Consider the following 116,973-nt stretch of genomic DNA (forward strand, 5'->3'; position numbering starts at 1 on the left):
TAGATACGGTTTCAGGGGCTCCGAGGAGCCCGGTCCTTTATGTCTCAGTGCAGAAAGAATTAAGCAAGGAGCAAAGTGATAGATAAGTGATTTATTAGAATAGGACGCTTGTGAGGCTTACAAGCGGGTGGGTGAGAGGGTGCCCCACCAAGAACTTAGTGGGCTACAGTTTTACAATCAAAGGAAAAGTGGGGAGGGGGAAAGGACCTTCTTTGTCTTTCTTGAGTTGACGTCATGCTTCCACCATCAGCCCCTCCTCCAGGCTGGGCAGGGGAGTTTCTCCTCCCTACATGGTCAAGCCAGGACTGTAAAAATTATCTCAGGTCTCTGTACGATGAGCACCTCTCCATAAATTATTGTTTTTTTTTTATGTGTGCAGAGATCATTAGCTTACTGAGCTCACTGGGCAGGGTGTGGGTCTCATGCCACCCTTGTTTTATTGCTTTGTGGCACTGTGTCACATGGTTTTCTTGCTAAGTAAGCCTGCTTGGTTTTGTGGTTAAACAGACCTGCTTTCTTGAGTAATCATTAGCTTACCGGGGTGTCCCATACTTTTTTCTACTTACAGTCCCCCAGTGGGATTAACTATTTAATCACCTACTTTTTCCCTTTACTCTGTCCCTATCAGTCTGGCTGTTGTTTCTGTATATTCAGTCTCCCAGGTTCTTGGTGGGGGTGGGGGGCCATGGGAAATGAGGTGATCTGTATGTGAAATTGAGAGACATATAGTAAACAATAAATAAATATTAGTTTAAGTTAAAGATCTTTAAAATCTCATGATGGCCTAATTAGGTGATCCTTTTTTTTTTCCTTTTACTAATCCATCTTTATGAAAAGACTGTTCACCAATGTAATACATGAATGTGAAGTTATATATCAAACAGTAACAAAATGTACATAATAAAAACTGAAAACCCTACTTCATCCTTTCCTATATGTAAGTCCTGGCATCAGCTTACTTTGGATCTTTTTAGATCATTGTTTTATCCATTTATGAGTATATTATATACAAGCATATAAGTATTATATATGACCATACATATTTACATGTAACACACATATATAAAACTTTTACATACATGACAAGTGATCAAATTTTCATTTAAATATTACTATATATTTCAGGCATATAGAAATGTATAAAAATGGTGTTATGAGAATATACCTGCCATCCAGCTTAAAATTTAAAACGCTAACCCTGTGTACCCCTTCCCCAACTACATCTCCCACTAAAACCTAGCAATAACTGCCACCTTGAATTTGTCACACATCATTCTGTGTAGTAAGGAATTTAACAGGGACTGAAAAAAGGTGTCCTTGGATTCCAGGAGCTATAATCTCTAAAGTCTTAGAAGTCCTGCCTGAAAAGAGTGTCTTTGTTTGCCTGAGGGCCGGGCATCACACTGAATAGTCTTAAACTGTGATTAAGGGCAGGGGCTGGCCACACCAGGTAGTTTAACGATGTGATTTACAGTGGGGTCTTTGGATCCTGTGGTATCAGCTCACCTTCAGAAGGAGTGGGAGAATGAAATCCGCCATGGGGGCAGACAGTCATGCCCACACGATGAAGACTTAGTAAAAACTCTGGACACAGGTCTGTGACTCCTCAGGGAGAGGAGAACAGGAAGTTCTCTGGTTGGAACTTTGATTGGAACTTTCCTGGACTCTGCCCTATGTGCTCCTTCCCTTGGCAAGATTCTATTCTGTATCCTTTAGTTGCAAAAAGCAGTAACCAGGACTATAACAGCTTTCAGTAAATTCTGGGAGTACTTCTAATGAATTATCAAACCTGAGGGTAGTCTTGGGTGTCCCCAAACTTTCAATAGATGTCAGAAATGTGGGGGTTTTAGGGACCCCTGAAGTCTGTGGTTGTTGTCAGGACTGAGGGCATCTTGTGGACTGTTCCCTAGCTTTGCTGTTGGCATCAGAAATGAAATCTGCTAGAACAAACATGACTCACTGAAACATATCATTTGGGAAAAGGAAGGATGTGAGGACAGGTGATGATGAACCTTTGATTCCTGGGTGGCCCCAGAGTCACTCAAGGGTACGGAAGAACCATTCTGTAATTAGTTACAGGACATTAAAGGTACCAATTTGTTTAAGATTATGAGTCCAACCCTCAAGGAGTTGACTCACTCGATGCATAGGGAAAAGCAAAATAACCAGAACAAGCTAAAAATATAACCCTGTGGTTATTTTTATCTGTAATAGCTAAAATGAAAGAACAGGAAAGGGCTGGGGTGGATCCTGATGCTGAGGCCAGTTTGGATTCTGTCCAGCCTGAGGTACAGCTGTTAGCCTCGGGGCTGCTACTAAAGGGAAAAGTTATGTTGAAACCACAGAGAGCAGAGAACATTAAAGAGATTCACAAGAGAACGAAGAAAGATGGAGGGGAGAGTCAAAGTGACTCATCCTGACTGTGGAAATCTTTAAACAGTCCTTAAGAAGTGGGATAAATAAAGTGGACATTGATGGGGTCAAAACAGAGGTCTCAGTGCAGCACTCTGGGAGGCTGGGTGGCCCCCCAACACTGAAGGACCTCAGTCAAGGCTGCTCTATTTGCCCCAGTTTAGAGGAATTAAAAAAAAAAAACACACACAAGACAGGGGCTTCCTTGATGGCCCAGTGGTTAAGAATCCACCTGCCAATGCAGGGGACACGGGTTCAATTCCTCGTCCAGGGAAAGATCCCACATGCCTCGGAGCAACTAAGCCCATGCGCCACAACTGCTGAGCCTGCGCTCTGGAGCCCATGGGCCACAACTGTTGAGCCCACGTGCCACAACTACTGAAGCCCACGCACCTAGAGCCCGTGCTCTGCAACGAGAAGCCACCGCAATGAGAAGCCCGAGCACCACAACGAAGGGTAGCCCCCGCTAACCACAACTAGAGAAAGCCTGCGCACAGCAATGAAGACCCAATGCAGCCAATAAATAAATAAATTAATTAATTAATTTAAAAAGAAAGAATCCACCTGCCAATGCAGGGGACACGGGTTGGATCCCTCAGCGGGGAAGATCCCACATGCTGCAGAGCAACTAAGCCCGTGCGCCACAGCTACTGAGCCCGCGCTCTAGATCCCCGTGCTCCACATCAAGAGAAGCCACCACATTGAGAAACCACAAGGATGAGTAGCCCTCACTCACCACAACTAGAGAAAAGCCCACGCACAACCACAAAGACCCAAACGCAGACAAAAAGGTAATAATAATACAGCTTAATTTTTTTAAAAAAGCCACAAGACAGATATGACAATGAGAAATCTGACTGCAAGTCTCCTGAGGTGATGGCCCCATAATCTAATCAAGGTAAGGATTGATATGAGGGCCTGGGTTCCTTGGCCCCTCTCCCAGCCGGGGACTCAAAGCCACATTCTGCACATTAGTGGTTAAATGGAGAAGAGATGTTTCTGGGACTCCGTAACAGAGCCCCATGCACTCACTGTGGTTCTAAAACCTGTAGGTGCGTCCGAATGGGAGTTATAGTTAGATTGGGAAGCTTTGGGAATGCAGGGATTGGTGGCATCAAGGTGAGAGTCTGGATGAAAATTGGAATGTTTGAACAGATTTTATGTGAAGTCATTGTGTCTCCTTCTTTACCTGAATGTAAAAAGATATCGTGTATGACTGGGGAGCATGTCCCCTTCCTCGTATTATTAAACAGGAGACATATAAATCCTCCCTTCAGCCAAAATTGATTGGACTTGATAAATGGGAACCAATAAAACTCCCCAAGCCCACACACGTTGTTAATTTGAAAAGTATAGGATATCTGGAGGGAGAAAAGGTATTAGAAACCCAGTGTTTGATTGGCTTATTTGGATTTTGGAGGACACATATTCTACATCTGGGATTATTGCTAGCGCAGTCCATAAAATTACTGGAAAAAATCTTGGAATCCCTGTGCAGGCTGGAGTTTATGGCAAAAGCCAGTGAGCTCCACCCAGTGGCGGCTGCTGGAATTTTTTACCAGAAAATTTCCATTTGAGAGACAACTAGCTAGCTATTGGGCTTTAATGGAGAATGCCCCTATGTCTGAGGACACAAAAGAATTCCGGAACCTGAAATACCCATGATGACTTTGGTAATGTTTGAAAAAATGCTAATATGGAAGCCCATGTCCAGATGTATTTCCTCATTCTGCCTCTTTACCAGGAATTATTACAGAATTATTGCAAAAATGGCCCAAAGAGGAAAAGCAGTTGTCTACAGTTCCCCAGTGAATCAGTGTCATAGCTTACATAATCAGCACTCAAACCCAGGGCCCATGCTCTGAAGTCAGCGCTTTTCAAAAAAAAAAAAAAAAAAAGGTGGGGGGTGTATAGTTTCAAGAAAGTTGAAGAAAAAAAAAGGTGAGATTGATGTGAACATTTTATCAGTGACATCAAGTTCGTTTCCAAGCTCTGCAGAGGGCACCAAGGTCTATTTGATATAGGGCTTTCTTTTAAAGAGCTCACTCTCAGGCAGATTCCTCAGGAAGATATTTTATTGGTTTCCTAACTATAGTGACCTACCCGAATCAGAGTTTATTTTCCTCATTTAAGAAGATGTGCAAACAAATGAACCTATCTACAAAATAGAAACAGACTCACAGACATAGAGAACAGATTTATGGTGGCCAAGAGGGAGGGGCTGGGGGGGGATGGAATGGGAGTTTGGGGTTAGTAGATGCAAACTATTGTATATAGGATGGATAAATAACAGGGTCCTACTGTATAGCACAGGGAACTATATTCAATATCCTGTGATAAACCATAATGGGAAAGAATATGAAAAAGAATGTATATGTACATATAACTAAGTCACTTTGCTCTACAGCAGAAATTAACATTAAATCAACTATCAACTTCAATTAAAAGAAAGATGTGCAGAGGTGGGCTGTGCAGTGTTGGTATAGCAGCTCCACAAGACCATCAGGGAACTAGGCTTCTTGAATTGTTCTGCTAAAACATCCTTAAATGAGTGGCCTTCATCCTCATGGTTACCTCATGGTTGCCAAATGGCTGCTCTACCTCCAGTATCACATCCATGTTCTAGGGAGGAAGAAGGAAATGACAGGAAAAAGGAAAAGACAGTATCATTAAAGCAAAAACTTTCCCAGGAATCCCCAGCTCACTTCCACTAAAACTATGTCACATACCCCCCCTCCCATAACTGCAAAGGAGGCCAAAGTAGTGCTTTAACTTGCAATATTGCACCCCTAAACAGGTTGAATTTGTGAGTAATGAAGAGCAGGGTATGTTATTATCTGGCACGTACACAAAAACAACTCTCTCATGAGGAAAAAATTGCTTCCTAAGAAAACAAATAAAATCACTTGATAATTCTGATAGGGGAGAAATAATTCTGACTGGGTAGGGTAATCAGGAGAGGCTGCATGTAGGAAATAGCATTGAAACCAGCTGTGAAATTGAAATAGGACTTGAATGTGGACAGAGGAGAGTTGCAAGAGGAAATGCTGTGAAACGAGGGAGTCCCCAGGTGACAGGAGAGCTATGTTTAGGGTGAAATATGGAAAGGGGACTATTTGGAAAATGTTGGGAAAGGCACAGGTGGACATCAGGCCATGGTGAGGCAAAATTGTAAGGAACCTCATTTACAAAGCAAGGAAGTTTGGGACTTTTCCCATCAGCAGTAGGGATCCCTGTCCATTTTTCTTCCCCCCAAGATGTTAAATCGGTTCCATCCTCTCCCTCCCTCACAGCGCGTGGACCAGCTCAAGCATGACATTCCTCCCCATCACCACACCAGTCTCTCCCCAGCCACGTGGCCTGCAGTCATTCCCCCTCCAAGCCATTTCTCACATGGGTGCCAATGGGACATGCCAAACACCCAGACCTGATCCTGTCCATCTGTGGTACACAGCCCTTCCATGGATCTCAGTTAGCTTTCAGAGAAGACCCGAAGACCTGGTACTTGAGAGCCTCCTAAGGGCTGGAGTAGGGAGTGACAGACTAGGGGAGAAGGGAGACATGGCACTGGGGCTTCAGAGAGGTTTGTGGTGATGCCACCCTGTCCCCAGACACTCAAGCATCACCCGTAGAATTCCGGCTTCTCAGAGGGAATGGGGCTTCAGGATGACCAAAGAGGCAGAAGCCCCGGCTTGCTAAGAATACTTTCTGCTCTCCCCACCGCCACAGCCTCTTTCAGTTACTCGTCATCTCACCCCTTCTGAACCAGATGCTTCCGGTTTCAGAGCCAGCCGTAGTAAAGGCCCCGGGCCTCTCCTGTTCCTGAGAACCACTGCTGCAGATGGTGCCGCCAGGGCTCCAGCTGGGTGAGTGGAATGAGAAGCAGCGCTGGAGGGGTCTGAGGACGCTTGAGGCTCCAGAGCCTGGGGTGGGTTGGGCTGTGGTGATGTGAAGAAAGAGGATGTAAGGGCGTAGGGTGCCAAGTAACCGGCGTGGGCCAGACACGTGTGTGCCAGATTCTGGCAGGGCTGGGGGTGGTCTGGGCCAGGGAGCGGAGTCGGGGATGAGGGTGGGAGCTCAGTCAGGGGACTTTGAAGGGATGAGCGCGCAGGAGCTGTCTGAATATCACTAGCACATGCTGGGAGCTCCAAGGGTAGTCAGTTTTTCAGCGTCTGTAGGGCGCTCTTCATGGCATGCTTCCCCAGATGGTAATAATGACTGATCTGGAGGACTGCAGTGGAGAAGAGGCCATGCATCACAATTCCCTGCAAATTCTTCATCCCCACCCCCCAGCCCCAAGTGACCCAGATGAAAAGTCCAAGTTCAAGGGGGAAATTACCCCTTTCTTCCAGTAACCTCAAACAACTCCAATAAGAAAGCACTGGAAACACTAAGGACCGAGTCCTCATTGCTGGAGACCTTTAAGAGTGTGACTTTCCCTTATCAATCCATGATCTCTCCAAATGGACAGCGTGTCCTACCTACTCTATGTAGAATGAGGGGGTTTCACATTTTCTTACTCAAACTGGCATAGCAATCTTTGCTTAAGATGAATGCTCAGTCAACGCCACTGGGATTGGGAAGAAGAAAATCTAGAAAGGGATTCTGTTTATTGAATGGGTAGTACCTGGCCATGCATTGAGCCAGGAACACGGCAAGGCTTAGGGTGTTCATTCTTACAGCAATGACAGTATGATACGGGTTCAGTGAATATCCCTATTTTCCAGACTAGGAAAGAGCAGAGAGGGGAAGTGAGGGAAAATGTGATCACAGGTGGAGCTGGGAAGAGGCAGAGTTGGGGATGGGAGGAAGAGAGGAGCTGAGGATGAGAAGTCTAGCCTGGGTGGGGGTAGGCAGATACGGGATCACAGGCAATGTATCATAGATCCTCAGAAGATTGCCTTGCTACCAGTCTAAAAAGTTGACCAGGTTCAGGCCAGATGAGGAGAAAGGATGAAGTGCAACTGATCTCTGAGGCCCAATTCCTCTGGGCTTCCATAAAGTCTTTCCCAAGCTCCCTGTGAATCACAAATAAGGAGAAGGCTGGGTCCTGGAGGCAGCAGAGGGGGAATCGGGCTGCCATGCTGATTCCTGACCCTCCCTCCCCACAGCCCCCACCAGGCTGGTGGATTCCTCTTGTTCCTTGAAGAAGATTCTGCAGTGCAGCTGTTCCTTCCATGGGATCCCCACGCCCTCCGTGCAGTGGTGGATGGGAGGTGTTCCCGTGGATCTGAACAGTATGGAGAGTGGCCTCCGGGTGATATCCACCACGTTTGGCACCTGGGCCAACAGCACCATCAGCCTGACCGAGGAGCCCGAAACAGGCACAAGCCTCCTCTGTGAGGGCAGGAACCCAAATGGAACCCATGCCTTGAGCATTCTGCTGATGTCAGGTGAGGGTAGAGGGGCCCAGTGACGAGCGGGGAAGAGCAGGGTGGGCCCTGGGGCCAGGGGAGGAAGCAGGGAGGTCTCAGGGGAGAAGCCCCTCTCAGGCACTCTCTACTTCCAGGAAAGAGTCCTTTGGTTCCCCAGACTTTCATGAAAGGCCTGATCCAGGGCGTTTTCTATGGAGCCATCGCGATGACACTGCTCTTCCTCTGCCTCATCCCACTGATGTGAGTGTGGGGTTAAAATTGACCCGTAAGCCTCTCTCAGAGCCTGCTACCCCCAGGTCCTGGCTGTGTCCCTGGATGGCCACCCGCCCCCCTTCCTCTCCCCGCCCCGATCCCGCTCCGCTCAAGGAGCTCAGGGTCTGGCAACAAACACGGTCCCCACAAGCCAGGGTCATCAGGACTATACTGAGCCACAAAGCAGGCCCAAGGGACAGAGGCTTTCAGAGAATTTCATAAAAGAAAAAGTGAAGGAGGAAGTAGAGAAGCCAGCAGAGTCCCCAGGGTGCTGTCTGAAAGGGCAGCAGGGCTGAGCATTCTCTCATTGGGTGGAAAGGAGTGTATGCAGACCCAAGGAACACGTTTGAGGAATTTCCGGTGTCTTTGTGCCACATCAGGTGCATTGAGAGTGACAACTAACAGCTAAAAATGAAGTTGAAAAAGGTTCTTGGTGTTGGTTCATAAAGACTCTTGAAAATTGGCTAAACATGTCGGCTAGAAGCCTGGAGTGAGGAAGGTAGATTTGCCAGAGGTCAGGCCAGAGAGTTCGGTAGGGGAGCTCTGGCCAATCCAGATGTTTTGGACTTAATCCTCAGTTGAGGGAAGAGAGAAGAGTCAGCTGGGAGGGAAGGCGTGAACTGGGGGCAGGACACAGACCAGAGAGGGAGAGGCAGGGGGCCTGAGGCCAGGGAGGAAGCTGGTGCCGCTGTCTAAGCCAGGCAAGAGAGAAAGAAGAGGAGCAGGGTGGCAGGGCAAACTAGGGGCCAGTTGGTTTTTCTTTTTCTATTCTTCTTTTTCTTTTTTTTTTCCCCCTCACTGCACGGCATGCGGGATCTTAGCTCCCCAACCAGGAATCAAACCCATCCCCCCTGAAGTAGAAGTGCGGAGCCTTAACCACTGGACCACCAGGGAAGTCCCTGGTGGGCTATGTTTAAAGTATAGCCAGCTGGACTTAAAGATCAGCAAGAATCCTTCCCAGTTTGCAAAGCCCTTTCACAGCTGACCTCATCTGAACCCCCAAGCATTGTGTCCCCGTTGTCCAGAGTACGAAAGCAATTCCCAGGGAGGCTGTGTGGCTCACCCCAGACGACACGGCAAGCCGGCAGTGTGTCGAGGCTCTAAACCAGCACTGCCCATCAAGACCACAGCCCATATTGTGGGGTGGAGAGCCAGAACTGATCAGGAAGGTCGTTTCCTTAGAGCAAAAGGTATCAGAATGAAGCAGGCAAAGAAAATTGCAGCCATCAAAGCAGAAAAGAGCCCTAAAGTCAGAGCACACCAAGAACCCGAGATGTCTCTGAGGCCTGAGGAACCAGAAAAATCCATAGTCACCCCATCTTCTGAGAGCCGGATATTGGTGGGTACCCCGTGTGTCTGGAATCCAGTCTATCAGAATAATGGTTATAAGACCTCTGAGAAGTGGTACATACAGTGTTTAAAGGAAGTACCATCCTCAATCCTACAGGACTTCTAGAATGCCAGAACGTGCTTACAGATCATCTTATAGATGGTGACACTAAGGCCCAGGGAGGGGAAGGAGCTTGAAAATTAAGAGGAATAACTTAAAGCATAATTAGAATCAGCAACCCATCACCCCCCCCCCCGCCCAGACACACTGAGTCCCCATTGAGAAGAGGGTTGGGAGAACCCCTAACAGCAGTTGTAGCATCAGAGCGGAAATCAAAGGGTTTGGTTTCTGAGTGGCAGGCTGCAGTCAGCACAGGCTGTAGATGCCACAGGCCCAGGTCAGCTCGAAGTGCGTGAAGACCAAGCCAAGCCCAGGTTACTCCCTCATTTACCCTGCACTCCATATCCTCAGCAGGGCTTGGAAGGATCAGCACCTGAGTGGCTGGGTCTCACTGTTCTTTACTCTTCGTGATTCTCTAGGACAAGTGCCCTGCTGCTCTCTTTACACCCTGCACTAAGAGCTAGTGTCCCTTTGTGGATAAACCATGCATCTGTTAAATTCTACTACAATATTTCCTGCAGTATCTACTATTCTCCATGCTGGGCAATGCTGGGATGTCAGAAAAGGGCCAGACCCAGGCCCTGCCCTTGAAGCAATCAGGCTGGTGGGGAAGCAGTAACACAGCAGAGTCAGGGGTTAAGGTTGCCCAGAGGAGGGAGGGACTGAATCTCCCTGGAGAAGTCAGACAAACTTCCCAGGTGAGTCTAGGGAACAGCTGGGTGGCTCCTGGTGATGGGAATTCACAGGGAGAAAGGACCAGCAGGAGAAGACAGGGTTGCAAGCTCCAATCATGGGATTTTGATGAAAGGTGAATCCAATCCCTGCTCCACACTGCCTTTAATTCTGTGCTCAAAGGGAGGGACAGAATTCTGTCCTTTTCAGATGTGGTTACCTCATCTCTAGACCATTTCCAACATCCTTCTTTCTTTGCCCTGCCCTGCAGGACCCATTGCCCTAAACTTGCAGGAAAAGCAAGAAAAACTGGAGCTGATAAAGCCTGTGAAAATGACATTCATATCTGGAGTCCCCGCCATCCCTGGAATTACAAAAGTTCACGAATCCATAGAGACCCCAGGAACCCTGGAATTTATAACAAACTCGGAGCCCCCAGAGTCTCCTCAGCTCACAAAGCCCTCACAAGCTCTCAAACCTTCCTCTCACAGGTTGTCTGTTGCATAGGGTTACTCTTGGACCTGGTCATTGAACCCTTGAAAGCAAACTCTATGATCTGCTGTTTGGGTTAGCCAGAAAAAATATGCCCCATCGTGGGATGGTGTCAAAGGAAGGAGAAATAAATGTGAGGTTGTGAAATAGGTCCAAGAAGTAGCTTTTGAGCCCCTACTATGTACCCTGTACCTAAAGTAAACATACAAGAGCCATCACATGTGGATTGAATCCTCACTTGAATGCTTAGTGGGTATACGTCTTTGGATAAGATCTTTTGTGTCCCCCTTCACTTTGAACTCTGATGAGAAGTACAAGTTTTATCCTCACTTGCAGAGTGTTATTTCCTTGGGTGCTTTGTAATTATGGAAAGTGGGCTTCTTATTCATCAGGACTTTACCTGTGAGAATCTTTTATGACAGAGATTTTCAAGTTGAGGGTAGAAGCCTCTATATTGGGTTTGGTGTTTGCTTCTATCAAAGAAACAAATTGTCTATTAGGGAGAGGTGGACAAAGATGGGGAGCGGGAGGGTGGTAGATTTTGGGGAAGGAGAGGAGAATGGGAAAGAGGATGGGAACTGGCTTAGGAATTTTACCTAGCCCAAGCTCCCTCTGCTCACCAACACAACAAGGCCAATAAATCAGGAGACGAGTTGTTGGGACAAGGAATAAAACTTTAATCAGAAAGCTAGCAGATGGAAAAAGTGGCAGACTAGTGTCTCAAAAAAACCCATTTTCCCTTAGTCCTGAATTCAAGCTCCTTTTATATGGAGGAAGAGGAGGGGGAAGAGCCCACTGGGGTGCCAACCAATGGCTGAGTGGAGCTGCTAATAGTCACTCACTACAGCCACACACCTGCCCTGCCCCTAATACAATTCCCCACTGTCAATGTCCATTCCACAGTCTTGCGGGAAAAGGGGCAATGATCTTTCTGGCTGCTTCCTGCTGAACAGGGGCAATGAGGGGGTGACTGTGAAATGGAATTGATCAGCTTTGGATTGAGAATCTTCCTCAAAGTTTTTAGTAAGTAATACAATTCTCTTTCTTTATCTACAACTCTTTGAACCTGATGAAATTCCTTCTACAATGAAATTTTAATCTCAATACTTACCCTTTTTGATGAGCAACCTTAAGTCTTCTAAGGGTTCACAAACCCATTGCTCTTTAGGCCTTTCAGGAGTTGGGTCATTTTCTGATGACAGTGGGGCTACTTTAACCCAAGTGTGACATATCCATGGCTTTACTCCAGCTAACTTGACAGATGAGTGTGTGGTGAGTAATACCACATGTGGTCCTGTCCACCTTGCAGTCTGCTGGTGCTCAGGCCCTTGTTCTTTCTGGGCTTTAAGAAGGACTCAATCTCCAGGCCAGAAAGGATGTAAGGCCACCTCAGTTGGATAGACAGACCTGCTGGAGGCAAACTCATGAACAGAGGTTGGTATAGTACCCAGAGTTTTAACACAACTGGCAACTGCTAGGCCTTTCAGAGCATTTATAGATTCTCCCACCTGGGCAGACACCTGGAATGGCATACCATACAATATTTCAAAGGGGCTTAATTTAAGCCTACTTCTGGGAGCCACTGTGATCTGTAGCAGGGCTACTGGCAAGGCCTTATCCCAAGTTAAATTAACCTCTTGTCATTTTAGCAATGCTCCTTTTTAAGGTATAATTCATTTTCTCGGTTTTTACTACCTGTGTTTCTGGATCCTGGCATTCAAAAACAGACAGCTACTGTGATTCCTCTGCAATAGGAGGGCAGAAAAAAGCAACTTTCAAGTGCAGAACTGAGAACCAACTGTGCTCTCCCAGAATAGTTGTGAGCAGAGTGTATGGATTAGGTACTGCACGGTACAAATCTTGAACTATTTCATTAATAGCTCTCAAGTCTTGGGCAAAGCGACTCTGTTGAATTTGGCTTTTTGACCAGGAGAATAGGGATGTTATACAGGGACCTGCAAAGTTCAATCAGTTCTATTTTCAAAAACTTTTTGAGAATTGGCTGAATTCCCTTTTGGGGCCTCTTGCCTCAGAGGGTATTATTTTAGATTTGGAGTCCCAGTGTCCCTTTTTAAAGAGATTTGTATTGACCGTGCGTTTTTGACCTTCCTTGGGGTGCCATCCACCCACACTTCTGGCTTTACCTTTTCATAGACCTGGGGGAAAGAGCTCAGTCTTCTTTTCTAGGCCATCCATGAGTGCCATCTGCAGGCTTACAGCGGGCTCCAGTATAACACCCTGATGTCAGGCTGTTCTGGTGAAAAAGTTACTAGAGCACTTAATTTACAAAGGAGATCTCAGCCCAAAAGAGGGATTGGACATGCCAGCATATATAAAAAGTTGTGTTTCAGGGTGAGGTCCCCTAATTGGCATTCTAGAGGTTGTAAGAAAGAACTATTTTGTACTTCTGCAGAAGCTCCCATGACCAGGATGGATTGAGATGTTTTCTGCACCACCTTGGTGTTTACCACAGAGTATGTTGCACCCGTATCTGTCAGAAAGTCAGTCCACTTGCCCCCACTGTCAAAGTTCCCTGGGGCTCCTGTGGGGCATCATCAGAGTGTTGCTGTCTTTCTACCACACGAGAGGCTCCTGTCTTCCTTTCATCATTTTCCTTCTCATACCTTAGCCGAGGGCAATCTCTTTCCCAGTGCCCTTCCTCCTGAGAGTGAGCGCTTTGTTCCCGCCCCAGTGGCGGCTCGCCTCTCAGGTCACTGGCCTTCCAGGAGTCCAGTGGTGCCGCCAGGGAAGTGGCACTCCGTCTTGCATCCTCTTGCTTCTGTTGTTGTTCCTTGTTGTTGAACACTTTAAAAGCAACATCTACCAGTTGAGAAGGGTTCATTCCAAGTGCAGCATCTAACTTTTGTAATTTTCTTCTTATATCTGGGGTGCTTTGCCCAATGAAGATCATATTTACCATTCTCCCATTTTCGGGGGCCTCAGGGTCTGATCAGTGTAGCGCCTATGATCTTGATAAATTCTTTCTAGAAATTCTGATGGATCCTCATTGGGGTTTTGGTGTATTTCCTAAGTTTTGTTTAAGTGCTTTTGCCTAGATCCTCCCTTTCAAAGACCCTCTAAGATGCACTGCTTGTGATGCTCTAGGTGTGGCATATCTCCACTGCAGGGATCCCAGGCTCAGCAGTAGAAACTGCCAGACTTGCTTCTGGAGCTCCACCTGGTCCGCTAGATGGAGCCGGTGCACTTCCTCTCTAGCCTTGTCAGTGACCACCCTCCTTTCATCCCCAGAAAGCATCATATTCACAAGAGTGTGAATGTCTGTCCCAGAGGGATGGTGAGTGGCGAAGATTGAAGCGAAAAGTTCAGGCATGCGGAGGGGGTCCTCTCGAGAAGCAGGGTTGGTTTTTCCAATTAAGCAAATCTGCAGTTGAGAATGGATCGTGCATCCGTAGAAACCCAGATGGTTGGCCATTTGCATTAGGCCTCCTATGGGATATTGGCAGAAGGTAAATTGCCCTGTTGTGGAAGTGGCTCCTGGTCCAAATTGGGTGCCCTGTCGCATCTTAGATGGTGACACAAGACCAGGCCCCTGTGCCCCAGGGGTTAACATAGAAACTTCTAATCGATCCCCACGAGTAGGGGAAACAGGAGGAGTGAACATTTTGGCAGCATGGGGACAGTCAGAACAACTGCCTGTGCAGCCTGCTCAGCCAGTGGGGGAGCCAGGCTGACTGGAGGGGGTTTTGTTTTGAAATAACATGTCCTCACTCTTGTTTTCCCCCTACTCCCTCTTGTAGAACAGGTTTTCCTTTGGTGTTCCTTTTAGACTTCCGTACCAAAAGGCAGCAGCAGTCTAATTTCTTTTCCTTCTGATACAATAGCATAAATGTTTCTGCTTACGGAATCTCATCATTTTTACCTGCTCTGTCACAACCAATTCTAACTGCAAGATCGTATAATAATTAAGTGAGCCATTCAAGGGCCATCGCTCTCCTCATCCTAATGTATATTGGGGCCACACACTATTACAATAGAATATCATCTCTTTCTTAGTCACAGAACTACAGCTATATTTTGCCCATTTATTTAAGATACGCCACAAAGGGCTTTCCTTAGGGACAGATGCAGTATTTCCCATATTTATAAGCTCAAAAACAACAAAACGCCAAAAGCACAAGCAAATTCCAATGCCAAAAGCACAGATTCCATCATGAATGAACTAAAAACAAAAGCAAACAAACCAGTTCACAAACACGGTAGAGTCCAACAACAATTCCCCTCTCCAGCAGGGTACCCAATCAATGCAAAACAAATGGTTTTTCCCCTAAAGGAAAAGCCTGAATTGAGAGGGGAGAATTTTCCTGGTTGTACACACTGGAGTGTCTTACTTTACTGTATGGCTCCCAAAAGTTGATTCCTTGCTCCAACTGCCAAATGCTGGGGCAGCTGGTGCCACTTCAGGGGATTTTGAAAGGAAGATCAGGACAAGTGGCCCTGGCAGCTGCTAGGGCCTTAGCTGAAAATTCCTCAACAGGCCCATCGGCCAAAATCAGCAAGACTCTTGGCTGGCTTCATCAAAATTGTTACCAAACCCAAGTTCACTCCACTCACCCCATGACAGGCCAATAAATCCGGAGACAAGTCATTGGGGCAAGGAATAACAACGTTAATCAGGAAGCTAGCAGACTGAGAAGATGGCAGACTAGTGTCTCAAAGAAAACCATCTTCCCTCAGTTCGAATTTGAGCTCCTTTTATACAGAGGAGGGGGAGGGGCCCACTGCAATTCCAACCAGTGACTCAGTGGGACCACTAACGGTTGCTCACTAACTGTTGCTCAGTAACGGTCGCTAAGTGGCTAGCTTGGGGGAGGGGCCCACTGAGCCCTCAACCAATGGCTGAGAGGAACTGCTAACGGTTTCTCACTTGGGGGCGGGGCCCATGGCAACAGTGGCCAATGGCTGAGCAGGACCGCTACCAGTAGCTAGCTAACAGCACCGCACCTGCCACACCCCTATTACAGGAATAGGTCAGTGATGGGTTTGGGAATGAAAATGGAAAACTGGGTCTTGTTTTGTTGGTGATAAGGGCCTTGGTTACAGGACAGGAAACAAGGGGGTATCAAGATGCCTTCTGACCGTCCCTGAGGGTCGCACACTTGGCATTTTGTTCCTTGATCAATGGCTTCCAATCCACTCATCACCTTCTTGCCGGCAAGTGCTGGGTTGACAAAAGAGTGTCCTTAATGTTGATTAGACCTGGAATCTCAAGGTCTAACAGAGGTTTAGAGCTCAAGAAAGACGATTCTCGCCAGGGCTGCTAGAGCCCAGGGCGTCGAGTAGTGGCGGTTGGATGGTTGTTCGGTGCTGGTTCAGACAGTGGAGACTCGCGGGTTCCCCTTCACTGCTCCTTGCGCATCATCAGGTCCAGATTGGCTCCGGGTGGATTTGCGCATGCTCACTGGCGCCCTGCAGAGCAGAGCTTGGTGGAGATAAGGGGAGGTGGGGCGGGAGTCCCCGTGTGACCTCCGGGAGGATGTGGTGTTGGTGGGGCTTGAGGGCTCCCAGACCACCTAACGAGCTGGTTATAGGACGGCTAATGAGTTAGCCTTCCTCCACCTTAGTCACTTCCTGGTGAGTCACTCAGTGGTTGTGCACACGGTTATCCCACGTCAGTTCATCCAGCTCGTCCTGAGGTATTGAATCAAGTCGTCCCTCCGGAAAGTAAGTTCTCTAGTCAGCGTTTCTGTAATAGTAAGTCAGCCTGTCACTTGATGCGCTCAGCAAAGGTCAAGGAGGACGTTCAGTTTTCAAGGAAATAGCGAGATGAGGTTGTGCTAAGGAAGGTCTAGGCTGTAACTCTCTGAACCCCACACAAGGAGGTAAATTTGGAAAAGGGAATAATTGTTTAGGGGGAGGAGAAAGGTTGCCCGTGGAGACAACCCATAGAAGTGCCAAGGCCCAGGGAAGGGAATGACACTTGGAAGAGATCAGAATTTTCAAGTCTGAAGGGCTGTTACATGCTGGGCAATAAAAAACACTCGTTTTACAGATGAGGAAAATGTGGGGAAACCAGAGAGGGGATAGTACTTGCCTAAAATTATCCAGTGAGTTCCTGGCAAAGCCCTGGCTGGAACCACTCCAGAGCTCTTGTCAATCTTTGATTTGAGATTGTACATAAATCACTATATTCTCTGAAACAATTAAATTCGGAAAATTCCTAACTAAAATTCTTATTTCAAAAAAAATTTTTAATGTACAGTCTAACTGAAAGAACTGGACACATCAACTCTCCCCTTTCAGTAATAGAGCAAGTAGATGAAAAATTCGTAATGGGTATAGAATACTATCAACCACATTGATGTAAATGACATTTATAGAATATTCAGCCAACAATAGTAGAATACACATTCTATTCAAAGGCTCATGGAACACTTACCAAAACAGACCATAATCTGGGCCCTAATACAAGTCTCAACAAATTTAAAGGAATTGAAATCATATAAAGTATGTTCTCTAAGCACAATGGAATTAAACTAGAAATTAATAATAGGCAGCTAGAAAATCACCAAATATCTCAAAACTAAACAATGTACTTCTAAACAACTGATGGGTCAAAGGAAAAAAATCATAGGACATTAAATTTCAAGGGCTGCTGTAAAAAAGTACTGCAAACTGGGTGGCTTAAAACAACAAACATTTATCATCTCATAGTTCTGAAGGCTGGAAGTCCAAAATCAAGGTGTTGGTAGGGTTGGTTCCTTCTGAGGGCTCTGAGAGAGAATTTATTAAAGAGGGCACTTCTTAGTTAGTTAGTTACTTACTTAGTTAATTAGTTAGTTACTTAGTTAATTAGCTGCACCAGGTCTTAGTTGCTGCAGGCTGGCTCCTTAGTTGTGACATGCATGTGGGATCTCGTTCCCTGACCAGGGATTGAAGCCAGGCCCCCTGCATTGGGAGCACAGAGTCTTAATCACTGTGCCACCAGGGAAGTCCCCTTGCCTCTCTTTTAGTTTATGAGGATGGCAGGTAATCCTTGGTGTTCCTTGGCTTGTAGATGCATCACTGTAGTCTGCCCTCGTCTTCACACGGCCTTATCCATGTGTGTTGGATGTGTGTTTCTGCATCCAAATTTCCCTCTTCTTATAAGGACACCAGTTGTGTTGGAGTAGAGCCCACTCCAAAGGTAATCTGCAAAGACCCAATTTCAAATTAGGTCACGTTCACAGATGTGTAGGGATAGGACTTCAGCATATCTTCTTGGGAGCACAATTCAACCCATAGCACAAGACAAATTGGAAAATATTTATAATTCAATGTATTTTTTAAACAACATATCAAAAGCCATAAAATGCCACTAAAGCAGTGCTCAGACTAGAAAAAAAAGAAAGGGCTCAAGTCCACGGTAAAAGCTGCTGTTTTAAGAAAAGAAGAATCGGGGGGAGAGGGGAGGAGGGCAAATTAAACCTGAAGCAAGCAGAAGGAAAGAAATGAGAGAAAGCAGAAATAAATTAAGTTAAAAACAGAGAAGTGATAAAGAAAAATCAGTTGGAACCAAAAGCTTGTTCTTTAAAATAATAAAATAAAATTGATAGACCTTAAGTAAACTGATTGAGAAGAGAGAAGACACAAATTATGAATTAAGAATGAAAGCGTGGCTTTAACCACAGATCCTAAAGACATTATAAGGAGAATAAGGAATATATTTTTCAGAAGAGAACCTTTCTAAGCACTGGGAAGGACACAAAGGTGTATCTGATGTAGGGCCTTCTCTCAAGGAGCTCGCTCTTGGATAGACTCCCTGGTAGGGTGTTTCTTCAGTTTCCCAACTAAAGCAGTAACCAAATGAAGAAGCATGCAGTAGACTATGCAGGGTGGTGTAGCAGCTCCACAAGACCATCAGGGAACCAGGACACCTATACTGTTGTCAATAATATCCTCAGTCTGTGGGTTTGATCTACATGGTTCCTCATGGTTGCCAGATGGCTGCTCCACCTCCAGTATCACATCTGTATTCCAGGGAAAAAGAAGAAGAAAAGCAACATGAAGAAAACAGTCATGTGAATATCAGAAAAGCAGAACTCCTGCAAAGTCTCCAGCAGATACCTCAGATGTTTGGTATTTCAAGTAAGCAGGTCTCTCAAAATATTTGCTTAATAATAAATCTAACAGCAGAGTCTGTGGGTTTTATTTTTGCATTGTCCACCTGGGAGAAGAGAAGAGTACAATCCCACAGATAGTGTACAATTTAAGAAAACAGAGATATCAATTACAATGTTATCGTTACCAGAGCAAGAAATTATCAAGTAAGACAACTGGTCAGAATTCCATTTTATTTGGATATCCTTTTCATAAGACATGGAATAATTTCTAATGTCTTTGGAGTCTCATAAGACCACTTTTTTTAAATTGTTCTTCCAAGGGTGGATTTGTATCAACAGAGAACAGAACAAGTCAGTAACAGTCATGAATATTCATTCGAAATTCTATATTGCAGAGGAGAACATAAATTATGTTCTTATAAACATTCTTAGTTTTGCACAATATCAAATCAGACTCCTTGAACCCTTTAATAATACAAAACAGTATCTTTTGATTTATAGCTGCAGGGGAAGGGAACATCTTCAATTCTTTCTGAGACACGTTTAATTTATCATGTATACTTTAAAAAAAAAACAGGCTCTCAAATTTCATTAGCTAGTATTATATGCAAAAAACAGACCTTCAGAGCTCAATTGTGATGGCAAAAAAATGGGGTAAAGGCTGAATAGGCTTCTATTTGGTGATGACAATATTTTTTTTGGTGATAAATTTTTTTTTTTTTGGCTGCATTGGGTCTTCTTTGCTGTGAGCAGGCTTTCTCTAGTTGTGGCAAGCAGGGGGTACTCTTTGTTGTGGTGTGCGGGCTTCTCATTGTGATGGCTTCTCTTGTTGCAGAGCATGGGCTCTAGGCTTGCGGGCTTCAGTAGTTGCAGCACGCAGGCTCAGTGGTTGTTGGCATGTGGGCTTAGTTGCTCCACAGCAGTTGCGGTCTTCCTGGACCAGTGACTGAACCCATGTCCCTTGCATTGGCAGGCAGATTCTTAACCATTGCATCACCAGGGAAGTCCTGGTGATAATAATTTAATAGCTTTTTTCTTGTACTTGGCTCATTGGCCAGAACTATGTCACATGGCCAGCCCTCGATGTAAAGGAGGAAGGGAAATAGGGTTTTGTTTTGTTTTTTTTTCAAACTGGTAACTTCACCACCTGAAAAAATTTGAAACAATCAGAACATATAGGAGGGTAGATATCGGGCAACTCCTGGGTTCTGCCTGAGACATTGCCCTAAAAGAGATGAATACATAGAGGTGCTAAAGAAAGTCTGAGAAAGGAAGCTTTTTTGTGATTTTGAGGATCCAGGAAGGCTACAAGGAGGAAGTTACATTTGCCCTGGGCTGGAAAGAGAGGAATAATTTGAATGTGGGCAGAGAAGAGAGTTGCAGGGGGATGCCATGAAAAGGGGAGTGGCCCTAGTAAACATGCAGAGGTAGGAGTGTATGGGGTAGATGTGGTATATATGTATACATACCTGTTTCTCTCGGGCTTGCAAAGAATGGCAGAAAGGGGAGCAATAGGGATAGGGCAAGTGTGAGCCCAGATCATGGACAGCCTTGGTGCAAGGCAAGGGAGTTTGCAAATTTATCTTGCCAGCCATAGAAATGTCTTTGATCGCTCAAATATCTCTTACATATACCCCAGCCTCTCCATCCCCCATAGCCACTGGGCCAGCTCAGGCCACATCATCTTCCTCTTGAGCTATTGCTGCCTCCTCAGTGCAGACCAGAAAGACCTTTATAACACCCACACCTGTCCCCCCTCCATGGTTCAAAACCTTTCCACGATTTCTATGACTTCCCCATCGACTTGCGGAGAAGCCCAAGCTCCTCAGCCTGGCATTTGAGACCCTTTAAAAGCAAAAAGTGGGCGGGGGGGGGGGTTGGAGAGGAGAATTCCCTGGCTGTCCAGTGGTTAGGAATCTGTGCTTTCACTGCCAAGGGCCTGGGTTCGATCCCTGGTTGGGGAACTAAGGTCCCACAAGCTGCACGATGCAGCCTAAATAAATAAATAAATAGAGAAGGGGCAGGGAGTGAAGACTAGAGGAAAGAGAAGAAAGCAGACATGGTCTTGAGGCTCCAAAGAGAGTCATGGAAAACCTTCCCTGTCTCTGTCCCTGTCCTTGAAGCTGCTCAGCCTCTGGTCCATGAGGCTGCTAATTCACCGATGGACAGACCCTAAGTGTGATTGCAGAGACAAGAATCCCTAGTAAACAGTGAATTTATGTCTACCTCTTACTGCTGCTCCTCTCCTCATCCATTCCAGATCCTGCCCTCCAGGACATACGGATCTGAGATCAAGAGTTAGCAGCATGATAGGTCCTGATCCTCTCTCGTCCCTGCGAGCCTGTTGGTGCTGATGGTACTACCACTGTTACGGTTGGGTACGTGGAATGAGAGGCAGGGTGGGAGGTGTTTGAGAAAGCCAAGGAAGTGCCGGGGTGGATGTGGGTAGGGGGAAGCTGGGCTGGGCAGAGGTCAGGTGAAGCGGTGAGGACCTGAAGAATTAAGTGCGTGGGAAGTAACATGTAATAGATGTCGTCCACGTGCATATTCTGTGATTGCCATGTGCCCTCTTTTCTCTACCCAACAACTCCCTGAGGAATTATAATCCCCATTTCACAGATGAGGAAACAGGCTTTGGGAGATTAAGCGACTGGCCCAAAGTCACTAGAAATTTAGCTGTTGGAGTACCCAGCTTTTCTCACTCTTCAGTTCCATTTTTTTTTCCTAGTTCCATTTTAATGCTGTGCCCCAGCCACTCTAGAACCCAGATGATAAACGTACCTACATCTGCTCTCTCGACATCCTCACCTGTGTGGTGAGTGTTGTTAAGTCACATCTTAGAGACGAGAAAAAGCATGGCGGCCCAGGACCAAGTGCACCAAGATCCCCAATGTGATGATTCGGAGACCGGACTTCACCTGTTGAAAGTCAGGGTCCAGACCTGATGCTGTAACTCTTTTCTCTATAACCTCAGACAGGGACCTTAATTTCTCTTGAGCCTCAGTTTTCCGCTAAGTCTGGGAGAGTAATAAAACTATTATGAGAATGGCTTAGACTGATTTCTGTGAAGGTGTTCAGAAATCTATAAAAATGTACACAGGTTGGCATTGCTACCATCTTTTTAAGATGTCATTACTAGCAGTGGCCTCAAGAACCATGACACTTACCAGTCCATCCATTTTGTACATGACAGAGCTGTCACCTAGGAAACAGAAGGGAGAGGAAGAAATAATTGTTCACAGACACAGCTAAGTTACAGCCTGCAATTATGACTACAGGGTGCCACGTGCCTCTGTAGTTAATATCTGTAATTCTCACAGCATTGCAGCACTGCTGTTATTGTACCCATTTTTCTGATTGAGAAACTAAGATATAGAAATGAGGCGACATGACCAAGGACACAAGATACAGTTACTACCAACAACAAAAGAAATAAAAAACCCAGTAGACTAGATTGGGGTGGTGTAGTTTGGGAGTCCCCAAGACCACCCTCGGGTTCAGTAACTCACGAGGTCTCACAGAATTCAGCAGAACTGTTATATTCATGGTTACATTTTATAGCAAGAGAACAGAGATTAAAATCAGCAGAGGGAAGAGCACGTAGGGTCGGATCTAGGAGAGACCAGGCACCAGCTTCCAGTCGTCCTCTCCCAGCAGACAGCACCCCCCTTCTCCTAGCAACAAAGTGTGGCCACACGCATAGCATTGCCAAGCAGGGAAGCTCACCGAGCCTTGGTGTCCAAGGTTTTTATTCGGGCTTGGTCACATAGGCCTGGCTGACCACCCCCTTGGCTGACCTTTGTCTGCAGCCCCTCTAGAGGTCAAGTTGATACTGCATAGCCCAAAGCTCCCTCGTAAACCGTGCTGTTAGCATAGACTGTCTGGTGTGGCCCAAGGCAAGTGTAAACCAAGACACTGGTCATCACCCAACAGAACATTACAAGGGCTCAGAGCTTTCCTCCCAGAAGCTGGGCAAGAGCCAAGCCTTTCTAGGGTAAGATTAATCCTTTAACGCATGGGTAGGATACTGGAGGACACGAGATGTGTCTTTTTCAACTTGAATCTCTCCCCACAGGGTTACTTTCTCACCTGTTGGTGGAAGTCAAGAAGATACCTGTGGAAGAGAGTCTGTGCTCTGCGATCTCTTGCATGTTTGAATTTACCAAAGAATCCCCCAGCAGCTGCATGACCCTGGCCTCCTGGCTCAGTAAAAGTATCAGCTCCCCTGTAGCTACAAATCAACACAGTGCTGCCACAGCTGATAACACCAAGGACAGATCCCACACTGTGTGGCGTCTTGAAGAGCAAGAATGTACCCAGCTGATCCGCAATGTACTTAAAAGGGACAACACGACATATTCACTCTATGCAGATCTAGGAGAACACAAGAGTGCTTTCCTGAGAGAGAATATCGAACTCTGCAGGTCAGGTGACATCCAATCACATGCAATGGATGGTTTAGAAAGAAGGAACTCCAGAAGGCGTTCTGGTAATTGTGTGGCTTTTGCTTCACCTGGCCCCGAGCTTTACAAACCCTTAGGTACTTCATTTTTACAGCCATAATACGACGCAATAGGCACGGCTGATAACTCACCCCTCCCCCGAGTAGGAATGGCAGACGGGGGGAGGTGTTTCCCAGCAGCATCCAGCTGGTAAGAGTTGGAGGTGTAACTGACCGTAGCTCAGCTGGGAAGGGGCAGAGCCTAAGGGGAGAGCTGGATTGGGACGGAGGAGGCAGAGTAGGAGCTGGACCCAAAAATCTAGGCTAAGAGACAGGTAAAGAATCATAGGCAATGTAGATCCTCAGAAAATTCGCCCATCCTCAGGCTTAAAAGTCAGGGTTCTGGTTCAAGCTCGGCCACCTTAAGCAGCTCTCTTCCGTTTGCTCACCTAGACACTGAGGTGTGCCCCTTCCATGTAGAGAAGGGGAATATACTTGTGAAAAGCCACCTAATAATAACAGTCCCAGCTTCTATGAGGTGGTTGAATTGGGAGGGGTACCAAATGAGCTAATGGGTGGGAAAGCACTTTGCAACCTGGAACACTGTGCATCCCTGAAGTGTCCATGAGGGCCCCTTGTCTCCAAGTTTGGGGTCCAATCCATCTCCCTCCTCCAGACCTGACCCAGAAACCAGAGCACCACATCCCAGAGATTCTTGCATCTGGGAGACCTATGACCTTGGCCTGTACCTTCAGAGGCAGCTGCAAAGAAACCAAAGCCCTCTTCTTCTCCTGGAAAAGGCCCAGTATATCCTCCAACACAGAGGGCTCCAGCAACGCCTCTCCCTCCTCGGTGCTGCACTTCACCCTGAAGCCTAAGGACAATGGCACCACCCTCAGATGTCATCTGAACTTCTCCCCGGCTAACCTGCCTGGGAGTAGCATGGTCAGGCTCCGGGTGGCCTGTGAGTGCTGGCGGGCAAGGGAAAATCCAGAGTCTGGGAGGAATGGTGGGCCCAAGAGAAAGACCTGAGTCCTGGGCTGGGGGACAGAAGCAGTCTGGGGAACGGTCACATCTTCCCCTACGTGCTGGGGCCGAAAGGCCAGAGGTAAGAGCTGAGGCTGAGTCTGAGGCAGATGAGGAGAGAAGATGAAGGGGAATTAGCCTGAGCTCCAGCCGCTCTGGGCTTCCAGAAAGTCTCTCTGAAGCCCCATGTGAATCACAAATAAGGAGAAGGCTGGGTCCTGGAGGGAGAAGAAAAGGGACATCAGGATGCTTGCTGAGTCCTGACCCTGCTTCCTTACAGCACCAGTCAGGCTGCTGGATTCCTCTTGTTCCTTGGAGAAGACTCTGCAGTGCAGCTGTTCCTTCCATGGGATCCCCACCCCCTCCGTGCAGTGGTGGATGGGAGGTGTTCCCGTGGGTCTGAACAGCATGAATAACATCCTCTGGGTGACTTCGAGCATCATTGCCCCTTGGGCCAACAGCACCATCAGCCTCCTCGGGGAGCCTGAAATAGTCATGGGCCTCCACTGTGAGGGGAAGAACCAATATGGAATCCATACGTCAAGCATCTTCCTCATACCAGGTAGGTATACAGGGGTCTAGTGACTGGGTTAGAATGACAACACCTAGGGACCAGGATGAGGTTGCGTGCAGAGCCAGAGGCAAGAGTAGTGGCTCAGACTTTACGGCCTTAGGAGAGAAACCATTCTCACTTCCCTCTGATTCCAGATAAGAATTTACTTTCCGGTGTGTTCTGGAAAGGGCTGATCCAGGGCATTGTGTACGGATCCATTGCATCAGCACTCTTCTGCTTCTTCCTTGTCCTCCTTGCGTGAGTATCCCGTTAAAGTGCATCAGCAAGCCTTCCCCGAAGCCTACCACATTTATTCATGTTGCCAGTCCTCTTTAAGGCTAGACCTGGAATTGACATATTCTTTTAGAACAAGTCGTAGGCTAGCCAAGATTCAAGAGGAGAGGAAATAACCCCCACCCCTCCATGGGAGGAGTGCCAAAAACTTACAGCTGCGGAAAGACTAAGGGAACTCTCTGTACACCGATACGCACAAATATGCCAGGAATACTGAGAAAGAAAAGAGGTGCAAAAAAGATTTGTCTAGGGAATTCCCTGGCTGTCCAGTGGTTAGGACTCTACACTTTCACTGCCAAGGGCAGGAGCTTGATCCCTGGTCAGGGAACTAAGATCCCACAAGCTGTGCAGCGTAGCCAAAAGTTTTTTTTAATTGTATACATATCGAGACTTTCGGGGGCCAGGAGAGAAGCACAGGAAAGGCACAGTCATGAAAGGCCACCAGGCTGGAGGGCTGGAACTTTGTCCTGGGGGCACGGGGGAGCCACGAGGCCTGTGAGCAGGGGCCAGGCCAAGAGAGTAGGGACTTGTATCCCCATGGGATGAGGGGAGGGGAGTACTTGTCACAGAACCAGCAAGTGGAGGGAAACTTGGTCTTCTGACGCCCAGCACAGGGCTCCTCCTGGGAACCAGGGGGTACTGAGCACAGCATTAACCGCAGGGCTCATCGCCTTAGAATGAAGATGCTTAAGTGGTGGGAGGAGAGGCACATTCCCAAGGCCAATGAGGCCCTGATCCTTAAGCAACCAGAGCTGCTGGAGGAGCCAGAAACACCCAAGGAGTCTGAAGCTGAAACCTCACCTGCTTCTCTGAGAGGTAAGTCCCTGGGCTGGGCTGCGGCACTGCTGAGGCCACCAGAGGGCACTGGTTAGACACAAAGATTCCCAGGGCCCCCTGGATTCATGCCAACTGGCCAGGAGAACCAGGGCTCAGCCTTAACTGAGCATCTGTCTGGTTCTTCAAGCTGAGGTCCCGTTCCCGCAGCCAAGCCCCCTGTGCCACAGGTGGTGACGGACCTGAGGGGTCCCAGCCCCAGCCCCTCAGAGGAGGCAGACTGGCCCACCAGTACCTGCCGCCTCACCAGGAGAGGATAGTAAAATCTAGAAGCAGGCGTATGAGTCTGCTTGCACTATAAGAAAGCACCACAGACTTGGGGGCTTAAACAGCACAAATTTATTTTTTCACGATTCTGGGAACCACAAGCCCAAGATCAAGGTGTGGGCAGGGTTGATTCCTTCTGAGGCCTCTGTCCTTGGCTTGTGGACAGCTGTCTTTCCCCTGTGTCCTCACGTGGTCATCCTTCTGTGTGTGTCTGTGTCCTAGTCTCCTCCTCATGAGGACACCAGTCCTTTTGGATTAAGATCCACCCATGTGACCTCTTTTTACCTTAATTATCTCTTTAAAGGCCCTGTCTCCAGACACAGTCACATTCTGAGGTACTGAGGGGGGGGAAGGGACACAAGTCAGCCCATAACAGAGGCTTCGAGGAGCTAATTGGATCTCTCTGTGGGAGACCCGGAGAGGGGAAGGGGCTTGCCCACAGTAGAGGGACAACAGGATCTGGTTCTCCCACAGTCTAGGGCTCTAGAGAGAGAAAGAAGAAGACCAAGGACGCACAAACTCCAGGACAGATCAAGACCAATGCAGGGCTCGCAGCCACGTAGATCCAGCAGCCCGCGCAGACCTGCACAGACCCACAGGGCAGGACTCTAAGACCAGAGGCCCCGCTCAGCACTTGCCCATTCACTGGGCAGACATCCCCCGAGGCCTCCTGTCAGCCTACACACCTGCTCCCTGCCCTGGAGGAGCTCAAGGTCTGTGCAGGCCTCCATCACCCAGAAGCACAGGTGAAATATGAGAACGTGGAGGGGGCAGTACTAGGGCATGGACTGTCACTGTGGCAGAGGCCACATGGGGCCTGTGAATCAGAGTGACAGTGACCTCCAACCAGATCCAGCCCTGGCCTCCTACAGAGACACTGAGAGCCATAGAAGAGAAGTGAGACCCTAAAGTTCTCTCTGCAGGGACACTGGGGATCCTTCCCATCCCCACATGGCAAACAGGGAAACTGAGGCTCAGAGCACCCCAGGCCACACAGCAAAACGGTGCCCTGCTCAGGACCCCTGGATCCCAGGACCCTGGGTCCCTGGAGCAGCTGTCCAAGTCCCTGTCATTTTCTCCTGACCTAACAAGGCTCCAGTGGAGAGACTGCAGACTCAAGCCCACAGAAGCAAGGCAGGTCACAGAATGCGTGCCCGGTGGGGACCACATCCATCCTGAGAGCAGTTCCCCCACCTGAAGGGGGTGCCCCGCAGCAGCCGTCTCCACCCCCATGCCTTCCTCCACCCCACCCCCCAAGCAAGAATAGCATCTCTGTTGTCAGATCTTCTGAGTTTTTTTTTTTCCCCAAAAGAATCCAGAGATCCAGATTTCCGCACGAAATTTCTGGATTCAAACATGTTGGTAACGGATACTGCGTTTTTTAAAAGCAGTGTGGGCCCAGGAAAAGCCACACATGGGCCTCTCATTTGCAAATCTGATCAGAAGCATAGATATGGAGGGGACTCCCTTCCTCTAAACCCACCGCCTGCCAAAAGGAGGTGTCCTTATTCAGAATTCCAACCCCTTGCCAAGCGCAAACAGAACCCACAGGCACCACGAAGAGGCTCGGGACTGGGAGGATGAGGACGAGTTTCCGGTGGAGAGGGATGACTGAGGCAGTCATTCCCTCGTGCTGCCACAGACGTCCCCGGAGGCCTCTCATGTGCCAAGCCTGGAGCGGGGACACAGAGATGGATGGGGTCCAAGTCCTACTCACAAAGAATCCAGGTTGTCGCAGCCTGCCTGGCCAGGGCTGTGTGCAGGGAGCCTCTGGGAGGGTGGGGCGCCCACACGGAGGAAGGGGGGCCTGGCCTCACCTGGGGAGCTGGAGCGTTGCCACCTGAGCTGGGAGGGGTCATGGCAGTCCAGGCACAGGATTGAAAACAGGGGCCACCCAGGGGGCTCGGAGCACTCCAGCCAGAGCAGGGCAAGCAGCATGTCTTGGCAGGAGACAGACGACAGGGAGAAACAAGCCAGGCAAGGTGCCACCGGCTGGGCCTGGATGAGGCTCCCTGCAAACAGGCCTCCACCTTCACCCAACCCACTCTCAGGAGACTCGAGAGGGGTGACGCCTGGTCGGCTTCCCCCACCCTCCAGGACGAACCGGGTGGAGAAGCCAGAGCTGGGGCATTACATTAAGAATCTGCAGCTTATGACCTGTTGAATAGGGAGGCAGAATCCACCCATACGGGACTGGCAGGTGGCTCCTTCCGCATCCAGCTCCCATTTTGGGGAAGGGGAGGTCTCGGTAGCATTCACACAGGGCGACTAGCGTCACGAGATTCATGGTTACTTACAGATCCCAGACGCAAGGGGGCGCAGTTGAGCCGGGGACGGGCAGTCCTCCATCCCCGGGTACCGGCGAGGCTGAGGTCGCAGGGTTGCAGCTCCTATTACTTACAAGGCGGTTGGGGCCAGGTTACTAACTGTCCCCGGGCTTAACTCTAAGCGGTTATTTTAAAAAGGTGTCTCAGGGAAAACAAAGCGTGACGTTGTGGCGAGCATCCTATGCTCAAGTCCTTATCTAATGCTCAGCAACTGGGAAAAACGTCGTTTTCCTCAAAAGTTGTTTTTCTCACCGTAACACATGTGGCAACATCCTCGAGTTCGACTTCAAAGGCCCCCACCCTCCACCAGTTAGGGCCCCGTGGAGACACGGAGACCGACAAGGAAACATGGAGCGTCCTCCTGGGTGGGCGCAGCAGGGACCCGGCAGCAGCTCCTTGAATAAAGGTGAGGTTGGAAAGTGGATCTTCTTTCTAGAAGTGGTGACAGGGCTGACCTTCTCCTCCAGAGCCAAGAGAGAGACACGAGTGGGCACTAAGGGGTCAGACACACAGGGCCCCAACCACAGGCTGTGTGACATCGGGCCAGGCACAGCCTCTCTGCACCAGGATAAGAATCAAATGTTTGAAGTGTCGTCGTGAAGCTCATGGGGGTGAGGGGCACAGAGGGCCCCCAGGAGCCTACCCGCTCACCCCCTTCTGAGCAGACACTTACTGATGTCCACTGTGTTTCGGTGATTCACTGGAGGGACTCACAGAACTGTTATACTCACAGTTTACTGCAGCAAAAGGATAAAGATTAAAACTAGCCATGGGGTGAGCACACAGGGCAGAGTCCCAGAGAGGCTGAGAGCCTCCAGTGGTCCTGGTCCTGTCCTAGAAGAGTCAGGGGTCTGCGTGATCTCCCAGCAACAATGTGTGACGAGATGCAGTGTTGTCAACCAGGGATGCTCACCTGAGCCTTGATGTCCAGGTTTTTATTGGAGGCTGGTTACATAGCCCTTAGTTTTCAGCACTGTGCCCTAACCCCCAGGAGGTCACGCTGATACCACATGACCCAAGGTGTCCTCCATAAATCACATTGTTAGCATAGACTATCTGGTGTGGCCCAAGGTCCCCAGATAAAGATGCTCTTATCAGGACATTCCAAGGGCTTAGAGGTTCCCTCCCAGGAGCCAATCAAGAGCCAGTCCTCTGTTTGGAGTGGGCGGGATTTGGACAACCCAGGTCTGCTGAGCTAACCCTTCACTGCACACCTGTCCGAGGCCAGCTGGGAGTGCAGGAGATGCTGGTGAGTCAGCCTAGATGAGGACAAGAGCATCTTCCTCTGAGAGATAATGGGTCTCAGTGGTTTAGGATGTTTAGTGCCCACCTCTGAGCCTCGGTAGTTCCCACTCACAGATCCCTTCCCTGCCCCCCCCCCCCCCCCCCGGGTTGATCTGTGTCCCAGTCTGGGCAGGGAGAGGCCTGTCTCATCTCCATGTCCCTGCAGTGCTCAGCACGGAGTGTGGCAGAGACAAGGACATAAAGGACATAAACTGGAGAGAAAGAAGGATGAAGGGGAGATGCACAGAGGGAGAGAAACAGGAGTTCACTGGAAGACAGATCTGTATAAACCTCCTCTGTGCCTTTGGGAGGTGATGGCAACAATCGCGACAAAGGCACTGACCAGAACTGAGTGCCTTCCAAGCCCTCAGCCCTTATTCACTTAACCCAGCGGCCCCATAGTCCACTCATTGTGCCCCTTTCACAGAAGAGGAAACTGAGGCCCACGGAGGTTGAGAGGCTTCTGTATGGCCACACTGCAACCTTGTGTGTTGGGAGATAGTCACCTACCCTTACCCTTGAGGATGAGGACACTGAGGTTCAGAAAGGGGAGGGTCTTTCCCAGGGGCTCACAGCCTGAGAGGCAAGGCCAAATCCATCCCTCTCCTGGCTGCTCCTAGGAGCTGGGCCCATCAGGATGGCTTCTCCCCATCTTGGAGACAGGAATGCTGGAGGACAGTCCCCCTCCCCAGAGATAAACACGCTTCTGGTGCCTAGTGTTTCCTCCCAGAGCAATGGTTCTCAACCGAGAGCTATGTTGCCCGTCCCAGGGGACACTCTAGGGTGTCATGACTTCAGGAGGGGGAGAGCCAGCAACATGTAGTGGGTGGGGTCCTGGAATGCTGCTCAACACCCTAAAACACACAGGGCAGCCCCACCACAAAGAATCACCCAGCCCCAAATGTCAGTGATGCCAAGACTGAGAGCCTATTCTGGAGGAATAGGACGGACATACAAGCATATGTGCGTGTTACACATTTGCATTATGTACTTTGCTTCCTTTCACTTACAGAATACCACACAGTCTGTATCATCAACCTCGCTCTTTAACAGCAGGCTATCAACGGATATAATGTATCGAACCAGTCCCTTGTTGAGTATTTAGGCAGTTTGTCCTCTGAGCACTGCAGAGAACGCTACCTTGATGATCTGGTCCCTTAGCCACTGGGAATGTACGAGAGCACTTAAGCAAGAGAAAATTCTGGATGCGGGCTTTCAAGGTCTAGGGTCAGGTACATAGTTTTCAGGGATAATGCCAACTTGCCCTCCATAGAAAGGGAACCGATTTCACTCTCGTCAACAACTGTGGTCACCAACCTCGTGCGTTCCTGGGTCCTTTGAAGTTTGCCCACCTAATGGATGAAAAAAATGGTATCCGTGGCCATCAGAATTTTTATTTCACTTATTAGGTGTGAAATAGAATATCTTCCACACTCCTGAGCCTTCTAAGCATCATCTTCAGAGGGCTTTGGGCCTTGACTGTGAAACCCCAATGGCGCTAGCACAGCGGGGTGTCCTGGCTGGAAAGAGACAGCCCCCTCCAGTCGGATTCCTAAACAGAATTTCTGATAAAGGTACCATTCACAGAGGCGTGAGCAGGGTTAGGGACACAGGAATGGTAAGGCCTCCCAGGAACCAACAACAGAAGGAAAGGAAAATCGGAAATTCCTTCCAGATTCTGCTGCATCCTGGAGGAACTAGAGAGAGAAATGGTGTCTCTGAGGCCCTCCTGAGAACCAGAGCCATGGCTGAGGGGCCACGTCACAGGCCCCAAGGTAGGGCAGCGGGCAGGGACCAGAGCATTCTCCAGCCACCCTTCAGTGTTCTGCCTGTGCCTCCCTTTGGCCAGACCCACCCTGAGGTCAAAGGGCAAGGGAGCTTACAGGGTGCTCCACATCCTTGCTGACACTTGCTGCTATCAATCCTTTTAGACATTCTAGTGGGTGAATAGGAGCATCTCACTGTATTTTTGGTTCGATTTCCCTGATGACTAATGGTGTTGGGTATTTTTTCATGTGATGATTAGAAATCCTCTTTTTGTGAAGTATTTGTCCGTGTCTTTTTCCCATTTAAAAATTTAGCGTCTCTTTTTTGTTGTTGATTTGTAGGAGCTCTTTATATATTCTGGCTACAAGTTCATCATCAGATACACGTATGGCAAATATCTTCAGCTGTGTCTATGGCGTTGGGCAATTCTTTTACTTTTTTTTTACTTCTCTGCTTTCACTTTTCTATGTCTGTTTCCTCATCTGTGAAACAGAGGTAAAGATAAAACATACTCAAAAGGACATCATAAGGCTTCAAGGAGATAATACGTAAAGTGTGCTCAGAAGGCTGTCTGCAAGTAGGAAGTGCTCATATTGTCATCAGGCCTGAGATGGGTCATTCCAGGAAGAAGGATCCCCATCCTCATCCTAAACCTCATCAAAGGGAAGCAATAAACGACCTTTTGCCAGGGTCACAATGTATTTTGTACAAGAGTGTGTTGTTACAATGGCTCTCAAAAAAAAAAAAAATCCTAATTTGCAGTGTTTGCCAGTTGCCATGGTGTAAATACCCACATGTCTAGTATCAGGCCAACAATAGTTTAACATCCAGTTTGCAAAATTCCTGAAAAGTTAATGATCAGTTCTCACAAATCAGTGCAAACCAACGGCAACACACCACCAGCTCTTACCGCACCTGGCTGTGTTAACTTAGGTAGGTCCCTTTCCCTCTCTGGATCTTCATTCTCTCCATCTGTCCAAATAGGGCTAGTAAGTCATCCAACCCATTCGTACAGTACATATTTGTTGAGTACCTACTAGGTATCAGTCACTGGGCTAAGCTCTGGAGATAAGCCTTGAGCAAAAGCAGACAGAAACAAACAAATAATCTGTCCGAAATGCTCAACATTGCTAGTCACCAGAGAAATGCAAATCAAAACCACAATGAGCTATCACCTCACAACTCTCAGAATGGCCATCACCAAAAAGACCACAAATAACAAATGTTGGTGAGGATGTGGAGAGAAAGGAACCCTTCTACACTGTTGGGGGGAATGTAAATTAGTGCAGCCACTGTAGAAAATAGTATGGAGGTTCCTCAAAAAAAAAAAAAAAAAGAACTACCATAGGATCCAGCAATTCCACTCTTGGACATATATCCAAAGGAAACGAAAAACATTAATTTGAAAAGATACATACACCCCAATGTTCACAGCAGCACTATTCACAATAGCCAAGACATGGTAGCAACCTAAGTGCCCATCAACAGATAAATGGATAAAGAAGATGAAGATGTATATATGTATATACATATATATGTATATATACTACTCAGCCATTTTAAAAAAGAGTGAAATTTTACCTTTTGCAACATGAATAGACCCAAAGGGTATTATGCTTAGTGAAATAAGTCAGACAGAGAAGGACAAATACTGTATGTTATCACTTATATGTGGAATCTAAAAAATAAAACAAACGAATGAATATAACAAAACAGAAACAGACTCACAGATATAGAGAACAAACTAGTGGTTACCAGTGGGGAGAGGGAAGGATGGCAGGGCAAGATAGGGGTGGAGGATTAAGAAGTACAAACTACTATATATAAAAGAAATAAACTCTAAGATTATATTGTTCAGCACAGGAAATATAACCAATATTTGACAACTTTAAATGAGGCATAATCTATAAAAATTTTGAATCACTATGTTTTACAACTGAAACAAATACAATATTGCAAATCAACTATACCTCAATTAAACAAACAAAAAGACAAAACCCTGCCTTAGTAAAGCTTACATTCTGGAAGTGGGAGATGGGGTGGGGAGAGTGACTGGAAATAAACAAGTGAACACACAAAATAAGGGAACGCTAAAGGCTATGGAGAAAACAAAACAGGTGTGGCAGAGAGCTGTTGCGTTGGGAGTGGGGGTTACTTTGGATAGCACGATCAACAAAGTCTTCTTTTTTTAAATATTTATTTATTTATTTATTTATTTAGCTGCGTCGGGTCTTAGTTGCAGCATGCAGGATCTTTAGTTGCAGCTTGGGAACTCTTAGTTGTGGCATGTGGGATCTAGTTCCCTGACCAGAGATTGAACCCGGGCCCCCTGCATGGGGAGTGTGGAGTCTTAGCCAGTGGACCACCAGGCACCAGGGAAGTCCCAACAAAGGCTTCTTAAAAGTGAGATCTGAAAAATTAGAGTCTTGTGCCAACCTGGTGAGAAGAGCATTCCAGCAGAGGGAACAGCAAGTGCAAAGGCCCTGAGATTGGAACAAGTTGGGCTTGTTCAAGGAGCAGAAAGAAGGCCAGAGCAGCTGGAGCTGAGTGAGTGAGTGAGGCAGGGCAGTAGCACCAGCTGGTTTACGAATTCAGAGCTTGTTGATATGAAGGCGGAGGCAAAGGTGGAGGCTGGGAGACCAGGGCCTTGGCTGCTGCCATCAGAGCAGTCATCCAGGAGAGTACAGAGTAGAGATCTGTTTGGGGGGCAAAGGCAGAGCGAGCCCGCTCTTGCAGACAGACTGGATGTGGGGGGATGGGGAGGAACAGAGGATGGATATGCTTTTGTGGTAAAACAGCCCCTCGGGGCTAACTTCAAAAACTCTTGTCTTCAAGTGCCCCTGACATGGAGTAGGCTCAGGGATTGTTCTCTTGCCTCAGAGCCTATATGGGGGGCAGGGGACAGGGACCCCTTACCTGGTGGCCCAGGAGGGAGGACTATACCTAGTAAATGGATGCGTAGTGCTATCAGGAGGGAAGAACTAACTACAGGTTGTTAGGGCTCTGGGCAGAGCTAGCACCTCCCCAGGATCTCTCTTATTCTTCTCAACAACCTTGAGAAATAAAGATGACTCCTTCTTGCAGGGAAGACACTGAGATTCTGCGAAGAGAAGTGACTTGTCCAAGGTCACACAGCCAAGTAAGTGAAAGAACGAGCATTTTTCGTACCTAAACCCTGGATTACCATCTCCCAAGGTCAGGTCCCCATCCCCCTGTTACCCTGGGGATGAGGGTTGGGGTGGATGGAAGAATGAAATCTCACCCCAAAGTCAGTGTTATTCATGAAAGCAGGTAGAGAAGCAGAACTATGTCCTACAAGAAGAGGGGCCTGGGACCTCTGATTCCTGGGTCTGGGGGAGGTGGGGACTGGGGGACCAGCCTCCTGGGTCTGAGGGCAGAGTGGATTGGGAGCCCGGACTCTTGGGGTTGGGGGAGCAGGGGCTGGGGACCAGGATTCCTGGGTCTGGGGGTGGGGGGAGAGGACTAGGGGCTCTGATTCCTGTGTCTGGGGGAAGTGAGAACCGGGGCACCAGACTCCAGGGTCTGAAGGGGCTGGGGGCCCGGACTCCTGGGGTTGGAGGCCGGAATTTCTGGGTCTTAGGGAGGATGAGATTGGGACCTGAAGCAAGAGGGAGGTGGGCTCCAGGAAAAGTGTCCCAGACCCAGGGTTCTAGAGATCCGAGGTGGGAAGCCGGGGACGCCCGGGGCGGGAGGGGGTAGGGGCCGGGCCGCAGTAACAAAGGCCTCTCCCTCCAACGAGCAACCCCCCCTCGGCCCCGCCTCCCCGGCCCCCCGCCTCCCCTGATTGGTCGGCCTTTCTGCCCGTCAGCGCCGCCCCCTCCCCGGGTCTGCAGCAGCTCCGGCCGCCTCGTCGCGCCCCCCCAGCCCCCTCCCCCCGCCCCCGCCGCCCCCCGGGCCGGTGCAGCCGCAGGCGGGGTCCCCCTCCCCCTCCCCCCTCTCCCCCCAGGCCTCGCGCGCCCCGGACCGGCCCCCCCTTTCCCCTCCCCCTTCGCGCCGCCGCTGCCGCGATGCCCCCCCCTGCTCCCGGGGCCCGGCTCCGGCTTCTCGCCGCCGCCGCCCTGGCCGGCCTGGCAGTCATCAGCCGAGGTACCGCAGCGCCGGGGGCGGGGGGCTCGACCAAGACTCCAGGGTCCCGGGCGGGGATCCGGATTGGGGGCGGGGGAGGGTGCATCCCCGGGAGGGGAAGAGGAGGCCCCCGGACGCGGAGGTCTGGGCCCGGGGGCGGGGGCTGCATCCTTTGGCTGAGAAAGGGGTCCTCGGACGTCTAGATCCATGCCCGGGGGCGGGGGTCCGCGTCCTGGGGCCCGAGCCTGGGCCTAGGGGCGGAGGTCTGCTTCTCCGGGCGGGCGAGAGGGTCGCGGACACCTGGTCCCGGCCTGGGGGCGGGAGTCTGCGGCTCCGGATTCGGGAGGGAGATCAAAAGCTAAGTAAGGGTCCCCGGGCAGGATCTCTAAACTGAGTTGGGGGGGCGGGGGTAGGAAGAGGGATGCCCCGTCGGGGATCTTCATCTCTGCGTGAAGAGGGTCCCCCAGGGGGTCCCAGCCTGAGGGCTGGGGCAGGCATTTCTGGAGAAAGGCTGGGGGGATGGTGTCTTCCCAGGGTCAGTAGGAGGAGGGGGCATGGGTGTCCACAGACCTCCGTCCCAGGGCTGGGAAAAGAAGGGGGTGAGGTCTGGTCTCTCAGCTGGGAAGGGGCTGAAATTCCCCAGCTGGGTGGTCTAGGTTGAGAGAAAGTGTTAGTATTTGGAGGGTTGCAGTTACGCGTGGGGGAACGGAGCAGGAGATCCAAGAAGTTGGGGTGCTGGGCTGGGGACTCAGATGTGAAAAGCTCTGGCTCAATATTTGGGGTCCGGGGCAGGACAGAGCGTGAGAGACAGGCAGATTGAGGACGGAGGGAAGGGAGGGGTTAACACGGGGTCAAAGGGTTAATTTCAGCCCTCCCAGTGGGGGTGGGGGGTTGGGGGCTGGTCTTTTATAGAGCAGGAAGGGGGGCTCAGGGGATGAACTTGGCAGTCTCTGCTTAGAAAATGTAGCTGGATCCTGTGTCTCCCCAGTGGGCTGGCAACCTGGGGGTGGTCCAGGAGATGCCCCCTAAGGAGGGGAGGGGAGAGCAAGAAGGCGGGGGCAGGGGGCAGGGTTAATTCAGTGCTTCTGGAGGATTTCCCCCAGGCCCTGCCCCAACCCAGGATCGCAGAGTCAGGGACACACAATCGGGAACACCTTAGATCCCGCAACAGTCTCAGCGAGACAGCGACAGCCGGCTCTCAGCCTCCCGCCCACACACCGGTCACGCACAGCCACATACGCACCCATCACCCGGTCCGACCCGGAGCCGCACCTGCAGACACCCACAGTCACACACACCCAGCCTGGAGCACACAGTATGCTGAGCCGGAGGGTGACTCCCTCCCTGGTGCAGACCGTCTGAGCGCCCCTCCCCCCTGACCCGTCCGAATCCCTGTCTGACTTTCTGCCTGCCTGTCTGTGTCTCTCTGTTTCTGTCACTTGTCTCTTTAGGTCTCTCTCACGTCTCGGCCATTTCTGGAGGCTCCCTGGCTCCGGGTGACATTCCGTTTGTCTCTATCTCTGGGTGCCCCTGTCTCTCCATCCCTGCTGGGCTCAGCACAATTTCACATCTGTCCCTCTCTGCCTCTGGAGCTGCTTCTCCCTGTCACACCACGTGTGTCTCTCTGTCTCTTTCTAGCCCCTCACATGTGCCTTAGTCCTCCCCAGTCACTCATTTTCCTCCTTGTCCTTTCGGTAGCTCTGGCATGCTCCCTTCGCCTCTCCACTTCCCCACCCCCCTCCTTTACTCTCAAGATAACTTCCCACTTTCCTTCTCCTTTTACTCTTCAGAACCCTAGAAATCACTGTTGTTCACACGTGCTGGGCTGGGAGCTTAGTGGAGCCAGGGGGTGGTCTGTGACCTAGGTCAAGTCCATTCCCATTTCTGGGCCTTTTGTTCTCCATCAGAGAACTGCAGGGCGCAGTGAGGGGTGAGCGGAGACAGAATTAGGGCGGTAGAAACACAGGCCCACCCACCCACCACCCCCTGACAGTGGGGGATGGTTGAAAAAAAAGCAGGTGGAAGGTATACCAAGTTGCATCCCCTCCCCTTTTATTCGTTTGATGGTTTCCAGATTGCGGAAGGAAAGCATACATGTGGACCATCCACTGAGAATATGCATAAGAGCGACACTCCACGGAGTCCCGCCCCCACCCCCGCCGCAAACCCACTCTCGCGAGAGAGCCGGGGTCCACAGCCTGGGCACAGCCTCCCCAGCCTTCTCTCCCTTACACAGTCAGACACGCAGAGTTCAACATCTGTAAGGGCTTGGTTAGTTTGTTGATGTTTTTCCCGAGATAGTAACAAAATAAAGCCATTTCTTTGCAATTAGCTTTTTTCCACTTAACTCTACCTCCCCGGCATCTGTAGATATTGTTTTATCTTTACTTTTCTTTCCCCCTAAATTCTTTATACCAACACTCTCTCTCTCTCTCTCTCTCTCTCTCTCTCTCTCTCTGACACACACACACACAAATGTAGCTGCAGCAGGTAATTTGGGGGCAATTCCTTTGCCATATTAGATGGAGTAAGGACAGGGTGAACCCGCGCATGGGTGACCCCCGGGCACCAGGTTTGTCTGGTCTGTGCGCGCTGCCTCGTCGGCTCATTTAACATATTTACTGAGCACAGAGTCGCTCTTCTAAGCACTGGGGATCTATAAACACAGCAGTGACGTCCCTGCCCTCACGGAGCTTACATCCTAGTAGAATGGAGAGAGATCCGCAAACTAAAACAAAACCTGAAAAGTTAACGGGGGACTGCGGGGACAGCGCGGTCAGGGCGCTGCGCACAGGCCCTGCCCTGCTGTCGGTGCGTAAATTCACAGAAAAACATGAAGGGGTAACAACAGAAAACGGTGTTGGAGCAGTGGGAAGCAGCACGTTTGCACAGGAAGCTTTGGGAGATGTTGTTTACTGTAAGTCTGCCTGAAGTTGGGACAAAATTGAACAAACGAGGAATTTGGTGCTTCGGAAAGGGTGAAAGCTGCTAGTGAACCCTGTTCTCCTCTATCAGGAGAATTAACTGAAATTACTGGAGCTCTAGCAGCAAATCCAGGCCTTGTCAACAGATCTTGTTATGAAGATGGTTGGCTGATCAACATGACACTCAGTAACCCTTCAGAACTAGATGAACTAATGAGTAAAGAAGCTATGAGTAATACATAAAATCTATCGAGGAGTGAAAATGGCAGCCCTAAATAAACTAGTTTGAAACCACTTAAAAAAAAAAATAAACAGGTAATTTCAGAGTGCGATGCGTAACATAGAGAAAATAAGGATGACTCGGCAAGCGAGTTGGCCTTGGGAGTTCAGGTGGTGTCTGAGCAGCTGAGTGGAGTTCAGACTGCAAGGAGGGGAGAAATCAGCCTTGGAAAGATCCCAAGGGCACGGCAGAGGCAAAGGCCCTGCGGTGGGAACCAGCAGACAGGAACGGCCAGCATGTGGAAAGCTCCAGGGCTTTTGTCTCAGCATCTGAACTCCGGACATCAGTGATAAGAAGGACGTGAGAGGTCAGCAAAGAGGAAAGGGGTCTGAGGCCTCCTAAGTGGCCCTTAGACCAGGCCCAGCCCCTTCTCACAGCTCTTCCCTGCCAAAGTGGCCCCCACCCCTCCCTCCAGCCAGCCAGGCTTCTGCCACCAGCTCCTCAAGCGCCCACCACAAGCTCACACACACTCCTGGGCCTCGGGTTCCCCATCTGTGGGTCCTGAGATGAGGGAGTCTAAGCCTCGCCTGCATTGGAGGGCCCCAGCTTCACCCAAGTTCCTTCGGGGGTGGGGGTGGCAGGTGGTTCTTATCTCCAACTCAAGGTCACTCGGCTTGTTAGAAATCCCCTTCTCTCTAGAGAAGGGAATTCACCCACTACAATGTTCATCCCTTGGTTTATCAAACAGGTGTGAGGGCCGCTACTCTGGACAGGCAGAGATCCGTGTGGTCCCTCCCGTCACCACTGGATCCCCCGCCAGGCTGGTACCTACCCCATAACCATCCCATCAGCCAACACACATAGAGCTGTTTGCAAGCACTTAAGTAGCAGGTACCATATTAAGCCCGTTGCTTGGGTGACCTCCTTTCATCCTCTCCCCCCAAGCCAGTAAGGGAGGCACAATTATCCTCCCTGTTTACAGGCGGGGATACTGAGTCCCAGGGAGGGGAAGTAACTTGTGAAACTCACTGGCACAGCTGGGACTTGAACCTGGGCAGCCCGGCTCCCCAGCAGCCTGGTTATGCTGGCCTGGTCGTGGCAGAGCAGATGCTGATGGAGCATCTTTACGTGAGTCGCTGACTCAAGGGTGGGTGCTGGGCAACCTACAACCCACCCCCGGGGACCGACACTGAACCTGGGATAACAATAGAAGTTTCTTTAAAAAGAAGGTGCTGTTAGGAACAGCTAGCATTTCTTGGGCCCTTTCTGCCTGCTAAGCACTGATCTAAACATCTTGATGGCATGTTCGCATGGAATCCCTGAAAAAAATACCCTCTGAGGGCAGAACTATTATTTTTCTCCTTTCTACAGTTGGGGAAACTGAGGCTCAGACTGGCAGAGGGTCACCCAGCCAGGAAACGATGAGACAGACATTTGATGTATCAGCCCAGGCTCCTCAGGGCTTTCTTTTCCAGTCTCTAGAGACCATCCATCCCCTTCCCTGTTTGGAGCTAAGCCTACCTCTGGGGGACGCAACCAAGATTCAGGCCCTCAGGGAACTGTCAGGTAGAGGAGACACCACTGGACACTGTCCAAGCTGAGTCAGAGGGTACCCAGTAGAGAGAGTAGAGACTCTCTGCCTTGAAGAGTCAGGGAGGTCCTTCTGGAGGAGGGGCATTTGAGTTGGGGTTTTGCAGAATGTATAGGAGTTCAAGAGTTGGAGAAGCATGTTGTAGGCATCCATTTATATTCACTCATTCAACAAATATTTCCCAAGGCCTTCCAGGCCTGCCCCTGTGCTAGGAGATGCAGGGGACACAGACCAGAGTCAGATCCAGGTTCCACCCTCAAGAAACTTACAGTCTGATGGGGGAGACCAACATAGACAGTCACGACAGTGTGATCTGAGTTCTAAGAGATGTAATCCAGGCACTGTGGGAACGCAGACTAGGGCTGGAGGGAGTAGGGAGTCAGAGTTTCCCAAGCAGAATTCCTACAGAGGGGCCTTCATGTGCACTAGCTTGTTTATTTTTATATTAAACATCTCTTGAGGCCTCCTGTGGGCCAGGCCCTGAGCTGGGTGATGCTGGAAGTGGGGAGACCCAGGCCCCATCCTGAGAGGCTCCAATCTGGTGAGGAAAGCAGACCTGGACACAGTCCAGGGTGATTGGGATTGAGACAGAGGGAGAGGCTGGGCCCAGTGACAGACAGGGTAGTGGAATGGCTGACCTTACACCCACCCCCATTTACTGAAGCCCAGAGAGAGGAAGGGACTTACCCGAGGTCACACTGCATGGAGGGTCCTCTTGAGCCTGGAGTCTGGGATGGCCTGAGACAGACATGCAGACCCACAACATCCAAATTTATAGGCACACAGGCCAGGAATCAAAGACCCACTTGAGATAACTTCATCACTCATCTCCTGAGACTGCCCTAAGCCAGGACCCAGCTGGGTGTGCTGGGGACACAGATGGTCTGAGCCAGACCCTGCCCTGGAGAAGCAGGTGGGGAAAGCAGACGACTCTGATTCACGGAGCCCTGGGAGCAGAGCGGGTGCTCACAGGGGCTCGGGTAGGCCTTCTCTCCTAGGAGAGGCCCCCATATTCTAGGCCCCTGGAGAAGGGGAAGTGTTTTAACGGGAAACGGTGAGACGGAGGGAGGGGGGATAAAAGTGGGAAATGCAGAGCTGGGCTGCACTAGGGGAGAGGAAGCAGGAGAGCGACACCAGGGCCCCAGAAGCCAGGCTGAGCGGCTGGGACTTGTTCTGGGCACGTTGGGGAGCCATGGGAGGGGCAAGGGCTGCTCCAGTGTTGAAAAGATCCCTTTGGCAAGGCGTGTGTGTCTATCTGCCTGTTTTTCTGTCTGCTCTGGGCTTATGATTAAGATCGGGCCGCCTCTGTGAGGTCCACATCCCACCCCAGGGCCCTAGGCTGAGCTCAGGAGCCCTGGGCTCCTTCCTGAAGCTTCAAGGGGCACCTTGGACAGCTCCCCCTTCAGCCCCCAGACTGGGGTCGTCCTCCTTGAACCTTGGACAGTGGCTGTCACCGGGCCCGGGGTCAGGCAGGGTGATTTTGCCCCCTAGGAGGCATCTGGCAATGCCCAGAGGCACCTCTGGCTGGGGAGGGGGAGCTCCGGGTATCTAGGGGCTCGAGGCCAGTGGAGCTGGGGGACATGCGACACCGCATAGGACGGCCCCACGACAAAGAATCATCCGACCCCAAGTGTCAATGGTGCCAAGACAGAGAAACCTTGGTCTAGGATGTGTGTGACCAGGAGTATGACAAATCCTGTGGGGTGTGCGCGTGTGTGTGTGTGTGTGTGTGGACATGGCTGCGTGTGATCTGATGGCAGGTGACAGCGTGGCTGCACCCGCCCGATTCTTGGCCCAGGGCGGCCCCTCTGTAATTGAGAGGCTGCACAGCATTGCTGTTTCACTGCACAGGCCATAGCTTCATGCACGACTTTCCAGGGTGGGGGGTGGGGATGAGCTCTGCCCTCTGGCTGGTCGTGTCCCTGTGACCGATTAAGCCAGAGTGTGTGTGTGTGTGTGAGAGACAGCCCTCTCCGTCCAGGTAGGGCTGTAACCACGTGTAGACTTTGCACCTATGCGTGGGGGGCTGCTGGTGTCGGTGTCACCGTGTGGACCCGGTTGTGCGTGGCGGGGCGGGTCAGGGAGCCACGGCTGCTGCTCGGCCTGGAGCTGTCCCTCTGGTGGCTGACAGGCGTGCTTCTGGAAGAGAGCTGTCTTTTCTAACTGACCTTCTCCTGGCTGTGTGTTCCGGGCTGTGTGTCAGCATGAGCGTGTATGCATCTGTCCCCCTGAGCAGGCCCCGTTGCCAGCGTGAGGGGCTATTTCTCGGCCCTGGGGCTGGCTCTGTGCGTCTTTCCTGGACGCCGGTGACTGTGTGTGTCTGCCTGTCCCCTGGCCGCCCCCTCCTGTGACCAGGGCTGTGCGTGGCAGCATCCTCTCTGCACGACTCAGGGTGAGCTAGTCCCTTCCCTCCCTCCAGGGCTCTTCAAATTGCAGGAGTGAACCCGGCCCTGGTGAGCGCAGGATGAGGGGCTGCAGGGCCCAGGCCCCAAACCCCAGGGCCTGGCGAGCCCACTGCACTGGCTCTGCCCCAGCCCCGTCCAGAGGGGCTGCTGATGGAGAGGGCCTCCGGGAGTCATTGGGGCTGCACAGGCAATTAATTCATTAGATTAATTCGCTCCTCATCCTGGGGCGGGGGCCAGGGCAGCCCTGCGTAGGGCCATGCCTCCCCAGGCATCCAAGGTCATCCAGCCGCTTCCTCTCCCCCGCCTGGTGCCGTCTCCATCCGCTGCCTCCGCGTGCCCAGCCCCCACTCCCTGGCCCCGGTCCAGCCGCTGGCCACGGTCCACGGAGAGATGAATGGGTGGGGGTGGGGGCTCTGCCAGGCGCTGGGGTGCTGGAGCGCACAGGCAGGCGTGGGCATGCGCCTGCCAGAGCGTGCCCCCCTGGGCACGGGCTCACAGGGGCATCTGTGCACCATGGGGGGGGGGTCTCTACACCACGCCTAAGAGCATCCTGGGCATCTGTGATAGACGTGTGTCCTCGTGGATATTCGCATGCGTCCGTGTTTGTGTGCGTGTGTTTGCATTTGCGTGTCTGGAAGGCCGTGTGCACATGTGGGTGTCGAGGATCTGCGTGCAGCATATCTTTCCACGTATTTCTGAATTAATGTGTGTACGTGGTGGAACTGTGTGCACGTGGCTGTCACATCTGTACATGCATCCGTGTATATGTGTATCTATATACTTGTGAGTCTGTGAATATGTAGATGTGCGCCTGTGTACGTGGGTATCTATGTGTGTGTGTGTCTTTGTGTGTGCACCTGTGAATCTCGTGTGTAGGTGTGTGTACACTTGTGAACATGTATGTGTGTGCCTTGTGTACACAATTCTGAGTACGTGTATCTGTGTGTGTATATGTATCTGTACGTGTATATCTGCATGTATAAAATTTCTGTAATTGTGAATCTGTGCGTATGTCTGTGTGTGTGCACGTCTGTACATAGCATCTGTGAGTGCGTACATGTGAGTGTTGGTGCACGTGTGTCTGTGTGCACGTACCTGTGTGTTTGTGGGCTGTGACTGTGTGTTGTTTCAGTGTCTCTGGAGGTGTGTAGGTTTGTGTGTACCAGTCTGTCTGGGTCAGTGTGGGCTTGTGGGAAGGTGTTGCATGTGTCTGCTCTGAGTGTGTCTGCCGTGTGTGTCTCTGGTAACATCAATGAACGCGTGTGCCAGTGGGTGTGGGAAGTGTCTGTGTTTGCAGGGGTGTGTGTGTGTGTGTACAGATGTGTACAGTCCTGCCAAGCTGAGCCTCCCTCCCTTCTGCAGGGCTGCTGTCCCAGAGCCTGGAGTTCAGCTCCCCTGCGGACAACTACACAGTGTGCGAAGGGGACAACGCCACGCTCAGGTAGGGGGGCCCGGAGGGTACTGCTGTTTCACCTCCCTTGGGGGGAGACCGTCCTGACCCGCAGGCTTAGCCCATACCTCGCCCATCAGGAGAGAGGCCATTGGGGCCCAGACTCTGGGCCCAGCTCCACCCCTGGACCTCAGTGTCCCCATCCTGTCAGGTGAGTGGAGGATTCAAGAGTCTGTGCACACACCCTGAGCTTCGAGAGCCTGGCATACTGTGACTGCCCAGTGAGAGCCAGGGTTACGCTCCCCCAGCTCTCCGCCTCCCCACTCTGGGTCTGTCCCCCTCTCTCTGGATTCCTGCCCCCCCACCTCTGGGTCCCTGTCCCCCTCTCTATGGGTCTCTGTCCTTCTGTCTCTGGGCCCCTCGTCATTCTGCATCTCTGTCCCTCTCCCTTCGTGTGTCTGTCCCCCTCTTTTTGGGTCTCTGACACACAACAATCACTCAATAATCATCAGCTGTCATTCCATTGTGCACCTGGGCTCACAACGCTCCCTCTCTGAGGCTCAGTTTGCCCACCTGTAAAGTGGGTGCGGTCACACCTGCCTCCGAGGACTGCAGTGGGAACTGGAGAGGCAGCGGGCCTTCCTCCCCCCACCACCAAGCCCCCACGACCGGGTTCGTGGAGGGCCAGGCAGGGGTGGGAACAGAAAAACCACCCTGCCCTCATCCTCCCCACCAGCTGCTTCATCGATGAGCATGTGACCCGAGTGGCCTGGCTGAACCGTTCCAACATCCTGTACGCTGGCAACGACCGCTGGACCAGCGACCCGAGGGTGCGGCTGCTCACCAACACGCCTGAGGAGTTCTCCATCCTCATCACCCAGGTGGGGCTGGGCGACGAGGGCCTCTACACCTGCTCCTTCCAGACCCGCCACCAGCCGTACACCACTCAGGTCTACCTCATCGTCCACGGTGAGCCCTCCGCTGGGGCCCAGGGTGGGAGGGGGATGGGCGGGGAGGTGGGCACAGGGGACAGAGGACCCCCATGTCCTCAGTGATCCCGAGGACACAGCCGTGGAAAGGTAGACACACTCTCTGCCCTCACGGATTCCAGCCAAGCAGAGGGAGGGAAAGTCACAGACAGCTTCCAGGGCAGGAGAGCTACGGGGGCGAGGAGGGGCTTGGAGGAAGACCACATTCATTCGCTCAGCCCTGTTTATTGACCACCTACTACGTGCAGGCATTGCTCCACGGGCTGGGGGCAGAGAAGGAACCAGGCAGGCTGTCCCTGCCCCTTTGGAAGTGACTTTCCAAGAACAGGCAGCTTCCCAGACATAACGTCTGAGCTGAGACCTTCAGGCGGGCGCAGGGCTGGTCCCGGAAAAAGAACGGCACGTGCGGGGGCCGGACGCGCAGAGTTGGGGCGGGGGGGATGCCGGAGAGATCCACGGAGCGGGCAGGAGGCTGTCTTGCGTGGCATCAGAGGTGGTCTGGAGGGCAGGGAGCACTTGGAGAGACAGGACCTCAGGGACAGCTCAGCGGGGCCGTTGACAAGCCCCGACTTGAGAGCCAGATCCCCCGGGATCTCGTCGCCACCACCCAGTGGCTGAGGGACCCAGAGCGAGCCGGGCGGTCTCAGATTCCTCATCTGCAACACAGGGATGACGCTGTCGTATCAAATCCAAGGCATCATCAGTTAGAAAGGGGCACCTTTATTTTATGCCTTGCTAGAAATGGAAAAGGAAAAAAACAAAACAAAACCCAAAATCCTTCCCATTAAACACGGGCGTCCCACTTCGCAAAGCCATCCTGATTGGAGAAATGTGCAAATGGGGCGGGGTCGAGGTAGGCAACGCCCCCGTGTGTTAGAATTGATGAATACAGCAACATCTACCCCAGAGGGGAGTAGTGAGGGGTTAATGGGTTAATTTTTGTAAAACGCTTAGAACAGGGTAGGCTTACACACAGTAAGTACCATACAAACGTTAGTTAAATAAATTAATTTTTAAAAATAATAATACGAATCAATAAAAATAGAGATGGGGAGGGAGGAACTGAGACCAGAATGTAGAAGATAGAGAGAAACCAAGTTAGGAGGAAGGTGAAGAGAGAATGAGAAAGAGTGAGGAAGACAGAAGACCAGCAGCTGGAGAAGGAGCCAGACCCAAAGGCAAGGGAAAACACAGGGGATTTTGTACAGAAAGACGGATGTCAGCTGGACTCCGGGGCCTGAGGGAGGAGGGGTTGGGGGCCTGGACTTCTAGGTCTGACGGAAGAGGGGGCTGGGATTCTTGGATCCTGGGTCTGAGAGAGGAGGGGGCTAGGGGCCTGGATCCTGATCTGAAGGAGGAGGGGCCGGGCCTGGATCCTGGATCGTGGGAGCCCACACCCGGCCTCTCCCTGACCTTCCCTCCGGCCTGCAGTCCCTGCCCGCATCGTGAATATCTCTTCGCCTGTGACGGTGAATGAGGGGAGCAATGTGAACCTGCTCTGCCTGGCTGTAGGGCGGCCGGAGCCCACGGTCACCTGGAGGCAGCTCCGAGGTGAGGACCCCACCCCTGGCCGAAAGCCCCTTCCCCCACTCCACAGTCGGGGCCCCTCAATTCCCCATATTCCTAGCTAGATACCCAGAACCTCCCATCATCCCCCTCCTTTGATTCCCCCCAGAACCCTGTGATGACTGGATTTCCCCCTCTACCCTGGTCCTGTTACTTCACCGGCAGACCCCAGAGCCTTAGAGCATCCCCCACTTGCCATCCCAGGCCTGGGCTATTTCCTCCAAGTCACCTGCTAGATCCCAGCTTGCCCCACATCCCCAACCCCAGTAGCCCCAGTCTCTTCCCCACCAGCTCGCAGGATTCTCCTGGACTCAGACCCCGACCCACTAGATGGCTGGGGCCAGGTTACAGCCACGGCCCCGGCCCATGTTCCTATCTCCTGCTCACATCATTATGTCTCTGCCGGATGCCTTAGGCCAGCAGGTCTCAAAGTGTAGTTCCCAGACCAGCAGCATCAACATCACCTGGAAACTTGCCAGAAATGCACATTCTCGGGCCCAGACTTAATGAGCCAGAATCACCGCTCCCCCCATCACCACCACAGTCTGTCTTAACAAGCCCTTCAAGTGATCCTGATGATAGAGCTGAGAACCATGGCTGCCCCCAAACAGAGTGACAGGGGGCCTGAACGGGATATTCCAGACCCCAGACATCACCCACCACCCCTTTTACCTGCACCTCCACCACCATTTTCTAGATCCCTAGAATTGTGCCATTCACTAGATCGCTTGGGACCCCAGAACCCAATAACTAGGTCTCAGATCCCTGGATCCTCCCCTACTGATTCATCCGAGCCCCAGAGTCCTGGTCTTGAGTTCCTGGATTCCTGGACGCTCAGAGTTCCAAAGGGTCTTCTCAGCCAGTGCTCTGTCATAGGACCCCAGGTATCTGGATGGCTAATCCCAGTCACCAGATCCTGACTCCTTGGGCCCCAAGGGCTAGATCCCAGAACTTGGGATCCTCCCCCACTAGGTCTGTATTTTCTGGACTTTTCTGAGCCCCAAGATCTGAGGATCCTCCCCACCGGGTCCTGTGAGCCCCATGATCTGAGGTATAGACTCCCAGATCACTTTGTCCCCTGAGTACCCCCAATTCTAGGACCCTCCCCACTGGGTTCTAGTCAGGAAGCCCCAGATTCTCACTCCCTGCCCCACCCCTAGCAGGAGATACCAGGCGCCGCAAGCCCCTCCCCTCTCCCACTGACCCGGGCACTCCAGGCCCTGCGCTGTCCGCCCCGCTGATGTGTGTCCGTGTTGTGCCCGTGTTGTCCCGTGTTAAGTGTTTGTGTCCGGCCCCGCCCCCGCCCCTCCCTTCCCCCCACAGACGGCTTCACTTCCGAAGGCGAGATCCTTGAGATTTCCGACATCCAGCGGGGCCAGGCCGGGGAATATGAGTGCGTGACTCACAACGGGGTTAACTCTGCACCCGACAGCCGCCGCGTGCTGGTCACAGTCAACTGTGAGCCCCCCTGGCACTGGGCACGAAAGCGAGGCGGGTCCTGGGTGCCTGAGGATGAAGGGTGTGAGGGAGGAGGAAGGGGGTGGGTCTGCGGAAGGAATGGGGGGAGGATGCTGGAGACCTGCACTCCTGGGAAGGAAGGAGGAGGGGGTTAGGGGCGGGACCCCTTCGTCCCCACCCGGCTAGAAGAATTCGCTGACGCGGGTCCCTCGCCAGATCCTCCGACCATCACGGACGTGACTAGCGCCCGCACGGCCCTGGGCCGGGCCGCCCTCCTCCGCTGCGAAGCCATGGCGGTGCCCCCCGCGGATTTCCAGTGGTACAAGGATGACAGACTGTGAGAACGGCACCAGGGCGGGCCGTGGTGCTGGTGGGGGGGGGGGGGTCCTTGGTCCTTTGGACCGCGGGGAGGGAGGCAGAGGAAGCAGAATACTGGGTCCCGAGAACTTGGGGGGCGTATAGGTGTTGGGGTCCACTGAGCCCCAGGGAAACTGGTGGCTTACTGGAAATTTGGGTCCCAGGATGATGAATACTGGGGCCTGGTCTCCGGCTATTCAGGAAGAAGGTCTGGGATGGGGGTCGGTGCTGAGGATCTGGCGGAGAAGCTTTGGGGGACTGTTGGATCTGGGGTTCAGCGGGGCCTGGGAGACCCTAGAGGTTGGAGGCACACACTGGGAGAGCCCAGTGTCCCTGAGGGGCTGGGGTGCCTGGAGAGGGGCGTCGGTGGGAGTGGCCCTGGATGCATGGGCCGAGGCTAGGGGTCGCTGGGGTAGGGGACAGAATGTAGAGTCTCCAGGGAATCGGGGAGTCTAACAGTCTCCTGCGGCCTGGCCCCTGACCTGGATCCCCGGCAGGCTGAGCAGTGGCACGGCCGAGGGCCTGAAGGTGCAGACGGAGCGCACCCGCTCGATGCTTCTCTTCGCCAACGTGAGCGCCCGACATTACGGCAACTACACGTGTCGCGCGGCCAACCGACTGGGAATATCCAGCGCCTCCATGCGGCTCCTGCGTGAGTCCCTGTGGGGCGGGAGGGGCGGGGCCGGGGCGGCGTGGGCGGGGCCGGGGCTGAATGGGCGGGGCCGGGGAGGTGGAGATGCCAGGCCACCCCCAGACTGTCTCTGAACTTAGGAAAGAGACGCACCCTCGACTGAGCAAGAAACCGATCCCCTTCTACAGGGATATTCACTGGGCGCCCACTAAGGGCTGGGCACTGGGTGCTGGGGACACAGCAATGCACAAAAGAGGCAAGGTCTAGGGACTCGCACAGCTTAGTAGTAGAAAAGAAATAAACGAGTAGACATAAAACGAAAAGTGAACAAATACACACACAAATAAGCAAAAAATAATAATTTTACATATCGATAAGGGCTATGAAGAAAATAAATAATAGAGTTGGGGATGGTAGTATTGGATAAGCTCATCAGAGAAAGCTTCCTGGAGGGGGTAACATCTGAACTGAGACCTGAATGGTCAAGAGAAGCCAGCCCTGCTGAGATCTGCAGGAAGAGCTTTGCAGGCAGAGGAAACAGCCATTAGCCAGGTGCTTAGATTGAAACAGAGTCGGAGAGCAGGCACAGTGAGTGAAAGCCCAGAAAGGTCCCCAGGAGGTATCCTCAGACGAGACCCTCAGAGACCAAATCAGAGACAAGACACCTGGGAGAGACACACATGGGGTCTCCCCCCTCTGGGCCTCCTCCCCTGACCCCCTCTCTTTCGCCAGGCCCAGGATCCCTGGAGAACTCGGCACCGAGGCCCCCAGGGCCCCTGACCCTCCTCTCCGCCCTGGGCTGGCTGTGGTGGAGGATGTAGGAAGAACCCAGTGCTGCTGGCGTCCCCCTGCTGGGGGTCTGAGGCCGAGAGCGAGAGGAGAATGGGGAGCAAGCGCCGTGGGTCTCGAGGGGGCGGAGGAGCTCTTGGCCACCGAGGAAGAAGAGAGGAAAAGGAAGAAGAGGAGGAAAGATCTTTAGAGAACCCATCACTGTGAGGGATAACGCAAAATTATGCATCTTTCTACAGCCATTCTCGCCACCGTTCACCTTTCCGATCGTGACCCACCCCCGGCCACCCCACACCCCTCTCTTAGCTCAGGCTGTCAACTGGATTGCGCGTGTGTGGTGGGTGTGAGTGTGAGCCTGCACACGTGTGTGTGTGTGTGTGTGTGTGTGTGTGTGTATGGGTGGGTGGGTGGGGAAGGGGGCTCTCTTCCCTCCTCGGCACCCCCCACATCCACTGCCCCCAACCCTGCTGTCTCTCACCTCTGGCTGGAGGTAGGTATGGGGTCTCCGTGCTGGAAGCTGTGAGGAGAGGTTTTCCAGGCTCCTGTTTTCCCAATATATGCACGCACACTGCCCCCTCCCCTCCCTGTTGAAAGACTGTCTCCTGGGCAGGTTGGGAGTGGGGATGGCATCGTGCTTGCCCGTCAAGCTGTCACTCAGCCTCTACGAGCAGGTGCAGTATCTCCATCTTGGCTCTGGGCCTCCCCGCTGTCAACCGGCCAGCTGCCTGGAGCCAGAGGCCCCATCACTGGCTCAGCAGCCTGAGACCTTCCCACTCTCCCCGTCCCTCCCCACCCTGGACTTTCTGGCCCGCTCCTGGGCCAATCGGTGCTTCCATCCAACTGTCAGGCTGGTGCCTATTGTCACCTGTCTGTCTCAGTGCTTTGCCCTACCCCGCCCCCACTCCCCTCGACCACCTGCAGCACCAACCAGCTGCCTTCAACGCCCCTGCAGCTGGCCCACAGGTGTGGCCTTGTTGGTCTACCACTCCCTGGCCTCTTCACCAACTGACCCTCCCAAAAGCTGACCTGACCGTCCTCACACACACGCACACACACGCACACACACACCAGCGACTGTGACCAGCAATAGCCCGCTGGCTCCAGCTGTCCTGTAGCCAGTGACCAGCTGTAGTTCCCCCAAGATTGGGCAACTGTTATCAGGAAGGGGCTCTGAGGCTGTAACTTCAGCTCTAATTGTAGGAATACCCCACCCTGACACACCACATCACACAAAGTGGGGGAGAGAGAGGCATCACACAGACATCCCGAGCCCAGACCAAGATGCCAAGTCATCAGCTCCAACTCCCGAGAGACCCTCTATAAACACCCACCCTGAACTGTACCACCCAGAGCTTGGGAGGGGGAGAGAAGGGCAGAGCAGGGGCAGGGGGGCAAGGGCCAGTGACTGTACCTCAGACGGGGGCGTGGGCCCCATCCCACATTGTCTTCCATTCCCAGGGTCCGGGGGACCGGGAGGGGAGGGGGAAGGGTGAAAAGGAGGGGGGGCGGGGGGCCCTGGGGGCCGTGTGTTCCGATTCATGGGGAGTGTTGAGACCACCACACCAATAAACGCCTTTTTCCAAAGCCCCCGCCTGCAGGTGTCAGTGTCATTAAGGATGTGGTTGAGTGGAGGTCTGAGACAGATACTGGTTGCCTATACTTTAGTTACTTGTTTCTACTTTCATCTTTGCCCACCCCCCATGAGATATTTGGTTTCCCAGCCTCCCTTGCAGTGATGAGGCCAGTTTTTTGTTCAATGAGACAAAAGGGAACAAAAGGGAATGTCAGGCTTTCAGGAAATTGTTTTTCCCCACTCATGAGAGGAGAGGAACCCTGCTCCCTTCCTTTTGTCATCAGGTACAGTTGTGTGAAGATGTGATGCCTGGAGCTGCAGCAGCCATCTTGCTACTTGAGACAATATGCCAACCCACTGAGGGTGGCAGAGCAGAAGGACCCAAAGAGCCCAGGTACTTGATGGGGTCACTAAGTTGCTGAGCCAACCTGAAACCACCTACCTCCATATTTCTTGCCATCATTTATTTTCTTATTTACAGACAAAAGAATCTTCATTAATGCACTCCTTAAATTTCCAATGAGAAACCCAATTGGAAAAGGAAAGCATTCTGCTGAGCAGAGCAGCAGCAAGCCCAGTCCTTCACTGACCTCAGACATTTGATCAGTCAACAAATACTTAAGGATGGCCTGCTGTGTGCCAAACTCTGTGTTAAGTACTGGGGATAATGACATGGTCTCTACCTTCATGGAACTCTTAGTTTAAAGAGGAAATCTGAGGTTAAACAAGTAATTATGTATTTACAAATGAGAAGCAGGAGGTTCAGGACCTCTGGGGCCTAACCCGTGACCAAGGCAGGTTAGGGTCATGGGTTAGAGAAGGGTCCTCTAAGATGGTAATGGTTACCTTTACACTTGAAAAATGAATGACACGGAACAAAGAATGCTGCTCCAGGCACAGTACACTCTGGGAGCAAAGGCCTGGAGGCAAACTAAAGCATGATGGAGAGAAGCAGGGGTGAAATTTCTGGGAGCGGAGGTCAGAGAGGCTGACAGAGGCCAAACCACAAGGCTTCGACGGTCACGATGAGGAGTTTGGACCATATCTGAAGGGCAATGGGAAGCCATAGAAGGGCTTAAAGAGAAGAGGGACGTGATCTGATCTAAGATGAAGATGCTGCGAGATGGATGGGGCATGGCCTGGAGGAGGCAAATGTTAATATAGGAAGACCTTTCCAGAGAATGGAGGCCGGGAACCCTCTCCAGCTCAGAGCAGCACAGCAACCCCTGCCGGTCAGCCACAGATCTTTGCCTGCTTAAAGGTTGTGCAAACCACACTTTTAGGTCAGCAGGAGTCTCTCTCAGCCCAGGAGTCCCAACTCCTTAGTTGCACAAATACAGGGCGAGTCCTTCTGCGGTGAGAGGAGACAGGAAGTCCCACTTCCCGGGTCCAATGTTCAATCACAGCGGAACAGGAAGTCCCCTGCTGCTGCTGGGGCCAAACAGCAAGTCCTGCCCCCAAAGTCCTGCTCAGAGCAGGTCCCTAGCCCTGGTCACACCTGCGTGGCTGCCCGAATGGTCTTGGTGCCCCCACTTGGAAAGATGACTGGCCTGGGACCGGTGGCCTGGAAGAGAGAGGGGGGATGGGGGACAACCCCAGGGGTTAACCTGGATGTGACACGAGTCACCCTTTTCTAGCGCTAGCTCACACCATTCCGAAATTAGCTGGGTTCCCTCCATTTGCAAGGGGGGAAAATGTCTAGACGCGTGACAACCCAAATTTTATGGGGAAGAAGACGCTCTATCCTACTTCGGAGAGAAAATGGAAGTTTTGCCAAATTTTATGGGAAAAAAATGAAGGTGTTTTCCCTCATCTGGGGGGAAATTGGAATTTCACGCTTCTTTTAATATATATAAAAACTGGATGGGACGTCCTGTCCAACTTTTATATATAAATGACGGGGGAAATCTACCAACTTTGTAAACCAACAAGAAAAGCTCGAGGAAGAGAATTCAGATCATCTTCTCGGCCCGATTAAAACACAAAAATTTCCACCCGCCATTCCGGGACACTGGGGCACCCACACTCACTGGGTGGGCGCTGGTTGGGCTAGGGTCCTCTAGCAGGGCTTTGAGGGGCAGAGGCTGTGGGGTCTGCACTGGGGTCACGCTCTGCATCTTCTTTTCCGATAGGGGGAATACAGGGGTCAAGGTGGGAGGATGCTTCGTTTTCTTAGGAGTCTCTCCTTGGAAAGGGAGGAGGAAGAGAAATAGAAACAGTTGATTGGTTGCTCTGACATGCCCACCCAGCCAATGACAAGGGAAGCTGGGCTGAGAGGTGGAGCCTTACTCTGATTGGCTGATATGGAGGTAGGCAGGCAGGTTGGATGAGGTAACTGCTGCTGATTGGTTCAGAGGCTGAACCAATGGGACACTTTCTAGGGAGCATACCAGGTAGTCCCTTACTCACCTCGAAAGCGGCACAGACAGCAGATGCACAGGACGAGAAGCGCTGCCAGGAGCGCCAGGCCCAGTAGGGAGCCCAGGACAATGCCAGCGATGGCCCCGGGGCCCAGGGTAGGGCCTGGAAGAGACCAAGAGAAGGAGGATAAGGGGAGCAGGAGCCAGAGCTGGACCTGTTTCCTGAGCCCCCTGCCTCAGCCCCCCTCAGAACCCAGGAATCTGGGACCCCAGCACTCTCAATTCATTTAATGTCTCCTGAGTAACTGAGGTGAGCCTGGCATTCTGCCAGGTGGTGAAGCTCCACTGGTAAGCAAACCAAGACATCAGCCATCGTGGGGATTAATTTTAGGAGGGAAATCAGAAACAAATGCACAAATAAATGACATAATTACAGATTGCTCTCAGAAGAAAAAAAATAAACGTGCTATGATAGAAATAATGGAAGGGGAGGTGACATTTAGAAAATTTGTTGAGGGAAGGTCCTTGAGGAAGTAACATTTGAGCAGATACCTGGGGTATAAGGAGCCAGGCATGCTAAACAGGGGGAAGGGTGTTCCAAGCAGAGGGAACAGAATATGCAAAGATTCAGAGGTAGGAAAGAGTTTTCTGCGTTCAAGGAAGGCCAGTGTGGGTGGAGGACGTGGAATGAAGGTGGAAGAGGTAAAGGATGAAGTTAGAGGGATTCACAGGGGCCAGAGCCTAGGCATGAAAGGCTTTTAAGCAAGGCAGCAGCGACATGATCTGATTTGCACAACTTCGACTTCTACCTGGAGAATGGATTGTAGGAGGGCAAGAGGGACATAAAGAGACCAGTTAAAAAGTGGTGTCTGACCAGAGGGTAGGAAAGGAGATGGAAAGAAGTGGATGCATTAGGAAAGCATTTTGGAAGGAAGTGATGGGACCCTGCTGGTATTTGGGATGTTGGAGGTGACATCAGCCTGTGCGTGGAGCCATTTCCTAGGATGGGAAGACTGGAGAGGTGGCAGGACTGGAGACAGGGTGTAGTTTGGGGGAAAAAACCTCAAGAGGTCTATTTTGGACATGTAAAGTCTGAGAAGCCAGTTGGACATCCAAAGTGAAGACGTCAAGTAGGTAGGTGGCTGTTCAAGTCTGGAGGTCAGAGGTCTGAGCTGGAGAGCAGACATTTGAGAGTCATCTGAGTATTAATGATATTTAAGGTGATGAGATTGGGCACAGCCACAAGAAATAGAGGTGGAGAAGAGGGCTGACAACCGAGACATCCAATACTTAGAAGTTGGGGAGTGTTACTGGTTGAATTTTGTCTCCCCCTGAAAGATACAGTGATATCCTAACCCTCAGAACCTGTGAATGTGACCTTCTTTGGAAATAGAGTATTTGCAGATGTAATCAAGTCAACAGAATATGCAAATACTTCATTTCCAAGGAAAGTCACATTCACAGGTACTGAGGGTCAGGGTGTCAGTATACAACCCCGCCTTATTGGCAGGGAATACATTCCAAGACCCCCAGTGGATGCCTGAAACCATGGATAGTACCAAACCCTATATACTCTATGTTTCACTAGCACCACTACTCTTCTGCTTTGGGGCCATTACTAAGCAAAATAAGGGTTTTATTTGACAGAACACAAGCACTGACATATCATGACAGTTGATCTCATAACTGAGACAGTTTCAAAGTAACAAATAGGATACTCCGGACAAAGGGATGATTCACATTCCAGGCGGGATGGAGATTTCATCACGCTACTCAGGCATGCAATTTAAAACTTATGAATCGCTTATTTCTGAAATTTTCCATTTAATATTTTCAGACCATAGTTGACCCCTGGTAATTGAAACCTCGGAAATCAAAACCAAGGGTAAAGGGGGACTACTGTATCTTTTGGGAAGAGACACATTTCAGCCAATCAAGTCGAGATGAGATCATGACGGTGGGCCCTAATCCGATATGACTTGTATCCTTACAAGAAGACAGAGACACGCACAGGGAGGAGGAGGAAGAGGCCGTGGGAAGCTGGAGGCAGAGACTGGAGTTATGCCAAAGATTGACGGTCACGGTCAGAAGCCAGAAGGAGGCAAGCCAGGATTCTACGCAGAGTATCGGAGGCAGCATGGCCCTGCAGACATCTTGATTTCAGACTCCTGGCCTCCAGAGTTGGGAGAGAATACATTTCTGTTGTTTCCAGCCACACAGTTCATGGTACCTTATTATGGCAACCCCAGGAAACTAACACAGAGAAATAAGGAAGATCCAACAAAACAGACTGAGAGGAGGAAGCCCAGGAGAAGGCTCCAACAGCTCCAACTTACCGGCCCGGTAGACCCGGCTTTGGGATGGGGTCCCTGGCTGGCCCCCCAGGGTGGGCAGAATACGAAAGACCCAGGTCCGGGGATTCTGAGGAGGTAGGGGCACCACAGCTGAACGCTCCTGAGGTCCCAGCCTGAGCAGGGAGACCCAGTCCTTGGAGGCGGTGGCTCTGCCCTGGTCAGGGTCCTCTACCAGTGCCTGGATCTGGAAACCGCTGATCAGGGCCCCGCGTTCCACATCCCAAGTCAGCACTGCTGCCTCCCGGGTTCTCTGCAGCCTCCACGAGGAGATGGAGGGTCCTGGGGGTGGGGGGTGAGGGAGGAATCAAGGTGGGGGTTGGATTCATGGGTCACAGCAGGGAAAGGAAAGGGGGCCACAGGTCTGACTGCTAGGCCCCAGGGGCAGAGGGTCTGAAGACCCCAACTCCTGGGTCTAAGAAAGGAAGGGACTGGGGGCCCAGACTCTTGGGTCTGAAGGTTTTGTGGAAGAAGTGACTAGGGTCCAGGATTCCCTGAGGGATCTGGGATCTAGGGGTGCAAGATTTAGGGTGTGGGGTTGGAGGAGGCCGGGGACCAAGATTTCTGTGTCTGGGGAAGGAGGGAACTGAGGGCCTGGACTCCTGGGTCTGAGGGAGGAACAGGCTGAAATCTCAGTCTCCTGGGTTTGAGAGAAGAGAGGGCTAGAGGACCTGGGTTCTGGGAAAGGATGGGGCTCACCAAGGAGGGTGATCTTGTTGCCACCAGCACCCAGCGCCCCACTGCACAACACGGAGTAATTTCCCAGGTCCCAATCCAGGCTGAAGTTGCTGATGAGGAGCCTCCGCCCATCTTGGTTGAGTCGCAGGCGGCCACTGCCTCCGGTGGCCAGGGGCCGCCCTTCCCGGGCCCAAGATGCTCGAGAAGGTGGGAGACAGCCAGAGGCCTGCAGTACCACCTGTGTCTCCCCTGACCGAGTCTCCTCAATAATTGGATGCAACAGCACCTCTCGAGGGGCCTCTGTGGGTGGAAGAAACCCAATCAAGAAAGTCAAAAAACAAGTCCTGCGCTCTTTGGTGAATCTAATAGGGCACCGCAGCCAAAAGAGGAAAATCTGCCCTTTCACCCACTTCCTCATTCATTCATGTGATTTCCTCACAAGGACTTAGGAAGTACAGGAGATAGGCCAGCTCCTGGCCTGGGAAACTCATATTATCCTCAACCATGTATTGCTCTGAACACGTGGGAAAGGGTCAGCCCTCTTCCTGGGTCCAGGAAAGAAATTTTGGAGCCGCCCCTGCTTGAGGTATAGGGAAAACCTCCGATCTTCTGCAGGGTTAAAGATAGAGGAAATCCCACCTCCTGGAGTTAGGACGTTCCCTTTTCTCAGGTTCTAAAGGAGCAAAGCAATACCCCCTCCTCCTCGGGAAACAGGAAAGAAGGCTCTCACCCGCGGTGACAGTGCAGGTGCGCGTGGTCATCAGGTGGCGAGCAAGGCAGGTGACGGGGACGCCACTGAGCCGGGGATGGGCGGGGACAGCCGCCAGGAGCGCAGAGGACACCAGTCCCACCCGGACGCCTTCGGGGAGTCCCTGGAACTGCAGGGAAGCGGCAGGAACCCCGCCGGGCCACGAGCAGCGGAAGCGGAGGACTCGGTCCCCAGGACCCCCTTCGACTGAGCACAGTGGGGACCCGGGGGGCAGATCTGTGGAGGGGAGGGAGAGATCAAGGGGTCAATCAGCTCTCTCCTAGCTCCCCTCTAGCCCCGCCTCTCGCGCGTTCACTCCACCCCTTCTCCTCCTGGCCCCGCCCTGCAGGCACCGACCCCAGTCAGTTCTCTTGCAGACCCCGCTCCCTTTCTCCGGCAACTCCTGGGCTAAGTGGGCAGCCTCAGCCCCACTGACTGTCCCCCTTTCCTAAGGAAACTTCATCTTCCCACACCGATACATTTCCTTCCAAGTGTAACCCCGCCCTTTTTTCTAGCTCCGCCCCTTCTACCTGGCTACTTTGGCCCCCTCTTTGATTATTCCACGAGTAGCCTCTTGCTACTGAACCCTCCCCTTTTGTTGACACCCCTGCCCTTCCTGGTGGGCCCTGCCCCTTTTCTAAGACGACTCTGCCCCTTTCTCTTGTGACTCCACCCCCTTTCGCAGGTAACTTCTTTCTTTTGTTGATCCCACTTAATGGCCCAAGCAACTTAGTCCCTTTCTCTTGTGTCTCCCACTCTTTGCCATTTAAGTCCGCTGCTTAATTTGATGAGACTGCTTCTTGCCCAGCAATCTCCGCCCTCTCAGTGATGGCCCTGCCCCCTCTCCTCGCCATACATGCTCCGCCCCTCCCCCGGGGCATCCTTGTTCCTTCCACAGGGATCTCCGTCCCTCCCTGCCGGCCACGCCCTCCACTATGGCCCCGCCCCTTTCCAGGTATCCCCGCCCTTTCCCCCGGGCATCTCCGCCCTTCCTTGCTGGCCCCGCCCCTGCATCCGACCCCGTCGCTCTCACCCGCCACCGTGAGGTTGAGCAGCGAGCGGCGGCGGCTGCTGGTGCGCGGGTTCGCGGCGAGACAGGCGTAGGCGCCGGCGTGGCCGGGCCGGACATCGGGCAGCAGGAGGCGCGGGCCGGCGGGCACCGCGGCCTCGGCCGGGTCGGCCAGGCTCCATGCGATGTCGGCCGGTGGCCGCGAGGCGGCGGTGCAGCGCAGGGTCACGTTGCTGCCCGCGGTGACATAGAGGGCGGGGTTGGCGTCGCGGTCCGAGGAGACAGTGATGACCGGAGGATCCGGACCGTCTGGGCGAAGGAAGGGGGTCGGGACCGTGAGAGTCGGGGTCACCCGGGACTCCTCCAGGATTTCCGGAGACTGGACCTCCAGCCCCCTCCTCCCCAGGGACTTCAGGAGCCTGAGCCCTCGGATCCTGTCCCCGACCCGAGGCACTCCCCCCACTCACAGAAAACACTGACGTTGGCCGCGGCCTCCGTGTGGCCGAAGGGGCTGTGGACGCGGCAGGTGTACCGGGCGTGGTCGCTGCGCACGGGGCGCGCGATGAGCAGCTGGTCGCCCTCTGTGCGGATCCGGGGTGGCTCCGCTCCCTCGGGGTCCGCTGCCTCCAGGGCGCGTCCGTCCCGGGTCCAGCTCAGCTTCCCGCTTCCTGGCTCCCAGCCCACGCAGCGCAGCCGGAGCTCCGCCGCCCCCTCCTCTGTCTTCGGGGCCTCGGGCTGCACCGACAGCTTGGGCAAGGGCTCTGGGAGAGGGGGGACGCGCTCAGGACTCGGCTCTCAACCCCCTCGTCCCTTCGGTCTGGGGAGCCCCAGCCCCTCCACCTGTTACACCCAGGATTTTGCCCTAGCCGAGGCCCCCTCTTAGCCCTCCTCTTAGCCGCAGGAGTCCTCTTCTTCTCACAGACCCATGGGTCTGAGTCCCCACCCCAGCTGTCTCCTCCCTGGGACTCAGGAGTCCGGGCTGAGGCCCAGGAGTTCGGGCTGAGGCCCAGGAGTTTTGGTCCCCAGGTCCAACTTCCCTCAAGCACCCGTCTTGACCTCCAGCTCCTCTTCTCCCTCCTTCCAGCCCTGAAGTCCTCTCCGCCCTGTCTAGGAGCCCATTCCTCTGGGGGAGGAAACATCCTCAGAACAGCAGTAACCTGCCCACAGCAGCCCCTGCAGCTAGCACTCTGGACCATAAGGACCACTTACCATATACCCCCACAGTGAACTCCCGAATCTGCCGGGAGACCCCGGCCCGGATGACCTCAGCTGTGTAGACCCCAGCATCCTCTAGCTGGGCAGAGGTGAGTTCCAGGCCCCCTCGGGCCTGGTCAAATTGTAGGCGGTCTTGGTAAGTGGGGTCCAAGCTGATCAGAGGGGCACCTGGCCCCAGACCCCCGGCTGCCAGCACCTTGGAACCTCGGCGCCAAATCACCAGAGGGGAAGGGGGGCCAGGGTCGGGGACTGGAACCAGGGGGAGCCGGACGGTGGTCCCCACCAGCACCGCGAGAGGCCCCCCCACCTGAGGGGGGAAGCTTGCCTCTGAGTGGGCCTCCGAGGGAACTTTGGAATCCAGGCTTTGGGCAGAGAATTCAAGATCCTGATCTTCAGGGGAGAATTCTGAAACTGGGGCCTCCACAGTGTTAGTATTGGGGACTTGAGTAGAAGTGTTGGAAGCTGGGATCTTAACAGAGAAGGAAGGCTCCGGGCTTGCGGCAGGAACTTCAGAACCCGAGGTATCAGGAAATACTTTGGAACCAGGGATTCCAGAGAAGGGGTCCAGGTTCAGATTTTCACTCTCAGCAGAAACCTTGGACCCGGAGGACCCAGGCACATCAGTCGAATTCAGCGCCTCAGGAGCCCATTCGGAATGAGGGATATCAGTAGAGGATTTTGAACCTGGAGACTGATCTGGAAATTTCCAGCTGGGGGGTTTGACGGAGGGAACTTTCGAACCCGGGCCCTGGGAAGAGCTTTCTGAGTCCGAGGAGAGACTGGGTCTCTGAATTCCAGAAGAGGCTTTGCAGGCGTGGATCCCTACTCTGGAGGCTGCAGAGGAAAGGAAGGGAGGGAGTTGCTGGGCTGCAGAAAAGGGGACTGGTGGGCAAGGGGCTGAGCAGTGGGGGGGGGGGCTTACCCAGGAGCAGGAAGAGCAGCAGAGCCCGTGAGGTGTCCATGGTGCTGGCCGCACCCGGGAGGATACTGGAGCGAGACCCAGGGCCTGCACCCATTCCTCCCCGACTGGACGAGTCTGACAGGACTGGTAGCTTCCTGGGCGGGGAAGGGAGCCAGATCCAGTGGGAGGTGCCAGGATCCCCCACCCGATCTGATGGCTGAGACACCCACCTCCCCTCAATTGTCCTCATCAGCTGGTCCCTCTGAGGGGAGGCCCCTGCACTCGCCACCCCCTAGGGGGAGATGGTGAGACTGGAATCCCAGCTGGAAACTTAGTAGCAAACCTGTGGAAGCCGGGTGGGGAAGGCCAAGTCAGGAAGACTTCCTGGAGGAGGGTGAGGTGCCCTTTCAGAGAGCCCTCCCCCAACCCCGATGGCTGTGGCCTCAGCCCGGTCTTCCTCCTCTGCAGCCTCCTGGCCTCTGGTCCACTCTGTCAAGCGTGCAGCCTCCAATACCACGTCTGATCCTGCTCTTTCTCTGCTCTCACGGTCCCCTGTTGCCCTCAGGGCCACGTCTCAAGTGGCTATCTTCCCCGCAGTCATCTGTCCTGAGACCCAGAGCTGTATCTCCTCGACCCCCAGGTCCTCACATGCCCCATGTCTCCCTAAACTTAGAGTCTTCCCTCTAACCCCACCCTCCTGCGTTCTCCATCTCCAGTGTGGCTCCACCATCTGGGGGGATGCTGGGAGCCCTCCCCCCTTCCCCTCACTGCTGTCAATCTCCGGATCCCACCCCTCCTGCCCCCTGAATCTCTCTGTTCCATTCCTTCCTCTCTTTCTAACAGCTGGACCCCAGCACAGGCCCTGACTTCTCCCTCTGTCCCCTTGCCTAGCCTCCTCCCTCCAGTCTGTGGGTCCCCAGGTGGTCCTTGAGTCTTTCTACCCCCCGGAGCAGCCCCCCATTCCTCACAGCCCTCTCATGGCTCCCCAGCACCTGCCCTTGGGGGACAACCAAGTTCCTCATCAGAACTTTCAGGCCCTGCGTGGCCTAGACCCACCCACTCCTTTCCCCCTCCAGCACTTCCTCTTTGAACATCCTGCCATTCTTAGGCCCATCTCCCCACTCCCAGCCTTGGTCAAGACAGTTTCCTCTGCCTGAAATGCTCTGGCTTACTCCCCCACCCCCTCCAACCTGGCTAAACCACAACTTGTCCTTCAAGTCTCACCTTATTAAGAACCAAAATAATAATTACTCACTTATCATGGGCCAGGAAGCGTCCGAAATGCTTCCCTGGCGTTATCAGGCTGAACTCTTCCAAAGTCTCTATGCGTTGGGTGTTTACAAACCAGGATACGACGGCTCAGAGACGTCAAGGGACCTGCTGGAGGTTGCACAGCCAGAGTGAAGAGCTTGGTCGATGATGGTCAGGCTGCTCACTCCTCCTGAAAGTTTCCCCTACCATCCCTTGCTAATACTGGTTATAAGACAGAGTGAGCATTTTCTGCATGTCAAGTATGGTTCTGAAGATGCTACATTAATTAACCCTTCAAAACCCCATGGGGTAGGTTTTATAGCTTAAAACTGGCTACAAATTCAACCCTCCTCCTATTAAGAAATAGGGTCTATGTCCCCTTCCCTTGGATCTGGGTAGGCTTTGTGACTGTTGGACGGAGAGAGGACAGCACAAGTGGCCCTGTGCTAGTTTCTGCATCTAGGCCTTGAGAGGCTGGCATACTCCACTTCCCTATTACAGAACACTCCCTCTTGGGACCCAGCCGCCATGCTGTAAGGAAGCTCAATCATCCCCGTGGAGAGGAATCATGGCCCCTGGCCAACAGCCAGCGCAAGTCAACAGCCCCAGCCAGCTTGCCAGGCACGTGACCAAGGATGCATCTGGGACACACCACCTGAGCCACCCAAACTGACGCTGCAAGGAGAGGCAAGTCCTGCCCAAATTTCAGCTTTACGAGCAAAGTAATTGTTGGTTTAAGCTACCAAGTTTTGGAGAGGTGTGTTATGCCGTGACAGACAACCAGAAAACGGGTATTATTACTAACGCCACCTGATTGAGGAAGAAACCCAGGCTCCGAGAACAGGAACCTGCCAAAGGGCCTCCCAGAGCCGGGGATTGGCCGGGCTGGGAGCTGAACCCAGTGCCTCGGGATCCAGACCCCAAGCCCTTAACCTCTACACCAAGCTCTTACTATTTTGATTGTCCACATGAAGAGACTGAAGATCAGAGACGGGAAGGAACTCACTGAAGATCTCACAGCTGGTAAGTGTGAGCGTGAGGGTCTAAAATGACTATGTTTGACTCCAGGCCCCAGCTTTTCTTCATCCCCACGCTAGGTTTTGATTGTCTGCTGCTTGTTTGTCTCCCGAACCAAGACCAGAACTTCCAGCCTCATTCCCTCTTGTGTCCCAAGTCTCAGCAAAGGGCCTGGCATCCATGTCTGTCCCCCCTTCACCATGGGAGCTCCTCACAGGCAGGGACCGTATGTGACTCAGCTGGGTCCCCAGCATCACCCAGCAAAGGGCCAGGCACACAGGAGACTTAAGTAAATGTTTGTTCAATGAATCAAAGAATGGGTTTCCAGGGAATGAGTTAACAGAAGCCGACGTCGTAAGAGTCACGGTTTTATTGCTGGGTTTCAGGGAAGGGGCTCAAATATGCCCCGTCTCCTTCAGCTTGGCCACCAGGTCCTCTGTGGTCTCCACCTTGACACCGGCCGTGCGCTGGGGTGGGTCTTCCACACTAATCACGGAGAGCTTGGAGGTCAGGTCCACGCCCAGGTCCCCGGCCTTGATCACCTCGATCTTCTTCTTCTTGGCTTTCTGTACACGGGAGGCCATGGTTCACAGGGCTGCCCAAGCCCCTGCCCACCCTCCTGCAGCCCCCTTCCGTGGGTGCCACATCTGCAGAACCACTCCCATTGGCTGAACCCTTTTGGATCTGCCCACTGGCCAGGGCACACGTGATCTCTTACAGGGCTACCCCTGATGTGGACAATTCCTGCTGGCTGGGATGCCCTGGGCAGCCCTCCTATTGCAGGAGCCCCGCTTTAGTCAACTGCCGTGGGACGTTCTTCACTGGCTGGAACAGACTGGCAAAGTCATCCTCCTGGCAATAATACCTCAGTGGACTTTGGCCAAGATGACCAATTGTGTTCTCCCTGTCGGCTGAGATGATGACTCATTGAATCCTCCGTATTAGGTGAGATGACCTACTGAACCCTTCCTATGGGCTGAGAGGACTCACTGAACTCACCTATTGGCTGAGATGACCCAATAAACCCTCCTGGTTGGATGAAATGACATACTGAACACTCCGTATTAGTTGAGATGACACACTGAGCTCTCCTTTTTGGCTGAGATGACCCACTGAACTCTCCCTGTTGGCTGAAAAGATTCATTGAACTCACCCTATTGGCTGAGATGACACATTAAACCCTATTGGCTGAAATGATTCGTTGAACTCGCCCTATTAGCTGAGATGACCCAATGAATCCATTCTAGAGCCATGATGAACACTGAACTCTTCCTATTAGCCTATTGAACTCTTCCTATTTAGTCACGATGGCCTCAACGATTCCTTCCTGTTGGTAATGATTACCAGGGGAACCCTCCCTGAGGAACCAAGATGACCTAATGAATCCTCCTTATTTGGCTAAGATGACACAATGAACTTTTCCCATTGGTTGGAATGACAGGGGAACCCTTCCTACTGTTCAGTGAAGCCTTTCTATTGGCTGAGGTAACTAGCAAACCCTCCCTGTTCGTGGAGACAGCCCCACCCCCAAACTTTCACTGTTGGCAGAAACGATATTAGCCAAACTGACTGGGTGACACCTTCCTTTGGAGGCGACGTCCCTTGGGTCCCCTCTCCTCCCACTTGACCACCAGCGCGGCACTAGGCCTGCAGCACTCACCCGTCCCCCGGCCGCTAGCGGCCTGCGTGCCAAGCACTTACCATGATGTTGGGCAGCGTGGCGTAGCGGGGCTCGTTGAGCCTCAGGTCAGCGGTCACCACGGCAGGCAGCTTCAAGCGCAGGGTCTCCAGGCCCCCGTCGATCTCCCGCTCCACTTTCACCTTGTCCCCTTCCAGCGTCACCTGGGAGGCGAATGTGCCCTGGGGAGGGACAGCGTGGGGGGAGCACAGGCGAGGTTAACCCCGGGCAGGCGCAGAGCTGGCCACTGCTGAATGCGCTGCACGGACGAGCCAATGAATGAGAACAGCAGTGGGAGAGTCCTGCAAGGTGACCTACAGACATCAAGTTCAGAAACAGGCGGAAGCCACAGAAAGGGATCTCAAAACTCCAGGGGATGGTGTCTTTCCTGAGACCCGGGGTACAGGTCCTAACATCCCGAACCTGACCATTGGATCTCTTTTCCTTAATAATAACGAACGTGTATTGAGTTTTGGGCACTGTTCCAAGCGACTGAGATGTATTAAGTCATCAGATCCTCCTCCTAGGAACTCTATGAGGTAAGAGCTATTATCCCCACTTTACAGATGAGGAAAACTGTGGCAGAGAGAGGCTCAAAAACGTGTCCAAAAAAAAAAAAAAAACCACATCCAGCCTGGTTCAAGGCTCCGTGTCATGGTCTCATTAACCCATCCTTCTGTCCCCAAGAGCTCTCTTTAAGGCCCCTCTGCTGGGCCAACAACAGAGCCTCATGTGTACCTTGATCCTCGAAACATCCTTTGGGGCCCCATCTTCTTCATTCAGCGCCTACCTTCCGGCCCAAGGCTCCTGTGCCCTTTGGTCCTGAATCACCATTTCCTGACGTGACCTACACCCTCTTTGTCTAACCAATCTGTTCTCTCTGTTCACTTATTCACCGGACAGATCTTTCGGGTCTTAGTTGGAACGTCTCCATGAGCCTGGCTCAGGGGAGGCACCGTGAACACAACAGATAAGGCCCCAGCTTTTGGGGGTGTTTATCTTGCAGTGAAGACCACAGGTAACCAAGTAAATGCACAGTGGCCACTGGCCACGTGTGGCTTCTGAGGATGTGACATATAGTTAGTTCCATCGAGGGAGGGATGGAATTTTTCATTTTATTTCATCAATTTCAATTTTAAAGTCCATAAGCAAGATCCATTATCACAATTGTGGTGATGGTTTCATGGGTCTGTAACACGTGTCCAAGTTTACCTAACTGTACACTTTACATATGTGCAGTTTATTGTATAGGTCAGTTTTATCTCGACAAAGCTGTTTAAAAAAAAGAAAGAAAGGATACTTGATGCAGTTATTGGAAAACATTTAAGTCTGTTTGGAACAACTTGGGTGTGACTGCTTCTTCCACGAGTTTTAGGAATCTAAGTATTTCTGATGGAAATTGAGCATCTGAATTGAGATGTACTGTAAATATAAAACAGGCAGCGGAGCTCGAAGACCTCGTACTAAAAGCCAAAAGGATGTAAAATAGCTCCATATTTTTTTCTGTTTTTTTTCTTTTTTGGCCACAACGTGCAGCTTGTAGGATCTTAGTTCCCTGACCAGGGATGGAACCCGAGCCCCCGGTAGTGAAAGCACAGAGTCTTAACCACTGGACGGCCAGGGAAGGCCCAGCTCAATATTTTTTCTATTTATGACATGTTGAAATATTATCGATATATTGTGTGACATAAAATAAGATTCAAATGAATTTGGCCCTTTTTACTTTTTTCATGTAGCTGTGAACAATTTTAAAGGACCCATGTCACTTGCATTTCTATTGGACTGGAATGGAGGACGTGGGGTTGGGGAGGGGGTGTGAGTATTTCACAGGTGGTGGGCAAGGCAGACCTCTCCGAAGAGGTGATATCTGGGGAGAGAGCTGGAGGGGAGTGAAAAGCCCTGAGCTGATCTGAGAGAACCCTGTTCCAGGCCGAGTGTTTGGTGTGGCTGAGGAGCAGCAGGGTGAGGAAGGGGCATGTGAAGGCCCAGATGTGGTCGGGTGTCCTGGCTGTGTGTCCCCGATGCCTGCCCACGGGAGCCGCCATCTTGCTTTACACCTGCCTCCCTCGAGGAGGGCGGGGACAGGGTGGCTGTGTTCTGAGCTCCCAGGCCTGGCGCTCAGCAGATTCTCCCCACTCCGGCCTCACCTGCGGCCAGTCCAGAAATCCAGCTGTCATCTGCCCTGTCTGGTTACAGTCATCATCTATGGCCTGGGTGGGGAAAGAGAGAAGATTATACAATGATGGGGCTTCCCACATACCATTCGGGGCTTTGTCTAGAATGCAGGTTGGCCAGCATTTTCTGTAAAGGGCCAGGTTGTCAATATCATAAGGTCTCTGTCACAGGCACTCAGCTCTGCTGCTATAGTGCACGAGCAGACATAGACGATACGTACCTACGTAAACAAACGTGGTAGCATTTCAATAAAACTTTATGTATAAAATCATCAGTGGCCGTGGACTGCAGTTGCAGACTGCTGGTCTAGAATGATCCCATCCCTTCACGTGGGCCCCAAGATAGGCAGTCATTCATCCAGGGGCACAGAAGGGCACCTGGCATCGCAGATGCCAAATCTTTGCCCCCTGTCTAAATATTCCAGAGGCCTCCCTCTAGCCAAGCCCTATGTTGGTCACACTGGGGAACTAGATGAATGGCATCTGGGCCTCTGAGAACGTTTTATGCCTGACCCCAGCGATTGATTCAGGGATGGGCACATGACTCCAGCTGGACCCATGAAGAGTCAGCTCTGGAAGCTTTGTGGAATCCTTGGGAAAGAGGCTCTTACCTTTCTGCTGGGATTGTTAGGCTGGTGGGATGTGAGCCTGGAGATACACAGAGTGAAGCTAAAACAGGAGAGCAGAGTGTAGAGCACATGTGTGACCTGGATCAAGCTGTGCCTGAAGCTTACTGCATGAGCTAATAAGTTTGCTTTCTGGCTTCAGCCAGTTTGAGTCATGATTCTGCCACCTACCTGTTTGCCCAGCAGCACCAGGTCTACCTTCTCCTTCTCTGCCAGCTTGGCCAGGACCCGGGCCACCTGCAGGGGACCCAGGCGATCCGCCTCTGCAGCCGGCACCTCCACGTGGATGCCCCGGTCTGCACCCATCGCCAGAGCCGTGCGGATAGTCTCCTGCCGAGCAGAGAAGGCGCTTTACTTGGATTCTGGCCCTAGGGGGACCCAGGAGACCGGTCCCTAGCCCTCCTCCCCCAGCCCCAGGACTCAGGGCCCCAGCCCCTCCTCCCTCAGACCTGGAACTTGGGGTCCCAGCCCTTCCCCAGGCCCCCAAGCACCTGGCACTGGGCAGGCCCGCAGCTGACTGCAATGACTTCCTTCACCAGCTTCTTCTCCTTGAGCCGCACGGCCTCCTCTACGGCAATCTCGCAGAAGGGGTTCATGGAGTGCTTCACGCCATCGGTGACCACACCCGTCCTGTCAGGCTTCACCCGGATCTGCTCAGCCAGGAGTGAAAGGGCAGCGTCAGGGGGGAGGCAGGCAAGAAGGCGGGGGGCCGAGACACCAAGCCTTACCCAGGCTGGATGGGGACCACGGGGACCCGGAAGGGGGCAGGGGACCACAGGCCCGTGGAGGCCACCTTCTCACTCAGACATTCGCTGAGCACCATGGCCATCTGACACGCTCACCCTACTCTGTGACTGCTCCTTGGGCCTGAAAGAGTGTTTCTCAAATTTTTCTTTTCCATAACCCACAGCGAAAGGTACATTTTACAATATCCCCAAGTGTATTATAAATGTGCAACATACATTTATATATAAACATAAATACTACTGCAATGTAAGGTTCGGGGATCGATTCTAACCCTTCCATTATACACCATACCCTGACATTTTCTATTCTTTTTTTTAAATGCCAGCCCGCCACATGGATTTCCTGACTGACACATGGTTAAGATCTAGTCTGAAAAACACGAGCATCAAAAGCCTCTCTCTGCCAAACAGACTAAGGTCAAGGGCACGCAAACCTCACCTATTCGTTTCCTTACATGGTGAGTCTTCACTGAACCCTGGCCCTGAGCCGGATTCCCAGGCATCACCGAGTGCGAGGGAGACAGGTCCGCTGCCCGGGAGCTCCCGGCCTGGCGCAGGGGGGCATGGCAGGAACAACTAACTACACTTCTGTTAGTTTCCCGCGGCTGCTGTAACAAATGATCACATGCTCAGTGGCTGACCGTCTCACAGCTCTGGAGGCCAGAAGGCCAAAATCAGTTTCACTGTGAAATCAAGGTATTGGCAGGGCTGCGGTCCCTGGGGAGGCTTGAAGGGAAAATACATTCCTTGGTTCCTCCAACTTGGAGGGGCTGCCGGCATTCCCTGGCTTGGGGTGGTATCCCTTCACCCTCAACTCTCTGCTCCGTCTTCATGCGGCCTTCTGTGTGTGTGTGTGTGTCAAAACTCACCTCCCCTCTTATAAGGACTCTTGAGATGGCATTTAGGGCCCACCTGGGAAATCCAGGATAACCTCCCCATCTCAAGATCCTTAACTCAATCAGGACTTCTCTGGTGGTCCAGTGGTTAGGACTCTGCGCTTCCACTGCAGTGGGTACAGGTTTGATCCCTGATTGGGGAACTAAGATCCTGAAAGCCACGTGGTGTGGCCAAATAAAAAAAAAAAAAAAAAGGATCCTTAATCACATCTGCAAAGACCCTGTCTCCAAATAAGTAACATTCACAGGTTCCACGGATTAGGGACTTCATATCCTGGGGGGGCTTCTTCTCCGCCCACTACAATCCTCTTGGTAGCAAACAGGGACGACAGTATTGGCTACTGCAGGAGCATCTCGCAGGAGCCCTGCTGTAAGCAACCACACACATCCTAACTCATCAATCCTGGCAACAGCCCCATGAAGGAGGAGCTGTCGCTGTCCCTGTGGGGACAGGTACTTCCATTTGATGCTGCAAATGGAAGTACCTGTCCCAAAGCCACATGGCCAGTCAGTGGTGCCCTGGGCCCCAAACACTCAAGTTCCCTGCTGTACCACCTGACAATTCCTGAAGGAAGAGTCAGGGAGCTGTGAGACAGGATGACGGGGACTGACCCACTCTGATGCTGGAGGCTATCAGGGAAGGCTTCCCTGAGGCAGTGGCACTTGAGCTGAAACTGAAAGAGGAACTGGCATTGAGTAGGTGAAGTGTGAGGGAAAGTGTTGTAGTGGGGTGGGGTGGGGGGGAGCATGTGCAAAGGCCCTGAGGTTTGAGGAGTCCCAGGAGGCTGGTGCAGCCAGGGGAGATGCTAGCAGGGCCTGGAACAATAACAGATCCTCAAGATGTCCACATCCTAATCCCTGGAACCTGGGACTGTCACCTACGTGGCAAAAGAGACTTTGCAAAAGGGATTAAGTTCAGGATTTTGAGAGAGAGAGAGATTATCCTGGATTATCCAGGTGCGCCTAAAGGAATCACAAGGGTCCTTATAAGTGAAAGAAGAAGGTGAGAGAATGTCGGGGTCCATGAGAGAGACTGAAAATCCTACACTGCTGATTGAAGATGTAGGAAGGGGCCAAGGGACGCAGGTGGCCTCCAGAACCTGGAAAAGGCCAGGAAACGGATTCTCTCCTTGAGCCTCTGGAAGGCACGCAGCCCTGCTGACTCCATGATCTTAGCCCAGTAGTCTCACTTCACACATCTGACCCCCAGCACTGTAAGAGAATAAATTTGTGCTGTTGTGAGCCACTAAGTTTATCATAACTACTTACAGCAGCAACAGGAAACAAATACCACTGTGCAGGGACCAGCAGGCCACACTGGAGAGCTGGGCCTTGATCCAGAGAACAACATAAAAAGGTGAGTGTATTCAACTTAAGTTTGTACAATGTCATTCTGGAGTCTTGGTGGAGAAAACTGGAAAAATGGCAAGAGCAGAAGTGGGGAGACAGCTGGGTGGCTGTTGGTCACTGAAACAAGAGATGACAGTGGTTCCAACAGCTGTGACAGTGGTGATGGGGAAGTGGATGGATTGGAGGGGTCTTTGGAGGTGAAACTGACAGGGTGCTGGGGGAGGTGAGAGGGAAGAGTCGAGCAGGACTCTTGGGTTTCCAGTGGGTACATTAGTACAGCAGGGGAGGATGCTGAATTTGGCTCTAGCCTGAGAGAGAGATGCCCAGGGGAGCCTGGCTTGGGAGCCTGCATAATCTGGCTCTGGACCTGCCCTCTTTCTTCTCCTCAGCCAGAGCAGACCCAGGGTGACAGCATGGCCCAGCTAGGGACACTGGATCTCTCTCTCTTACTATTTCCCTGCATCTATCTCTCTGGGGCTGCGGGGTGTGGCTGTTCCTCCCATTCACAGGACAGAACTGGGGTCTCCCAGTCTGGCTGTGCCTCAGGGACCAGTAACATTAAAAGGAAAAAGAGGGGGACTTCCCTGGCGGTCCAGTGGTTAAGATTTCGCCTTCCAATGCACAGGGTGCGGGTTCGATCCCTGGTTGGGGAGCTAAGATCCACATGACTCGTGGCCAAAAAAACAAAAACATGCAAAACAGAAGAAATATTGTAACAAATTCAATAAAGACTTTAAAGTGGCCCAGGTCAAAAAAAAAAACCCTAAAAGAAGGAGGAAGAGAAAACGGACAACCCCCATTTTCTATCACTGCTACTTTATACTGAAAAAGTCATCTTGGCACCAACAATAAGGTTCAAACTCCAGAACTTAATAAATTTACTTTACAGAAAAAGCCATGGAGCAAACACTATGCACTGAGTCCATGTTTTCTTTCTTTTTTCTTTTTTTTTTTTTTCACTAGAACCTGGGCTGGACATGTCACCCAGGATTTCCCCAGAATTTCCCAGACACACCCCTGGCTCCCTCCCTCCTACTCCTTGCCTTCCGCCTTCTTCCTTCTTCGAATTGCATCCCTCCCAACTCCCGCCCTCTTCCTGCTTCTTTCCAGAGCACCCCTGCCATATGACATATGCTGGACTGACTAGCTGTCTTCTCCCCAGCAGAACTTTAGCTCCATGAGGACAGGGATTTAGAGGCATTTTGATCATGACCGTATCCCCAGGGCCTAGAACGGTGCCTGGCCCATGGTGGATGCACTGTAAACATTTGTCAGATGAATGAATGAGAATTTACTTACAAGAGTAACGCATTAAAACCTGCACCTGTCCACTCATCAAACACTTAATACACACCATGGAAACTAACACACAAAAGCCCTCTCCTTCATTAAAAAAATAAAATCCAAGATAGGAGTTTCCCCTTTATAAACAGGAAAGCAGCAACCCCCCCTTCCCCCACCTGTATAATGCCTCACTGGGGAGCCAGGGGGACTGAGAGGGCCCCAAGCCTGCTCCTGCCCTGGGAGGACCCCCGGTCCCAGAATCCTGACTCCCAAGGAGAAAGGGACGTGAGCTCTCCGGCACCAGGGACCCGTGCCAGCTCATCTTCTCTGTGGAAGATCTTTGAAGCTTGAGCTGATTTCAAGCTTCAAAAACACTGTTTATTTAAATTTCATAAGTCAGGAAACAATGGTTGGCCTGAAAAATCAGCGATGGTCCTTTTTTTCTTTTTTTTTTTTAAAATAACGACGTTTTATAAATTGAGGGAGATGATTCAGTGAAGCTTCCAGGCTTTCTCTTTAAGGTGTAACAAATTAACTCTCGACAGAAATAGCCTGGTGGTCCAGTAGTTAAGACTCTGTGCTTCTGGGCGGAGGTCAGGGACATGAGTTTGAGCCCCGGTAGAACAGTGTGGCAAAAAAAAAAAGGAAAGAGACAGAAACAGGCACACAGGCAAGCCTCTAAGGGCTTTAAAGGCGTTAACTCATTTAACCGCCCAAACAGCCCAGGAGGTTAGTTACTGCCACCGACATCCTCATTTACTAGATGGGGCAACAGAGGCACAGAGAGGCCAAGCAGGTGACCATAGAAAGCCTCATAGACAAGCTGACGTTTGAGTAAAGTCTGGAAGGGAGTGGTGAGGCGATGCTGGAAACAGAGTTGGGTCAGACCTCGCACACCGCCCCCCCACTCCTGCCAAGAGCCGCCAGTCTGGGGGCAGGGGGTGACATCTGGGCAAACAGGATCTCAATCCCGTGTGGGAAGAGAAGGGCTGAGACGCAAGCCCAGGGGGCTGCAGGAGCGCCCAAGGACACGTCAGAGTAGCCTGAGGGGATGGGATGGGGCCCGGGCAGGGCGGGGTGGTTGTTCCTGGAGGTGGTAATGCCAGAGAATCCCTAAACCCTATTACAATCAATGGGATGGAGTGAGGCAGGACAGGGAGGGATAAGAGGCAGAGATGGGAGGGTGGAGCTGGAAGAGCACCAGGCAGAAGGCACAACAGGGGCAAAGGCCCAAGGTCAGCACCAGCCGGGACTGTCCAGAAAGTATGAGCAGCTTGGAGCTGCAGAGGCACAAAGCAGTGATGGCAGCCCAGGGGGTCAGGGCTGGACCACGACGGGGCTGGAGCACCAGGCTGAGGGGCTGGGACTGTGCCCTCAGGGTGCTGGGGAGCAGTCGGATGACGATGAGGGGAGGGGCAGGGTCAGCCCTGGGGGCAGGAAGCTGCCCCCACCCCGAAGGTTGGGAGGGGATGGACTGAAGGAGAGACTAGGGAACCGGGGAGGAGATGGCCGTGAGGGTTCAGGTAGAAGAAGGTGAAGCCTGAACTGCTGGGGAAGAGGGAGCAGGGCAGAGAGATGGAGAGGGCAGGAGGGATGGGGCTGAGAAATGACAGGCTGTGGGAGCTGAGGGAAGGAGGCTGGGCTGGTGCCTGGGGTATGACCCAGTGATTAGGCAGTTGCAGGTGTTTGAATCACTGGTTTCTGAACAAGGGACAAGGGACATCAACAGACACATCCAGGGAGATGCCCTGGGGCACTCTGGGAGGGGCAGGCAGCGCCAACACTGTGGAAAAGGGACAGGGGCTCTTATAAGGAGTTCATGCTTCCTTATTTGGCACAGATGCCAGAGGCACCCATGGGCCAGGTCCTGTGCTGGGCGATGCTGGGACCCAGAGAGGAGCCAAATGTGAGCCTGTCTGATAGGGGAGACAGATATGAGCCCAGACATCTCAGGCCAGGGACCAGGGTTGGGGCGGGGGGAGGCTATGGGAGCCCAAAGGGACAGTCGGAGTGGGGAGGAAACCAGGAGAACCGGGTCCCAGGACCCCAAGACAAGCTTGTCCCCTGAAGGTTGGAGGCAGCCCCCCTGCCACGTGCTGTCATCAGGCCTAGTGGCTGTTGAGTACAGATGGGAGCAGGACCTGGCTGCGTTTGCATCCTGACTGCCACTGCCTAGCCGGGTGGTCCGGCAACTAACCGAACCTCCACGGGCCTCGGTGTCCTCATCTGTCCAACAGGATTAAGAATATCTAAACAGGGGAATTCCCTGGCGGTCCAGCGGTTAGGACTTCCGTGGCCCGCGTTCAATCCCCGGTTGGGGAAATAAGATCCCACAAGCCACGCACCACCTCAAAAAAAAAAAATAAATAAAATAAAAAATCCAGATGGTATTGAAAGGCCTGAATAGGTTCGTCTCCATCAAGGACTCAGAACACTGCCTACTGCATAGTAAGGACCCAGCAAATGTGAGTTCTTAACGATCGCTGAACTTTCCACGCCAGGGTCAGGCCTCCAAGGCCCTGTGTTGGGCAATGCTGGGGACACAGAGGGGGACTCCCAGTCTGATGGGCATTGGGGGGGGTGGGGACATATATGGATGGATAGTCACTGCCTTCAGTCTGGTTTAGGTCAAGTATTGAGACAGAGCGGCTTGAGGGACTGCGTCGGATTTACCTCCGTCTGGACCGGCTTCTGTCTAGGACAAGCCAGGCCCTCAGAGAATTTGCCCTCCACCCCTCTCATGGAGGCTGTGAACGTATTCCAGCAACTTGTCAGACTGTCTTTCATCTTTAGCAAACACACTTCCCCCTTTCTAGCTAGAGCCTCTTCGCTCGTCCTGGGGCTGTGATAGCTTCTGGGTTCCCATAGGATCACCAGACAGCAGATCTCCTGTGCCAATCAGTCAATTGAGTTTGCAAGCAGCCAAGTGGGGTGAAAATGCCTGGCTTGTGTGAGTTGGGGTGAGGCGTCAGAGGGACCTGGATAGGAATCCCGGCCCTGCCCCTTCCCAGAGGAGGGACCCCTCTGTGCCTCAGTTTCTGCGCGTGTTAAACAGACACCATGACTCCTCCAGCAGGTAAGAAACAGAGAAGGTAACTCGCCCTACACACAGTTCTCGAGAGGGTGAGTCCAGAACTGGCGGAAGGGGGATGGGGACGTGCCCCAGAAGGGCTGGGTTTGAACGTGGAGGGATCGGGCGTCCCTGCCCTCAGGCGTGACTCTGACGTTTGGGGGAAGAGCGGCAGAGATCGGAGGTACCACAAGACCCTCATACAGTGTGCGCTCGTGACTCCGGAAGTACACGGCCGCGGGGCTCAGGGAGGAGGAGGGGGGACCCGGTCACCTTCACTGCGAAGTCGATGACCCTCTTGACAGCCACAAGCGCGCGCAGCTCCGCCATCTTCCCGCCGCGGCAACCCGCCGGGTCAGTCCTCCAGCTCCGCCTGGCGGTCCGGTCGCCCCGCCCCCTGTCCTTCTCCGCGCCTGCGCCCCGGGCCGCCAGCCGGTCAGCCGCTGCGGTGCCCGCCTCCCCGCCCCAGAGGACCAATCAGGAGGCCGAAGGGGAGGGGGCGTGGCAAGAGGACGCGGGCCAATGGGAACGGATCCTGGGGAGGGAGGAGGAACCCGGAGGGGAAAGGAGAAAAGGCTTTGTGAAGGGGGCGTGGCCGGGAACTAGGGGAAAGGTCTTCCCGGGGAGGGAAGCGGTGCCAGAGAATTCCAACAAGTCGCTTTTCCCAATGCCTTGGGATTAACCCTCTCCCCTAGTTCCCCACCTTTTACTCGCCTCTCCGAGTCGCGGTGCCCGTGTGTCCGAGTCCCGCCATTCTCTCCATGCCCGTGTTCCTCATCCCCTCTATGATCTTGCCTCTACGTTCCCCCATATCCGTCCTCCTCCGTCCCCGTCTCCACTTTTCCTCCATGTCTGTGTCCCTACATCCTATCCATGAGCCCACGTCCCCTCCTGACTCCACTACCCCCGTGTCCCTGTTACCATCAAAACCCACGTGCCTTGTCCTGTCCATGTTCGAATCTCCATGCCCGTGTGCCCCATGTCTCCACGTTCCCTATAGGTTCATGTCCTTACTTCCTCCCTGAGCCTCCAGGTACCCCCGTGTCCGCGTCCTCAGGTCCCCCAGAAAGGCACGTGGAGCCGCGGCAGTGGAAGCCGTTCCTTTATTCTGCCCCAGGCAGCTGCGGTCATAAGCACACGGGGAATCCGCTGATGGCATCCGTGCTCTGCGTGATCATGTCCGCCAGCAGAAAGCAGAGGCCTGGCGGGAGGGGAGCGGAGGGCGAGGGGAGGAGGGTGGGTCCTAGGGCGGGTGACCGGGAGGGCCCCGGGGACTGGGGTTTGGGGCTCCACGGGCGTTTCTGCCGGGTCCACGGGAGCCCAGAGTAGAGTGTGTTGGGGAGTCCCTGGGAGGTCACTGTGGTGTCTCCTGGGAGGACTGCTGGGGAGTCTCTGCAGGGATGGGGGGTCCTCGGGGCAGTCTCCTCTCCACCCTCTTCCGCTGTCCAGGTTACCCGCGAGAATAGAGAAGGGTAAAGCCAGCCACCCCGAAAAATAGGACCAGGAGAAGAAGATGTCGTTTTTCCATGCAGTCTTCACTGTGTAGCCTGTCATGGCGATCAGCAGCAGCAGGCCTGGGCCCCGCCCACCCGCCAGGTGAGCTTGGCCAGGGGGCTGCACCCAGGCCCCACCTTGGCCGCGCCCACCGCCCAGGCCACGCCCTTCTTGCTAGCCCTCTTGTCCCTGCTGTACCCCATCTCCCCGGCCCCGCCTCTGGCCCCGCCTCTTTAGCTCCTCCCCCTCGAGGCCCTTCCTCCGGAGCCCAGCTTCCACACACACCCAACCCCCGCCCCAGGTCTCTGGCTCTCTTCCTGATGCTTCTAGTCGCGACCCCTGGGCCCCTACCTCCTCCAGCTACCAGGCCCACCCTCTGCCATCTCACCGCAGAGGAAGAAGATGGCACTCGTGCTCTGGCCCCGCGAGTCGCCCTCGTGGCACAGAATCCGCAGACCCATCACCAAGCCTACGATGCCGCAGCCCGCCGCCAGCACCATGCACGCCCCGGTCACCGCCTGCATGCCTGGGGAGAGCCGACCGCATCAATCCCGCTGGCGCCGCTCCTGGCCACCACCCCCACCCGCCGCTTCCGGGCCGGGAGCAGAGTCAGGGTTTTGGATGGGGCTTGGAAGTTACATCACGAGAGGCAGTTAATGTTGCAACAGGGAAGCAGGTCCCAGAGTGGGGGTTCGTGGTGGCCTCGGTCACGGAGGGCAGCCGGATCTTAGGTTGAAGTGGAAGGCGTGGGGGTAGGGGCGCCGCAGGATGTGCCGGGCTGTGGTGTCAGGTGAGGGGGCCAGCTGTGGTCAGTGCTGGGGACTGTCTGTCGAGTGGAGGGGGGGCGGGTCTGACAGCTGGGCGGCCGGGCCTTACTCTGGCAGGGGATGTTGGAGCAGATGCCTCCCTTACACTCCTGCCACAGGCCACTGTGGCCCCCAGAGAAGCGGATCCAGTAGTTGGTGGTGGTGGACAGGATGGTGAGGACGTTGGCCAAGAAGCCCAGCAAGGTGCCTCCGCTCTGAAGGCTCCGCTTCACCCCCATGCCAGGGAGGCTGCTGCAAGGACCACACATGCAGGACTGGCCAACCCTGCTCCCACCCCCAGGTCCCTGAGACCCTCTCCTGCATGTCTCTCCATATCCCAGATAGCTACCCCTGCACCCTTGCCTGCGGCCCCTACTTCTGAGACCGCTCGCCTCAGGCCCCTCCCGGACCCAAGACCACCTTCCCCCTCAGGCATCACTGCTTAGGAAACTCCCTGTCTTCCAGAGACCTCCATCCGCCGGGAGGTGACTTTGGCCTGTCCCGTGCCTTCCCCACCCCCCACTTCCACACACACCCACCTAAATGACTCACCCCAGCTTCCAGGGCTTCTCAGACAGAGCCCAGAGGGGTGGGGGAAGGGAGACTGGGTCACTATGAGGCAGCAGGAGTTCCAGAACCCCCTCTCCTAGTGGCCATTTAAAGAGATAACCACCCACCCACCCATACACACACACACACACACACACACACACACACACACACAGGGGCAGCTCTTCTGACAAAGTGACAGCTCAGAGTCAGATGGGAAGTCTGGGGGATCCTAAGGGCCATGACATGGTAGCCCATATCCTTCTAGAAACTGCTCTTCCCTTGACCCCATAAGCTCTCCTGGTCCCCAGCTCTTTGTGCCCTCCCGGGGCCCCATGCAGCCTCCTGCCCCTCCTCCTCCCTCCACTTCTCTAGGCCACTTCTCCAGGCCACTTCTCCTGGAGAACTCCATTCTGCATCTTCTTACCAGGTGAGCTCGTGACCACTGATGCTCTGCGAGCATCCCAAACTCCATCTCCAGCCCAGGTCTCTCTCCTGAGCCTCAAGTCCTCACCTGCTTATGACCCTCTCCCAGACCCAGACACTCAACCACATCCCCATTGAGCTCAGCATCTTCCATCAAACGAGGGAGGACCCCATCATCCTACCTAGTTAGTTGGACTGTTGCAAGAAGGGCACACTCCTGGGCACTATCCTTTCCCTCTTCCTGCCCCTAACCCCACAAAGCCCTTGGATCCCTGAGTCCAGTTCCTCCCACCCCCGGAATCTTTCTGGCTCCTTCCTTCCTTTACTCTCATGCCCTGGCCCCAGTGCAGCCTTGTCCTGTCTCACGTCCCACCTGTTGGATTGCCAAGCTCTTCTCTCCCCTTCCAGCCTCTCCCACAGGCCCCAGAGGGGGCTTTCTGGCACCCAGACCAGATTGCTGTCCCTCCCCTGCTTACACCCTTAGCTCCCCATCACCCTCAAGAGAGAGTCAACTGTTGGGTTAGAGGGGCTGCCTCCCACCCGCCTCTCCATCCTCATTTCCTGCCACGCCCACGTTCTACAGTGGACCACAAAGCGCTATTCTCCATCCTCCGAGAACTTGCAGCCTCTCCACGCCTCCACCTTGTAGTCCCTCTGCCTGCATTAGCTTCCCTTGGCCCTGGAGAAGTTCCTAAACACCGTCTCCCCAGAAAGCTCCCCTCCATACTGCACCCCACCCCCAGACACAGCCAGTCCTCCTGCCGTACCTGCCCTGGACTCTGCCTGCCCCCACCGGACCTGGATCCCCAGTGGGAGTCCCAGCAGAAAGGATGCACTCAGGAAAAGCCAGCTGAAAGAGTGAATTTATTCTTTTTTTTTTTTTTTGGCTGCACCCTGTGGCATACAGATCTTAATTCCCCGATCAGGGATGGAACCTGTGCCCCCTGCAGTGAAAGCACAGATTCTTAAGCCCTGGGCCACCAGGGAAGTCCCAAGAGTGAATTTATTAACGAAATAAGCAAGACGGACTAAGGGTGAAGGTGAGGGTGACAAAATCAGAGAGGGAGCGAGAAGAAAAGAGCTAAAGGGAGAAAGAAAAAGGGAAGAAAAGAGATAAAGGATGAAGAAGGGAGACAAGAGCCCGGGGGCCGTGCCTGAGCCACAGGAGTCCCCACTCTGGTGGGAGCACCCTGAGGGCAGGGCAGGTGGCAGGACTGACTCCTCTCTGGGTGCCCAGTGTCATCCACCATGGACCAGGTGTGCTGTTGGCTTATGTCGTAGCTGCATTAACCTCAGAATAACCAGATCCCAGCAAATTTTTGTTGAATGAGTGAAGACACAAAGGAAGGAGACTGCGGAGGCTGGGAGTCAGGGCTGGAAGGAGAGCCAGCTATCCTCACGGTCCCTGATGAAGCCTTCAGAGAATGGAGCGCCAAAGCCATCCCGCGGTTCACATGGCCTCATAGCCCTGCCGCGGGGCTCTGCAATGAGCTCCCAGACTCAGGCCACCTGGAGTAGCAGAGAGAAATTAGACACTTGCTCCTGCCCTGCTCCCTCAGAGCCCACAGCTGGGCCCCCATCCACCCCCCGAAGTCCCCGGGGCAGCAGTCACCTGCAGAGAGAAAGAGGACTGTTGAAACCCAGCCCATGTAGAAGGACCAGGAGAAGAAGGACTGGATCTGGGAGTGTCCAGGCTGGTTCCACCGCTCGATGGTGTAGACCACCATGGCCACTATCAGGGAGAGGGCTGGGGATGGAGACAAGAGAGACCGCTCAGCCCCTCCGCAGAAACTCGTCAGGTCCCAGCGCCCCAAGCGCAGCCCGGAGTCCTTACCTGCAGCAAAGGCCATGAAGGTCGAGACAATGGGGCCACGTCCAGGGGCAGACAGCGAAGGGATGCAAGACATGACCAGAAAGCTCACAGAGATCAGACCCCACAGGACGGCCAGAATGCAGAAGCTCTGTGTCACGCGGATGTAGCCTGCTCAGAAACGGGACTTCTGAGTGCCTGTCCCCTCAGGCCCTTCCCTACCCCGAGAGAGACCGCTCCCCCTTACCTTCTACTGAGCCCTGATTCCGCGACCAGAGGCCCGAGTGAGATGAATAATTGGGCCCCTCAGCCACGAACCAGAAATCTGTGCTCAGGGCCAGCAAGAGAGATGCCAGGCCCAGGGAGCTAGTGAGCAGGGCCAGGGACCGGCAGGGCTCCATTGGGGTGAAGGCTGGGTTTCTGGGTCCTGGGTGATGAAGAGACTGATGATCCAGATTCCTGGGTCTCTGAGAGAGGAGGAAGCTATGCCCCCCGGACTCCTGGGGGAGTCAAGCAGTCGGGGTGGCTGGGGGGCCTGTGCTCCTTCAGATGAGACTAGTTTGGTCTCACCCAGTTCCCGGCAGCTGACTCTCAGTCACACATCCTCCCTTCCTGGCTTCCTGGCTCGCATCGCACTCGCACCCGCCTGCCTTTGAGGTTCCCCTCAGAGTGTATGGTGGGGAGGGGAGGGCCCTGAAGATGTCACATTCAGTGGTTTGGGTGGTTGGAACTTGCCTGTCTCTACAGAAGGTCCTATACCTCCTGCCCTTGGAGCCCTCCGCACCAGAGGGGGCTTCCTGGAAGAAGTGAGAGAGGCTTGGGGGGCCCAAAGGTGGGGAGTGGTGAGTGAAGCCAGGGTGTGAATTACATGGGAGGGGGAGGTGTGGCTACAGGGGACAGCTGGGGGATGCATCATTCTTTCCTGTGGGTTCTGCAACCTTCCGTTCTGGGAGAGGGGGGCCCCAAGTCTAGGGTCTCCACAGCAGGAGGGGGCAGGAGGCTAGGCTACTTGGGGCTGAAGGAGGAAGATTCTGGGAGACCCAGACTCCAGGTCCTGAGCGTGGAGGCACTCAGACCCCAGGCTCCTTGCTTGGAGCTTATGCCCAGGGCAGGTCAACCGATCACAATTCTGAAAGCTGGTGGAAGGAAGACATGCACACATCCTTATCTGATGTGCGAGTTCACAGCTAGCGCTGCTGGGGGTGGGGCCTTCAGCCTGGTGGGCTTCATCACCAGGATCAGGGTTTCTGTGGTCGGGGAGTGGGGGTGAGGGGTAAAGAATGTGGGTGCAGGACTTTCCGGCCCTCCCCCCACAACAGCATCAGGTCCTGGGCCCCACCTCAGATATGAAGTGAAGGTAAGGACCTCTGTTCAGTCCTGAACAGCTGGTTTTTCCTCCAGTTCCAGGGCTTGGCCCTACAGCTGTGCTCCTAAGGGTGTATTTAGACACTGGATTATCTAATTGTGGGATACACTGTGCAGTGTATATATATTGCACCCTTAAAGCTGTTTGCCCATTTCAAAAATCTGAACATATGGCTGGCATATACTTGAACTCTTGGTGAAATTTAAATGTTAATAAAATAGTATACCCATAAAAAAATAAATAAATAAATAAAGTGAAGGTGCCAGAGCCCGGGTAGAAGGCCCAGATACAGCTGGCCTCTATGAAGCAGGAGTGACCTGGAAGGGGACGTCTGTCCTGAAGATGAGCTGAGCTAACAGTCCCAGGACAGCTGGCAAAGGGCGGAACCAGAGTGGCCCAGGAGGCCGGGTCCTCTTCCTCAGTTGGAGACTCCAGTTTGCAGGACCCCCTCCCTTACCCAGATCCTCACCAGTGGGGTAACTGGCCACTCCTGAGAACAAGATCTTGAGGACAGGCTTGCAGAAGGGGGTCCGGTGATGAGTGGCTGGGGCACCACTGCAAGAATGGCAGTGGACGTGGCTTCTGTGAGGAGAAGTCATGCAGGCTTCAGGAAGTTGGGGCCGAGTGCATGGAGTGATCACATGCACAAACCTCATCTGCGATCTTTTTTTTCCTTCTCTCTCACTCTCTTTTTTTCTTCCTCTTTTTTTCTCTTCTCTCTCTCTCTCTCTCTCTCTTGCACTCTCTCGCGCTCTCTCTCTCTTTTTTTTTTCTTTTTTGGCCTCACTGCACGGCTTGTTGGGATCTTAGTTCCCCAACCAGAGATTGAACCTGGGCCCTCGTCAGTGAGAGCACAAAGCCATAACCACTGGACCGCCAGGGAATTCCCCCCACCTGTGATCTTGACCCCATCCCAAACCCAACCCCATCCTGACTGCAGCTCCAATCCCATCCTTAGCCCCATCCCTATCCTCCAACCCAACCCCATTCTCATTCCCAAACCCAACCCCAAACTCAATCCCCCCCCCTTTTTTTTGCCACACCACATGGCTTGGGATCTTAGTTCCCTGACCAGGGATCGAACACAGGCCCCAGCAGTAAAAGTGTTGAGTCCTAACCACTGGACTGCCAGGGAAGTCCCTCAGTCCCATCCTTAACCCCAATTCAATCCCAAACTCCAGCTCGGATGCCAAACTCAACCCCAAATCTAACCCTATTCTCATTCCCAAACCCAACTATAAACTCAATCCCATCCCCAATCCCAAACACAACCCATTCCTTAATTCCAACTCCCCCCCCAAATTTAACCCCACCCTTATCCTCCAACCTGACCCCATTCTTATTCCCAAACCCGACTCCAAACTCAACCCCATCCCCAAACCCAAATCCATCCTCAGCTGGACACTGACCTCTCTCCTCACGTCCATCCCCACACCAGATGGCATTTCCAATCCCAGCTCCAGCCCCAGTCCCACCCCCACTTCCTTCTTCATTCCTCTCCCCAACCCTGTAATTCCTGCCTCAATCCTCAGCCCCCCCACCTCCATTTTTTATCTTCATTCTACCTCCAGGTCCAAACCACTGCAGGACTTAGAGCGGAGTGGGCAGGTGGGGCATGCGGGACATGGTTTGAATCATGTTTTAATAAAAATTCCTTTAAAAGTCCAAAAACAATAAATGCTGGAGAGGGTGTGGGGGAAAAGGAACCCTCCTACGCTGTTAGTGGGAATGTAAATTGGTGCAGCCACTCTGGAGAACAGTATGGAGTTTCCTTAAGAAACTAAAAATAGAGTTACCATATGATCCAGCAATCCCACTCCTGGGTATATACCTGGAGAAAACCAAAATTTGAAAAGATACATGCCCTCCAATGTTCATTGCAGCACTATTTACAATAGCCAAGACATGGAAGCAACCTAAATATCCATCAGTGGAAGGAGGAATGGATAAAGAAGATGTGGTACAGATATACAGTGGAATATTACCCAGACATAAAAAGAATGGAATAATGCCATTTGCAGCAACATGGATGGACCTAGAGATTATCCTACTAAGTGAAGTCAGACAGAGAAAGACAAATATCATGTGATATCATGTATATGTGGAATCTAAAAAAGATACAAATGAACTTATTTATAAAACAGAAACAGACCCACAGACTTTGAAAACAAATTTATGGTTACCAAAGGGGAAATGGGGGGGGAGGGGATAAATTAGGAGTTTGGGGTTAACATATACACACTACTATATATAAAATAGATCATCAAAAAGGACCTACTGCATAGCACAGAGAACTCTACTCAACATTCTGTAATAACCTATATGGGAAAAGAATCTGAAAAAGAATGGATATATGTATATGTATAACTGAATCACTTAGCTGTACGCCTGAAACTAATACAACGTTGTAAATCAACTATACTCCAATATAAAATAAAAATTAAATTTATTAAAAAAAATGAAAAAAAATCCTTTAGATACTGTGTAGAGAGTGGACTGCAGGGGCGGGGTTTGAGTGGGGGGTGAGTAAGGGCAGAGGCTGAGCTGGTTAGGAGGCTGTGGCACTAAGCCAGGTGAGACACGATGGCGGCTTGGATCAGGTGGTAACCAAGCTTGAGCAAGACGGGGTCAAATTCCGAATACATTTTTAAGGTAGAGCAAACATGATTTGCTGATGAATCAGATGTGAGATGTAATGGAACAAAAGCTATGGAGGGTGAGTCCAATGTTTTTGGCTTGAGCAGCTGGATAAAAATGGAGTTGTCATTTACTAAGGTGGGGGAGACCATGGGAGGAGCAGATGTAAGGTGTGAGATCAGGAGCTCCACTTTATAGATGTGAAAACTGAGGTGCTTCTTCTTTTCAAGTGGAAATGTTGAGGAAGTAGTTGGAGATGTGAGTCTCAAGTTATATGTATAACATCATTATTTTTGCTAGTCAGCCCCTATAAATATGATTACTGAAATGTCTCAGTAAATATTTCTATTTAAATAGGCCTCAATAAATGATAATTAGAGAAGAAGGCTTCAATTGCTATTATTACTGGAGGAAGCCTCTATAAATATCGTATTATTGTTATTTCAGGAGGCCCCAATAAATATTTCCAGGGGGTAAGCCTCTATTAATATAACAGTTCCTAGCATAGGCTGTAATAAATATTCTTATGATTGGAATTAGCCTCCCTAAATAGTTTTATTATTTTATGACAAGCTTTAGTACATCTCATGGCAGCTGGCATCAGTTTGTTGAATGAACTAATGAATGAGTGAATGAAGAGAAGGTCAAGGTCATGAATGATAAATGAAGAGGCAAGTGCAGGTCAGAGTTCTGGTGTTTCTATTCAGAGGGGCGCATCCAGGGAGGAGATAGGAGGTTGGGAGAGCCAACTGGAAATGGTGAGAGTGGGCAAGGATGTTGTTTTTTCACAGTTTTGGGGTTTGTGTGTGTGTGTGTGTGTGTGTGTGTGTGTGTGTGTGTGTGTGTGTCTTTGCCACATCAAGCAGCATGTGGGATCTTAGTTCCCCAGCTGTAACCACTCAGTGGCGTTTTGGGGGCTCTGAGGAGCTCTGGTTTTTTATGTCTCAGTGCAGAAAGAATTAAGCAAGAGGCAAAGTGATAGATAAAAAGTGATTTATTAGAATAGGACAGCTCGTGAGGCTTACAAGCGGGTGGGTGAGAGGGTGCTGCACCCCCAAACTTAATGGGCTACAGTTTTATAATCAAAGGAAAAGTGGGAAGGGGAAAAGACCACCTTCTTCCTCATTCTTGAGTAGACATCAGGCTTCTATCATCAGCTCCTCCTCCAGGTTGGGCAGGGGAGGTTTTTTGTCCCTACGCTGTCAAGCCAGGTCTGTTGTGGCACTATGGAAAAATTATTTCAACTCTTAGTATAATGAGGGTCTTTCACTTTGAAATGTCACCTTTACATAAATTATTGTTTTTTGTGTGTGTAGAGAGCATGTCCTAGGGATCATTAACTTACTGAGCTCACTGGGCAGGATGTGGGTCTCATGCCACCACTGTTTTATTGTTTGGGGGCATGTCTTATGCTTCTGTTGCATGGTTTTGTTGCTAAGCGAGCCTGCTTGGTTTTGCGGTTAAGTGCACCTGCTTTCTTAAGTGATCAACTTACAGGGGTCTCTCATACTTTTTTTAACTGACAATCCCATAGTGGTATTAACTATTTAATTACCTGCTTTGTCCCTTTACTCTGTCCCTATCTCGACCAGGGATAGAACCTGTACCCCCAGCATTGGGAGCGTGGAGTCTTAACCACTGGACCGCCAGGGAAGTCCCATAGATGTTTTCATTTATCCTATTCTACTGTGATATTATCATTTATAATAAATATATACTGGGTCTTTGTTCCCACTTCTGGCATCAAGATCTTAAAGCTCTTGGAATTTCCTAAATTGTGAGGGGGAGGGGAACCAACCACATGATAAGAGGGTCAGAACTTGCAGTCCCACCCCTTGACCTCCTGGGAGGGGAGAGAAGTTGGGGGCGGAGTTCAACCACCAAGGGCCAATGATTTAATCAATCATAACTATGTATGAAGCCTCCAGAAAAACCCAAAAGGAGAGGGTTCAGAGAACTTCCGGGCTGGTGAACATGTGCTTTCTGGGGGAGAGTGACCTACTTGGAGAGAGCTTGGAAGCTCCACACCTCTTCCCACTTACTTTGACTTGTGCATCTCTTCCATCTGGCTGTTTTGAGTTGTATCCTTTTATTTTTATTTTTTTAATTAAAGCCTCCATTTCTTTTTAATTAATTAATTTATTTATTTATTAGCAGAGTTGGGTCTTCACTGCTGCTTGCGGGCTTTCTCTAGTTGCAGCGAGTTGGGGCTACTCTTCACTGCGGTGCATGGGCTCCTCATCGAGGTGTCTTCTCTTGTTGCAGAGCACAGGCTCTAGGCACGTGGGCTTCAGTAGTTGTGGCACACAGGCTCAATAGTTGTGGCACACAGGCTGAGTTGCTCCACGGCATGTAGGATCTTCCCGGACCAGGGATCGAACCCATGTCCCCTGCACTGGCAGGGGGATTCTTAACCACTGGGCCACCAGGGAAGTCCCTGAGTTGTAACCTTTTATTACACACTGGTGATCTAGTAAGTAAAATGTTTCTCTGAGTTCTGTGAGCCACTCTAGCAAATTAATGGAACCCAAGGAGGGGGTTGTGCGGACCTCCAACTTATTGCTGGTTGGTCAGAAGCACAGATGAAAACCTGGACTTGTGATTGGCATCTGAAGTGTGTCTGGGGGTCCTTCTAGGGCTGTGTCTTTAACCTGTGTGATCTGACACTTTCTTTTGGTAGATTGTGTCAGAATTGAGTTAATTGTTTGGTAGTGTGGGGAAAAGACACACATCAGATTGGACCTACACATCAGTTTTCCTAGCAGTTGAACCTAGGGAATTCCCTTGTGGTCCAGTGGTTAGGACTCCGTACTTTCACTGCAGGGTGCACGGGTTCGATCCCTGGTGGGAGAACTAAGATCCCACAAGCCGCGTGGTGCAGCCAGAAAAGTAAAAAGAAGGTGAACCTAGTAGGGTGGGGACTGTGTAATTTATCTCTGTGCCCATCCCTGCTGGAACTGAGCAGATTGGGCTGCAGTAATGCAACCACTGCCTGCCCCATCCATCACACTCAGCCCTCTTTCTCTCCACCCCAACCACTCAGGGACCACACGTCAGTCGTTTCAATCAGTTTTATTAGCTCCAAAAAGTTGCTCTAATGGATATTCCATTCCTCTAACAACCCCCCTGGTGGGTGGGGCCGTAGGTCTTCTCAACTGCCTCCACCAGGCCCCATTCTTGCTCCTTCCCCCTCGGGACACGGGAGTCAGGGGCTCCCACCCAGAGTCCGAGACCAAGCCCCCTCATGCCCCTAGGAACTAGGATTTCAGGCCTCTAGACCCTCCCCCTTCTCTTCAGTGACCTGACTTTAACTTCCAGATGAAGTCGGGGCACACAATTGGGCTCAGCGGGGAGTGGACAGGCGCCGACATTCATGCATCCGGTAGGCACACATGTAGAAAATTCCTGCACGAGAAGAGATCCCAGCTGACCCCACCCTCCCAGCCCTCCCGGCCCCTGCTGCCACCCCCAAGACCCCAACACAGCATTCCCTTTCTCTCTGGTGTCCTCAGGGCTTGGAGTCTGCCTTCTGGCTCGGTGCTGGGGGGCCCACATGGGACTCCCCGTCATCTCCCCCTCCAGCCTGCTGCCCGCTGGGCCACATTCACTGACCTTCCCACTCCCAAAACCAGTACCTGCGAAGAAGGTCATGAGCAGGGCTACCCAGCCCAGGATGTAGGACCAGGAAAAGCGCCAGTCCCCAAAGCGGCGCCCTAGGAAGCTGACGGTGACTCCAGTGTAAATGGCCAAGGCCAGCAAGACGAAAAAGGCTGGAGAGAGAGGTTGAGGGGGGAAGGGAATGGGGATGGGGTTGGGTTTAGAGATGGGGGTGGGAATGAGATTGAGAAGGGGGTATGGGTTTGGATAGGGATGAAGGTGAGGATGGGGGTTGAGATGAAAGTGGGAGTAAAAATGAAAGGGGAGTAGGGTTAGGGTGGGAATGGGGCGGGGTTGCATTTTGTTATGTCATAAAGAATCTGACTGGTCTTTGTCGCTGGTTCCTGGGAGGGAAACTAAATCCTTGGAATTTTCTGAGCAACACGAGTGTCTTTGTTGTTCTTGAGCCTCTTTGATCACACCTGAGTTTATGTTGATGAAGAGATGACTCAGGGATAGGAGCTGGTCAACAGAAAGACCAACCATGAGAATAGATGGGGCTTTGAGCCCCTTGGGATCAGTCCAGCCTCTGGGTAGGAGAGGGGAGCTGGAGACCGAGTTCAATCACATGGCCAATGATTCAATCAGTCATGCCCTTGTAATGAAACTCCAGTAGAAATTCTGGATGCTGAAGCTCACTGGAGCTTCCTGGTTGGTGAATGCATGGATGTGCTGGGGGGTGCAGGGAGGGATGCGCCCTGATTCTGATTCTGCAAGGAGAGCGCATGGAAGCTACGTGTTCAGGACCCTCTCTGGCTTCACCATATGCATCTCTTTCGTTGGCTGGTCTTGAGTTTCACTCTTTATAATAAAACTGTAATTGTGAGTATTATGCTTTCCTGAGTTCTGTGAGTTGTTCTAGCAAATTTTTGAATCTGACTGCATTCTGGGAACCCCTGAATCTGTAGCCAGTTGGTCAAAAGGGCAGGTGGGCTGGGGACCCCACTTGCAGCTGAAGTAGGGGTAGTCTTGCTGGGAACCACGCCTTTAAATCTGTGGGGTCGGATGCCTACTCTGGGAGGTTAGTGCCAGAGTTGATGGGCAGTATACCTAGCTGGTGTCAGGACTGACTAGAGGCAGAAATAGTCACGAAGCTGTTATTGGGGGTGGAGGTGGGATTCAGGTGCAGGTGGAGCTGAGAGTGGGGAGCAGTGTGGAATGAAAGTGGTATTGGGGGCGGGGATAGGTGTAGGTGTAGGGGGCAGTTCACTCACTGGAGGCGAAAAACATGATGCCTGCAGAGAAGGGCCGGGAGAGGCGGGTGAAGGTGGACTGCTGAGCGAAGGCCATGATGCCCATGATGATGCCAGAGGTGGCGCACAGGGAGGACAGGATCATGAAGGCCCGGGTGGCATTCCAGTAGGCTGTGGGAGCACCCCACGGTCACTGCTGTGCCTCGCCTGCCCTCAGTGGTGAAGGCTGCTACCTCTGAGGGCAGGAATTCCTCACCCCTCTCAGTATTCCTGAACTAGCTCCTCCTTCACCTCTCTGCAAACACCCCCCTCTTCACCTGGCAAACTCCTATTCATCCTCCAAAGCCCAGCTCCCAGATTCCCTCCTCTGGGGAGCTTCCCTTTACCCCTCAGGCACCATCCTCATTCCCTGCTCTGGATTGAGGCTCTTTTTGTCTCTCCCTCCCCAACCCCTGACCCTGGGCCTGATCGCCCCCTGAGGACAGGAACCTGGTTGATTCTACATCACAAATATGCCCAGCAGAGCTTTGGTTTGCACATGGGTCTGGAGAAATGTTTGTTGGATGAATGAATGAATGAATGAATGCTGATTTCCCATATCCTTCTGCCACTCACTCTCTATCCTCTCTCCCACGCTCCCTTTCACTTCCTTCGTATCACTTGCCTATATCTGAAAATGCCCCATTTATTTATTTCCAACTTGTATATGATGTCTGCTCTCCCCACTGAGTTCTCAGCTCTGGGAGGACAAGGGCCTGGCTTCCTCACTCACTGCTGTATCCCCAGCACCTAGTGCCCGGCACTTAGGAGGTGTTCAGTAAACATGTTGAATGAATGGAGATGCCTTGAGAACACTCATCATGATCTCATCTGGCAACTGTCAAGTACGTGCCGGGCTCTCTTCCCACGTATGATCCTATTTACTCCTTCCAAGAGCCCTGTGCTTATACAGTATTATTTTCACGCCCATTTTTCAAGTGAAGGAATGGAAGCTCAAAGAGGTGACGTGTTTTGCCCAAGGTCCCATAATTAGCAGAGGGACTGGAGTTGAAAGCAAGCTCCAAAGCCCTCAGTCCTTCCCCACCTCACCGCCCTGCCCTACTGCAAGGTACGTGGGATCTTAGCTCCCCGACCAGGGATCGAACCTGTGCCCCCTGCAATAGAAGCATGGAGTCTTAACCTCTGGACCACCAGGGAAGTCTCGAAAGCCCTCAGTCTTAACTGCTTGGTTATTCTGTCTCTCGGAGCACCCAGGACAACTGTCACCCTGGACAGAACTGGGATCCTGCCACTGAAAAAGCCTCAGATCTTTGCAAAACACAGTCTTTTGTCTCATGCAAGCCTAAGAGAGCACAATTCCTGGATGTTTCTCCACGGAGGTTGTCGTGGGTTGCGTTGTGTCTCCCTCTCCACATGCATATGTTGAAGTTCTAACTGCTCCCCCCTCCTCCCACTGCCTCGGAATATGACACCTTATTTGGAAATAAGGTCCTTGCAGATGTCATTGGTTAAGGTGAGGTCAAAGCAGAGTAGAGTGGATTTCTAATCCAGTATGATTGGTGTCCTCCTAAAACGGGGAAATTTGGAGACAGACACGCACACAGGGGAACACCATGTAAAGATGAAGGCACAGATGGGCTGGTGCATTTACAAGCCAAGGAACGCCAAAAATTGCCAGACAACCACCAGAAGTTAACAGAGAGGCAGGCAACAGATTTTCCCTCACAGCCCTCAGAAGGAACCGACCTTGCAGAGACCTTGACTTTGGACTTCTAGGCTCCAGAACTGTGAGACAATAAATTTCTATTGTTTAAGCCACTCAGTTTGTGGTACTTTGTTATGGCAGCCTTAGAAAACAAATACACATGCCTCTGGGTATTTAAAAGTCTGGAGGATTTACGGAGGATGTTATAGCCTATTTCTTTCCCATGGCTGGGCTAGTGCAGGAGCAGAAAACACAAATGCCTCTGAGGCTTGACTGCAGCCATGGATAAAAGCAGATCTGCTAGGCTGTAGCAGGGCGGGGTGGGCAGGGGGTGGGGGAGGAACGCGTATGTCCCATGTACCAACTATCAATTATTGGTTCTCAGCCCCATCTTCAGAGAAAACTTTCTTTATTCAAATCACAGTGTGGTTTCCATCTCCTGAGGGGCCCCTGACTGGTATACCCCATTTGAAAGGGGCATTTGCTGCTCATATCCAGCTGACATTCGTGGACCTGGAGAAGACAGGCAAAACCGGATTTTTCAAAAAAGAACTGCAGGTCCAGATTTTAATGTAAAATCTCCAGATTTCTTGAATAATGACAATGACTTTGGAAACTTTAAAAACACTATGCATACATGACCTTGACTGTGTCTGGCCACTGGGAAGCAAGCTCAGGACTCCTGCTCTAATTTTAGTGATTGAATTATGTCAGCTCTACAATGGATGAACAAGTTAAACCAGCTGTTTGGACAAATATCCAAGAATCAACCAGGGTGAGGTATGTCCCTGAGGTTCTCAGTCCTGTGATCATGAAGATGTCAAATGAACTTGAAGACTTCCATCCAACCTCCCTCTCTCCCATCCCCAGCAGAGATAAGACACAGAGGGAACTCAGAGTGTCTGGGGGGTGTTCCCAGTCTGAGGCAGGAAGAATGGTGACAGCCAGAAATGGAAAGGATGCATGAAGTCAGGCAGATTGAGCTCTGAAACTGGTAGCCCAGGGCAAGCCTTTCCTCTTCTCCCTGCCTCAGTTTACCCCTCTGGCAAATGGGCAGATTTGGCGAGATGGGGGAGGTGAAATCTCCTGCCACAAGCCTGTCACGTCACAGGGCTCAGTGAGGGTTGGCTCCTCCTCCCAACCCCTCCTCAAAAGAATTGGCTTTTTGAGCTCAAGTATCATGTTATTATTATTCATAGACACAACAGAACTGCCATCTTAGTGTTTTTGGGACACCGAAGGGAGTTAACCCAGGCAAAGCACTAGAATAGCACATAGGACACAGTAACAGTATAAGCCAGTTATTGTTATTATTACTATTACTGCCACTATTATTGGATACAGATAATAAAGAACATGCAATATACTATATATTAACATATTAATATATTATATAATGTTTATTGTATAATACTTTTTAGTCATATACTATATATCTCTCTATATATGTATGTATATACATTTGACCCTTGAACAGCATGGGTTTGAACTGCACAGGTCCACTTACATGCAAATCTTTTTCAATAAATACATACAGTACTACGTGATCCGCAGTTGGTTTAATCCCCGGATGCAGAACTGTGGATACAGAACCGCGGATACAGAGGGTGGACTGTGTGACTTGAGCATCCAGGGGTTTTGGTATCCACTGCAGGTCCTGGAATCAGTTCTCTGCGGATACTGAGGGACTGAAGGAGGGTGTACATATATACAAATATATACACATATGGAGAGAGGTACATGGGAATACATAGTATATTATAATAATTTATATTTTATAATATAGATGGCAAGAGCCCTGTACTGTAAGGACTATTTTTATCCCCATTTTTACAATACATAATGTAATATATACACATATATACGTATATACACATATACACACACACATATATACATGTACATATACACATATATATTACATGGCTTGGCACACAGCAAGTATTAAAAAACTGATCCAGGATTTAGCAAATTTAGGGTCTGTATCGCTCCTGTATTCTCCTGGTACCTAACATAGTTCTTCACACATAGTAGATATTTAGAAAATGCTCTCTGACAACCCCAGCCCCCACTGCTGTACCTGACCTCTAGTTTATGCCAGGAAGTGTCCTCACTACCTAACCTTCAAAGCAGTACATCTGGTAATTGTACTAGAAAAAAATACTGAAATCCCAAATCTGCCCCTTCCAAGCTGAGTGACCTGGGGCTGGACCCTTTCCCTCTCTGAGCCACGAGGTTCTCCATCTGCAAAACAGGTGGCCCTTCTGCTGTAAGGTTTTCCCCTACAGGAGGCTCTGATCCCGGGCACAACTGAGACCCCGCCCCAGATCCTCACCGATGCTCTCTGTCTGCAGGTAGCACTTGCTGCCCAGGCAATACCGCCACAGGCCCTGGTGGGCAAAGGCCCCCGACAGCCGGTACTGCATCCAGTGGTCTGTCGCCGTGGCCACCACCAGGAGGATGGTCCCCACCCAGGCACAGAAGAGGCCACCACCCATGAAGCTGTACATGGTGATCTGTGGGTAAGGGGAGATGGGGGTCAGGAGCTAGACTCCCAGGTTCTGGGGAAGGAGGGGGCTGGGGGTCTGGATTCCTAGTCTGAGGGAGGAGGAGCTGGGGACCTAGGCTTCCAGATCCTAGATGAGGAGGGGGCTGGGGGCTGGGACACCAGGTCCCAGTGAGAGGAAGGAACTGGCACCTGGACCCCTGGGTCTGGGGAGGGGTGGGCAGAGGGAGCTTGAGATCTGGACTCCTGAGTCTGGGGGAGGAGAGGCTGAGGACCTAGGCCCTTGGGTCCTGGGGGAGAAAGGGGATGAGGGCCTAGACTTCCAGGTCCTAAGCCAGGAAGGGGCTGGGCACTGGGGGACAAATCTTTGGGGGAAGGAGGGGGATGGGGCAGGAGGGGGCTGGGGGCCTGGACTCCCAGGTCCGAGGTGAGGAGGGGGCCATGGGTCCCGCACCTGGTCCCTACCTGAGTGGCAGAGCCTGCCCTGAAACCCTCCGTCTGCCTCGGCCCCTCTGTGCAGACTGAGCCCAGTCAGGTCTCTGGCCTCTCTGCTCCCTAGGTCCCCCAAATCCCTTAAGCCTCCCCACACAATGGCCCCGGGGCCCAGCAGCTTCCAGCAAGCAGAAATGCAGTGGTGGCAGAGGCCCCAGATGGAATCCGCTGAAGCAGGAATCCAGGCCCTCCCTCCCCGCAGCCCCAGCCCCATCGGCCTCTCTCTGTGACCCTCCCGGCCACCCTAGCACTCTTTCACAGCCTCGTTCCACGGTACCCACGGGGTTGGCCCGAGCTGCGTTAAGCACACACAGACACAAGACATAGGGACACTCAGCCATTTATTGTTCAACCCCGCCCCCCTCCCCCAAGGGCAGGAAATGGGGTGGGGGCTGCAGGTGTCTGGATACGTTGGGCCAATGGGGTTCTTTGCAGGTGGGGTCACAGGGCATGTCACCTTCAGGGCCGGGGCAGGAAGGAGGTTGAGAAGGAGGTGAAGCTGGCTGGGGTTGAAGATGGGGCTATATTTGTGGCTGGAGTTGAGGTGAAATTAAGGATGAGGAACGGGTTGGCCTTTAGGTAGATGGGGATGCGGATAAGGGAGCCGGGAGCGAGGGTGGGTCAGAGCGGAGATGCGGACAGGAATGGGATGGACAACTGGGGGATGTGGGATTCAGCATGGCATGGGATGGGGCTGGCAGAGGCCGGCGGGAATGGCTTTGGGGTTTGGAATGGGACTGGGGATGGGTTGGAGGAGCCCTGGGCATTGGGACTGAGGTGAGGGTTGTCACTGTACTTGGGAACGGTGTCAGGAATGGGAAGAGGCTTGGGTGTGGGCATGAGGTTCAGGGTTGTCTTCCTGGCTTGGGATCCTATGTCAGGTCCGGGTTTCACCAGGTGACCTGAAGGACCCCCTCCTGAGACTGTGGTTTGAGGGGAAGAGGGATGGGAACAGGATGTTTCTTGGGTATCTCTGGCAGGGCTGAGGTCACCCTGGGCTCCAAGAAAAGCCTCCTGGTGACCTTCGGTGGCCCCCTCCAGAATGTGGGGTGCGGGATCCTCAGGGTCCTAGTACTCGGCCTCCCAGTCCTCAGCAGGTGGCCTCTCCAGGGGCAGCTCCGGACCCCAGGCATCCTTCTTCCCATCCTGGGCAGGTGGTGTTGGTGATGGCGGCGTCACGGGTGGGGTCTTGGGGCCAGCCCCAGGGCTCCCCGCCCAGCTCCTCTCTGCCTGCTCAGCCCTGCCAAGTCCCCACTGCTGCTGGCCCTGACCCCGGCCTGGCCTGCGTCGGACGGCCCAGGCCCCGCGTCCCCTGGGTGGCCTCTTGGCGGTGCCTCGCTGAGTGCAACATGCCTGGGGGGCACAGGGGCAGGAGGGCAAAGACTGTTGAAACTTGTAGGCCCCTAGCAGGGCGCTGTGCAGGAGGTAGGAGAGGGCATCCAGACGGATGGGGACAGTGACAGAGGCCAGGCTCTCGGGGAGCCCCAGGTGGGCTGGATCTGGGGTGCCCAGGAGAGAAGGGAACAGGGCTGAGAAAGGTGCAGGCGGCCACAACTCAGTCCCTGGGGACGGCAGGTTGTTCCTAGAATGACAAAAGGCCAGGTCAGTGGGTCTCCCTGTCTGCATGTGTCCTTCCTTACTGCAGGCTTGCTGCCCCCAGGCTTCTCCCAGGAGTCCATTTCTCCCCAGCCTCAGGACTGAGTGTTTGCCTCTGACTTCCTGGTGTCTCTCTGTCTCTTTGTCCCCCCCACCCCCCAACCTCTCTTTACAGAGACCGACAGCTCTACCAGAGTTTCAGCATCCCACAGAACGTGGTTCCCATTCCAGGCTGCCTCCCTCGCGGTGTGTTTGGGCAAATCATTTTCCCACTCCGAACCTTAATTTTTCATACCAAGAGATAGCTTCTGATGGTATCAAAGGTGCCTATTAAAGGGCTGGGTCTCGGAAATGCTGCATAAATATGGACAATTATTATTTCTCCAGCCCTATGGCTGTGTCTGGCATCCTCAACTCTCCGGGTTCCTTCTCGAAATTTCTCTCCGTTCCACAAATATGTTTCTACTCTATTTCTAAGTATCTCGCTTAACTCTGTCACCAGGACCGTCGAAGATTCTGTTTCTATGTAATGATACCCGAGACTTTTTTTTTTCTGATACTCTCTGGGTCTGTTCAATTCTCTTATTTTCTCTGTCCCTCCTCTTTCTCGGTGTTTGTCCTCCCCACGGGGAGTCTTGTGTCTCTCACCCCTCAGGCCCAGTCCCCTCCTTTTGCTGTTCCATCTTCACGGGGGTCTTTCAGGTCTTTTCTAGCACCTTCGCCTCGATTTCTCCAGGACTCAGAGACGCGGAAGGAAGATGGGCGGGACTTTGTCAGAAAGGGGGCGTGGCTCGCGGGCGTGCAGGGCAGCGCGGAAAGCGTGCAGGGCTGAACTCGTGCGGTCTAAGTTTCTTAACCCCACGTATCTCAGGTCGTAGTCCCCACCTCCCGGAGACCCAGGAGCCCGGCCCCTGAGCCCCCTCCTCCCTCAGACCCAAGAGTGCAGGCCCCCAGCCCCTTCCTCCCTCGGATCGAGGAGTCCCTAGCCCCCTCCTGTCTCTCCACCTGTATTCCTGGGCCGTGTCCTCAGGGAGGCAGATGGTGTTCTTTAGGACTAAATGGAAATTTAGGGAAATCTGGACATTGGATATAACCGGGGGCAGAGGGGTTAGTAGATGGTCTGGGAGTCTTAGAGGCTGGGTTTCATTCTAAGCTCTGCCTCTGACTGACTTTGTGAGCTTAAGCTCTTCTAGTCTCTGTGCTTTTGAGAAATGGGGCGAATATTACCTCTAAGATCTCATGAGGTTTAAAGGATGTATCACATGTGTAAAGTAGCCAACACACGATCTGGACTATAATTAGTCTCAACCAATGAGAGTTTCTTATCGTTATTGTTGGTGGTCTGGTAGTATTTTATTGAGAAGTAATGGTCATCCTTATATCTATGTAGGAAATATTATTCAGTGCCTGCTATATGCTAGGTCCCAGGTTAGGTGCGGGGATCTAGCCCAGAAAAAATAGATGCTCGTGGGGAGAGAAACAGAGAAGACACAGATAGTACATTTCCTTTATGAAGGAGGGCTGTGAAGGTATAAAGACAGGACAAGGGATATAGAGGCAGGAGCAGGGGGTACTTTATTTTATTTTAGTTACTTTATTTTGGGGCCATACCAACGCGCATATGGGATCTTGGTTCCACCACCAGGGATCGGAACCTTCAACCCTTGCAGTGGAAGTGCAGAGTCTTAACCACTGGACCACCAGGGAAGTACCCCCCCCCCCCCACCCCCCGGTGATGGATAAGATGGTTAGAGAAGGCTGCTGTGGGATGGAGCCCGCCGACCTGGGAAATGCTTATTCCCAGTGGAGGGACAAGCAGGTGCAAAGGTCCCTCAGGTGAAACAAACATAGTGTTTATAGTGTTTGAGGGACTGGGAAGCAATAAGGTAGGAGGAGAGGGATAGGTCTATTCTTTATAATTTTTTAAAAAATTTTGGAACACCTTCATATTTACAGAAAAGTTACAAAGATAACTTTGTAACTCACCCCAATTCCCCTCTTATTTTCTTACATTGTCATGGAATATTTGTCACAACTAAGAAACCAACATGACTCTTAAGACTCGTAACTAAACTCCAGACATGATTTGAATTGTGCCAGTTTTTGCACGAATGTCATTTTTCTGTTCCACAATCCAACCCAGGAGCCCACTGAGTCATCACATCTCTTTAGTCGCCCTCTGTTCTGCAGCAGTTTCTCGGTCTTTCCTTGTTTTTCACAACTTTGACAGCTTTGAGGCCTACTAGTCAGTTTCTTCTTTTTAATAAGCTAGAGGTCTATTTTAATTAATAATTCCAACATATTTAGTCCTCATTTCACAGAGGTTCAAACTGTGCCTCAGAGAGGCTAAGTTACTCAAGATCATGGAGCTAGTAAGTAGCACAACTGGCATTTGAACCCAGGCTCCAGAGTCTGTGCTTTTAACGGAGATACACTAGGAGCCAGACTGTACCTTCTAGTACCTTCTAGGATGTCTCCAGAATTTTTTTTTTTTTTTTAATTCTGGAACATTGATATGACTTTGAACATATGTAAGCAGAGGTGTGACATAATTTATGTTTTAAGAAGAGCACTGTGCCTGCAGTTTGTGGAGCGGATTGTGGTGGAACGCTACAGTGGAAGCAGGAAGCCTAGAAAGAATGCTGCCGTCCTCCAGGTAGGGGTGGTGACGGCTCCGAGGAGGGTGGGAGTAGTGGGGATGGGAAGCTGTGAATAGATTTAAGATGTATTTTGGAGGGAGAACCATCAGGATACGCTGCAGGGCTGCTGGAGGTGAGTAACGGAGAATCAAGGAGGATGCAAAGTTTTCAACCTGACCAGCGCATTTGAATATGAATTTTCTTACAAGAAGTTCACAACATCCCACTTTAAGGATGAGAAATCCGAGAATAGCTTCTGAGTTCTCTCGAATCCAGGCCCTGCGCTGGATGCTGCTGGTGATACCGAGGTGATTTAGAACCAGTACCTGCTCTCGAAGGGCTCTCAGTCATGAGGTGTGGGGGACAGGCACAGAGATGCACAGTAACATGCTGGGGTGATGGAAGCCGGGACACAGGGAGCAACAGGACGGCGAGAGCCGGAAGCGGGTTAAACTTTGCGTGGAGGCAAGGAGGTGAAGGGTGAGGTCTGGGGCCAGGAAAACATTGTTGCTCGCTTGCAAGGGGTGGCGGAGAAGGTCGGGGAGGTTTTTGTTTTGTTTTTGTTTGTTTTAGAGGAGGTGGCCTTTGGGCTAGATCTAGGGTGATGGGTATTTGATGTAGAAGAGACGGCGCGAGCAAAAGCTAGGTGGCTAGAATCTAAAGATTTTTACCAAGAAGGCTGGCTTTCCTTTCTGGCGACTGTGATTAGCACGCAGGTCTCATCCACCCGGTTACAACCGATCCCAAAGAGGAAGCTTCTGTAGAACAGGGCTCCGAAATGAGGGATCGAATCCTGGCTCCGCTTCCTACTAGCTCTTGACCTAGAGCAAGCGAAGTCTCTGTTTTTTCGCAACATAAAACTCAATTCCAGCGTAACGGTACCGCTTCTGGTTTTGTTCCGCGTACCTTCTATTTCTGCGTTCACGGTCGGACCTCTTGGCCCTTTAAAGCCCTCCTCCCGGAGCTAGGGGAGCGGCGGCGTGTTCTTGAGCTTCTAAGGAAATGCCCTTGACCCGGCTTCCAAAATTGACAGGCAAGTTCTGAAAAGTGACCAATCAATTCCTGCGTCGGGAGGGAATGAAGGTTCCGATTTGTTGGGGGAACGCCAGCAAATGGGCTTGAGCTCCTCCCACCCCTCGTTACGTAGGAGAGCGCGATACGTAATCGTCAACTGTGATTGGTGGGTAAACTCACGTTGCTTCCGCGTCTCCTCCCTCCGACGGTCCACTCCGGGGGTGGGGGTGGGGATAGCATCCTTGCTTTGTGATTGGCTACGTTTCTGAGCGCGATTGTCTCTCTCGCCCTTTGATTGGCTGTTCCCCTTCCGCGCCTTCTCCGGACTGTAACTGACTATTTTGCCCGGGCTTTTAGCGGTGTTCCTTGTCCGCTCTCCGGCATGGTGACGACATCCGTGTCCAGGGAGACCCAGTCCAGGCTTGGAGATGCTGAGCTAAATTTGGAGGGGAGAGGGGTCCCCAGGCTGAGGGGAGTCCTATGCAGGGGTCTTCTCGGCCCGCTAGGGAGCCTCATTGCCCTTTCCCAGCTTAGGACCAGTTTCTTCCTTTCAGTGCCCCCTACAGGCCTCGGACTGTCAAAGTCCCAAGATTCGGTCTTCAGGGCCTTCCCAGTCCCCCTTCTCCCCCCCAGCTTCCGTCTTCCTTCAGGAGATCCCTAGGGGCCCTGCTGTCTCCCTTGAGCCTTACCCACTCGTTCAACCCCTCCACCTTAGGGGCCTTTCGGTCTTGGATTTTTCCACTACCCCCAGGAAATGGCCGGGATGCTTGGCAAGAGGTTGCTGGAGTGAGTTTAGGGGTCAGATTTGTAGGCTGAGGTGTGTGCTGGAATGAGGGCCCCTAAGTTTATGTGGCTGTCATGAGTGTTTTTTAGACTGCTTGGAAGTTAGGATTTGCTAGAAGTGTCTGCTAAAGTGGCAGTGGGAGTCTGGAGGCCGAAGGGGCCCAGAAAGGGCGATCACTTAAGACACTTTCACTTGCATTAACTCATTTAAATTCTCATAATCTTTTAAACTAGTACTCAGTATGTTTTGCATTTGTATTTATCTTTTAATACAGTAAAATTCACTCTCTTTGGTATGCAGTTCTGAGTTTTGACAAATGCATAGAGCCGTGTAACTGTCACCACAGACAAGATCCAGTGTATTTTTATCATCCTTCCAGATTCTCTCGTGCTGCCTTTTTGTCATAATAATCTTTTTTTTTAAGGTTTTCACTAGTTCTTTATTGAAAATACACTAAAATTTAACATCAGAATCATACTGTATGTTGGAGGAGTTTGTTGTATATAATTTATAATCATGCTTACTTGAAGTGCTAGGTGAACTTTACCTTATACATTCCACATAAAAGTTTAGTTACTCAAAGTTCTCTTACTGTCTTTAGAAAGTCTATTTGTTTTAAATTTTATTGAAGTATAATTGACTTACTGTGTTAATTTCTGCTGTACAGCAAGTGACTCAGTTATACATATTCTTTTTCATATTCTTTTCTGTATATATATAACTGAATCACTGTGCTGTACACCTGAAACTAATATAACATTGTAAACCAACTATACTTCAATTAAAAAAATTTTTTAAAGGTACCAATCATCAAAACAAAACCAAAAACAAAAAACAGAAGCAGCAGCAGCAGAGGTGTCCAGGAAACCTCACTGGACCCATCCACCCAAGACTTCACGTTTTGCTCCACAACAGAGCCAGTGTTTGGACACCTGCCACTCAGAGTGCCATCCAGGATTAGCCAGAGAAGCAGCTTCCACCAACAAGAGGCCGGTAGGTCAAGAGTCATTTGTCCCCATACCTGTCCCTCCTCTAGGCCCCAGTACTTTAGGAAACTGGTGGTGTGTTCAGGGACAACGGGTTTCCACCCCTTCTCCATGGAGTCTAGTTCCCACTTCAACCTCCACTGGATGAAGAGGGAAGGAGATGGGATTTAAACAGAGTTTGAGGTGAAGATTTAAGACCAGACTGAGTTTTAATAATCAGAGCTGAGTGGACAGTTACGGAAGGTCTGAGATACTGTTAGGAGATGAGGAAAAGGGTTTTAACAGAGCACGATCGAGTCAGAAACCAGAGACATAGACCTATTTTTTGGTTATATCTCCAGGCATTCATAGTCTCCAATTAACTGGTTATAGAGAGTATCTGGCAATGCAGAGTGTCCAAGCTGGGTCTACTGGTTCCAAGCCTGTTGTCATTTTCACTGTGTCCCTCCACACCTGCCCTTCCCCAAGAGGACTGGACAACAATACCCTCCCCCCCACTCCAAGTCCCAAGTCTTTATGCAGAAGTCAGGACCTTAACACATGTATTTCAAAGTTACTAACCCCTGGTCAAACCTGTCGTCCTAGCAAAACAATCTTGTAATTTCCCAGGTCCAACAAACTTTGAAGGGTTGCTCTCATGGCACGATTTGGGGGCAGAGGGAGGGAAACAGAGACCCCCCTCAGCATCCCCTGCCCCAAGTTTATTAGAAGGAATTCAGGACCTGCAGTGGTCATCCCTTTTAGGACCTGTCTGAGTTTGAATGTCACTTCTGCTATTTTGTTGTGTGACCCTGTCCCTCTTGAAGCCCTATCTATAAAATGAGGCAGTTGTACACACTAGCATGTATAAATAACTAAGCTATAAGGATATGTTGTACAACACAGGGCATAGAGCCAATATTTTATAATCACTATAAAAGGACTATAACCTTTCAAATCTGTGAATCACTGTGTTTACACCTGAAACTTACATAATATTGTATATCAACTATACCTCGATTTTTTTTTTTAAGTTTAAAAAAATGATATGGTTGCGTTGGTTGCTCCTACTCCGTGGGTTTGTCATTCAATTACTCTGCGTATACTGGCTTCTGGTCGCCAACGTCAGAGCTCTCAGCTAGTTCAGTTTTTTATTTTATTCAGTACATAGAGGCATTGGCACACATAGGAGGCAAAACACGTCAGAGTGGGCCTCCTTACCATATCATCATATATGGTAACTACTAAATCTGGACTCCTGGGGTGACTATAGAGGGAAAACAGAGAGTGCTTAGAACATGGTGAGCACAGTGCTCTTTTCGCTACCTTCTTCTCCAAAGCTATTTGCATCCCCCCTGCAGACCAGAGCTCCATGGCTCAGCCAACTGGGCTAGTCAGTTAATACCTTCCACAAGCCAAGAAAATTTAAAACACTACAGTTGCCATTAAACAAATGTAAGATGATAACTTTCTCTATTCTTCTGAATCAAAGAAGGACACCCACCATACTTAGCTCATCAACACTGATACTCAGAGCATCATATTTAAAGTCTGGGTTAATGGTTTAGTTTATAACATGCCTTCATCAGTGTTCTCTGTTTTCAAAAAAAAACGTTTTCATTGAAGTATAGTTGATGTACAATATTCTATAAATGACAGATGTACAATAGAGTAATTCACAGTTTTTTAAGGGTATAGTCCATTTATGATTATTGGAAAATGTTGGCTATATTTCCCATATTGTACAATATGTACTTGTAGCTTATTTTATACTTGAGGTTGTACCTCTTAATCCCCTACCCCTATATTGCTCCACACCCCTCTCATCTGCACTCTCTTGTTCCATCATTATAACAAGCCTTTGAAGTAAGGATGTTACCTTCATTTTAATACATGGGGAAATCGAGGCTCAGAGAAGGAAAGTCACTTGCCTACACTTATTCTGATTAGTAAGTAGTAGAATCTGGACACAAGTGCAAGTCCTGTGTCCTTTCCACACACTGCACCTGCCACCCCTCCTTCTTAGGCCGTCTCTGTTCAACAAGCTACCAAGAGGCCAATATAAGGTCATGACCAGAGCCCGGGCTCTGGAATTCAGTCTTACTAATCATGTGGCTTTGGTTGTGTCTGTAACCTTTTCGTGACTCGGTTTGCCCAACTGTATAATAGAGAGAATATCTGTGTAAAGAAACCCTTGGAAAATTCCAACTCAGAATCTTTTTCTTTCTTTTTTTCCCCTCTTTATCTAATTGCATTTATCCTTCTAAGGAGTAAATACATCCCCTCCACCCCCACTCCCCCACCATGGTCTTAGAAAGGAAAAAAAAAAAGATCAACAGAGGCCAGCTTCATGGACACATCCTGACCACTACTTCTTGCTGAGATGAGGTGACCATTCTTTATATCTGAGATGATTGACCATCCTCAGGATCTGCCCTGGGTTCTGAGTCCTTTTCACTCTAGAGTGCCCCTTCAGCTGGGACTGTGAAAAAGCTGGGAGAGCAGTGGTTTTGGAGTCAGCCATGGGTAGACATCTGATATTGCCAGTTTCTCCTGTGTGTCTTTAGATAAGTTAATTCACCTCTCTGAATCTCAAATATCTTCCCGATGGAGATACTCTTAAATCGTACACCACAGTTGGCTCACAATGTGATAGGTAGCAGGTACTCAAAAATATTAATTTCCTCCCTCTTATTATTAAACTGCCACTCAAGTCTCCTTGCCTCATCCTACAAGTCCTCACCCTAGAAACCTTCCATCTAGTCACAGAGCTAGTCGGCGTCACCTTCGCTACTCTTGAACTCTTTCTGGACTTCTGCTTCTGTTTCCTCTTCTGCACAAAGTGGGTGAGTTTACATTACATGAAAATTCTGCAAACTTTTCCTAAACCGAAGGCTAGCTATCTTAGGCTTAGCAGGGCAATGACGCCACTTCTGCCTGAAATTGGCCTCAGGTGATACAGGAAAAAATGGGAAAATAGGCGTGGCTGCACTCCAATAAAGCTTTATTTATGGACACTGAAATTTGAATCTCAAGTCATTTCCGTGCATCACAAAACATCCTTCTTTTGATTTTCCTCCTTAACCTTTTAAAATGTAAAACACACTCTTGACTCACAGGTGGCAGCAAAATAGGCAGTGGCCCAGACTGGACCTGTGAGGTTACCTTGGGGACTGACCTCACAAAGATGAGCGCTTAATCATCTTTAAAGGCCCTCCCACCATTGAGAAACTGAGACTGTGAACATTCAGTCAGGGTGGTACCTGGGTTTGTCAGAGGAAAAGCTTTTCCTTGCTTAGAATAGTGTATTTGGAGAAGGCCACTCTGGAGGCGTTTGTCAAGCTGTTCCAAAATGCTAGGGTTTGAGATGGGATGCCCCATCCTGGGAGGATGGAGAGAGAGAGAGAGGGAGACAGACTACACTCTGTTCTCTTCCCAACTGCTCTGCCTTTCTCCCTGGCCTGGATCCCAGTCCCCCAGCCCAGTAGACCCTCAGTGGAACTGGATTTCAGCATACTGGGTATTCTTGGGCCTCTGGGTCTCCCATGGTCTGAGGCCTGGGAAGTCGAGGACAGCGTAATGGAGCTCCTCCTGGTTGTTCTCTGATTCTGGGGCTTGAGTGGATGATTTGGGTCCTGGACGATTGCGGGAAACAAGATGGACCTCCTTCTGGTTCTTTCTGGATTCTGGGGGGTAAGCGTCTGGAGGAGGAGGCCTGGAAGGACTGCTTGGTTTGGCTTTCTGTTTCGGAGCCTAAGGGAAAAATGACCATCCTTCATTCATTCATTCATTCATTCATTCAACAAATACTTGAGCCCCTACCACGTGCCAGGCACCGATTGAGGAACTGGGATTACATCAGGCTGTAAAACATAGACCCTGCCCTCACTGAGCTTGCCTTCCATCTCAAGGCAGGAACAAACAATAAGGACAAGTCTGTTATTTAAGACTTCCAGCCTGTGGTTCGTTGCTATGGCTACCCTAGCAAACTAATGCAGGTAGATTGCTGTAACCACCACCACAAGACACAGAACTGCTCCATCACCACCATCGTCTCCCTCCTGCTGTCCTCCTCATCATCCTCCCATCCCAAACCCCTCATAACTACTAACCTGTCCTCTATCTCTACAATCTTATCATTTGAGCGTGCTATATACACGGAATCCTGTGTACATGGCCATTTGAAATTGGCTTTTTCCACTTTTTTTTCCTTGGTCCCTAAGCTCTATCCAACCAAGGGGGGAGAAGTGGTTTGGATGAATTTGGGAGGAGATTTGCTGATGGATTGATTGTGGGGGGGATAGAAAAGAGAGGAGTAGGAGATGACTTTAAGGCTTTAGGCTTGAGGAGCTGGGCAAATGTGGTGCTATTTGCTGAGATGCAGAGGATGGAGAAGGGTTTTAAATGGTACTTAGTCATGAGTCTGGTTTTGGACAGGCTAAGTTTGAGATGCCTATTAGACATCTGCATCGAGATGCTGCCTAGACAGTTGGCTATGAGTCTAGAGTTCAGGGGTGAGTCTGGGAGATGTAAATTTTGGAGTCATCAGCGCATGGACGTTGTCTCTTGAAAATATCCAGCATTTACCCAACACTAGGTGCCTGGTACTGTTTTAAATGCTTTACAAGTAGAAAATAAGCATATTGAATACCCAGAAAGAGCTTACATGGTTGGTACTATTATCTCCATTTTACAGTGAAAGAAATCGAGGTACAAGGAATTTAAGTGACTCATCCTAGAAACACAACAATGAAAGCGGACAGGAACCCAGGCAAGCTGACTTCAGAGCCCAGCCCTTATTCATCACTAGGACATGCCGCCTCTCAGTGATATTAATCATTGTGACATCATTAATTATACTTAATGTCATTGGTGGTAGTAATAATGGAATAGCTGCCACCTATTAAGCAATAACATGTGTTGTAATCCTCAAACCAGCTCTCAAGGAGGAAGCAATAGAGGCTCAGCCGGAGGGAAGGATTTGGTCACGGTCTCATAGAGGTTAAGTGCCAGAATCAGGATTTGAATCCAACACCTGGGCCTTTTCCACTGTGACGTCTCTCAGGCAAAGGATGGGGGCAGAGTTGGGGAGGAGCGTCTGTAGGAGTCAGAGAAGGGGAAGAAGAGGCCGCTGGTTGGGACCACTCACCAGAGGGCCAGTTTTAGGGACCACGTTGATGTAATCCAAGATCGTGCTCCTCCGTGAGACCCTGGACCGCGGAGACTCTCCCAGGGCCGGGGCCGGGGCCGGGGCTGGAACCTCCGCTGCGGTCCATTTCTTCCTCAGAATCTTCAAGCTGAGGAAACACCACGCCTTGGTGTGCGCCGTGGCCCCGCCCCCCTTTCCACCGGTCCCAGATCCACGCATCCCACCTTCGCTTCTGCTCCTAACTCACATGATCAGGATGAGGCAGAGGAAAAGGAGAGTCGTGAGGCCACTTCCTAGAAATATCCCGCTGGAGAAGGCTTTGGAGGCGAGCCCCTTCTCATCTGCACGAGGAAATGGTCAGCCGTCTCTGAGCCCTTCCCATCCACGTGGGTCCTCAGGACCACCCACCACTAGGCGATCAGGCTTCCGGCTCCCGTTCCAGAGGATTTCACTTACAGCCCCTTCCCATCGACTTCTTGGAAACACTGCTACCCCCCAGGCCCGGGTGTCAGGCTTTCCGGTTTCGTCCTCCCCTCTGCATCCCCAGCCGCAGGCGCCCCCGTGTCCCCGCTCCCCAGCTCCTGATCCAACCACAGGACACTGCCCCTGTCCCTCTCAGCCCCGGCCTCCACGGGGCGTCCAGTTGGCCCCTGACCTGGCCGCAGCAGGACAGTGGCTCTCTGGGCCCCGTGGACGTTCTGGGCCTCGCAGCTGAGACTGAGGCCAGAGCTCAGTCCTTCACTGTGGCTCAGGCAGCTGTTGGCCCAGGGCCCAGACGAGCTGGAGGTGACCTTGAAGGAGGCGTTGCTGAGCTGCCCCTCCAGCAGCCCCTCCCCCAGCCGCCAGCGCAGGGAAGGGGTCGGCTGGGCTCGGGAGGAGCAGTTGCAGAGCAGACCCTCGTCCACCCTGGAGCAGGAGGGGCCCAGCAGCTGCGGGGGGTCTGTGCAGAGGGAGAAGAGTCAGCAGTGCCCCTCCCGGCCCCTGGACCCGGGTGTCCTGCCCCCAGGGGTCCCCACACTCACAGGCCACGGAGAGGCTCAGAGAGAAATTTTGGGAGCCCAGAGGGTTCTGTGCTCGGCAGGTGAATTCTCCTTCATGCTCTGTTTGTATCTGAGGCAGCTCCAGGACCCCAGGATCTGAGGGCTGGGAGGGGCTCAGAGTCTGTCCCTTCCGGGCCCAGCTCAGCCGGGCTGGGGGGTTGCTGTGAGCAACACAGAGCAGACGTAGGCTTTGGCCCTCCAGGACCGGAAGGGATGCACCGTTCCCGGCGTTTTCCAGGACTAGGGAGGGAAGAGGCAGGACGGATGAGGCGTTGAGGGCACAGGGACCCTCTTGCCTGCCGACATTCCAGACAATCGGGCCCCCAATTTGGCACTGAGAAGCCCTGGTTCCTCTGTTACCCTTTCCTACCTGTCCTGTTTGCTTGGGAGACCATCACTTTCAGGTTCTCTGGGGCATCTGAAACAGAGACAGGGTGCTTGGCTCTAAACAAACCAGGGGTTTCCTTCTGGTCAAAGTGAAGGTCCCCAGAGATGAAAGGCTGGGAGGGGGAGCGGGGTTGAATCACCCATTGGGGCCTGACGGGCAAGAAGGGCAAGTCCCTAAGATGTGATTCATAACAGAAAGAGGTATTTGAGCTTTGTCCCTGTTCCTGGCACAGAGCTTCTAAAACTCTTGGATTTCCTGAATGGTAGGTCGGCGTGATAAAGGCACCTTGTTATTTATAACAAACCCCTTTCCGCCACTCTTGAGTTTATGTTAATGAAGTGACTCTTTGGAAGACCCCAAGGGTGAGGGTTTATTGCTAGGGGAACCGTGATGAGGAGGTTGGAACTTTCAGTCCCACCCCCCTGACCTCCAAGGAGGGGAGAGGGGACTGGAGATTGGTTCAATCACCAATGGCAAATGATTTAATCAGTCGTGCCTGTGTAATCATGCCTCCATAAAACCCACCCCAAATAGGGTTTGGAGAGCTTCTGGGTTGGTGAACACGTGGAGATTTGGGGAGAGTGGTGCCCAGGAAGAGGGCGTGGAAGTTCGATGCCCTTCCCCATATCTGGCCCTTCCTGAGTTATATTCTTTTATAATAAACTGATAATCTAGTGAGTGAAATATTTCTCTGAGCAGCTCTAGCAAATTCATTGAAACCAAGGGGGAGGTCATGGACACCTCCAACCTATTGCTGCTGGTCAGAGGCACAGGTGGCAACCTAGACTGGAGATTGGTGGCTGCAGTGGGGGTGGGGCCGGTCTCAGGAAACCCATCCCTTAACCTGTGGGCTCTGACGCTATCTCCAGATAGATATCGTCAGCACTGAGTTGCATTGTAGGACACGCGGCCAATGGAGAATTGCTTGGCGTTGTGTGGACCACCCACCCCTACCCCCACCGCTGTCGGAGCTGGAAGCAGAATCCTCAGTCTCATAGGCCTGGAGTTCCAGGTTCCCTGAGAGCTCTGGGACCCTGCCTTCAGCCCCCTGCCTCCTCCCTGCACCCCACCCCCACCCCCAAACCAGGCCCCCGCCGGTCACACTCACACTGCACGAAGACGTCCAGGCTGCGGCTCTGGGAGCCAAGCCTGTTCTCAGCTCGGCAGGTGTAGCGACCCGCATCCTCAGCCTTCACCCGGGGCAGCACCAGCTCCAGGGTTCTGGAGCCCGAGGGGTGGGACCAAGAGAGGACTCGGTCCTGCAGGGCCCAGCTCAGTGTGGCGAGCGGCATGCCGTCAGCGGTACAGAGCAGCCGCAGGAACTGGCCTTTCTGGACTTCCAGATGTGGCCTGTTTCCCTGGGGCTCCAGGGCTGCAGGGAGAGAGAGAGCGAGCACGCAAGAGAAGGACTGAAGGCGGGAACACCACTCCCCCGCCCTCCTGACACTCCCAAGTGGCCCTCGGTACCTGATACATCGCTCTGGGAAGTGCTGATAACCAGGTCTTTGGGGGCATCTGTAACAGGTTTGGGAGATGGCTTTGGGGAGGAAGGAGAGATTCCCCACCACCAGAGAGAGCGCCCTCGGGGGAAGGAAAGCATGACTATCCGAGGGGAAGACAAGTGACCAACGAGTGCCAAAGATGCGCTTAAGGACACAGGAACAGATGGCATCACCATTCCGCCCCCAGGGCCGAGGCATGCATCGCGAGACTCCACGCCTTCCTCCCCACGACCCACTGAGATCTGTGCATCATTGCCCAGCCGCCCCCTCCACCACCCCATCCCCGTGCCTGTTTGCTCACTCTGATGTCCTTCCCGCCACCAAACTCACAGGCCACGCTAAGCTGGACGGTGTTCTCTGTGCTCACACCCTTTCTGGAGAAGTCCGCTCGGCAGGTGAGCTCAGTGTCATGGTCCTGGGGTCTGGGAGTGAACGTGAGGGCTGAGAAGTAGGAAGTTCTTGGTCTGGCTTCATGGGAGGAGGCGGTGGCCCCCATCCAGGAGAGAGTAGGGGCTGGACATTCCTCAAAGGTCCAGTTAAACACACAGATGAGTGTCACCTGGTGCCCAGGCTGCAGGGTCTCTGGAATGTAGATCTCTGGCTTCTGAGTCAGGGCTGGGACCAAGGGGGAAGAGGGTGGGATGTTAGCCCCGGTTGGGGGTACTCCAGGGGATCACCCATGATCCGTTCCCCGTAATCCCTCCCCAGCATGGGGGGGGGGTGACATTTCCTTACCTGTCACCTCCAGACGGAACTTGTATTCCATGAAATTATATCGAATGTAATAACCTCTCTCGAACCGAAAGAAGTACAACGCACTGTCCTCCATCTGTACGTCTCTGATAAGCAAAGAGCAGTTCTGACTGGGATTGCCAAGGAGCTGGAACCGGCCCTGGGTGTGTGGCTGTACATCGTGATCTGGCTTATTTGTGGCCACTGGCAGACCACTGTCTGTGCGGGTCTGGTCTTGGAACCAGAAGCCGTAAGCTGGGGTGGAGTGAGTCCAACCTATGGCGGGGTAGGTGATGGAGCAGGGCACGACCACGCACAGGCCTTCCTGCACCCTCACCAACTCCTGCACTTGCAGCTGGAATCTTGGATCGTGAGCCCATGACCCTGTGGGGAGACAGAGGGAGGCTTAAGCTGCAACCCCAGCCCCGGCCCCCACCCGGGCTTCTCCTGCCTCCCTCCCCCACATCCACTCACCACCCCACAGCACGGCTAAGAGCAGCGGCAGTAGCATCTCAGGCACTAGGACACGCTCATTCCCCAGCCACTGTGACTGGCACTGGGCAAAGGCAGAAGGCGGAAGCTGAGCGCTGAGGGACTGATGCATGAAATGAGCTTCTGGTGCTGAGACCCACAAGACTCATTTTCCTTTTCTGGACTATCCCCACCCCTACCTCGCCCACTTGAACGCTCTCTTTCCTGGGGGGCTCGCCTGGCATTTGGGCTCCCTGAGCTGGTCATCTCTGGGGGAGGAAGTGGAAGGCATGTGTCTAGACTTGGCGCTTGGCTTTGGGTGGGTAGGAGCTGGGGGCTCTCCCACTGGACCCGGAGTCGTTGGGGAAGCAGAAGTGAAAGTCCCCAGTAAGCCCTTCTTGCAGGGGCCCCTGACGATGGTGGTGGGTGCTGGGCAGGGTGGATTTCTGGGACAGAGGGTGGGATGGTGGTGGTGCAGGGCTAGTCTTGCCAGATACAAGGCAGGATGCCTGGTTAAAATTGGCTTTCAGATGAATAATGAGGTTTTTTTTAGTATAAGTATGTCCCAGAGATTGCACGCGCTACAACATTATGTTGTTTAGATCTGAAATTCAACTTTAGCTGGGCACTTTGCCTTTTTATGGGCTAAATCTGGCAACCTTAGGCTGGTCTCAGTCCCCACTCCTTCACCCTCCCTAATGGGCTCACTGGCACCGGGTCCCCCAGGAGCATCCCGCCCCCCAAGGTCTCCGTCTGTTTCCCAATCTCCCCTTCTGTCCCACAGCTGGATGACGCACATCTGTAACAGCCATTGCGATAAGAATGCAGACACCCCGGGGGGGATGCTGATGGCGGGGGTCTCAGGCAATGTAAGGGGCGTGGCGGTTGTGGAGTGAGTCGGTTAAACTCCCCCCGACGCTGGCTGCTGTTCCCCTCACCTTGAAATGACTCTCTCTTTTGGTCACGTAGAGATGCTGTGTTTGCCCATTTGGCAGGTGTCATGCTGTATGTGGGGGAGGGACACAGGTAGTAAATCAGACAGTGTCTGACCTGAAAGGAACCCAGCTTGGTAGACGAAGATTCTAAGAAACAGAAAAGCACGGAAGTGTTCATAAATGCTCCCCCCTTCCCACCCACTATGCTGGGACAGATGTTCATGCTGGGCCCTGGGGAAAAGGTGGCCTGTACTTCCTGGCAAAGTCAAGAGGGGCTCCCCGGAGGAAGTGACATGTAGCTATCCCTGTCCTCAAATCCACTGTGTTAGTCTGCTCGGGCTGCCAATGATTAAAGAGCACAGAATGAGTGGCTTAAGAAACAGAAATGTATTTCCTCACAATTCTGGAGGCTGCAAGTTCAAGATCAAGGTGTCAGCGAGGTTGGTTTCTTCCGAGGTCTCTTTCCTTGACTTGGAGACGGCTGTCTTCTCCCCGAGTCTTCGTCTGGTCTTCCTTGTGTGTGTGTGTGTCCTTCGTAAGGACGCCAGTCATACTGGACTGGGACTCTGCCCTATGACCTCATTTCAACTGAATTATCTCTTTAAAGACTCTATCTGCAAATATACATTCTGAGATACTAGGGGCTAAGATTTCAACATATGAACGTGGGGCCAGAGGGAGTACAATTCAGCCCATAACATCCGCCTTCCTCTTCACTCTGCTCCTGGGTCTCCACTGCCAAACCTGGGCTTTCTTGGGGGGAAGCAGGTTCCCTTCTCCCAGGGGAGCCCTTGCCTCCAGGGACATCACACTCCTCACTCTGTCAAGTTTGCAGAGGAAGGAAAGGGCCTCTTAGAGGGAGGAGTGAGAGGGAGGGAAGGAAGCCTGCGTCCTGCTGGGGGCTTGCCCTGAAGGAGCTGAGAACTGAGTTCCCCACCCCCAAAACTTAGCTCCAGCCTCACCTCTGCCTTGAAGCATCTCCATGCCTCTACGGGGCTAACGGGAGCAGGAACCAGGAGAGTGGCAATATCTTAGGCCTTCCGTGGTTTCTCCACACTATTCTGTGCTGCCCCATTAGCCAGAAAAGGGAGAGAGGACCTTCTGCTACCCTGGAGCTGAAAGATACCAACTTGTGACTCCCCAGCTCCTCTAGGCCAACCCAGAGTTCTCACATAACCCCCACTGATGAATGTGGGCCACCCTCAAGGGTTAGATAGGCCTTTGAACCTCAGAGCTGATCCCTGAGATGTGGAGGTGAGGAGATCTCCTATACCAGGCGAGGTCAGCTGGACAGCCTTATGTCCATAGCCAAGTGGCCAGGGAGAGGTGTAAACAGAGTGGGGCCAGGGGACCCTTCAGTAACTCCACTTGTGGACCAACCCATCCCCTTCTGGAGGCAGCTGGCGAAGGGTTCCTGGAGGTGGTCCCGAGACCATCAGCTCCCCTCTTCCACTTTCCCGGAAATCCTGAGGGTTCACTCTTCTCTTCACAGGAAAAGTTCTTCAGGTCACAGGACCTGCCCTTTATTTACGGTCCATCCTCATCCATGACTTTAAAAATGCATGCTATGTGTGATGTGATTTTTTTAAAGAGAACTTTGTTTGCTTGTTTATTTATTTATTATTTTTGGCTGTGTTGGGTCTTCGTTGCTACTCATGGACTTTTCTCTAGTTGTGGCGAGCGGGGGCCACTCTTCGTTAGGATGTGTGGGCTTCTCATTGTGGTGGCTTCTCCTATGATGGAGCACGGGCTCTAGGTGCACGGGCTTCAGTAGTTGTGGCTCGCCGGCTTAGTTGCTCTGTGGCATGTGGGATCTTCCCGGACCAGGGATCGAATCTGTGTCCCCTGCATTGGCAGGTGGATTCTTAATCACTGTGCCACCAGGGAAGACCTGTAATGTTGTGATTTATAGTAAATGTATATTTTGGTCTTTGTTCATGGTTCCTGGCTCACAGCTCCCAAAACCCTTGGAATTTCCTGAGTGATAAGAGCAATGGAAGCATCTTTTGTTATAATATTTGGTCTCTATCCTCAGTTCCTGAAAACACTTCAGAGCCAGAAATGAGTGTCTTGTTATGCCGAGACCAGCTCGGCGACTCAGGGCGAATGACGGGTGCCGCAAGCTTAAAGAAACACAGACACAGATTTAAGAGAAAGTTGGGACCGGGGGACTCAAGACCTCTAGGATCAAGAGCCCCGCTACTTCATCCCACATTGTTTTTATTGAGCTCTTGGCATTTCAGAAGCAAGATAGCCTAAGGTTCTCACACTCCCAGCTTCTTCCCACAATCAAGGTTATCTTTGAAGTAAACAAACAAAGGCCTCACATGATTGGGGGCTGTGATCTTTGTTTGCCTCCTGGGTCCCAGGATTTGAGCTGGGCATGGAAAGCAAAGCAGCCCTGGGGGCAGGAGACCTCTCTCAGAAGGAGTGAGGGTCTGTGCCCCACCCCTGTTGGCCCCTCTGCGACTGTGCCTGTCTTAGGTTGTTCCTCCCCTGAGGAATCTTACCCGTCTCTGGCTAACCAGCCATCCTCCGGGGCCAAACAGGGTGATATGAGGTGTGCAAGTGAGGAAGGGGCTGCGCCCCCAGAGAGGGCCAATTTTCTGTTTCCACGGTAGCCTATGCCCCCATGGTCTTCACGCCCAGCACCCTTAGTTCCTCCGCTGCCCAAACAGGACATCCTGCATCCAGTTGCTCAGCCCACATACTTTAATTACTTTTAGTAACATTTTCAAGGTTTCAGAAAGACTTCTGAATGTTTTCCCACATTGTTATTTATAACAAATCCCTTTCCACCACATCTGAGTTTTTGCTAATGCAGTGATTTTTGGAAAGCACACAAGGATGGGGGCTGGTTGCCAGGGGAATGAAACTGTGATTAGGAGGTTGGAACTTTCAGTGCAATTCCTGACCTCCCAGAAGGGGAGAGGGGCTGGAGGTTGAATCAGTCGCTCACGGCCAATGATTTAATCAGTCATGCCTATGGAATGAAGCCTTCATAAAAAGCAAAAGTATGGAGTTCAGAGAGCTTCCAGGTTGGAGAACATGTGAAGATTTGGGAAGAGTGGTGCATCTCCCCAAAGAGAGGGCATGGAAGCCCTGAGCCCTTTCCCACACTTTGTCCTGTGATGGAAGAGATGCTGTTCCTGAGTTATATCCTTTTATAATAAGCCAGTAATCTCAGAAATAGGCTGTTTCTCTGAGTTCTGTGTACCACTCTAGCAAATTAATTGAACCCAAGGAATGGGTCATGAGAACCCCTGATCTATACTCCATCTGTCAGAAGCACAAGTGACAACCTGGACTTGTGATTGACATCTGAAGAGGGAAGGGGAGGCAGTCTTATGGGGCTGAGCCCTTAACCTGTGGGATTTGACACTATCTCCAGGTAGATGGTGTCAGAATTGAGTTGAATTGTAGGATGCCCAGCTAGTGTTGGAGAGTTGCCTGGTGGTGTGGGGAGCTTGCCCCCACCCACCACAGTTTGAAATCGGTGATCAGAATTGTACTACCAGTATCAATTTTTTGATTTTCATATTGTCCTATAGTTGTATAAGATGTTAATACTGGGGGAGGCTGGAATGCATGAGACATCCCTGTACATTTCTCTGCAACTTCCTGTGAGTCTCTAGTTGCTTCAAAATGAAGTTAAAAAACAGACAAAATAAATGAGCACAAGAAACACAACAACAACTATAAAGAAACATGCTAATACTCATAAATTGTATATTTCCGTCCTATTTGACATCTACTCAGGAATGTATAATGGGCATCTCAAACTTACCATCTAAATTTTCATGCAGCACTCTTTATTTCTCACCTCAAACCTTCTCCTTTTCAGTTGTCTAAATGTCACTGTTTTGTGGTACCAACATCTGCCTATATCCTAGCATCCTTCTGCTGTCTTCCTTTGCCTCAGTCCCATGTACAGCATATCTGCAAGACCTGTCAGTTCAACTTTTTAAATATTAAAAAAAATTCTATCCCCATCCCCACTACCATTCATTACCCTAGTCTAAGATTTCACAATCTTAGCACTATTGATATTTTGAGTCAGATAGTTCCTGGGGAGTAGAAGCTACCCTGTACGTTGTAGGATGTTGAGCAACATCCCTGGCCTCTACCCACTAGATGCCAATCTCTTCCCTCCCCCATCCCAGGTGTGACAATTAAAAATGTCTCCAGGCATTGTTACCTGTTGACAAATGACTAATCCAGGTCCTGGTCACCCTCACCACTCACCTGTATGACAAAAATCTATTGATGATTCTCCCTGCTTCTTTTTTTTTTTAATTTATTTTATTGAAGTGTAGTTGATTTGCAATGTTGTGTTAATTTCTGCTGTACAGCAAAGTGATTCAGTTATACATACATGTACATGCTTTTTCAGATTCTTTTCCATTATGGACTATAACAGGATATTGAATATAGTTCCCTGCTTCTATTTTTGCTCCTGCCACAATGCAGTTTCAACACAGCAACCAGAGTTATTTTTAAAATATAGATCAGATCAAGTCACCCTCCTACTCAAACATTTCAGTGGCATCTTATTATATGTAGGAGAAAATCCAAACTAATTACCATAACCTATAGAACTTGCCCTAATGTAACCCCCAATGACCACTGCAAACTCATTTTGAACCCACTTCTCTTTACTTCTGCATTTCCTCCAATGATCCCCACTCTGTTTTTCACACTTACGAAATTTGTTTCCACCTCAAGAAAATGACACTAGCTATTCTCTCTTCCAGGAATGCTCTTCCCACGGCCGACTCCCTTTTAACTGTTCTCAGCTCAAAGGCCATCGCTTCTGAAATGCCTTTCCTGACTTTACAACCAAGTTGCCCCAACGTTTCCCCATCTGTATACTTTTCCAAATTTTTGGTGATTTCTTTGACCTCCTCTGAACTTTCCACCTTTCCTCAGTGTGACCAGAGCACCTCCCACTCCACTTTGCAATTGCCTTCTCATCCAAGCCACCCTTCCCCCACCTTTGGCCAGACCACAGACTAGGGGCTACCTGAGTCCACAAGAATCTTTTACGGTCATCCTCACATCTGTCTTCTCTGCCTAAGAATGTTTGGATTTTCTCTGAGCTTACTCCTTAAGAAAAAAACTCTATAAGCCTCTGGTTTCCTTCTCTAATTCAACGGATTTTGAACACCTGCTTTGTCTGTCCCTGAGGTCGCACCGAGGGCAAAGATAGATATTGAGAGGAAGTGAGATTGGGGGTGGGCGGGTAGGTACGGGGTGGGAGAGTCTGAGGAGGGGGAAGAGAGGTAGGTAGGTAGGTAAGTAGTTCAGGATTTTGCCCTAGAAGGGTGCTGGGTGTGGGTCTGAGGACTGGACTTATTAGAAGGGATGAATGAAGGGGATGTAGGGAAGCATTCCAGTGGTGAATGAACGGTCCAGGTCTGGCTGTAGTTGAGGCCCTGAGGGTGCTGAGGAGCCTTTGTCGGGGGGAAGGGAGTATCTTAGACACCCCCCCCCCCCCGCTAGCATCTTTGTATCATTCGGATACACTTGTCCCAGTTCCCACCCGTAGCGCTTGTGCTACACTTCAGAATGCTGCCCCCAGAGGGCGCTCCGTTTCCCCAGCACAGACTGACCCTTGAGCCTCAGTCATCAGGATCTGTGCTGTCCAGAGTCCTGAAAAAACTGCAGCTCTATAGGGCATATTTCTCTGGCTCTGAACACATTTGCAAATGTTGCTCAGCCAAAAAGGCTGCATCCATTCTCACTGAACCTATAAATAATGATTCTGCTCTTTCACTGCATCTCAGTAAAATAGAGTCTCTGATGGTGGGGGCAGCATATCAAAGCAAACGCTAAGTCACCACAACCATCCCACTTCCCTCACTGCAAAGACACCCTTCCTGAAACTTAAAACACTTCAGTATCTTCCCACTCTCACAGCGTCATTGTCAAACGATTTCCACCCAGGCACACCAACCATGTGATGTCCACATAAGAAAAGGTCCCTGTGGTGTCTCAATCTCTTCCGGCTGCTCCAAATGACATACCAAATGTAAGGCCTGAAACCATAAAACTCTTAGAAGGAAACATAGGCAGTATGCTTTTTGACACTGGTCTTCACAACATCTTTTTGTCTCCTAGGGCAAGGGAAACAAAAGCAAAAATAAATAAATGGAACTACAACAAACTAAAAAGCTTTTGCACAGTGAAGGAAACTGTCAACAAAACAAAAACGCAGCCTACTAAATGAGAGATGGTATTTGCAAACAATATATCCTATAAGGGGTTAATATTCAAAA

General features: G+C 51.8%; 8 protein-coding genes across 14 annotated transcripts; 1 reads left to right on the forward strand and 7 right to left on the reverse strand.

Annotated features, from left to right (window-relative positions):
* Window positions 1-35,534: 35,534 nt before the first annotated feature.
* IGLON5 (IgLON family member 5) lies at window positions 35,535-49,991 on the forward strand. The gene is made up of 8 exons (XM_057711688.1): window positions 35,535-35,613; window positions 44,095-44,173; window positions 44,859-45,091; window positions 46,543-46,662; window positions 48,001-48,135; window positions 48,352-48,472; window positions 48,990-49,144; window positions 49,856-49,991. Exons 1-8 carry the CDS (start codon window positions 35,535-35,537, stop codon window positions 49,942-49,944), a joined length of 1,011 nt encoding a protein of 336 aa, XP_057567671.1. The 3' UTR covers window positions 49,945-49,991.
* VSIG10L (V-set and immunoglobulin domain containing 10 like) lies at window positions 49,507-62,038 on the reverse strand. 3 transcript variants are annotated; one of them, XM_057711685.1, is made up of 11 exons: window positions 62,003-62,038; window positions 60,769-60,902; window positions 59,841-60,680; window positions 59,099-59,392; window positions 58,656-58,940; window positions 57,605-57,859; window positions 56,896-57,174; window positions 56,182-56,478; window positions 53,895-54,008; window positions 53,516-53,670; window positions 49,507-53,049 (listed from the first exon to the last, which is right to left on the reverse strand). In XM_057711685.1, the coding sequence occupies exons 2-11, from the start codon at window positions 60,860-60,862 to the stop codon at window positions 52,978-52,980; spliced, it is 2,685 nt and encodes an 894-aa protein (XP_057567668.1). In that variant the 5' UTR covers window positions 60,863-60,902; window positions 62,003-62,038; the 3' UTR covers window positions 49,507-52,977. The 3 variants fall into 3 exon arrangements, with proteins under 3 accessions (XP_057567668.1, XP_057567670.1, XP_057567667.1); XM_057711687.1 differs by lacking the exon at window positions 62,003-62,038 and having other exon boundaries at window positions 49,507-52,953; window positions 53,506-53,670; window positions 60,769-60,923; XM_057711684.1 differs by lacking the exons at window positions 53,516-53,670; window positions 62,003-62,038 and having other exon boundaries at window positions 60,769-60,917.
* Window positions 62,039-63,371: 1,333 nt separating this feature from the next.
* ETFB (electron transfer flavoprotein subunit beta) lies at window positions 63,372-75,261 on the reverse strand. Its single transcript, XM_057711689.1, has 6 exons — window positions 75,113-75,261; window positions 67,985-68,143; window positions 67,665-67,823; window positions 66,841-66,903; window positions 64,717-64,875; window positions 63,372-63,581 (listed from the first exon to the last, which is right to left on the reverse strand). Exons 1-6 carry the CDS (start codon window positions 75,167-75,169, stop codon window positions 63,411-63,413), a joined length of 768 nt encoding a protein of 255 aa, XP_057567672.1. The 5' UTR covers window positions 75,170-75,261; the 3' UTR covers window positions 63,372-63,410.
* A 316-nt stretch (window positions 75,262-75,577) lies between these two features.
* On the reverse strand, window positions 75,578-77,378 carry CLDND2 (claudin domain containing 2). Its single transcript, XM_057711690.1, has 4 exons — window positions 77,210-77,378; window positions 76,722-76,859; window positions 76,294-76,413; window positions 75,578-76,040 (listed from the first exon to the last, which is right to left on the reverse strand). The coding sequence occupies exons 1-4, from the start codon at window positions 77,376-77,378 to the stop codon at window positions 75,967-75,969; spliced, it is 501 nt and encodes a 166-aa protein (XP_057567673.1). The 3' UTR covers window positions 75,578-75,966.
* Window positions 77,379-78,965: 1,587 nt separating this feature from the next.
* NKG7 (natural killer cell granule protein 7) lies at window positions 78,966-80,541 on the reverse strand. Of its 2 annotated transcripts, XM_057712811.1 has the most exons (4): window positions 80,172-80,541; window positions 79,949-80,095; window positions 79,727-79,861; window positions 78,966-79,623 (listed from the first exon to the last, which is right to left on the reverse strand). In XM_057712811.1, the coding sequence occupies exons 1-4, from the start codon at window positions 80,323-80,325 to the stop codon at window positions 79,565-79,567; spliced, it is 495 nt and encodes a 164-aa protein (XP_057568794.1). In that variant the 5' UTR covers window positions 80,326-80,541; the 3' UTR covers window positions 78,966-79,564. The 2 variants fall into 2 exon arrangements, with proteins under 2 accessions (XP_057568794.1, XP_057568793.1); XM_057712810.1 differs by having other exon boundaries at window positions 78,966-80,095.
* Window positions 80,542-86,986: 6,445 nt separating this feature from the next.
* On the reverse strand, window positions 86,987-93,492 carry LIM2 (lens intrinsic membrane protein 2). The gene is made up of 5 exons (XM_057713174.1): window positions 93,454-93,492; window positions 92,818-92,998; window positions 88,799-88,948; window positions 87,563-87,697; window positions 86,987-87,332 (listed from the first exon to the last, which is right to left on the reverse strand). Exons 2-5 carry the CDS (start codon window positions 92,990-92,992, stop codon window positions 87,271-87,273), a joined length of 522 nt encoding a protein of 173 aa, XP_057569157.1. The 5' UTR covers window positions 92,993-92,998; window positions 93,454-93,492; the 3' UTR covers window positions 86,987-87,270.
* A 1,045-nt stretch (window positions 93,493-94,537) lies between these two features.
* Window positions 94,538-98,639, reverse strand: C16H19orf84 (chromosome 16 C19orf84 homolog). Of its 2 annotated transcripts, none has more exons than XM_057713421.1 (2): window positions 98,387-98,639; window positions 94,538-95,062 (listed from the first exon to the last, which is right to left on the reverse strand). In XM_057713421.1, the coding sequence occupies exons 1-2, from the start codon at window positions 98,569-98,571 to the stop codon at window positions 94,549-94,551; spliced, it is 699 nt and encodes a 232-aa protein (XP_057569404.1). In that variant the 5' UTR covers window positions 98,572-98,639; the 3' UTR covers window positions 94,538-94,548. The 2 variants fall into 2 exon arrangements, with proteins under 2 accessions (XP_057569404.1, XP_057569405.1); XM_057713422.1 differs by lacking the exon at window positions 98,387-98,639 and adding an exon at window positions 95,725-95,759.
* A 4,833-nt stretch (window positions 98,640-103,472) lies between these two features.
* Window positions 103,473-109,832, reverse strand: SIGLEC10 (sialic acid binding Ig like lectin 10). Of its 3 annotated transcripts, none has more exons than XM_057711549.1 (12): window positions 109,764-109,832; window positions 109,293-109,673; window positions 108,888-108,998; window positions 108,523-108,570; window positions 108,164-108,427; window positions 107,038-107,085; window positions 106,650-106,907; window positions 106,283-106,567; window positions 105,875-105,968; window positions 105,739-105,775; window positions 105,628-105,702; window positions 103,473-104,231 (listed from the first exon to the last, which is right to left on the reverse strand). In XM_057711549.1, the coding sequence occupies exons 1-12, from the start codon at window positions 109,798-109,800 to the stop codon at window positions 103,971-103,973; spliced, it is 1,899 nt and encodes a 632-aa protein (XP_057567532.1). In that variant the 5' UTR covers window positions 109,801-109,832; the 3' UTR covers window positions 103,473-103,970. The 3 variants fall into 3 exon arrangements, with proteins under 3 accessions (XP_057567532.1, XP_057567531.1, XP_057567530.1); XM_057711548.1 differs by having other exon boundaries at window positions 108,888-109,172; XM_057711547.1 differs by having other exon boundaries at window positions 105,628-105,775; window positions 108,888-109,172.
* Window positions 109,833-116,973: the final 7,141 nt, after the last annotated feature.

The sequence above is a fragment of the Hippopotamus amphibius genome, chromosome 16 (genome assembly GCF_030028045.1).
Source record: "Hippopotamus amphibius kiboko isolate mHipAmp2 chromosome 16, mHipAmp2.hap2, whole genome shotgun sequence".
NCBI classification, from domain to species: domain Eukaryota; kingdom Metazoa; phylum Chordata; class Mammalia; order Artiodactyla; family Hippopotamidae; genus Hippopotamus; species Hippopotamus amphibius.

Excerpts from the sequence above, each read along its gene's own strand:
- IGLON5 (XM_057711688.1), top strand. The coding sequence starts at position 35,535 with ATGCCCCCCCCTGCTCCCGGGGCCCGGCTCCGGCTTCTCGCCGCCGCC. Across the intron at positions 44,174-44,858 it reads GGGGACAACGCCACGCTCAG|CTGCTTCATCGATGAGCATG; the intron begins GTAGGGGGGCCC and ends CCTCCCCACCAG. Across the intron at positions 49,145-49,855 it reads CGCCTCCATGCGGCTCCTGC|GCCCAGGATCCCTGGAGAAC; the intron begins GTGAGTCCCTGT and ends CTCTTTCGCCAG.
- VSIG10L (XM_057711687.1), bottom strand. The coding sequence starts at position 60,862 with ATGGGTGCAGGCCCTGGGTCTCGCTCCAGTATCCTCCCGGGTGCGGCC. Across the intron at positions 60,681-60,768 it reads GCTGCTCTTCCTGCTCCTGG|CCTCCAGAGTAGGGATCCAC; the intron begins GTAAGCCCCCCC and ends TTTCCTCTGCAG. Across the intron at positions 52,954-53,505 it reads CGCCCACCCAGTGAGTGTGG|CAGGACTTTGGGGGCAGGAC; the intron begins GTGCCCCAGTGT and ends ACCTGCTCTGAG.
- ETFB (XM_057711689.1), bottom strand. The coding sequence starts at position 75,169 with ATGGCGGAGCTGCGCGCGCTTGTGGCTGTCAAGAGGGTCATCGACTTC. Across the intron at positions 68,144-75,112 it reads TCATCGACTTCGCAGTGAAG|ATCCGGGTGAAGCCTGACAG; the intron begins GTGACCGGGTCC and ends CTGGCTGAGCAG. Across the intron at positions 67,824-67,984 it reads GCGGGCCTGCCCAGTGCCAG|GAGACTATCCGCACGGCTCT; the intron begins GTGCTTGGGGGC and ends TCTGCTCGGCAG.
- CLDND2 (XM_057711690.1), bottom strand. The coding sequence starts at position 77,378 with ATGGGGGTGAAGCGGAGCCTTCAGAGCGGAGGCACCTTGCTGGGCTTC. Across the intron at positions 76,860-77,209 it reads CTCCAACATCCCCTGCCAGA|GCATGCAGGCGGTGACCGGG; the intron begins GTAAGGCCCGGC and ends GGCTCTCCCCAG. Across the intron at positions 76,414-76,721 it reads TGCCATCTTCTTCCTCTGCG|GCCTGCTGCTGCTGATCGCC; the intron begins GTGAGATGGCAG and ends GGCGGGGCCCAG.
- NKG7 (XM_057712810.1), bottom strand. The coding sequence starts at position 80,325 with ATGGAGCCCTGCCGGTCCCTGGCCCTGCTCACTAGCTCCCTGGGCCTG. Across the intron at positions 80,096-80,171 it reads GAATCAGGGCTCAGTAGAAG|GCTACATCCGCGTGACACAG; the intron begins GTAAGGGGGAGC and ends GTTTCTGAGCAG.
- LIM2 (XM_057713174.1), bottom strand. The coding sequence starts at position 92,992 with ATGTACAGCTTCATGGGTGGTGGCCTCTTCTGTGCCTGGGTGGGGACC. Across the intron at positions 88,949-92,817 it reads CCTGCAGACAGAGAGCATCG|CCTACTGGAATGCCACCCGG; the intron begins GTGAGGATCTGG and ends GTGCTCCCACAG. Across the intron at positions 87,333-87,562 it reads GCTCATGACCTTCTTCGCAG|GAATTTTCTACATGTGTGCC; the intron begins GTACTGGTTTTG and ends CTTCTCGTGCAG.
- C16H19orf84 (XM_057713421.1), bottom strand. The coding sequence starts at position 98,571 with ATGTTGCGAAAAAACAGAGACTTCGCTTGCTCTAGGTCAAGAGCTAGT. Across the intron at positions 95,063-98,386 it reads AAGGAAAGCCAGCCTTCTTG|GAACAACCTGCCGTCCCCAG; the intron begins GTAAAAATCTTT and ends TTGTCATTCTAG.
- SIGLEC10 (XM_057711547.1), bottom strand. The coding sequence starts at position 109,800 with ATGCTACTGCCGCTGCTCTTAGCCGTGCTGTGGGGTG. Across the intron at positions 105,969-106,282 it reads CACTGTCCTGCTGCGGCCAG|ATGAGAAGGGGCTCGCCTCC; the intron begins GTCAGGGGCCAA and ends TTCCTCGTGCAG. Across the intron at positions 104,232-105,627 it reads TCCCTAAAACTGGCCCTCTG|GCTCCGAAACAGAAAGCCAA; the intron begins GTGAGTGGTCCC and ends TTTTTCCCTTAG.